General features: G+C 44.4%; 1 protein-coding gene and 2 long non-coding RNA genes across 31 annotated transcripts; 2 read left to right on the top strand and 1 right to left on the bottom strand.

The window, feature by feature from the left end:
- The first annotated feature begins 1,736 nt into the window (after positions 1 to 1,736).
- Positions 1,737 to 66,935, top strand: mef2cb (myocyte enhancer factor 2cb). Of its 29 annotated transcripts, none has more exons than XM_047591363.1 (13): positions 1,737 to 2,036; positions 8,629 to 8,753; positions 31,845 to 32,069; positions 41,184 to 41,387; positions 54,984 to 55,127; positions 55,339 to 55,476; positions 57,926 to 58,115; positions 58,925 to 58,972; positions 63,572 to 63,744; positions 64,211 to 64,234; positions 65,144 to 65,273; positions 65,651 to 65,786; positions 66,129 to 66,935. In XM_047591363.1, exons 3-13 carry the CDS (start codon positions 32,016 to 32,018, stop codon positions 66,379 to 66,381), a joined length of 1,494 nt encoding a protein of 497 aa, XP_047447319.1. In that variant the 5' UTR covers positions 1,737 to 2,036; positions 8,629 to 8,753; positions 31,845 to 32,015; the 3' UTR covers positions 66,382 to 66,935. The 29 variants fall into 29 exon arrangements, with proteins under 29 accessions (XP_047447319.1, XP_047447313.1, XP_047447310.1 ...); XM_047591357.1 differs by having other exon boundaries at positions 1,739 to 2,036; positions 57,929 to 58,115; positions 66,033 to 66,935; XM_047591354.1 differs by having other exon boundaries at positions 1,739 to 2,036; positions 66,033 to 66,935.
- Positions 66,936 to 70,813: 3,878 nt separating this feature from the next.
- LOC125011663 lies at positions 70,814 to 75,615 on the bottom strand. Its single transcript, XR_007113215.1, has 2 exons — positions 75,294 to 75,615; positions 70,814 to 72,910 (listed from the first exon to the last, which is right to left on the bottom strand). It is a non-coding gene; the product is annotated as an uncharacterized LOC125011663 (long non-coding RNA).
- An 833-nt stretch (positions 75,616 to 76,448) lies between these two features.
- LOC125011662 lies at positions 76,449 to 113,128 on the top strand. Its single transcript, XR_007113214.1, has 4 exons — positions 76,449 to 77,033; positions 90,677 to 90,775; positions 109,676 to 109,775; positions 112,756 to 113,128. It is a non-coding gene; the product is annotated as an uncharacterized LOC125011662 (long non-coding RNA).
- Positions 113,129 to 121,896: the final 8,768 nt, after the last annotated feature.

The following is a 121,896-nucleotide window of genomic DNA, read 5'->3' as shown; positions in this document are numbered from 1 at the left end:
CCTGCTGGTTCTTATGGTTGGCGGCCGACTGCCATGCCGCACTCTGTTTTTCCCCTCTGTGACCCTGCCACTCTCGTCATGCTTTAGTCCTCTACTCACCCCCTCCCTGGTACCTTTAAAGGGGAGACAGAGCTCGAATGCCCTCTCACCAGGGCCTCTGCTGGCAAAGCAGTGTATTCAGAGGAAGTCTGCGGCCAAACCACAAGTCCAGACACGGGCCAGTCATGTCACTGTGTCTGATCAAGATATCGAATCCCTCCCTCATCCAATTAGGTCACAATTAAATGAACTCATATCATGATCCATTCACCCACTCTCAACCGCTGTTCCCACCCAAAAAGATTACTGAATTCCTGTCCATGAGGTCATCGCAAATAGCAGACAGGGCAGACACTGACCCCTTAATGTATAGGGGTACAGGTAGTCATGGTGACAGGAATTCCCCAAAATAAAGAGATTAGTTGATTATCTGTGCCCAGAAACATGTAAACAATACAACCAGGTCGATGCAAAATATATTTAACTGTCAGGAGTGTGAATACCTATCATCCAGGGAACACCGTTGTTTTATCCCGGCTCACAGCAGACCCACTCTTTTGGATGTATTCTGGGAAAATCTATACTCCACTCATCTTTCCTCCGTATGATCAATCCCCACATTAACAAATTCAGTTGATTTAAGGGGGATATATAAGACACTAATTTGGGTTTATCATTTGTCATTATCTTCATTAGATTTTGGCATCAGGTATGAGAGCGTGACTGGAAAATATTTAATACAATTACAATTACCCCTGTGCCACCCCCACAAAACTCCACTAATGTACAAACAGTCACAGAGGATATTATGATTTAAGCTTGTTGATTCTTGCATTCTAGTGAATGTATCATTTAGAAGGAAAAATGGCTCGCAGTCAGGATGCCAGCAGCTTAGAAAAACTTTTCTTTTGGATGGAGATGTATGATTTTTATCAGGTCGAAATGAAAAAATAACATTTCCTGAGCATTAGGGTTTTTTGAAAGAACCCAGACTGTAGGCAGGTTTTAGTCATAGATATACTCAGTTAAATGAGTTTATAATTGCCAAATTATAGGTGTATACCACTGCACCTGGTATTTTGACATTTGACAAGATCCTATCGGCGCAGGCTAATGTTTTTCCAGTGGCTATTTATTTATGATTTACAATGATTATACTGAATCTGGTTATGAAAGAGTATTAGCTACTTACAAAATAAGTTCTACCGCTGTGATGTACTCAAATTAGAGAAATAATCATGTTTAAATAAACTCTCGGCCAGGAAGTTCTTTTATGTCATTCTCGTATAGTGTGGCGTCCCATCTGTGAGGAGAAAAATGAAAGAAAGATATCAAAAGTTCGTGCAATGTAGTTTGACATGGAGCTGTTTCAAAACAGCACAGCTAACGAGAAGAGTGGAAGAGTGTTGATACAGTTTCGAGTTGATGATGTGTGAAGGGGTAAAAAGGGAGAGGGTGGTCTTTTTTTTGCCACAGTGAAGATGGCAGCATTCTTTGGGTGGGGAGGGGGGGTACAAGGTCTGGTGTGTGTGTGTGTGTGTGTGTGTGTGTGTGAGTGTGTGTGTGTGTGTGTGTGTGGTGTGGTGGTGGGGTGGGGGGGGGGGGGGGGGGGGGGGGGGGGGGGTGACACTGATCCCTCAGAAGGCTAAATTTACCCAAGAGTGATAGGGGCAGGTGGATTCAGCCAGGACAGACGGGCAGGGGTGGCGGGGGTGGTTGGAAAGAACCGGACCTGGTTTCAGTTCAGGCAGAGATCGGGGGCAAACGCACAACCCAAATCGGGGGTTTCTATTCAAAGCCAGCTGGTCTGGCTTTATTACATGCTGGACATTTATTTTAAGCGGTTTGTTGGCATTTTTTATTTTTATTTTGTTTTTGTCAGATATCTCTTTTATTTTCCTCTCTTTTGAAGCATTTTTTTTTAACTGTTCGACTGAGCTGGGCCTCAGCTGGTGCTGCAGGGCGTAACTTCCTGGGGAAGCAGAGAAAAGGCACGGGTGAGTTTTTACAGTACACCTATTCCCTTCCTTTTCACCCCCCCCCCCTCCTCCCTCTCGTCCAAATCTCATTCTGTCAGTGGAAAACCTGTCTCGGTCAGGATTTCAAACCGTACCCCGCACAGCAGGTCATGACATGTTCAACAGATTAGGCCATAATTTTGATATCCGAGCCGCTCAATTTGAACCGTTCTGAAATTTATTTTGAAGAACGGTCGCCTAATTGTTTCATTATACGTTTGCAGGATTTCTGTGAATGATGTCTTTGTCACGTAGCCCAACACAGAAACGACTATACCAGCCAAAAGATATACTTAACCGATGTTTGCTTTGAGTTTTTCCTGCTCTCGACAAAGCAGAAAGACAGTTAGAGAATCTCTAACAGCGCCGGAGGAGGAGTCAGGTACCAGCTGTTGCCAATCACCTCTGTTGAACACTTGGGGAATAGCTGATTGAGGCTCCTGGAACTGTGTGTTTAGTTTTAAGAGTCTACATTTTTATTTCTCTAAGGCCCGACAAATGGTTTAACTCACTACAGTGGAACTTTATATCGTGTTGTTTTTCTGTTTCTAATTATTCACAGTCAGTTTAGGTTACTGGTACTTTTAAGGGTAATTGCTTAGAACATCTCTTTGCACAATCTGGAGTTATCAGTGAGAGAAAAGAGCTCGGCCTTAACGTGCTGTTTGCTTTAGAAATGACTCATTTCATCAAGGTAGCTACCTAAGTGGCAAGTACACGCTTCAGACGCACTACGTGTCACGCAGTTCGGTGTCTGAGTAAGACATATTGTTAAAACTTTTGAAACAGTAGAGAAACTTTTGTCATTTCAAATGAACAGAGACGTGGTTGCTCTGACTGTAGGAGACATGAATAAAGGTCTCTACTGGAGGGCAGTCGTCCCAAAACAACTAAACGGAATTTCATACCAAAGCAAGGGCTTTATTTTATTTTAATGAGTGGTGAATGATTGTGTTGGTTTTTCCTTGAGGGTTTAGATTTGACTGGTGCTTTTGCATAAAATAAGTGAGTTGATTTGATATCTTTACATTTGGAGTTTTGTTATTTTAAGTGTTCAGCGCCCGCAACATTTATTCAGAATAAAAATGGAACCAAAATGGGTTTATTAAACTCTTTCTAAAGGAAAGCCAAAATAAAGGAAATTAACAATTTTTTTTAAATATATGGTACATAGAGTAAAAGGCAAATGCACATGTCCGTTTACACCTGGGGAGAGTGGCTGTCCTTATGCTATTAACTCAAAAAGCAGGACCTTAGAAACTTTGACCCAGTTTACAGGAACAGCACAGTCCTCACTTATTAGTTTTTCTGCCCCCCGAATTCCACGGCTTTGATGGTCAGCAGAGTTAAGGAAACGTGTTGTTTTCTTTCTCTGCAGGGTGGTGCACGCTTTTACGCAGTTGCCTTTCTGCCTTTGAAACTCACCTCATCCTGTCATTCCGCCCTCCACCTCCACCTATTAGTTTCATTGTTAGTTTCTGTTGTGTTTTATAAATCATGTATTTATAATACAACATCTAAAGTCGGCTACAATGCCATTTGCGGTCCCTGCTTCTTCGGTTTGTTTAAGTTTAGTGGGATGTAATTCGATGCAGATATGCATTCTGAGGTTTCCACCGGTGTCTTCGTGCAATTTAACAGGGAGGTTAAGATACGGCCTAGAAGTAATTCGCTGATTTGTTGTTATTCTGTATGGCTGCTGACAGAAGGCATGGTAGTCGTTAGTTTCCATGGTTATTTGGTGAGCACCACTGATCCAGATGCTGTTGAGTTACTGAAACGTCTGTACATTACTGTAGAAAGTGCATTTCATTTTTTAAACAAATTATAACTGAACCAGGACCAATTAGACATATGGGAGCACTTGAATTGTGATGGCATGGAAAGCACAAGTACCGTTGTTCTGTAACGGCCCTACGGTAACGGCATAGTGGCTGTGCTCTTAATTTTCCTTTTCATTCCCTTCTATCATTTTTATTATTTCATTTTGGAAGGTTTCCAGCTGCGGTCCATCCTCCCGTATAAAAACTCCCTTTCCTTCTAACCCCCTGAGCACTGGCGAGGCCAGAAAACAGTGTGACGCTCTGCCGCCGCCGCCGCCACGATACATCGCTTGTGTGCTGGGGCCGCCTAAATCTACAAAACACGAGTGCTGGCGCTAGGCAGCTCTTTTGATCTGCAGCTAATCTCAGTTGCCTGCGTCCCCTCTGATCATGTCTGAATAAGAATGAGTCGGGGGGTGATCCTGGAGGCACAAAGAGCTTTAGACGCTGCGGCTCGTCTGCCAAGCTCCGCCACATAGCGCGGGCCCTCCGCCGATGGTCGCTAGGCTCCGCTATCACACATCTGAAACGGGGAATCCTCATTTAGACGCGCATTATATTCCACTCCACTTGCTTTTCTTCACAGCGAGATGCTATCAGCTGCTTGTTGGGAGTGTGGGAGAAGTTGCACAGCCCTGCTGAGTGATCTTTAATTGTCAGGAGAATTGGCTGAGGTCACCAGCTGCAGGAGGGACTTCTGCTGTGTAATGATTACTCTGGGAATTCGTAACAGTTATGACCGTTTGCTTCCGTGCCATAGTTGAGCGCGTAACAACACACTGGTATGAGGGGAAATTCAAATGAGTAAGCCAGTAAATAAAAGAAAATAAAACCGTCGTCTTGTGCGGTTGGACGCAAGCTCTCGTGTCCTTGATACCTACAGGAATCTTAGCCTGTGAACCAAATTTCAACTGTAAATTTGGGTAATTCAGGAGCGTGTTTATTCACATGCTGATCGTGAAACTTGGTCAGATAGGAGATCTATTCCACAGCTGCATATTTAACACTAATAATGTTGTTTCAGACACAGTTTTTGCACCACTCCAGGAAACACCCCTTGAAGTGAGACAAAAAAGGCAACACTGGCATCTCCCCTTTATGAGCACAATTACAGAAAGGGCAGCGAGAACAATGAAATTACTGTGCCTGTGTTGGAGCAGTTCATAGAGAATTAGAATTACTTTCCAGCCATTCAAAAGGAGGAAAAATCATTAGCAGAAAGTGAATTTCTTTTTCTCCCCCCCCCCCCCCTCACTTGAAGCAATCTAGCAGAGACAAAGAGAACTTTGAGCCCTTGATATACAGACAGAAAGCGTGGCAGTCACACTCGCTACAGCACAGTAAAGACACGGGAAGGAGAGGAGGGGAGAGAGAAACAGGGATTAGAATAAAAAAGGAAGTTAATTAAAATATAATGTGCGATAATTGTTACTGATATTTCATTTCGGTTTAGAATAACTTTGCTTAAATGTTAATATGATTCCTCTAAATGAAAATGCTATAATGCAATTCAGATGCCGATTAAATTCTGTTTGGAGAATACCTCCAGTTAACCTACACCACTTTTATTGTGTGCTGAGAAGGGTGCAGACCTCCCCTGCAGGCAGCACCCTTAATTGCAGTGTCTGCGTACAATGTATTTTCCATATGCAGCAGATTGAACACCGATGACACCCGCCAAGTATGAACTCAAGATATGTGCGCCTTTCAAACATTTTGATTACATAAATGTGTTCATTAAGCAATCCGCCTGCAGCTATCAAGACCGAATAATCTTACTTGAATCTTACATTTTGCGTATCCGAATGTGAAGTAGATGTTTAATATCACACCTTAATTTCAAAAAGAGGCATGGCGTGGCCTTTGAATTAAACGTACAATTTAACCAAAAGGCCGCATGTGATAGTTTAGCACGACAAAGCGAAGAAGCAACAAGTCTGATCAACTTCTCACCCAACGCCACTGTACCTGTATCTCAGCCAGTCAGTGCAGTCACACGACCACGCGGCTTTTCCTGTGATGTAACTGGAGCATCAGGCAGAACAAAAGGAGAGCTTGTTGTTCAGCTTGTGCCTCATCCATAATGCAGAAAAGGTGTACAGACAGCATGCTGTTGGTTAAACACAACACATGCAAATCACCTGTGCCGTCTCTCATTTGACACTGCTTAGTGCTGCGTTCAACTTAATTCTCGTACTGTAAAGCTGAGCCAGTGGAAGACACTGGACAGATATCGTTAATGCTCCAACCACAGTGAACAAAGTGGTTAAATGCGACCACTTCAAGTCAAACATCAGTTTATTGTGCAGGGTTTTTCTCTGTGAAGGCAATAGAAGATAAGAAGGAATAAAAAGACTGTGGTTAGTGTCAGTTCAGGTGTCAGATGTACGTTTATCAAAGTATTTTTTTTTAACAATGACACATTTTCCGGTTGTAATTACCTCAAGGCTTTCTTTCACAGGTAGAATTATCAGGGAAAATTGCCTGTAAGCTGAAGTCAGCGACGGAAATTGCACCTTCGTATTACAAAAGCTCATTTGAGTGTACAAATAAAAACCTCCCCATAATTATGAATTTCTTTGTTTTATATATTGCGTAATATGAGGATATATCATTTCAATTAATTAAAATTAATTTCTTCACCTTTGCTTCCCTAATTATAATGTACTGTGGCACAATTCCTATAATTACTGATGATATTGCCCTCTGAGTTTCATTAAAGCCCTTATTAATAAGGAGTTCCAAATCATGTATAATACAACACTTTGGATGACTTACACAAAGAGAAAATGCAGATCTGCAGGGAGATGTCTCTTATCTCGCCTTCAAAATGTGAGACGACTTCTGAAGCAGGTATTGTTTTGCCTGAGAACAGAAGTCAGATGATCTGCCATGGTAAAAACCTGCATAGTTAGGATATGAAACTAAAACAAATGTAAGATGGCAAGATTTACATTTACTGAATTTCTTTCAACATTTTAAATAATTTAAGTCAGTGTTACAGTTCAGCACAATGTATTCAGTCATTAGTTATATATTACGTTTTGAACTATTTCTTCAGTCAAGGCCTAACTGTAACAAAAGATGTTCTCCTTGATTTTAATAACACATAATAGGTTGAACATTTTACCACAGACTTTTTAACCTCCCAGCCATGAACTTTTAGAAGAAGAAAAGTTATATTTAACAATAATTTCCCAGTGAATTACTACCCCTCAAACACGAATGCTGCTGTAAGACGGGCAGACAACACACAAACATCCTCATACGCAAGTGCAAAAATGCAATCCATAGATTCCCAGCTGAGCCCCCTGAGTAAAATTGGCCTGCAGGTCTTTCTGTGCCCCTTTGGTCGTCACATCATGTCGCATCAATCTCGTGTCAAGATGCCAAGTGTCTCTCAAATTCATTAGGGACAGGAAGAATGACTGAAAGAGGTAAATACCAAATAAAGCTGGAAGCATCCTCAGACATATCCGACACACAACAAACACTCCACGTGTCCCGCGTTGCTTCCGTAAAAGCTGGCTAATTCTCAGGAGCGGTGAGGCGGAGTGCTTGACAACATCATCAACTGTGACAGGCAGATTGTGTTTTCACGTGAGCATGATCGACAACAGATTGCACTGAGCCCGGGCTGTTCCTGTTTGCCCTGGAAATGTGCTTGTGTTTATCTTTCGCTTGAGAGAGGCATTCCTTTCTTTCTCCTTCTCTTACCCAAAAAAACGCGCGCATTTTCCGGCGAACCGTTCCGGCGTGCGTGTGTCACACATGCTGTGTGTGCGCGACTGCCAGGAGAGGCTTAAGAAACAATCCGAGCAAGATCAATATCAGCAAACCGCACTTATGTATTTGACTTAACATCCAGTCGCAGTTTCCCCCCCTCTTCTCTTTTTATGCTCGACTGATGCCAAACCCCACAAAATTGCATTTACCCAGAAGCCTAAAGTAAGTGTATACACACTGTGACATACTCAAAATTACATAATTGAATTGGCAAACTGCAAATCAAATTTTTCTCCACCAGGCTTTGATGAGACAGTCAAGCCACACTTGAACACACCCACAAACACGTTCCTCAGAATACAAGTTCGGGATTGTGTGTTCTGATAGTAGGAGGGAGGGACGGTGGCTAATGAGTTGGGCTGGGAAAGTTTCACAAGAAGCAAGAAACTGATCATTTAGCTCATTATGATTAATGAGAAAATTGTTTATCTTAAAACAGCAGAAATGGCACAACCTGCGATATTTAAGCTACAACATATTTAGCTTGTCTGCACGCGCGTTATGTACCAAATTCTAAATTTATCACGTTTAAATGGCATAATGTGACACACTTTGAAGTGCAGTGTAATAAATGTTTCTGCAGTGTTCAGATTTAGCCATAGACGCCCTCAAATATATACAGTAGGTCTTCTCTACTTCGCATTAAACGTACGAGCACTGAGTGAACGTGAAGTGTGACTTCACCATAGGTTTATCCCCACAGACAAGTCAGACAGTCGTTTATGAATATGCATGAGCTCGTGTTTTCCTCGTTTAATGATTGTTCACCATTCAAATGTATTCAATCCACATCCCCCCATTCATCTCTCTGTACGCTATACCGCCATTAAAGACACACAGACATGCTGATGCTACACAGTTATTAACATATGTCCTACTCACTGTGCCAGTGCATTAAAAATACAGGCAACCAGTAACCATTTCGCTCGCAGCTTCACTCCCTCCTCTACTTCTCCTCCCAGGTGCCAACCGAAGACAACCTCAAGCATTGTGAAACCGAAAGGACCTCTACGACGAACTACTGACGCGCAGCGCAGAAAGCTACGAGAGTGAACGAGAGAGGGCAGACGAAGGAACGCCGGACGTGGTACGTGGAATCACACAAGCCCTCGTGGCGGCCCGTGCGCAGCCCCGCCATCAGACACCCGCGAAACTACCAGCCATGCACACTGAGACGTCTTGTCTGCTGAAGGTGTGAAATCAGTGTACTCAGTGTTTCATACGTGCTGACATGTAATGCCATTGATCTCCGCCATGTTGCATTTATGAACCCCACTGAGTCTAACAGACTACACCTTATTGATTGCTATGGAGGTCCGGGGGACCAGAGGAAATGCTATTAAAGATTAAAGGGTCAGGTGATGTGAAGGTGGTATCCAGAGTCATCAGACACCAGTGGCTTCAGTTACAGGCTGTAATGTCCGCCCGTCAAGCAGATTAGCTGGCTTGATTTATTTATTAAGCGATGTCCCGTCATTTCCTACCCCGACTGACTGACTCGGCGGATGACTGCATACATAGCTTACGCTTCACAGGTGAACTTCAAAGGAAGGGGAAGATTAAGAAGCCGCTCGGTGTCCACTTACACTACACTGTATCGACACTGCATGCGTGTCGTGCAAAGCTAAGATCAAAACAGAGGGCTTAGTTGCTTGTATGCATTTAGACCTAACGGCTTGTAAAGCAGGGTTAGGCTTTTATTAAACCGTTGAGAAATATGGACTTCAAACCTGCAGTTGTTTTCTTTTTACAAGGGCCCACTGCAAACGAGAGAGACCCAGTGGCATATTAGTCTGCAGCAGGCTTCATTTAGCACAGTCACTTAAAATCTTTAAACCGACCCAGCACCCATATAATGTGAGTTTAATAGAACTCTGGTATTACAAGGCCTATCTGCGATACATCTCTGTAGAGAAAGCCACTCCGCTGCCTGTCTGTGTCTTATCTGAAGTGGCAAACTTGCTGTTCTAATTGTTATCTTCACACTAATAGAGTGGATGTTTTGAAATCATTTGGTTGGATGGATAAAGGCTTGGTAATTCCCCATGCTTACTGTCTGTGTCAGGGCTTATCTGCAGGAGATAGCTGGCTCTTGGAGAATGATTGGCGGCATGCAGGAGGTGGAAAGTGCAGCCCTGTCTGAAAGTAGAGGGCATTCACCAACATCCAAGAAACTGTTGCGAATTGAAGAACGGTATTGTTCGAGAGTTAGGACTTTTATTTATTTATTCATTATTGAAATCACATTTTCATTTGATGCAGTTAAACATTTTATCTCTCTATAAATTTAAATCTAATTTTTCTTAAAATATGGGTGTATTGTGATTATTAACGGAGAAGTGTTTCGTGGAGGGAGATTTCTCTTTGTGTCTTTTTCCAAAGTATTTCAACGAAAACAAGTGAAACTATTTCAGGGAATCAGGCGATTTCTCAGCATTTTGACAGTTTTATGGCTGAGGCTGACTAAAGTTTTAGCGTACTTGGCATCCGGCGTGGCACGCATGAAACAACAGGCTAAAACCGAACGTGCCGTAACAAAAACAGGCAACTTTGGCGCACGGATTTCGCCGTTTAAAGCCGGCCGCAGACGCGCAATAACGCGCTCTCAGTTGGTTCATTAGTTTAAGTACACATCCCCCATCATCTACCTCTAGTGGTCCTCTCAGAGCAGTTAATTGTGCGTCCACTCTATCGGGGCTGGCGCGATAATAAAGCCTTAAGAGCCATGCCTCGTTCATTAAAGTAGAGTTGGGAAATGTGAGACCGCCCCCTTTCAGGAGTCAAAGAAAAAAAGAGGAGAGCGAGGGAAAAAAATCGATTATTTCTCCTCGCACCGGGAGAGTAGAGGTTTAGTGAAAGACTCGGTCGGGATTGTGGGAAGGAAACAGAAACAGCGTCTCAACATCACTGTCAAGCTCCAGACGTCCAGCGCGTCCACCTCCGGCACAGCCTCTACGCAGCTCCGCCGAGTCCTTCGCCGCTCAACCGGCACCTCGCAGAGAGACCAGGCGAAGCGTCCTCACCGCCTCCTGAGAAGACACTGTCCGATCAGAGAGAGAGAGAGAGAAAGAGAGAGAGAGAGGGGGGGAGAGCAAGAGAGAGAGGGAGAGAGAGAGAGAGTAGTTTGCTCTGACATTATAGAGACTCCTACCGCGTACTGTAGGTTACTTTTTTTTTCCTCTCCCGGCGCCGTCCTCTGCTAAGTTGCGCTTCTGGATTTTAAGTGCGTCTCGGCGAACTCAGTCTCCACCAAGCAGCGGCTTCAGCCTTCCTGTCAAACAGCCGGGCCAAAACAGCCGGCGGACCGCTTGTTGTCGCCTCTACGCTTCACCCGGACAAGATTTCACGCGAAATAAAGTAAGTACCCCACTCGCATCACTTGCCGCTCAACTCGCGAACATCCACAATTAGTCCGCATCGTATGTTTTTTTTTCTCCCCTCTTCTTCTGTTTTTATTTTTAACCTTCCGGAGGGAAACTTGAGGGGGTCTATTCGGATGCGCGCTGCCTCCTTCCACAAAGTACAGTAACTGCGTGTATTGATTTGTTGTGACCCCTTACGACTTAAGCCGGTGACAACTATGTAATATAATTACATGGTGACATCAAATGGCTGTTTCTGGTCTATTAGAAGAGTCTCGTGTTTTAGGTAGTGTTACTGCCGTGTCGACCTTGTGCAGCTTTCTCGTGTCCACATGCAGGCGCACAGTCCCTAAGCCGCTGGAACTGAATATGCTGCCCTCCTTAACCTAATACATTATGCCCTCTTTTGCGTTATGGGATGGGAAAAGTTACACCAGCAGCCCAATTTAAAATGAGCACTGTAGCCTTCCTGATGTATAAGTTAATCAAACATTCTGACAAGAAACTTTAAAACAAGGTTTAAAGACTGTTTTAAAAACGTAGATCCAAAGTTTCTTCAGCTTAGATTATTTGTTTCTTTAAAGCAACACACTAGGAAAAAACAACTTCACAGAAGATGTCCTTATTATGTGGATAAATAGTTATTTTAAGATATTAAAAGAAAGGTTCAGAAATATACCAAGCTAATGTACATTAAACCAGCACTGTACATACATGGACAGCTTTTATTACAAAACGTTAAAAAAAAAAAAAAAAAAAAATAGGGGAACAGAGTTTGTTCAAACCAGAGACACAGTGAATCAGTGTTTAAGAGAAGGTTTGGCGTGACTTTGGGACTGAGACTGGCGCTAGAGCAAGTTTGTTATATTTACAAGTTGAGTTTATATCACTCTCATGTTGCTCAGTTGAACCTGTTGCAGAGGGAGAATTAATAATGGCATCATAATTAACTTGTGGCGACTGTAGCAAGGCTACAGCTTCAGAATTAAAACGGGATCATTAGTTTTTTGTACGTAAAGCGTGCAGATACGAGGCCCAGCAGAGGATGCTTAAAAATGTGAAATTACCAAAGCACACTTTGTTTTAATTCAGACCGACTGTGGAGCTGTGACTGTAGGCTGTGAGCATTTACTGTAGCTCACGATCATTAAGTCGAGCATAAAAGTGCACCTCTGCACTCTTATATTCGTTTCAGTTTGTTTTTGGGATGAACCACAAATTTATTACTGAAACAAATTCTGTTAGGGAAGTTTAAAAAGGTGGCTGTTGATGCAGACGTGGCAGACAGTTTTTCCGAAATTAATCAAAACATTCAAATAACATTTTGAAATTTACGAGAGCTTTTAAATTCGAAATAGAGACACGTGAGCTGGATTTTTTATCAGGGCACTAAGGAAAGTGTAATATTTTAAGTGGTAAAGTGTTGCTGTCTATTACAGCATATCAACCTAATTTGTTTGTCCGTGTAAAGCGCACTGCATACATTCAAGTATTTACTGCATGATTGCTTCGCATTTAGTTCAATTTGAAAAAGAACCATACTCCCTATTTATAGAACATTTGAGGTGTATGTATTTTTTTAACATTTTTACTGCGTGTAGTATTTTTTTATATTGCTTCATTACCTTTTATAATCCTTTTATGTGAATTGTTTTCCCATGATAAAAAAATACAAGACTATTAGTATTTAAAAAAGGACCTTGCACATGGCCTTCCCCTCTCTGACCATTGTCAATGAAGTTGTTCAGTTTGGCCTGTCTGGCCTGTTGCTCTCTTGGGATTTAGCGATAGGTTAATCCGCTCAGAGGAAGGTGAGCACTCGCATGTGGACCCACACGATTACACACAGAGGACTCTGTCAGCCAGGCTCTGTAATCTCAGGGACCCTTTGCAAACACACACATGCACGCATGTGTGCAGTTGTGCGAAAAAAACGCGCACAAACGCATAGACAAAAGCGTGGTCTCCCTCCTTTCTCCCTCCCGTCTTTTCTGCCACACTCAGACACACTTTTACACACATGCACGCATCGACACCCACACTATCTGGCCTGCGCTGCTTTTGTTTCCCTTATTCTCTTGAAACCTCTCCCTCTTGACAAAATCATTTGGGATTTTTGGGCGCTGATTCACAAAACCAACAGTGACAACACACTCTTACCCTTCTCACAGAGAGGGATTAGAAGGTCACGTGTCTGTGTGATTGGCCAGGGCATTGAGCCGATTGTCAGGGCACTTTGCTGTACACCAGGGGCTCAGTAAAGCTTAAGTGAAGGGAAGGGATACGTCGCAGGCCATGGTCACGGCTTTACCATGTGCTTTACAAGCACCCAGGCAAAATCTGCATCTGACAAACCGTTTCTAATATCTTTCATCATAAGTGCTCATGTCTGTGTAACACAGTGCTCGTGAACTAGTTTTACTGGATGGCAGAGATGAGCATGGCCATGCAGAGTTAACCTCAGGGTGCTGCGTCTTTAAAGAAATTAAGGGGGTAAACTATACCACTGTGCTGCCTCAGTGCTTAAGACATTTGCTTCTGTACAAAAGATGCATTTTAAGATTCCCCTCCTCATGGAAAACCAGATCTATGAAAACATTATTCTTATGTATTTACGTTTAAGCAAATACTTTAATGGCCCCTTTTTGCTACGCTTTAAAGTTGTTTTTTTTCTCTAATGGTTTCAAATATTTTGGAAGGAGTTTGCTGAGTTTGCTCAGTGAAACATCAGTAAAACATTCATTTGCAGATTGCAGGTTGGCAAGATCTGGGGGTAGATATTGAAGAGCTGTAATTGGACTTCATGCCCTTTGGCTCAAAAATGAGAAAGTAATATAGGAGTCTATTGTGGACAATTATATTTACCTCATATATGAGGCCTCAACTATAAAATAATACAAATACAGTATCTTAAAACATTGACAGACACACCTGTATGTCCTGTATTTCACGAGTTACTTTTTGATTTAGCAGTATTTGTGATAGAATAAAGATAAGCTCAGTTTTTTAATAGATTTATCTGACATGAAAAACAGAAGAAATAAAAAGATATTTTGCGGAAATGGACTTTTTTTCCGCGGGTTTATAAGCAGGTGAAAATGCCTATGTTTTATAATAACTCAAGGGTTGTTGTATTGTTGTTAATTGCACAAGGCAGGTGTTCTGTCTTTTTGGTGCACAGGAGGAATATTCAACTTTTTTTTTGTTTATGTACATTTTATAGTACTAATGAAAACTGTAGGGCCCCACCTCACCGTGTTTATTTACTCGCGTTGAACACACCTGACTTTAACAGTCGTAACTAATTGCGCAGCGTTTTTCCAAAAACACATCTTTACGGTAGGGCCACTTTCCTTTCCGTATGTCTGGCGTTTCTGGTGAAAGTTAAAATAGTAACAATTTAGAGTAAATAACACAGGCCTTGAATGGTTTATGGCGCATTGAATGCATACATTTCAATATGTCCTGGTTTTTGCATAACGATGCAAAGTATTCTTCTGTCTCTATCTAGTAATTAGCAGTGACGTTCAGCAACTTTCTGTGTTCGCTGTAAGTGGATGGGGGTGTATGGGGTTTGTTCACTGGGGTGTTAAAGATCACAGAGGAATATATCAGCCTTTGATGTTTAATTGTATTGTAAAACACACTTTAGAATATTTCTGCATAAAATAGACTTCTGGCTGTGCTGTGCTTTGTGTTTGCTGTTTCTTTGTGTGTTTGTCTGTCAGTATGCGCTGTGTGTCTGGGAGGTGTGTGTGCGCGCGCGCGCGTGTGTGTGTGTGTGCGCGCGCGCGCATTCAACTTTGCGTCTTGTGTCTGTGTATTTGTGCGTTGGGATGTTTGTGCTTCAGTGTCGTTGTTTTTTTCTGTTTTTTTTTTTTTTTTTGTCTGAGTTTGTGAGGTTGTTGCTGGTGTATATTCAAATGAAAATGCGTGTTTTTCTTTTTCTCCTTTATCCTCGCACTGAAGAGGGAAGGATTTGATGTCTGGGATGATGGAGCCTGGAAAACAGTGTCAGTGTGAGGGCTGAAAAGGCAAACTGAGAAGACAGACGCGCTTGAAAACAGAGAAAGACACACGCGGAGAAAACGTAGCTAGGGATGCATCTGAGCCGGGGTTAGTTAAGAGCAGGGCGACAAAATGTTTGGCCGCTGATCAGGTATTCTTCGTCGCTTCGTGATGCTTTCGTGATGTCACTCTCAGCAAACTGATCTAGATGAACAGGATGTCCTGCCTTCTTCATCCTGTTTCCTGTTTCCTGCCTGGCCTGTTGGTCATTATTACAGCAGCTGCCTGCTGGGTGGTCTGTGCTCAGCAGTGCTGACCACACAATCATATCGTCAGCTGCAGCCCACCTAAAGAGACACCCAAAACACCTCACCATACTTGAGGCCTGCTCTCTGAAATATTTGGACAGAGAGCGAGTCCTGGGAGGCGATACGACTGGAGGAGTGCAGGGAGCCGAGGACTTTGAATGATAAGACAAAGAGAAACATTTAGAGTAGAACAGAGGTTGGATTTCTTTGTCTAAACAGTGGATGTTTCAGATTAGGCAGAATGCCACAACATCGAGACTTGAGTGACCATTAACATGCTTAGAAACGAATTCATCTACTTCCATTCCTGACACTCGCTTTAGCCGCCTTCCCCGGATTTGTTTTCTGTAACAAAATGCAGGCGGCTCAATGAGTAACACGCACAGTACCTGCTCTATGTGTCATGGGGAAAATTTATTGGGGAGTCTTTTTTTGGTGCGTTTTAGGAGTTTAGTTTGAGGTAGAAGTGTTTGCTGCCTGTGTGCTCAAACGTAGCGACAGAAGGAAGGTTCTATGATTAAACACTGTATCTGACCTGTAAATGGTGAAGGGGGCAACCCCAATATATTTTCAGAGAGCGATACCAGCGCCACCCTTCGCCGTCTCCCTTTGGTGTGGGCCACGTTTGGAATACACCCAATGCCAATAAAAAAGAAAGAGGTGTGGAGAAGGAGAGAGAGAGTGAGAGCGAGTGAGAGAAAAAAAAAAAAAAACGTAGAAATGTTTTCCAGCGGCTGTAATTTATCTTTGTCACAACGGCAACATAGCCGAGTCATTCTGCAACAGAGTCCAGTGAGACGCACAGAGGTAGCTCTGTGCCTTGGCCTCACACAAGCTCACATCCATCTGAAACCCCTGCTCACTCGGCTGCCACAATCCGTGCTGCTGCCGCCACCTCTCTCCATCCACGCTGCCGCCGAGCGCCACGCCGCTATCGGGTATTTTTAGCAGATCTTGTGTTCGCATTCAAGTCAGAGGACCTGAATTTTACCCAGTCAGGTTTTTTCTTTTTTTTTTTTCTCCAATAAAACGATGTAACGCTAGATTTCCAATAACAGGCCGTGTGATGTATATCTTAATCTCTGCGAGGACGTTAAATACGATGCTTATTTTTCACCATAGATATCAAGGCAATGTCTGTAACAGCAGGAGATTCGCCGCTCGACTCCAAGGGAGCATGTGTGTGTGTGTGTGTGTGTGTGTGTTGAAAATGCTCTTAACACGGTATAAGTCAAGAAGAAAATCCATGCTCAGTGCGCTCACTGTTCTACAGCTTAACCAGACGGTGTCCTGCCAAAGTCCACACCACTGTTCCTTTCCACTGTCATCTGTGCCATTCCCACACCAAAGGCCAGCCTATATAAAATAATGTGCAGCACAGGACTGATTCAAACACTTGCAACAGTCGGCCGACCAACAAAAGTAAGCAGAAACATAGAGGAAGAGCGACATGGGCTAAATTAGAAAAATAATGAAAAAATAAATAATAAAAAAAAAAATTCTGTGAACTTTTAGGCCACAGCGTACGTGAAATCAAATGTAATAACGCATACAGCAACATGAAGCGCCCTGAGGGTGGAGAAGAGCGAAGCAACGCCCTGCACGCACACCCCTTTTTTCTCCCTCTGTCATTTTTTTCTTTTCTCTTTCTCTTTTTTTAAAACTTTTTTTTTCTTTCTTTCTTTCCTTTTTTTTTTTTTTTTCTCCTCGGCCCGGCTCCCTCTCCCCTGTGATGTATGGCTTTTTCCTACAGTGGCTCTTCCAAAGTGGAGCTCGTGATGTCATTAATTTTATTCATACTTTATGGATGCTCTGTCTGGAAAAAAAACGAGAGAAAACGAAGAGGGACGACGTGAGAAGAGAGGGAGGAAGACAAGGGAGAAAGAGATAGGCCCGGAGACGCGGGGTGAGATAGAGATAGAGAGAGAGAGGAGAGATGGTGTTGCGGAAGGAGATTTTCAGTGCAGTCGCATGTATAATGAATGAGGGGGCACTTTGTTTGAAACTCCAGCCCGGCGCTTCACTTCAAGGTTTGCTGGGCAGAGTGGGGCCTTGTGATCTCACCCCGGCCCCTCTCTTTATCCTTCCAATAGATGCTTTCACCTGGCACTGTGGTTCGACCCAGTGGAAAAACAAATAACCTTGTGTGTGTGTGTGTGTGTGCGTAAGAGAAACACTGAGTGAGAGAGAGAGGAGTGACAATGGAACAAGGGATTGGGTGGAAAGGGTGAGGAGCGGCCCGGGTGAGAGAGGAAAGAGGTGAGTTTGTATAACAGCACCACTGCAATGACGGCCAGACGATACTGAGGAGAATACTGGCACCGAGCCCACACTTCCTAAATAGTGCTCTCTACAGAAATAGCTCAGCCTTGATATTGACTTTTGTCTGCTGTGTGTGTGTGCGGGTATGTGTGTGTGTGTGGATGTGTACGTTTGAGCATGCTCAATAGGAGGATGGTTTCATTGTTTAGCAAAGACTTTTTTCACAACGTCGGTAATCGCCGTTGGCGTGCGTGGATTTCTTTTCTTCAAGTATATATATGTGCGTGTGTGTGCGCGCACTAAAGTGTGCGAGGGAGGGAGTGTTTATTTGCCTTTATTATTGTGGATAAAAATGGCCTCTGTCTTATTTTTGGCCCGGCGCTGGACTCGTGGTTTTATAAATAGCCGAGGAAGTGCGGGGGATACCTGTCGTGGCTCCAGCCTCCCTCCAGCAGAGTCCCAGTTCCTCAACGTCATATCCATCCACCGCCGGCCCACTCCGAGGCCACGACGGAGCAGCCCCCTCGGGGGGAGAGCAAACAGGATGGGATTGAGGGTGTGAGAAAATCAGTCTCTGGGGTGGAACACAAAAGGGCTTACAGTTAGTAAAGCCTTAGCCGGCACTGTCACATTTTGTAAAGAGCAGATTAAAAACTACCAGCTAATTTCTCTTTACACAGCGCCGAGCGGAGTGTTAGGCTTTGAGAGGGGTGGCGAGACGGCGACACAATAGAATGTCTTCAAAATGACAACTTTGTTTTTCAACACTTAAGTCTATGCGTGTAAGGTCATAGGGTGGTTTTCTCTCCTCTCTGCCAGTAGTACGCTGAGGTGTCTTGTTAATTTCATTTCTGCATCTGAAATGTGAACAGCATTGTGAGTGTTAACTCTCTGCCTCTGCCCCACTTCTGTGCGCGCTCTCCCTCACGTTCTGCTTCCACTTTCTCGTGATACGAGTTGACTCCAAGTATTTGAGGGTAATGAGAGTTTTGGAGTGTTCAGTAAAAAAAAAAAAAAAAAGTTGTATTATTGCCTGTTTACGCTTTGACGTGTACGTTCAGATTACCCAGGGTCAAACTCGGCTTTAATTTCCCAATTAAAACGGGCGGATTGCAGTCTTCTCGGTTAATCCTGTTATCCTTTAGTGGGCATCATAACCCTCGATCACACCATCTTCAGTAATTGTTTGATTTTAAAGCCACATTACCACCCAGAGATGCTCTTTCATCTGTAATTCCAACTGTGAGTGTTATCCCTGCTGCACCCTGGCCCAAGACATTGTTCAGCCTCCAAATGAGCGACACTTTGCATCTTTGCCCCTCATAATGGGGGCTCCATAATCATATTACGAGTAGGACAGAAAGAAAGGGGGAGACATCTTTGAAAAGCTTTACTGCCCTTGGTGGACGGTCTCTTTTCACAGTGAATGAGAAATAATTTCATTTTTTTTTTCTCAAATGTGCTTCCCCCCCCTTTTTTCTTTGCGAAGGGAATTGTGCGGCCTGTTATTAATGTGCTTTTGACAGCTTAATTTGATAAGCGGGCTACTTGTTAAAGAAACCTTGGATTGTTCTCATAGCAAGAACATGCCCCCCCTCTCCGCCCCCACCGCCGTGTTCTTCAAAATGCTGCCGCGCAATCTGTCGATGACCCAGTTCTGAGAGATGGTCGAAAAAACAAGGAAGAGCAATGCAAAATCCACAGGGAGAAGGAAGGAGGGAAGCGGGAGAGGGAGAGAGAGAGAGAGAGAGAGATAGAGGGGAGAAAGGATACTATAAGTAAGAAAGGCACTTGTGGGAAGTTAACTCCGATGATTTTCTTTCTTTCTTCTATCTCCCTCTTGCTTCCTTCTCACTCTTCCCCCTCCTGCGCTGAGCACCTTCTCGGGCTCCTCTTCCCCCGTAGCCTAATCGGAAGAGAAACGCTGGGAACGATAACGGGGATTAGCTTCCACTGCTCGCCAGTTCCCTTTGGTTAAGTACACGTGTAATGAGTTGTTTATTTGGGATAATGCACAGTAGGCGCAGCAGAAGCCCAGAGCTGCCCTCACCTCCCTCCTCCACCACGCACGCACACACACACACACACACAGAAGACGTACATACAGTAAATGTGTAACACGGCCGGTTATGCAGAAATGTACGTGTAGCATATGGCATGTTGTGAACACTGACATGTGCAGGTATGTGCACATACAGTATGTACATTCACACGCTCAACCCTCCTACTAACACAGCCTCCCATACAAATTCCCACACACAGCTGTGATGCAGGTCACTTGCTGTAGCAATTTGTACAGAGAGGGAAAATAACGACAGTTTGTAGTTAAAGGGTTTCGTTAAGTGTGTGTGTGTGTGTGTGTGTGTGTTGTGTGTGTGTGTGTATGTTCTCAGGCCTTCCTTGGGTCACGGGGCTGGGGGGATTTTTTTCTCAGGGTAGAGAGAAGGGGAAGAAATTGAATGATATGAGAAAAAATGAAGGGACGGAACGAAGCTAAGGGAAGGGGATATGCTGTGCCCACTGGTCTGTGCATGCGTCCCGTGCTCTGGTGTGCTTGCGCACCAACTTTGTGTGTATGTACATGAAGTGGAAAAAGCTGTTGCCTTGTGGAGGGGACGTGCTTTGCTATCATTAGCGGGGAGGGGGGGTGAGGGGGCCGGGGGTAGGAGGGGGGCAGGCGAGGTTATGTGAACGGTGCAGCTGTGCTTGCAGCAGAGGGATTTGAGTGGTGGGGGTGGGCGGGGGGACTCCAGGCAGCCAGGTCCTTCACTGAACCACCAGCTCGCAAAAGCAGATGAGAAGAGAGAGATTCAACCAAGCATCGAGCCTTCGCGAACTCAACACAACTCACCGCCGCCCCCTCTGTCCGCTGTCCCTCCATCTCCCGCTCCTTCACTCCTCCGCTCTTCCACTTTAGCCCTTTATTTCCCATAAAATAAATAAATAACAACTGATGCTTGATAGCAAGGATAAGCGCACAAAAGAGAGGAAGAGGGAGGAAAAAAAACATACAGTCATGATTTATAAACAGCTTAGGGTCTGCTCTTCTGCCATGCACTAGGGTTTTTCTTTACTTTTCTGATTTAATAATAATAATAATAATAATACTAAAATAATAAGAAGTAATATGTATAAAATACAGAACTGTTCAGGTTTGCTGACATTTTGTTAAGGGGATTTCCCTACGACTCGACTTACGATTCTAAAATTGCTGCGATTTGTTTAAAGCTTCCTCCCCAGCTCTCTTATTTTCCTCCCTGCAAAAAGTTGGAGCCCACGTAGCGAAGGATGGCGAGGCAGACGCAGACCCAAACTTGCTTGTCAACCCGTGTGATCAGTCGCGGTAGAGAGACAAGGCAGAGGTGGCTGAGAGACGACAGAACACAGAATGGCATCGGCGTGCACTGCTAATGCATTCAGCCTGCCACCGTATCCAACAACAAGGCAAAATATCACACAACTCACTTCACAAGATGTTCCTACAACAACAACATCAACAATAACAGGCATAAATGCACACACTTGCGCAGACAGACAGTCGTACAGTCTCGCACACGCACACACACACACAGCCGCGCACACATGCATAAATAACCACACGCAGCATGTTAAAAACCAACCACGAGGAACGGGAATTTGAAAGCAAACAAACAAGTCAGAATGTAAGCAACTTGTCTGAGACTTTGTGACAGAAAAAATAAATGAAAAATGAAAAAAAAACACACCTTTTGTTTCGTGAGAAAGAGAGATAAAAATGCGGCGGTGCACCAGACGTTCACGTTTTGGGCTGGAAAAAAAAAAAAAAAGTTCGGGGAAAAAAAACTGAGGTTCCTGGTAGGTTTTAGCATAAGTGTGAGTTACGTCAAGCACAATGGTGAGTGGCAAGCTAAAAATAGAGTGTGGTCAAACAGCAGTAGTGCCTTGGCAGGCCGGGTCATCTCTGTGTGATACAGCGGCCTTCACTGTAGCCACATATCGAGAGCAGAGGCACTCTGCCAAAGCTTGTAGATTCACAGCAGTAATTTAATATTTGTTTGTCTCTATTATTTCATTCTTCCCCTTTCTCCCTCCCTCCCACCCCCTCTTGCTTATGGGGGTTAAGTAACAGCACGCTTTATCAGATTACTGGGTCTGAGGTCTCTTTCAAACCTCTCTTTGCCGTCTTGATGTTATGCAGCTGTGCAGACTCTTTAATCACACGCTATCTTTTTTCACTCACCCTCTCCTCCTCTCCTCCCTTCTTCTCGTCCTCCCTCCTCCTTTAACATATGTTAATTGGCTGCTTTCTGTGACAAATTACGAGCGCTCACTTTGATGAGGTCGGGTTGTGATGGTGCTGGGAGTGGAGCACAGTGGAGCTGCCAGACCCTCACCAGTTCCCCCCTTAACCACTCCAAAAAAAGAGCGCGGCACCCAGCCGATGACTAATGAGAGGCTTGGACTGGGTCTGGCCGAGCTCGAGCCTTGGTGGGGCCACTCCCCTAAACAGAGGCTGATCTGTAGGTACCGTATGCTGCCACACGCCCTCCACACTCCATACAACCTTTGCCTCACACACCCCACCGGCTCCCCTCTGGGAACTGTTACACGCCGTGAGAGCAGAGGAGTTCAAGACATGTGCCGGGGAAAAAAAAAAATCATACGTTTAACACGTTTAACATTTTAATACACAACGCTTTTCTTGATGTAATCGCTTTATTAATGTTTGAGTGCACTTAAATGCAACTCAAAGGAAAGCACGGGAGTAGCATCAACTGTGAATATATCGTATCTCAACCTTGAGCCCGTGTGTATGTGTCTGTGGTGAAGAGAGTGCCTGGAAACATTAAACCAGCCTTGGTTAAACAAACTCTAACAGTGGAACAATCTCTGTTTAATGATGCCCAGCGTCAACAGGGAAACAATGCTCACCAATAATCAGCACAATCAGCTTGCGGTCGCAAAAAAAAAAAAACAAACAAAAAAAAAACCCTGACATCATCTTACTTCTTTTTTCTATAAAAGTGTTGGTGTTGGCGGGGTGTGAAAATTTGACTTTGTCTCACTTCTGTCTCCTATGCTCGGTTTCTTTTTCTACCTCTGTCGCTCATTCTTTCTGCCTGTCTTTCTCTGTCACCATCCCTCTCTCTCTCTCTCTGCTCTATGATCTAGGTTACTTGGTTTCTTAGCAGAGCATAGGGACCGGAGGAAGAGAGAGAGAGAAAAAAGAAAAAAAAAACCCAGAAGGTCGAATCTATGAAGGACATCCTTGTTGAAGTGCAACCTTCTACTTCTCTGCAAATTACCCACACACTGTGCATAGGCCCAGCGCAGAGTTGCGGCTCTCGTTTCAGCTCAGCAAGGCTGTGACCGTGACATGTAATGCTGTTGGAGTGTCACAACAACAGCGAGAAGGGCCAACGGTCCATCTTTTTCTTTACTTCTTTGGCACGGTCATAACTTAAGAAGTAACGACATAATAGCATCATTGTGGAATCTGAACTTGCTGATGGTGCGAGATGAGGAAAAACAGTGAATTCCATAACTTCCACAGCGATCTTGCCAGTCTGCAGTCATGCCGAAATCGGGCCGTTTACTTCTACCATCAGCAAGTATGCAAAAAAGATATCAACTCATATCAGCAAGTACACATTTCCACAGCCACCAAGCTGACTGACACTCACAAATAGACACGTATGCATACGTACTTAAAATAAAGCTGCTTGAAAAAAAAAAAAAAATGCACCAGGCACCTTGTGGTTGCATGAGGGTTAGCCACGTTAGCATTAGCCTGCGGGCCTTAATTGAGGCCAGGAGGGAGCATTTAATAATTGCTGTCACAAGATCAAATTTAATTCTCCTCTCTTCACAGCCACCACTGCTGTAGGGTAGAGTGAAACAAATTGTCATCAGAGATTTCTAAATGAACAAAGCTTTTAATTAGGGTGATTAGAATACTGTGGCAAAGAGGAAGAGTAAAGGTTGGGGGTGTGATGAAATCATCAGTGCATTCTCTTAACCATGATGTCTGGTGTTGATACAGTGCGGGGTGAGGAGTTGGGGCACTCGACTATGGGGATGCGGTGCCTCTACATAAGCAAGCAACCCTATCTCCTTAAAATTACATCATGTCTGGGATGGATGGCAGGTGTATGTCACAACAGAGACCAGGATCCACATCCAGACCACTATCTGCCATTAGATTCAGGCAACTAATGTGCGTTGGTTAAAGGATCAGTGTATGGAATTAACATTATTGGACAGTATTTATAACCGTGTTTTTATTATAGTATTATCACCCGTGTACGATGATATTGGCTGTCATAGGTTCTCCACCAACTTAAAGGGAAATGCTTATTTAGTTGCTTGCTATGTACAGATTTACCACTAGATGCCACTAAATTTAACTTGGTGGTCCTTTAAGTTTTGGGTAACATTGGTTTTAGCTAAAGTAGTCCCATTCTGTCGCAGAGATCTTAGTATTCAACCAGTAGTCTCATAATAAAGTTGTTGCCAGCGCCCGAACATACACACAAAAATGTTTAATAATGCTGTAGATTTTGGCAGAAAAACATATGTTGGTACATTAGATATCAACATTTTGGCAATTAGCCAAATTAGTGGTCCTTCATTTTGTCAAATATATTTATGGTTCGGAGTTAGTCGTATGCAAACATAATTAGTAGGGAACAGGATTGAGGTAAGCATAGCCTGCACAGCCACGAGGTCTTAACTTCAATTTCAGACCTCTGACACAAACACACACACTTACACACACTTTCTGCCCTTCTCCCCCCCTCCACTGGAGAACATTGCTAACATCCTGAGACATTGTCATACTCAGCGGAGAACATAATTGGGTGAATATGTCAGTGCTTTGTGTTCTTAGTGACATGACTCCCGGCTGTTCCTGTGGGGGCTGGGTACACTCATTTAAGGGTTTATACTGCAACTCCCGTGCATTGGATTGTTGTTCATTATGGTGCTGCCTGTTTTCTGATTCGGATAAGCAGGGAGCTACTTCTCTTTGCATTAATTTTCTGTTCCCATACCCTCAGAGCCACCAGTTGGTTACACCTGTGTCCGGCAGCGCGCTGGGCAACGTGTGAATTTAGACAGCGGTTTACACTTACTGGTGAGCGACAGACAGAAAAGGACACAGAGAGAGGAAGAAGCGAAAGAAACCGCTGCAGTGTTGATAAAGTGAAACTTAGTGAAGTTATTTGTGTTTGAGCATCAGATGTGTATATCACCACAATCAGCACCACTTCCATATTCAAAACCATTTCAACACCACTTATTCTTATCCCTTCTGCCCTCGATCCACCTTCTACTGCGTCGCCTCTATTAAGGTTGTTCTTTTTTTTGCTGTATCTTCTTTTCTATCTCTGCTTGAATACATTCATTGCTCCTTCTTGTGCTCATGCCATGGAAAGACTGAATGTTCTAAATGGTGATTCATTCCAGCCTTTCCGGGGCCTCTCCAAATTGTGGCTCGCCTTTGCTTCTGCTTTTTCTTCTCTTCTTCTCCTTTTTTTTTTCTGATACCATTTTTTTTCCAGCTTGGCACAAGGGTATATGTGTGGTGAGTTGCGGTCCTCTAAGTTTATTTGTTTATCACTCATGGCTATAAGCCACTGTCACAACAAAAAAGCTGCTGACAATTGACAGGGAATGCCTTTTTAACCGCAGCCGCTTTCTCCCTATCCCTCTTTTGCACAGCTCTGCCTTGCTTTCACGCGTGGCCTCTTGCTCATCTGCCTTTGGCCTAGCAGCTGCAGCTTTACAGCATTTGGCCTCCTTTCAAAGGGGGGGGGGGTTGACGCATTGTGTCAAGTCATTTTGTCCTTGGGGAAGTCAGCATAGGGTTATGGAAAGATGGCTCTCACCTGTCTCCACACTGGCTCTGACGGATGGCTACCTGTCTCCAGTGCCGCTCTGATGGCCCAAGGTCTGGGTTTCCTGGTGCTGACTGAGGCACACAGCTGCCCAAACGGAGAGCAGACCTTCCGCTCCTTTTCTACCCGCGCGCTATGTTTACCTGATACTACAAAGCTGTAGGGAAAACTCTCCATGCATAATTCAGTGTCTAAATATAGGGTACTCAAGTGTTGAACAATTAAGTGCAGTAAACAGTGAGCTGCTCGACCGTTTGAATTTATGACAAAATAATACCTTGCATCTATACAGGCAGTAAATGAAAGTTTTCTATAACTTCAGATTTTATATGAAAAGTAGACGTCATATTTTCTGTCGTAATTATTCATGTTCAGTACTAAAGAGCAATTGCAGGCCTTCACAGGATTATATTATTATTACATATGCCATACAAAGTTAATGGTTTTTTTTCCATGTCTCTTACATTACATGGAAATCTGAGAATATGGCTTCACAGACCCGAAAAACATATTGCCTCTGTTTACTTGTCTTCATTATCTGCCACTGGAGATAAAAGAGGCGACGTGCATTTGTATTTGATTCCCAATTCATGCTCTGTGAACAGAGTGATTTAGGGAAGGAAACACCTTTAGCACCTTTGATTGTCTGTGTCTGCTCATGTCACATCCTTCCCCTAAATTGTGTGCGTTTCCTGTCTCTCCGTCCACCAAGACCATGAGACAGAGGTGCTTTGCCGAAGGATAAGAGGGTGGACAGAGCTGACAGACTCCCATTAGTATGAAAAAAACAATTAAATTTAAAAGTTGAAGTGAGCTTTAAGCCGAGAAATCGAGAAAAGAGCTGGTGAGGAATTGAGAGCTCATCGTGTGTAGCGCCTCAGCTGCTACTTATAACAATATACTTTGTTCCTTAACGTCAATCACACTTATGAGTGCTTGGCAGAGTGCATAAAACTTGTGCCAACCACAGGCTATTGGCTCACTTTCCTCCTCATCAATAGACAGGTGTCTCCGTTCTAAGGCACATAGAGATTGAAAATAGAATACATGTGAAACCATCTCTGTCTCACTAATGATCCAACTAAAGCATGATCTAATAGAGAGAGACAGGTGAAGACATATCCTCCAACACGCATACACACACACAGACACACACACAGACACACACACACATTGGAGCCTCTCAAATTCAAGTTTAGCTCGAATGCTCTCTGGGAAAAAAGGAATGAACACATTATAAGATGATCCTCCACTATCACTCTAATCCCCAGATGTACATGTTGCTAATCTCTTTAGCTGCTAACATGTTAAATTAGCCCTAATATCTACTGAGATTCAGAGCCATAGAGGCCCACCTACGTGTGGGCTACCGCCCAGGTTTAGGTCACTCTTCTCCCCCAGCACTCAAAAAAAAAAAGATACAGACAGTGGAGTGGGGGGGTGGAGGCGGTGGGGGTTGAGGGAACTAGCAGTGATAGCCATTCGTCACCCTGCCTATCTCGCTCTGACAGATGGGGAGTGCGGCATGCCACATAGAAGAGTCACTGCCTGTAATGACATTAGAGGCACAATGAGACCTGATACACATTTTTCTGTTCCCATCCTGCCTGGCCATCAACTCGCTCCTTTGCTTGATCCTTCCCCTCCTCTCATTTCTGCCGCTTATATCTCCATCCACCCTTACAGGAGATAAAGTGCTGCGAGCCACTATTTCCAAATCAAAATGAAAAACACAAAACATAAACACATTTATGCATCCAGACGCGCACACAGCTACGGTGAAGACACAAAGACGAAACCGCCAAAAAATTCGTAGGAAAAAAAAACAAAAAAAACAGTCGTCTAGATGACAGAAATGCTGTAGTAAAAACGGAGCAGCGAGTGTACTGACGTTCAGATTGTATTTGAAAAAATATATTAAAGCACTTTTTTTCCCGTCCTCCTCTTCAAGGAAATGGGAGTTTATTTAAAAAGAGAGAGAGTTTATTTAATGTACCATACACCTCCTAAAAGGTTTACTTACAGCAGTGTAATATGTTATTTCAAATCCTCACAACCACATTTCCTAGGAGGATAGGGGATACTGGCATTTATATACAATATATAAATGCCAGTAGGCCTATCCTCATATATATATTTTTTTATTATTTCTTTTTTTTTTTTACAGGACACATGCTATTACCAAATGTGCTGCAGATGTACCATGTGCCGAGGCTGTGCTGCCGAGGTGGGGTTTCTTGGAAAAACATCGCCAATGCTGTCATGATAAATCACCTTCCCCAATTTGCTATAACGTGTAGAATTAGGATTCGAGAAAATCCGCATCAGCAGAATTGGGCACGCAGTGCATTTACAGTGCGCGTGTTGGTTTCGTTTTTAACATTTTCCTTCGCAGTTCTCTGAATGCAGAAATAATCTCTGCGATGCACAACTTTTGTTCTTGGAACTAGGGTTCACGCACGATTCTTTTTCGTTTGCTGTCACGTCCCTGCAGCTGTCTCTCAAAGTGATGAATTAGTCCTGAGCGCGAGGTAAAGTAAACTTCCTTTTTTCGGCGGCCCCCTTGATTCAGGGGAGTCTTCTTCAGTGTATGTCCTCAATAACAAAACCACATTAACAAGCACCCTACAGACGTCTATTAGAATGTGAAAAAGCGCCATGTGCTGTATATTAGTTTTTAGTGACTAAACACTTGGGAGAGAGGCGACCTAGAATCAAGCCTTGTGGTGCACTGAGTGTATATGTTCTCATTGTCCTCTCAGCTACACTTCTGAGACACAGAGAAAATGCTCATTAGATCTATGTGCTGAATCGCTGCTCCCTCTCCATCTCTCCCATCCTCCCCCAACCTTCATATCTCTCTCTCTCTCTCCATCCGTCTGCTTAACAGATGGGAGGGTCGTGGGTACAGCTCTTCCCCTCCCCCTGGAGAGGCCTGGTGCCTGTTCAAAAGATCCCTCTTTATGCTTCACTCCCCGTCTCCACTCCGTTTCTCTGTTTTCCTCTCACCACTCCCGTTCTCTTTCATTGTCACCTCTCCAAGCTCGAAGCTCAAAGATATAAAACAAGCAGAGGAGCAACCGTGGTCCTTCTGTCTGCTTGGTGCCAGTGTGCTCTCTGACCTGAGCAATTTCCCACCCTGGCCTCCTTCCAGTTAACAGGCTAATGCGAATACAAGCATAACCATTAGTCGAAGTCCACAGAGTAGCTCTCTTTTGTGTATTCTTCATTTTTCATTCTGTGTTTCCCCCCCTTCCCTACTTTGGGATTAGTAAATTGGCTTAATGTGTACAAGCTTGTTAGTTCTTTCTTCTGTCCCTCTCTGTGTGTCTGCATTTCCCCTCCCCGTTACGTTCTCACCTCATTTGCCCTCCCAAGGTCAGGTGTCAGTGCCGGTGTCCTGCAAAACATTCCTGCTGAGCGCTGCTGTGACGCCCCACTTGACCGCATTCGCTAAGCAATGCCCGTGCATTTCCCTCCTATTCACCGTCTTGGCGTCATGAGGCTAAATTGGATTTAGTGATTCAGTGGTAATCTGCTAAGTTAACTGATGCTCTATGCACCACAAGGGAAGGCGAGGGAAGGGAGCCCGATGAGGAGGTGGGCATTCAGTTCTTATCCAGGAGCTGCCTGGCACTCATATGGGACGGGGGCGGGTGTGAGGAAAAGTGGGGGGGGGAGGGGTGACGGCGGCAAAGGGGGGATTGAGGGAAGGCAACTTGTGCTGTTGTGTAGGAGGAGGTAGTGGAAGCAGGAATTAAAAACGATGGGGAACGAGGCTGGCTCGGGTGGGGAGGCACCAACACGGGGCTAAGCGGCAGCAGAACCTCACCTCGGGGAGTGTTGGCTGGTGCTGGGAGCCAAAAGCGGGGATTAAATGTTCAGGACACAGGCTTAATCTTAGTGTTAATGTTACGTAAGGCCTAAGGTGTTGCCCCAGCGGGTGTTGACATTGAGACGTTCAGCTCAGCTCAGCGGGCTGTGGGAGGAACGAGGAGGAGGTGGAGGCCAGGAGGCAGGGATCATGGAGGTAACGCCTCCTTGTTTGGAGCGATGCCCGGGCCGGGTAGTGTCGACTACAAAGACTGGGAGGGGATGGCGCTGTCAGCCTGTGATTGAGGTACGCCGGCTTGATTGATATCCTTGTCTGGCTGTCTTGTGCCAAGCGCCTTAGTGCTGGGCTTGTAATCCTAGTTTGTCTGACAACATCCTTTTTTGTTTTCTTCCAGAGGGCAGCTCTTTGTTTTTCTGTCTATGGATGGGTGTGTTTGTGCAGAGCAATGCTAAAATGTTTTGGATAGCCTCTTCAGAGCTGCCACAGAGTTATTTTAGATCTTGTTATTATTATGATGGCGCTGTTCGGCTGTTGTCCTAACTGCCAAATGATGCATTTATGTTCATATCTCAGTCCGTCCATAAGTGGGTGTATTCCAAACCATCATCTCAGGAAGTTTTTTTTTTTTTTTTTTTGTCATGCATTTCATCATTGTTAAGACTGCATTGTCCCGCTTTGTGTTTGGTTTTGTGTGAGGGAAGTTTTTGGCAGACAGTCTTAGAAAATACATAAGAGTCAATGTTGTGTCTTAAAAAATAATAATATTTACCAAATTTGAATGTGAAGGCCCACACCATTGTACTGTGTTAGTGTTAACCAAATTAAACTAAACACTACTGTAATATAAATGCTGCATTTTGTGCAGAAAGACCTACCATCATGTGCTTCTGCTACAGGCCTTGGTCTGTCACTAAGAGCAACAGCACGCTTGGATGTCTCTATTACTGGCTTGCATTATCAATGTCCCACTCACACACAACTCAAAAAGGTCAAGTGAACAGCGAGGCTCTGGGCACAACTCCGGGATTCTGATCTTTCTTGCGCTTCTTCACACGTGTTACTCAATAAATACATGGATTCAGGTTAGGGGAAGATGAAAAAAAAAGGGGAAGGGAAGTGCATTACAATGTGCAGGTATGTGTGCGGTAGTGTGCAAAGGAGAGAATATGAGAGAGTGAGGGAAAAGAGCAAGGGTTTTTTTTGAGAAAAGAGAGAGAGAGAGAGTGATAGAGAGAGAGACTGAGACTGACATGTCTTTTGGTGAAGTGGTGTCGTCTTCCACATCAATGTCTGATGTGTGTGCTGCCAGGTGCCGGAAATCTGGTTCAGAAAGGAGAGAAGAGAGAAGAAGGGGAAAGTAGAGAAAAAAAAGGCAGGGTAGATGGAGGATTTTTTTTTTTATGTGACGGCGCTGACAGCTCCCCTGCATTGCACTGAGCTTAAATAATGGGATGCTCATTTGCATAACGAGGGACGTTATCACCTCTACTGTCAAAAGAAAACACAACAACAGTTCTTCTGCTCCTCCCTGAGATAGATTGGGTTGGCCTACTTTAGCACTCTGGAGAGATGCACTGGAGCTCTGGCATAGCCGGGCTCACACAAGAGCAACACACATGCGCGCACACACACACACACACGCACACACACACACACAGACACGCGCACACATATGCACACACGTACGGACACACAGTCATACTCACTCATGCAACTTTTTGGCTGCAGCTTTCATCTCCGTACATGCAGTCCAGCACATCAGCTGCTGGCCTCCACCCCTGGAACACAGGTACACACACACACACACACACACACACAACATTGCGCACACAAGCACATTTATTCACTACCGCTCAGAGGATCCCACTGACGTGCTACGTCTCCAGCTGGATTAAGTTGGTCCTGGAATTTTGTTTGATTTTTATCTTTAAGAAACATCCCTTTGCTATGTTTCAAAAGATCACTCCTGGCGCTTTTTTTTTGTTTTGTCTTTGCACTGCCAGATCATGGCAAGACCGAGCCGACTTTTACATCTGTATTCTATCCTGCAGCTCGCATCTGCCATTTTAGAGATGAGCTACAGATAGAGTGTGGGGGGGGAAAGTTGTGGCTGGCAGCTCCACTGTCAATACAGTGCAGTTTCATGGGAAGAAACAAAATGTATTTCTCAGTCTGGAGGTAATGTTACAGTGTTGGTGATTAGAGCGTTTAAGTTAGCGGCACTTCCAAAACACTGTCAAACTCTCTGTGAACGAGGCGAGATCCTGACAGCGCTGTCTCCTCTCATAGTCGGTGCCTGGGTAAAAAAAAAAAAAAAAAAAAAACGCAAAAACTGATTTGCATGATATCGACAGTGAAAAACACAGCAGTTCTCACAACGTTGTTGACAGATTCTTTGTCTTTCTTCACCCTCCCTTGTGGCTGCCATGATGCCACTTTTATTATTTTTTTCCCTCTCAGTATTTTGCCATATTTCATTTCATTTAATGCTCACTCCCTCCCCAACCCCTCCTTTCTGTCTTGCAGGTACAGATGCTGGAATCTTTGAGTTGATTGGAACAAATAGAAAGCAGAAAAAAGAGACAGATAAAAGAAGAGCAGAAGAGTGACACGAAAGAGAAGAGAGAAGAAGAAAGAGGAGAGGGAAGAAAGCTTAAAGTTCTTTAGAAAGAGGAGAGAAAGAAAGCGACGGGGACGATGGGGAGGAAAAAGATTCAGATCACGCGGATTATGGATGAACGCAACAGACAGGTAAGTCCCTGGGGGATGGGTGGATGGATGAGTATGAGGATGGGGGAGAGAAGGGGGTGGAGGAGGGAGGAAGGAGGAACACCCTGCACCCCACATAGCCCTCAACAATGAAGGTCTTCTGGGAGTGTGGGCAATATGTGAACCGGGGGGGACAGAGAAGTGCATGCAGGGAAGGCACAGTTATTGCTCTGGGTGGAAGAATTCCACTCGCTTAAAAATAGCATGTTTGTTTCTCTTCAGTCTAACAAACCAGCTTACACGAGGAGCGTATTTCCTAAAATGGATTTGCATGAAAATATCCGTAATTTTAAAAATCCATTCTGCGTGTCGCCGAGCGGCCTGACACACCCAGGCCCTCACACCGCGCCACCCAGTTTAGCACTCTGCCAGTGGAATATTACTGGGCAGAGGGTGGTAGCACTAGAGGGGCAGGGTGGGGGGGGAAATGAAAACAAACAACCAAACAGAGATGAGATGGTCTGGATTGACACACTGAGAAACAAACACCGAAAAAATACTTTTCTTGGGACTAAATCAGCAACTGCTGTAACTTTCCTCCAATTAAGTATTCTGAATTAAATCAGATCTAACAACAATGAAACGCCTGCAAGACACTTTTGCTGGCGTCACTTGGTACAGACTCATAATAAAGTGTGGACAGCATGATTCAAACGGACACTACTACCGTCTGTGGCAGGAAATAGATAGAGACAGAGCTCCCTTACTGCCCTTGAGGCCGACAATCGATCACTTCCTGTGGCACAGCTGACCACTGACACTTTGTCAGCTTCCTGGCAGCCCAATTGGATCCATACGGCGCTATCGTGGCCTCTGGATCACGGGGTCAAACGCGTAACACCAGTGCACGCGGTTCCGAACGCGAGGCTCGTTACGTTGCTTTTGAGACGTCTTTTATCGTGTGACATCCCCAATAGTTCTCCAGAACCAGCTGACAGCGCACTTCATCAAACAGTCATTTGCGGCCAGTTGAGAGTGACATTAAAAAGCTCAATGAATTGATTGGGCCATGCTGGAGGGGGTAATTGAAGCAAATTTTTGACCCTTGTCATGAGCGATCTTGAGTGTGATTGTAAGTAATAAGAAGATTCTGAGACCGGAGTGCGAAAGTGGGCGCACATGACAGAAGCCACTCCCGTAATCATAATTTTACTGCGCGCTCACCTTAGAAAACAGGGTCAATTTAAAGTGCCAAACACCGCACATATACAAATACAGCACGTACACGAATAGCGGTATAAATAGCACATAAGAAAGCAATCAACAATCTGTGGTCATATTCAGATTCATGTATTTGTTAGTAAAAGTCAGGCAGGGACAAAGGAACAGAGCAAGAGCAAGGAGGAGGTCACAGAGTTTTAGATGAGAACTCAAACTATCGTGTTGCAGCAGCACCGACGCTTCCCCCTTACTGTTATCTCAGCCCTCGTCTCTCATCCCACCTTAGACTGGGCCTGCAAGTTGCACCAGGCTCTCCGACTCCTGAGAATAAGGAGGGGAAAAAGGGAGACAGGAAGGACACCTGAGGGGAATCGATGCCTGAGATATCCGGGCTTTACTTACAAGGAGAGGAGGAGGAGGAGGAGGAGGAGGAGGAGGCAAGACAGAGAAGAAAGAGGAGAGAAAAAGGTTCACGGAAAGGGAAATCAATGCATCAATGGATTTAGTTGTTTTGATCTTTAAAATGATAGATCACTCGTTTAGTTGTTGTTTTGCCGCAAACAACAGTTTCTCCTGACATGATGTCATCTAGTCATGTGAACAGAACCACATGCCACACGGAGAGCAAATGGCATACGGTGTCATTCAACTGACAGCATAAATAAGTGACATCACCACGTTATGAGGGGGTGGATATCACAAGACAGGGACAGACACAGAAACTTAAATTTTCTTCTTTAAAGGAAAAAAAAAAAAAACGGAAGCTTTGGTTTTACATATTTTCACTTCCTTTTTGAGGAAATGTCCCAAAACCCAAGCCAAATAAACACCAGATGACTGCGTATAGTGTTGATTTCAACCCCACATTCTTTACATACTTTAATGTAAAAAAAAAAAGTGCTCATGAAGCTCTCCTGTGGACTTAATATGATTTTATACTGATGTTACGTGGCGTAATTACAGCTTGGCACGGTTGTATTGAACAACAAAAACGTTCCCTTTTCAGTCCAAAATAGAAAATGGAATCTATTTTAACATTTCCCACTTCTCGCACACTTCATAATGCCGTTTTTGAGTGGCACCACTCTATGGGGCTGTCAGCACTACCTTGCCACCTACGAGGCCGTCCTGCCTCCTCACTCCTGCCCTCTGTGCAGTAGCAGCAGTGTATTGGGCACGGGGCCTGGCTCTCTCTGGGCGGCCACTTTGGGCTGCCACCCCCAGGCCCCGAAACACTTCCCCAGAGCAGTGGCAGAAAGGCCAGGCCTCCCTGGCGTTGACTGGCTGCCCGGAGCTCTGGACAGTGGGCAGCAGTGTGTGAGCCCTGGCTCCAAGCCTCCCGACCACTCAGACCCTCTCCCAGCCTCGGGCACATGAAAGGGCCCCCTGTGCCATAAACTCATGGGCTGTGCACAGAGAGCAGACTCTCTTGATCCACACGCACACAGATAGGTCGGCGCACACACACACGCACAGGCGCACGTGTGTGACGACACGTACTGTCATAGACTTAAACTATAGCAGATAATACGCTCAGGCGCGTACTTAGATGGCGCGTTTAGTGCCTTTGTTTATGTAGCGCAGACAAATGCCTGCTTGTGTTCACATCTAAAACACATCCATCTCACTGGAGTCCGTCTTGGGGATCGACTAATTTACTGCAATTGGCTCTAATTAGTGTTACCTCTCCAGCCAGTACGCTCAGAGGGCTTAATTTAGGAGGACTTGTTTGTGTGAATCTTTGTCTGTGTGTGTGTCTTTGTGTGGGACATGTGGTTTCCAAGGGGGAAGGGACCCAGGGCTAAAGGTTAAACATGGATCAGGTCATCAGTGACAGGAAGTAAACCAACAGGATCTAACTACTCCCACAAACACCAGCCACACCAACGCATACTTGGCCCGGGAGAAGAGAAAAACATAAATGTTTTTGTGCGTCCTTGCACACGCCGTCTCTCTTTCCTCGCCATACGAGCTGCAGCTGAAATAAGGGGTCTTTTTGTTTCTACGACAAAGCATTCTTCCCTCCAATCAACAGCACCGGGGTGAGAAAATGTGTGAGTGAAATTAACAGCAGGAAAATAATGAGGCCCACAGGGTAGCTCCTCACCCCTGCACCCCTCCTCTAATTCCCTGTTTCCCACCTTCTACCATCTCCTTCTTTTACCACAGCGAGTGGCACTCTGTCGTATGTTCGACGCTGCGAGACCTCACCTGAAAAGGGCTCGCTAAGCTCTCACCTCTCTCGCTGCTGCATTTTTTTTCTTCGTTTCTCAACTTATCCTTTTTTTTTTTGTTTCGTTTCCCGTGCTTCATTGTACGTCACTTATGGTTTTCCCCTCATTATAAAGTCTTAATGGTTTGCCTGGCTTTTGCTATTTTCTTTCACTTACCCAGGCGGACTAATTCCACGGGGGTGTTCATTTATCAGGTGAAATGGTTTTGAAATTTTATCAAAAAGGTGGAAAAGTCCAATAATAAAACTGGGTTTGCTCGTCTGGTCTGGAGGCCTGAGTAATCGTTTAAATGTTCTCTGATTTTTTCTCCACAAATAATGATTTTTTTTTTCCATACAGTTTGTGTAAAAATCAATTCAAACCAAGTGGTTCTTCTTGAGATTTTTTTTAGTTTTTATTTAATTTTTTTTTCAGTGCAAAAAGTGAAAATAATGTGCCCTGCGTACGCAGCTTCAGCCTTAGTGTCAGACCAAAAGTTTCCACTTTAAATGAATGACAACAAAGTTATTTTTAACATGTTGACCACTAACTTGGAATGGAACGAAACATTGACTTTTTTTTTTCTCTCTCTCTCTCTTTTTTTTTTTTTTTTGGTCAGTCCGTATAGCCTTGTGCAGTGGCGGCTTTCACCTTAAACAGGAACACGCACACGAGCGCTCTACTGAAATGTAATTGCCGGCTCTGGTATAAAGAACAATCAGAACTGTCATGCATTTTAAGACGCGTATAACTAAAAATGGCACAATTAAGACACCTGACGGTTTTACTGGTTAGTTTTTTAACTAAATTGGACACAGAATGAAGAAATGTTTGGAGGCTGCTGCCTCCTGTTCTGCGAGATGAATGCACCCTGGAAAGGGATGATAAGAGGGTTTTTGAGGAGGGAGAAGAGCATAGCATATATTAGAGGTGGGACAAAGCCTCTTTTGTCGTAATGCCACTCTTAACAGCTTCTTTGGCTGTGAGGCAGAGTTCAGGCCAAGGTCTTGCGCTCCTCTTATTCCTTTTGCGTAAGCCCATGTCTTCCTGCTTGGCTCCTGACAATGGGATAAGTGTTTGTCTCAAGACAAATCGTGCTGCTCCATAGGTGACTGACATCTGTGTGTGCGGCTGTGTGTGTGTGTGTGTCTCCGCATGGCCATGTTTAGTTTGCTAACCAGCAGTTTTTTTGGTGCCTGTCTCTCCACTCCTCCTCTTCCTTCACCTCCTCCTCCCCCAGGGAAGCAGGCAGGAGGTGGGAAGCAGAAGCGAAGCCATTGTGAAGGGGAAGCCACTGGCCTCTTCCTGTTATGAGAGGAAATGCATACAAATGTGCTTCCTGTGCGTCCGCCCCCTCTTTTTTCCCCTCCTCTTCCCTCCCGTCTTTCTCTTGCCCATGTGGCAGAGAATCAGCCTCTATCCCTCCTTTCTCTGTGTCCGTCTGTTGATCCTGGGTGTTTTTCTCCTCGTTCGCCAAAAGGAAATGTGACAGGTCAATTGTACAGAGCAGAAAATAATTCCCTTTTTTTTTTATTATGTATGATTCATTTTTTTTAGTTCAGTTGGTTTAGTTTGGGGTGAAAGTATACATATAATTACATAGACAGCATGCAGAAAGAAAGAAAAGAGATGCAGATGTACAAAGTAGAAAGCAATGGAAAGGGGACGGTGCCTTGGTTAAATGTTTACAGGGTTGCATGCGTCTAAATCTCTCATGGGATTCAGTTGTGGAGGAGGATAGGGGTGAACAAATAAGTCGTGTATTGCTATGAGTCTATAGTGTCTAGTTGTGCGTTCCATTCCAGATACATGCAACATGCACACATGCATACGTACAACCCTATGTGTGGTCATAGGAGGACGAGAATGTTTTCGTCCCCTTCAAGTCTCCCAAATTTTGAAGCATAATTGTGGTCCAACTCTCATTGTTGCCAAGAGCTTCCTTATAATTGAGTAATCGCTTAGAAGGTTAAGCTGTTGTTGTGATTGGGGTGAAATAATTTTCCACTGTTGATGGAAAACCCAAATGCATTCGCAACAAGCATCGCTGAGATTGGAGAGCTCTCCTGACGAACATGGGTTAACGCTCAGCATTTGTGCCTCCGTCCATTCCACGTGAACGCACGTACACAGTCTTAGAAGCCCACGGTAGCACTTTGAAAGTCATGTGTCCCATTATACCCCGTTAGTGTAAGTCTTCAGCTCACAGATGGCTAAAAACGGTCTCAATTTTTTTTTTTTTTTTTTTTTTTCCTGTGTGTTTGTGCGTGTGTGTACTTTCACACCCTTGTTACCAATATACTGTGAAAAGACACAGTTGGGTTCACACTCACACACTCAAGCTGGTCCATTTTACCAGTGTGCACAGTGCTGTAATGTCATGCTCTCAGTTTTTAACATAGTGGTGTGTCTAACAGCACCCACTGACCACAGAAACAAAGATTACACCCACACTGACATATGGGTGGTTTGCAATAAGTTTTTTGGGTTAACAACAAAGACATAGGGCTCATTCAGGAAAAATAAATCAATATTCAAAAACCAGTACCTTAATGCAATTCTAATTATGTATGCGCAAAGAAAATGCTGCTTAAAAAGTAAGTTTATTAGTCCATAAACATGGCATTTTATTAATGGCGAATTCAGTGTTTTACCATTATAAAATATCAGTAAATGTTACTGGTCAGGTGCGTCATCCAGACCGTCTGTTTTTAGCCACTCGGGCAGAACAGTAGCTCCTTGAAAACTGGTTTACAGCTGCTGTGTGGGGCTGTTTCGAGCTCAGACAGGAAAGGCCAGTGGTGAAATCATTAGCTTGGATTTCGATGGGCTAAAAAGGTCACATGATTGCATCATGTGAGGCCGCGAAGGTGCAAGAGAGTTGGCTCGATGCAGCGGCGTCTAATGTAAAGCAAATTGCCCAGCGGAGATGCCGTTGAGATTAGCACATCCCACGTGATGTTTGCACCGGTATTTACCATCGAGGCGGCATTCAAGCCAACTGTCTTTTTGAAATGTGCGCGCACTTGCTCAAGAAAGCAATGTACAGCAGATACTGTATGGCTGTGTATTTATGGATGTATGTGTTGGGAATATATGTGCTTTGGAGGTAGCAGGTTGTACGTGTCAGGTGGAGATACGGGGGTGTGGTGTGATATTTATGTAGGTGTTATTGTTTGGTCAGTTAAGGCTTTTCATAATCACACTCATATTCTTCCTGTGGTGTTGTTAAAGTCAGTCTACGTGTGAATTATAATATGTGGGAAATGCCGTTCCTCATTTAAAGTGTGAGGCACAAGACGGCTTTGATTAGATTTAGCTCTTCTACACGAATGTCAAAATGAAACCGAGAGAGTGAATGTCTTCCGAACAGCTCGTCGCACCGCTGTTTGTCTGTGCGTGCAGTTGTGTTGTGCTGATGTTTGCGAGTGTCACACCATGGCGGCTCTGAGAGACTTCTGAGGGTCACACCCAGCCCGCCGTGCGTGCCACCTTCGGAAACATCACAGAGACAGAGACCCAATGAGCGCTTGATAACGGAGCTGGGCCGGCAGCTAGCTCCGTCCTGCATCTGCCCCTTGTGCCCCTTGCATCAAAACACCAGGGGAAGACAACACTTTACATGTCCTGTTCCTGAATAGTGCGCTTTGACCTTATGTTCCACAGTCCTGTCGTCTTATTTACCCGCTCGTGCACAATTTGTACTGTAGCCCCGCCGCTGTAAGGCTGACGGACCCCTTCAGGGCGCTCACGTTTCAGCCGAGGACGACGCGGCTCAGTGTGGGTTGAATATGACAATTAATCTTATTGTCACAAGATGCCTTTTGATCTTACACTGTAAGAATGAGCCTTGTTTTTTTTTTTTGTTTTTTTTTTTCACATTGCAGTGTGACTGTGTAAATGTCAGCATGGTATTTAGAGCCCAGGGGAGTGTTTTCTCCTTATGGCGTCGGTGAATCAGATGAGTGTTTGTGCCGAGGTACAGAGCCTGACATTGCATACACACCGGTTTGTCACTGCAGTCATAACGCTGTCCGTGTCTCTGGTTACCGCCTCTGTCGTCTGACAGATAGTTCGGCATGATGTGGTGACATCACTGGAAAACTTTTATTATTATTTTTAGGGAGGGGGGTTGGGGTGGGGGGTAGGGGGGGTCCAGGATATGGCAGTTCATGCAAGGTTTTACCCACTCTTAGTAGAGGGGGAGATGGAAAGAAAGACGCGAGGGAGGAGAGGTATTGTTTGATATTCAGTTTCCCTGGTGCATCCTGGGAGATATGATTTCAGGAAACCCAAAACTATCTATCAATATCTATTCAACCCTATCTCCTCTTTCAGTTGTAAAGAGAAAATGTGAAGGGCAATATGTGATAGCGGAATGCCAAAAATCTATTCATGCGTTACCACACACAGATATCTGTTCTTTGAAGGCTTTCTTTGAGAGCGCCTTTATCGCTACAGCTATGGTGTTTATTATTGTGTACAAAAGCATGTATTCCTTCTACAATTACGGCGCTTTTTTTTTTTTTTTTTTGGCCCACTTAAGTGTCAGAAGAGAATAGGCAAACATGCAGTTAATCAACAAACTGAGATCATTAGCTACCAGCTGGGCACAGTTCTGGCAGTATTTTCTCCCTGTAAAAGCTTTGTCAATACAGATTTCCAATGTAAATAACACGCGCGCAGTCGCTGAAGAAAATAAAAGAAATTTCAATAAAAACACGCACAATCGCTCGGAGAGGGAAGTTGGCAGTGGCACATTTTCTATTTTTTTTTTTTTTTCCCCTCACACAACTTAAGAGCTCGCACACATGGCTTGGAAACAAAACCAGGTGCAGCTCGCTGGAATTAACTCACTTTCACTGCTCTAGTTTTGATCCAAACAATAGAGGAATAGAAGCTGCTCTATTTTGACAATGTGGGCACTTGTGGTATGTCCGCGTTCCTGGAGGTGCCGGCCCTGGGCCTCGCGCACATGCACGCACAAACGCACTCTGGCACCTACAAAGAGAGAGAGAGACAGAAAGATGAGAGAATTCTTGTGGCTTAAGTTTAGCACATTGTCAATATCTTAGTACTCGCACAACTTCAATGGCCTGTTACTCACTTTGAGAGGAGGTTAATTGGGCAATGCAACTGAACAATGTGTGTTGCAATGTTACTCGGCGAAGTCTATCTCAGTCGTTTTTTTTTTTTTTTAGATAAAACATATAATGTATTTTTTTATGCAAAACCAGGAGTGAGACAGTGAGTACGATTTAACTTGACATGTGTTCCACTCTGAGCCTCCGTGCTCTTTGATGTACAAGCAATAACTGATCATCTTTACCGTTATCTGACTGAGACAGAGTATTTTCAGTTCCTTAAATGTGAGCCCAGCTTCTTTTTTTTCCCTTTTCCTGGTATAGTGGACGGACTTTTACAGTTAGGGGGTGTTGAACCATCAGCAGAGTTTGCTTTCTTTTAAAGCCGAGAACTTATCATTTTAAAGAGGAAAAGCTATGACATCAGATTTCTATTTATTCCATCATTTCAGCTGAACGTGGTCTAGGGTGGGGGATTTTTTTTGTTGCTGTTATAATTAAATTACAGCCACAAGTAACATGGCGCAAGTTGATTTGATTTCAAGAGTGCCTCTGGAATATGTGTTTTAATGTATATGTGAGCCCTACAGCGCCGTTCCTCATGTGCCATCTTTTCTTTTTTTTTCTTTATTACCCAGGTGACATTTACAAAGCGAAAGTTCGGCCTGATGAAGAAGGCATACGAGCTGAGCGTGCTGTGTGACTGTGAGATTGCCCTGATCATCTTCAACAGCACCAACAAGCTGTTCCAGTACGCCAGCACAGATATGGACAAGGTCCTGCTTAAATACACCGAGTACAATGAGCCCCATGAGAGCAGGACCAACTCTGATATCGTGGAGGTAAGTTGCACGAAAACACAGACGGCACACGCGCACAGATGCACAGTAGCACACACTCATGGCCAGACGCGCACGCTCATGCAAACGCACAACCAGACAGATGGTTACAGCATTTGTGACTCATTCAGCAACCCTTACTTCTCTCTTTTAGTCTTCACACCTAGCATAGTGTAAGAAATAATTGCTCCCATAGTTTGTCAGTCCTCCCCAATGGTTCAGTACCAACACAGATCACATTTAGAAAATGTATTTTAAGACTCACAACATGTCATTAATTTCAAGAAAAGACATTTATTTAAATTGTCCCCTTCTGTTGTTTGTACTTAGCGACATAAAAGCGGTAGCCTATCATTGATCTAGGCCTTTCAGGCTGTCGCCTGTGGGGTGTAATCACAATCCCCTGCCCTTGGTGTCTTGTCACCACTGATGTGTCCCTTAGAGGAGGATGTTGATCTGACTTGCTTTGGACACACGTCGTTAGAGTGGCTCAAGGCGATGTTAAACAGCACTGTCAACCCAGCCAGCAGGCAGGTAGATAAAGCCGGAAATGACGCCAGCGCCCTCCTGGATCCTTAAGCTCTCAACGTGAAACTGTTATGCAACGTTCACACTGGAGCTCTGACAGACCTGGTGGGCCACACACACAGACATGAAAGCATTCATGTGGAGTTTATCCCTTTCTCCCCTTTCCCCTCTCTCTCATTTACACTCATGCCATGCTTTCACACTTAGCTGTGTCAGGCCCCCAACATAATACTCAATGATTTTCAAATGTCACAGGCTCTATATTCAATATTCTTTATGGAGTCCTTCCAGGCATTGCATTTAACCCCGTAATTTAATATATGTTTGTCATTCAGTAGTAGAATGTTGTGTGTCTTTCACGATTCAGGCTCCACCAATGGCCCCATTTCACCCACAAATGAAACAGCTGTTTGAAATCCTAGTTTTTAAAAAAAATATTTTAAGTTAGTCTTGGGCTTTTTGCATCATGAGACATAAATGATGTTAGAGGCTTAGCGCTCATGTTTTAATGATTCATGCACGCTCAGTTTGTAATTCAACACCTGACTGCAGCATACCATTTATTTGTTTGGTCGACCCTGTGTTAATTCGTGCACAACACCATAAAATGGGCTCAGCAAACAAATATACCAAAGAAAAAACATGGTGATCAATGAAATGCAATGAATGAAGGCCATGGTAACACTGCCTGCATCAAACAGCATGGGAAATATTTTCTATCTTTTCATACAGGTGTTTCTTGACTTGTTGCCAGCTCATGGGCGAAAACATTTACCTGCTACACAACGAGCACCCTGCACTTGACTGCAAACGTTTTGCATTCCAATAAGAAATGTGTTTGGCTTAAAAGATATTCCCATCTTTCTTTCTATCATGTCTTGAGGTAATAAACAGTGAGTCTATTGCATCATATCGCAAACTTAAGTGGTTTGCTATAGCCATTATTGCTTTTACTCCACTGCCATTTCCATTTGATGCAGTCGGATATATAATGTGTCGACGTAGTTCATACATTTAGTGATACAACACTCAACACATGAGTAACCTTGAATGTACTCGGTGCATTATTGTATAGTAAGAATCATAACATTGTATGCACTTTTTTGCACAAAGTGCCGTATTCCTCTTTCAAATTATTAATGTGGCCAAGGCTTATTTATGACCGCATATCATACAAAACAAATCACAATCAAACCAGCGTGAACAACTATCCTCTATGCTCGCTATTCCCGTAGTTCCTCATTTACTGTATAGTGAGTGCATTACCCTGCCTCAGCTGAACCCATAAAAAGAGTTGTCACATGTTCCTGCAAGCGCTTGTGACGAGAGCTCCCTGCTTTGAAGCTCTCTTTTTAGCTGTGTCTCCATTAGAGAGCAGAGGATGGCTAACGTGTAAACAGCCGTGTCAGGGGAAGATGCTAAAGAGCCTAGTGGGGGGAGAGTGCTGTGGAGCACTACCTACAATGTGATCCCTGGAGGACTCGGGCTCTGCACTCTCCGAGCGACTCACAGCAGGAGAAATCGATCTGAAGGGGCCTTCAGCCTCAGCTGTGGCGTGCTAAAGGGATTGGCCACAGGGCTGACAGTAGCACGTTTTGCATGGGTGGGAGGCGGGTGTGTGAGGGGGGGGGGTTGGATCTTTCCCCGCAAGCCTTGCGTGCTGCTGTTAAGCGACGTCACAGGTGCAGGAACGTGGGTGGGTGGTTGAGTTTGGGAAGAGGCAGGAGCAAAGCGGACTTCCTGTTGAGAGGGCCGAGCAAACGGTGAAATGTAGGTTCGTCCATGGGGGGACAAAAAAATCTTAAACATTACATCTAAATTGTGTCAAATCTTATTTACACTTACTTTTTTTTTTTTTTTAAGAAAGCTCATGTCTATACCAGCATACTGAAATGCATGCATCTCTCTCCCTTTATTGCTGCTGTGTCTGAAGGTGTAGTGGGAGGAGAGACAGAGGTAGGGGAGCGGAGCTCAAAGTGTGGGCGGCTGGCATAGAGGCCTGCTACATTAGCAATAAAGCTCTATGTAATTAGCATGTCTTTGGTTGATAATTAGCGTTGTTGAGAGAGTGGCACTGAGAGCGTTGCACAGCCTCTCTAGCAACAGCATGTTTACAAGAGGCTGGAGGGCTTTTCTCTCTACCTCTCTCGCACTCCTTCCCCGGCTTTCACTTTTACATCCAGTTTTCCATTGAACAGACAGAATCTCTCGGTTTTGATATTATCTTGACTCCGTAGTCTGTGGGTCAGTGAGTGTATGCGCGAGAAATATAGAAATGTGGGGTTAGAAAGCGAGAGGGCGAGAAAGACAAGAGTGGTAAAGGTAAAGAAGGTCCGGATGACTCACTTTAAAACCATCTCATCTGGGAACGACACTTCTACAAATACATGTGAAAGCAGGAGCCAAACTAAACCGAATCAAACCCTCCTCTGAGGTGGTGAAACAAAAGGAGCACTGTTAATCATTATTATCCTTAGATTCACAATGCATCACAACCACAGGCCCATGAACATAGTGACAACTTGAAAAACCGAGTACATGTTTTTTTTATGTTTATAATGCTTTAATTTAATCTTTCAGGCGCAGTGTCTATCCGCTATTAAATGCACAAGTACAGGTCCATGTGATTAATGTTAAGTGTTCAAAGAGACATCTAATCTCATCTAGGCTCTCTTAGCTTGATAAAAGCAAACACAGAGGCAGATCCTCCATCACTGGACGTCCATGCAGGGTCCAAATGTGTCGTCCTGGCAGGTCCACTGCACACTCTGAGCTTGGCTCCAGATAAAACAGTCAAACATGCAGATAGATTTCCTATACTCACTGTCTGCCAGGCCGGTTTCCTGGACATGTGAACGGCATTAGTGGAGAAATGGTAAGCTGTGTTGGGAAATGACAAGAGAATAGATCCATCTCTCCCTTTTCCTCTCGTATTCTTCCTGCTTAAGAACAATCGCTTTGAGCCGTTATTGGTGATTTATTATTCCAGTATGGGGGTTGTTAATTGCAATAGCACATGAAAGAGGCCTTTCTTTTCCCCTCCCGATGATTACAGATCTAGCCCAAACCTAAGCGGCGTTGGCTGGCGCTCGCTGTGATTGAACGGCCCCAAATCCAACAACACACTTGGGCTTTGCCAAATCCCTGTTCCACAATGTGCTTGTTTTCCCCACTGCCGAAACAAAGAATGCAGGTTTGTGAAACGCTAAAGGGTTAGTGAGTGTGGGGCTGTAAGGAGATATATACCCTCATTGCCTGGAGTGAACCCATGCGGAGGGAACATTTGAGTGAACTGCGTGAACACACACCATATAATGCATTGTGCTTACGTGCACGCACCTATTAGTGCGTTAAGCTTTTGCATTTGAGCTCTCTCAAGTGTATATGTCCACGCACGGGAAACGTTTGCCCCGAACCCTGCGGAGCTAACGGCATTGCGGTGACCTCCGCCAGAACCTCACGCTCCGTTGCCATTGGCTCAAGCGTCACATGGAACGGCACATGGCCCTTGGTACCGAAGTGACCTGCCTGCCTGCCTACCTGCCAGAGGAGAGTCCTTGGCCAATCCCATTTCCAGCAGATTAACCTAATCTCAAAGTTCAGATCATCCCGTAATCTTAAACAGCAGCAGCAGCGGCAGCAGCAGCCGGGACCTGACATCCCACCGATCCTCGACTCATTTCCTGCCACTTCTTCTTTCTTTTTTATTCCTCCCACCTCTCCCTCCCTCACCTATAGAGGGACGTATTGAACGAGAGGGGGACGGGAGGGACAGAGGGATGGATGAGTGTGAGAAGAGAAGGAGGGAGGGAAAGAGAGATGGAGGGAGGAAGGCTGGTAATTATTTCCAAAGGTCATTCTGTTAATGACTACCTGCTTGGCTAATGAGATTCAGCAAAGCTCCCTCACCATGTTTCACCCTGCGTATGTTTCACCCGTGTGCCGAGATGTGTGAGAAGCACAGGTGTGATTTCAGCCCAGTGACAGTCCACTGGAGGGAGGGAGGGAGGGAGAGTGTGAGGGAGGGGTAGGCGGCGCAGGGGTGTAAATGAAGAAACATAAAGAGAAAGTACGTCGGGTGGGTATGTCTGGGAGATAGCGTATCCATGGCAGCTCTCGCTGCCGCATGCCTTTGTGCAATGTTTCGCTTGGCTTTAAAACCTGATTTTCCACAAACACTACAGAGACTAATTTAGCTGATTTCACTGTCACTCGCCTCAAAAATTCCCTTCTTTATATCATTTAAATGCCCCTTTTCTACTTTCTTATAATATTCTTGCAAGTCAACAGAACATGTGATCTCCCCCTCTGAAGTGCCAGTGTGCTCATGTTCTGCCTCGCTCTTGTGAAAATATTTTCCAGCATGTGTGCTATTCTGTGTGCTTATTTGGTTTCTAAACAGCATGGAGAACATTAGCCTTGAGGAGTTTTTCGGTGTTGATCAGCGCGCTGAATGGCTTCTTCTCATGGCTCCCGAAGACTGTATAATTAGTTTGACTTGAATGTCATTTATCCTCTATTACATTTACATGTGTCAGCGTCCAAGAGAAATAAGGGAGTCATATCATATCTTCTGTGCTTCAGTTGCCCGCGGTAATTTTGTATTTGGAGTCGTTTTGTGGTTTTAGAATAGGGTGCGCACGGCGGGGGTGAGGGCGGGGTGGAGCCGCTGCGGCGTTCACAGAGCCCCAGTGTTTACGAGTGATGAAGCGATTGACAACATGGCTTGTTTTTCCTGGTGAGCTGAGGATTAAGGTCTGAAGCTGCTTTGACTGACTAAGTAAATTAACCTTGTGACACTGGCAAGCTAACAGTACGGCGATTTGTTAAAACAAAAGGCTGGGATGTCAAGCCCCGCACATGCTAGGGCGCATCCTCGAGAAAGGATGCCGGTTAGCCGGGGGTTGAGTGTGTGGGTGAATTGATGCCGAAGAGCGGAAACGTGTAATTGAACAATAACTTGTTACACAGTGCTTACTACGTTAAAATCTATTTATTTATTTGTGTATTTATTCACAAGCGTTTCTGTAAATAGTTGGTCGGTTAGAGGTTAATTTTCCTTTACATGCACTTCCAGTTACCACACATCTGCTTAACTGGCAACATGTATTGAACTTGCCACATAAAGCACCCCCTCCCAAAACAACCACAATTTTATTTGATATGCTCCTTCTCTAATGAATACCTCTAAAAGTGGTAGTGTTCTAAGAATAGTGCTCAGTGAGGCTAAATATAGTTGCCTGGCTGGTTGTTCTTGCTGGGAAAGGATTGAAGAATAGGACTGGGATTGCTCTCTCTCTTTCTCGCTCTCTTTCATTCCCCCCCCTCCACCTCCTTGTGTTTCGTGGAGGGTGGGTGGGGGTTGTTTTTGAAACAGAGGAGTGAGTAAGCAAAGTGTCAGTCTCGGGGTATTCATTGAGTCTCGCTCTCGCTCTTTGAGTCTGAAGATCGACCAAGAAGAGTTGCCCTCGGCGACCACATGCATAAGACATTGGTGCGAGACCCCGAGGTGCCTATAAACATTCGGTCCCTTGAATAAAGAAGTCTGTTATCCAATCCTCTTGTTGATTTCCCGCCCCGGCTTCACCAAACAGAGCGTTCTTGTCTTTTTCTCTTATTAAAGAGAAAATATCATCTGTTTCAGTTGAATTAAGTGCCTTTTAATCAGCACGTCTGTTTAGGACACAAGTGACAAACCCAGAGAACGCTTGCGTCTGTGGCGCCAGCATCAGACATGAAGAGAACTAGTTTACTAAGTTCCTATTTTATAGACTATAGGCCCTTTCCCACATTTTGAAAGAGTTTAACATGTATATATATATATATATATATATATATATATATATATATATATATAGTACGAGCTCAGCATTTAAATCCAATTCAGATTCCCGCTGACCAGAAAAGCAGAACCTCAGACAAGAAACCATACCACTTGGCTCTTTGTCAGAGGTGTTTTTTAAGGTCAATACTGAAGCGGAAGTCTGAGGTACTCACACAACAACAAAAGGAGGTTTTAAAAATAGACTGTTTGAAATGTGCCAATATGTGGTCCCTGTGGTGAGGAGCAGTGAAAAAGGCAGGCCACTTCTGAGGCCACGCTGCCAAAAGGCAAGGCTTTTCCACTACACAGCCCAAAACAATTCACGCCAGCCATTAAGATGAAATGATGCCTTGTTCTTTGAAACTATTTGTGGAAAATTCAGAATAATGAAGATCTATTTTTATAGATGGCATTCCCTGCCCTGCCTCGAGTCCCCCCCCACCCCACGGCCCCACCCCTCCCGCCATGATTGCTGCTTTGGGCAGGGTGTGGAAACTCAAGGTCACAGTATAGAGGTCAGCCGGCTGGTCATTGTTACTCAAGGCCTCCCTCAGGCTCCGTTTTCCTGCTGTGGCACGACGCGATAAGAGACAGGGAGACAAAAGACGCTAAGTGACGATTAGCGGTGGTGGTGAGGGGAATTTGAGACGAAGGAACAGAGAGGGGCTAGAGGGGGGACTTGGAAGTTTCACCCTAACAGAAGTGGAGTCATTCGCCCGAGGCTGCACTATAACTCTCTGATGTTAACTTAAAGTATGTAAATTGAAGCCTTACTGAAATGACTGGGCAGATACGGAGTGGTAATGCGTATGACATAAATGTGTCATATGATATTACAGAGCATAAAGCACGTAAAGCTAACTTATGTGTGGCAGACACACACAATTTAGCCTGACGAATTAATTTTTATGTTGCATCAGAAAAACGGCCCGTTGTATAGGCGCATTCTCATCCCTCTCATTTGAATAGAGACGCGTTATACATGCTGGAGTGTAGATAGGATGAAAGATGGGTAGGTTAAGGGTGCAGACATAAGTGCCCTCTTTATCCAGTTTCACTGAGCTGGCATTGTGTCTCATAATGTCTATCTGGCTAATTATACAGTGTAGTGACAAGTCTGAATGACCACTTTGTTCCCGGGGCTGGGATGCTGCTGTAGCAAACAGTGTTGGATTCTGACATGTGCTTAGTGTGTGTCTCTTCCATATGGGAAACACTGCACCATCTGGTATTCTGCTGTGTACTGGCTAGCTAAGATCGTGTGTCTGCGAGTGGGCTCTCGTCTGCAGCGGGCTCTTCGTAATAGTTATTTTAGCACGTGCACCACCACAATGGCACGGTTTGGAGAAATGTGGGGGAACCTTGTTGCGCACAGTACCCTTTCTCTCCGTCTCGCTTAGTGTCGCTCTCACTTACCGCAACACTTTTTTTTTTTCCTTCTTCTGTTTTTGCTGTACTTTTCACTCCAGTTTTTAATGTTTAGTCAATCTAACGGTCCCCAGGCAGTTAGCAATCACACAGTTAGCCGGCGTTATTACTGAACACGCCACCACTTTGCCCATGGATGATGGATCCCAGACGCCGGCCTCTGATTCCTGATTATAGTGCAGCGGGGCACCAGGAGTAAGGGGCTTCAAAGCCACCAAATCACTGAAAAGTCATTGATGCGATAGTTGCCTGAACCAGCGCGTAGGGATGCACAGATGATGACTGAAAAAAAAAAAAAAAAAAGAGGCAGGGACATACTGTGATTAAGGCCCCCGTTCCTCAGATTGGTAACCTACAAAATCAACCATCCACCCCCCCTCCCAAAAAAAAAAATCATTCACACACATACACACGCCGTGTAGCCGTCATCCATGGGCATGCCCCTCGACATGGTCCTGGCATGTTCAAACCACGCTTCATGAAACTGTGGCCCTCTTGCCTTTGGTCTGCCATCTGCTTCCAATAAACTAAGCCAGCCTGATCCCTCTGATGTTCCCTCCACTCTGAAAAGCAGAGAGAAAGAAAGGCAGAGAGAGAGACTGAGGGAGAGGGAGGGAGTAAGACAAAAAATGAGAGCAAGACAGAATGAGACACACAAAAAAAGAAAATAGAAATAAAGAGAATGAGAGCACATCACTAACGTACTATTACCCCTTCTCTGTTGCCAGCAAGGCCACCCTCATTGTGCTTATTGTGAGGGGGTGCTGGGAGGTCCTAATGCCCACTTCATGACCTCCTCCGTCTTATTTGTGATGGGAAGGCGCTTTTACCCTCTATCACGCCTCACACTTTCTGACGCTAAACCACATCGGCCCTTACCAGTGTGCGCTGACAAAATTAAGTTTGTCAGTTGGTAAAAACAAACATGATCCCTGTGGTTTTCCAAACTTTTAACAGCTCTCCCCCAAATCACCACGATCTAAATCTTATTGTTCAAAGTTGGAGTAAAAAAAAAAAAAAAAAAAAAAACCTGTTTCAAATAAAAATGTTCTCCTCTGATTTCTGTATACTGCGCGAATCAAATAAACTGAGAAAGATTATCCGGAAGCCCTCTTAAAATGTCAGCGTGGTTCAACGGCATTAAATCAGTTACAGCAGAAGCGTCTGCGTAGTGGCCACACCCTGCCTTTACAAAGTCTCACGCGGTGTGACAGAAGATCCGTACAATTCACATACATTCGCGTCTTCAGTCGTTGTGTTGGAAATCACAGAGCAAATAAGTGCTGAGACTCTGCCACACAAAGTGTTAATTCCAATGGCATCTCATAATAGTGTAGCTGCAATAACGATTAACCGAAAGTGACACAGTTATTGATGCTTTAATATGAGGCCTGTCTGTCATGGACTTGTTTTCCACCCACAGCTGAAATAGGCTGCAAAACCATAAACTGGTCCATTTCTGGTGGGAAACCCCTGCTGCTATATTGTCTTCTGCGTTGATTGTACTCATAATAGTGTGTGTTTACTGAAGATCACGCAGCGTTGACAGAAATAAAAGAAAAAAAAAATGACGTTTTTTTTGTAGATAGATTTTGCCCTGATGCTTTCTGTCATTGGGTTGAAGACACTGAGAAACATTCACTGGCCTGGCTGTCGCCAATAGCCATAAACACAATATTGAATGTGTCGTACCCTTCAGCCGCTGCCAAGATAACTGCAGAGGGGAATGGTCAGCGACGAAGCTCTTTCCAAACACAACCCAACAACTAGCCAGAATCAATCAGAAATAAAGATGTACCCAACAAGCCAACAGTATTTTGATTCAGCTTCTGCTGAGACGTCGCGGTAGCGCTGAAAATGAGGGGAATAGGACAGGGGGAGTGAGCCGGAGACAGACTGAGCACCAGACTGAGACAGAAAGATGGGGGCAGAAAGACGAATAGAGGGATAGAGAGGGTGAGCAGGGTGGCAGAATGCCGAGCAGACGGATCCTGGTATGGCGGGAGCTCTGGGCAGGCGTCAGCTGTCCCTAGCAGACCCCCTGTGGCCTCCCAGAATTCACACCCAAATACCCTCCACCGTTTTCCTCAAGAGCTACACGAAGTTATCACCCACTCCTCAAACTATGTAACGAATGTAAGGCGGATTTTTCTCTTCAGCAATTAAAACATTAGAAAACTCCCATTTCCTTGACGATCGCTCCTTATGGTAGCTCGCAATTTTTCTCAATGCGGTCCTTTGCCTCCTCTCAGACCAGCCCAGTCTAGGCCAGCTTAGCTGAGGGTGCAAAGCTGAAGAGACGGGTGGCTCAAGTATGTAGGACACCTTGTCTATGCTGCGCCAGCTTCACACAGGCCCTGCGAGTCGAGTCATGAGGGAGCATCATGAAGAAGGAGTTTAATTAGGAGCAAGCCTCCAAAGGGGCCACAGTGAAAGACACGGAGCCAAGCAAAGAGACGCAGTTTTTTTTTTCATCGTACTTTTTACTCCTTTTCTCTCTCACATTTGTTGTACTCTCCCAGTGTTGCATGCTGGGAGAGTGTTGTAGTTGCTAGGTCCAGATTTATTATTATTATTATTATTATGTCGAAATCAAAGTGGACAGGAGGAGAACAGGAATGTTAACATTAATAAATAATGGTGAAACATTTCACTTTATTTAATCCTTGTAATCCGAGGCAATAAAAATGCTGTGATGTTAAATATGTGCTGTTCGATGCCAGCAGTCATTTTAGCAAAACATGAGCTATTTTGTTTTTTTTTTAGTGTGTGTGAAACCGAATATTGTAGTTATTTGGAAAATTGAAAAATTGTAATGTAAGCATGAGAATTAGGGAGAATATTCTGTGCATACAATCCTTGGCTTAAGTGAACTGTAACAAAGTGTTTTTGTTTAATCCTCATCCTATTACCATATTCCCCAAAGACTCTTATTTTCATGCCAGGTCTTCATACCCGTGCTCCTGTTTCTCTCGACATTAGCATAGCAGCTCTCTTTCCAGTGATCATTATGCTCAGTTATTTTGAAGCGTAACTCGCGGATGTGCCTTGTGCAACGGTGACGTCAGAGAATAACCCTAGATGAAAAAATAAAAAACTTGGCTGGAACGGCGGTCGATGGCTCTCTGTGAAATACGCAACAAATCTGAGGAGCAGACGAAACAGCGGTGCCTTTACAGAAGGGTGAAAAAACCTCGCAAAGTAGGGCAGTAGGATGGTGAGGCGGAAAGCACAAGAGCGAGAGGTCCTTCTAAGGCTACGCGAGCTCTCCGACAGATCTGATTGGTGGCCGGGTTGTGTGTCAGCCTTTGGCAACAGGTGTGATGTCTTTTAACAGGTGGGCATGACTTGGATAAGTGGCATAGCGTCCTTGTACCGCACCCTAAATATGTTGAGCCCTGCTGGAAAGCTATGCCTGAGCCACATGCTTCCTGGTCATATAACACTCGCGCCCTGGCTGCCTGCACCCCATCAACACCCAGTGCACCCGTCGCCCAACCCCCCCCTGCCAGACCACCAGCTCAGTTACCCCATATGGGTGTCACCTTTAGCCCAGCCCTTGCGCTCCTCCCGCAGCAGTGCTCCGCCGCTGTTCTTCCCAGAATGGAAGTGAATCCTTCATGCACTCTGTGGCGGCGGTGGCAGTAGGTGGAAATCTGCGCGAGTGGGAAGAAACGTTGGTTCGTTTTCGCATGCGCTCTCGTGTGAACAGAGAAAGGGCAGCGGTTCAGCTCTTGTCAGTTTGATATGATGCATCGCCGAGGCCAGAGCGAAACTACGCGGAAGAAACGGCAAAAGTTTTTACATCTCGCGCCTTTGCCAAAAACGATAGCGTGCTAAACCTCTGCAACCCCTTTGTTCTTTTGACTCATCCTCCTCGGATAGAGCAAGAGTGCCTGATTCACTGTAGGTCGGTTGGAAGTCAGATCTCCTGCATCGCCTCGGTTGATTTGTTTGGAGTGATTTCCTGAAGACTGTCAAAAGATGTGAGAGACGCTTTCAAATTCAGAATTCCAGATTTCCACTCTAGGGGCCAAGTGAGGATTCAGAGAGAGAAAAGGAGAGCCAGCAAATGTTGACACACTTACAGTAGCTGCCTCGCCACGAGACGCCTCAGGAATCAAACAGTTATCACACACACACACACAAAAGAAGCCCTCTAAGTTCACTAAAACCACACTCCAAACAGGCCTTTGTTGTGCTGACATGAGAGATGACTGGATTTTTATTTGTTTTCTAAGCAGGCAGATCGCTCCCTGTCACTTCTGCTGCTGGTTGTGATGGAGGAGCTAGCGCTCGTATCTCCTCCGTGAGTGAGCACTGACGGAGACAAACAAATGAGAGGAAGAAGTTCACCGAGATTAACTTATCTTAGCATCTATCTTCTTCCTTTCTCCCGCTCGGTCTCTCTTTCTTTCTTTTTTTTTTCTTGACTCTAACACCCACTCTCACACACCCACACACATGCACACACGAACACAGACTCATTCCCCTCTTTCCCCTCCCACACACAGACGCACACGCTCACACCAGCAGACGCGCACACACACACACCCGCCGCGACATATACAGACAACACGCGCGCGTGCACACGCGTGCGCACACACTTGATCAGCATCAAATACAGGGTGTGCTAAAGTAAATTTAATTACGTCTGTCTGATATGGAGCTTCGGATGAAAGTAGGAGAGCGCAGTGTGAAGCGACGACTGCACAGACAGGAGCAGGCCCGTGATATTCCTCCTGTAGACTAATCTCCCTTTATTAAAGCCAGGAGGAGAGAGGGATGGGGTGGGGAGTGGAGGGGAGGAGAGGGGTGGTGGTGGTGGTGTGGTGTGTGTGGGGGTGGGGGTGTGTGTGGGGGGGTGTCTTTGATGAGATCTCTAACTGTCAGCTACTGTACTTTTCTTCTCTCCCGCTCCCGTCTTTGTCTCTCAGTTTATGAGGCAAATGAACGCAAGCACCTATCGTTACATGCCTACTTGCTCGAGCAAACACGCGCCCGTGCTATCACACACGTTAATGCGCTCTGAAACTTATCCCTGTTGTTACGGTTGTCAACAATATCTAAAAAAGGACAGAGGCAGCTCTCCCTCCTCCGCCTCTTAACGCTCTCTTTGTCTGCGTCTCTCCTCCGGTTGGAGGGAGTGGTGTGCGTGAGCACAGAGCGTATGGTTTTTTCTGCCTGTCTGCTATTTTCTGGCCACTCTAATGGGGGCAGGTGGCCATCAGGTGGCCGAAACAGAAACTGCCGCGTTTAATACCACATGTACCAGAGTCATGAACTCAAACGCGTCTGACTGCATTTTAAAGCCAGTTTCTTCGGCCGCCGGTGATTATGGTCCTGAAATGTATTTTTATTTTTTACGACTGTTTGCGTTGCGGCGCGGTCATGAGGTTTCAAGGTCCCGTGATTTGTCATTCGGTCCAGATTGTGATCATTTGTTATGTCGTGTTATTGTATGTGAATAAATCATTTGTGCCATCTTGAATGTTAAGCTGCATGTTCACACCATGTCTGCCAAAAGGATTCACTCTAAAGGTTTTATGTCTTTTGTTTAACAATTTCTAAGAACAACATGTATTCCCTTAGAGAAAAAGTGCTCAGAAAACACATTTATTTGATAAAAATATACATAAAGATGCTGCCCCTTTCAAGATGTCCTTAAATGGTTTACTTAACGCCCTCTAATTGGACTCTATTTTGTCCGTAGCGTACCTCCTCACACTTCATTATCATTTGTCCCTCCCAAGCTGTTCACCTGGGTTGCTGTTCCCCCAAAGCCCTTCAACTATGCTGTGCAACTGCTTTGTTTGCAGACATTGAGAAAGAAGGGCCTAAACGGCTGTGACAGCCCAGACCCCGACGCAGACGACTCGGTTGGCCACAGCCCCGAGTCCGAGGACAAGTACAGGAAAATAAACGAGGACATTGATCTGATGATCAGCAGACAGAGACTGTGTGTAAGTACTTCTCATGGACCCAGAGCCCTCCTCTCACCTATCTTTCCTCTCTCCCCCCTCCCCTTTTTCCAACCCCCTATGCTTTCTGTCGCTTCATCCCCATCTCCTTGTGTGTGCTCGTCATCTGTCCGTACCACCCATCTCCCCCCCCACGTCCCTCCACGCGCGTCTCCCCTTCCGTCCTCCTCTGTGGTTGTGGGACCTCTGGCAGGCATTGAACAAGAAGGAGAACAAAGGTGGCGAGAGCCCGGAGCTCGACTCTGCTCTCATCCTCACCCCACGCACTGAGGAGAAATACAAACAGATTAACGAGGAGTTTGATCACATGATTAAAACCCATAAGATACCTGTAAGTACTGGGCTGGCGCTATGTCGCATCCTCAACAGGCTAACAAAATGCTGACTGGCAAGTACGTAACTGTCGAGCTAACCCGGCTAACCGCTATTGTTTGGCACTAGACTGATTACACAAAGCGAGAGTGCGAGTAAGACCAGAGTGACATTGCACTGTGTACTTACACTGAAAAAATTACAGTTCTTTGATTTTGCTTGCTTACAGTTGAGGAGCGGTCCTCTAATTTGACTTAACTGTAACCATAACTGGCAGGCATTCATGCTACATAAATTGCAGACTTTCTCTCATGACAAATTTTAACCTTAGCCCAGTTCCCACCTTGAACTCATGCTACCCATAATGCCTTGCCTGGCTCTCGGGGGAGGTGTGGTCTGCATGCGCTTTTCCTTTTCCTGCACCGAAACTCAGTGCTCAGTCACCCGAAACAACGGGGACAGACTGGCAACGAAACAGCAGCGGGCATTCACAAACTCCCGAGCATATCTTCAAACCTCACTAAACTCCGTGTTCTCTTCCCTTCCGCGCCGAAATAATTGAAGGCAAAGTCTTCGGGAGCCGATCATTGTTAGCGGGCATATATGTCAAGACATGTTAGCTGCTGGATTTATATTATGTAGTGTTAATTTTACAGAAGAATCCAATCTATAGCCAGCTGCCAGAAACCACAAAACAGAGGGTTCTCTCTATGTAAACTGAGCCTGGCCTCATTCAGAAAGCCCCATATTGGAATGGTTAGTCCTCTGGCCTTACAAAGACAGAGATAATTCCACGATAATTCAGAGAAGAACAGCAGCGTCTGAGCCGCGTGGAGCAGGAGGAGATGTGGTTAGAAACTAGGCAGGGGTTGGTGAGCTGGGGTGGAGCGCATTGGGATCGGAGCAGGGTGGGGATGGGGGGTGGTGTCGAGGCGGGAGGGCGGGGGGCTCTGCACACAACAAGTGGCAGTTCAGCGTGTGGTCAGGGTGGCTGCCAAGCACTGGGCCTCTGGATTGCAGGGGACTGTTGAGGGGACTGTGGGGAGAGGCAGAGGAGGAAGATGAATGAAAACAGGAAGGATGGCACCAGTTAAAGGACAGCTCACAGACGGGGGCCTTACACCCGGCAGTAGGGCGCGTGCACACACACAAATACAGTACGTGCCGAGAGACAGCTTCCTCGCTTTTAGCAAACAATGTACGAGAATTATTGAAAACTCCTACATGGAATCGGAGACGGAAGGAATGACGGGGTGGGTGGCGATAAATTAAACAGAATCAGAGACAGCCAAGCGACAGTTAGAAATGAAAGCTCCGTAGGTCCCATAGGTTTTTCGGTTAGCCCATTCATGTAAAATTGTAAAATTTGAGTCCCTCCAAAGAAATATGATTAAAGTAACCACGCTTGTGGAGTGAAATAATATTTGGCCTGCTAAAGGGGCATTAGCGAATGGGAGAAAAATCGCAGGAGCCGAAGCAGCGCTAAGGCGAATAACCCACTTCCACGCAAGCCAGGCTGGTCTTCTCCCCGATGCTCTCCCTCCATGGCTATGAGACACATGGCAGCAATTTAGGCTCCTATTTTCTACTTCCTAAAACTAACATGCAGGATCAACCACTTCCAGGGCACTCCCAAGGTTAAGCCCTTCTGCCAAGTGACACAATAAACATGACAAACTAGATGCCTGGGGCTGTCAGGCTACCTCTGCTCATGTTACTGATGAGACTGCTGACTGATCTGAGTCTACCACTTAAAACACAGCTCCACGTGACAGACAAATAAATTATTCCTAATTGCATTCAGTTCTTCGGTCTTGAAGCCACGCTTGCCAGAAGTACTGCCTTTTAGTGGCGTGAAGACAGACTGAATTATCTTTATCCCTTTTAGAACGGTAGGATTCCACTGACGTCATTCCCAATGAACCGTAGCCTTCTTCTTCTTCTTTTTTTTTTTTTTTTTAATGTAATAAACCAGGAATGTATTTCAGGGACATTCGTGTAATGACCTGAGCGTGGCATTATTTTTTTCTCAACTTTTTGAACATGTCAGGGTTAACAGAGTAGCCCCTTATAGAAAGGTACCATATCTAGGCCGATTCAAGCTGGAATTACACCATCTGTACCGTCTATACTGCCCTGTACTTTTACTCTTTGTTGGTGAAATCCTTGTATACGTGGGCTGCTTGTTGTTGTTGTCCTTTGTCCTGATTTGTCCTTTGTGAACTTGGTTCTCTTATCTGTTTTGTTTGTTGTGATTTGCTGCTTCTGGAGCAACCCTAAAGATAGTCAAAGGTCTTCAAATTCCCATTTGTCGTTGAAGTGTTTCCGAGCTGTAACATCCTTTTCTCTCTCTTCCCATTCCCTTACTCAATTTCCTTGTTTTAGTTTGGCCACTCGCTGGTTGATCTTAATCTTTAATCTAATCACAACCATGTCTGTGTCTCTCTCTCTTTCCAATTGTCTCTCAGCAGGCTGTGCCCCCATCGAACTATGACATGCCTGTGTCCATTCCTGTTAGCAACCAGAACAATCTCATTTACAGCCATCCCGGCGGATCCCTAGGCAACCACAATCTGTTGCCACTGGCACACCATGGTCTACAGAGAAACAGCATGTCTCCTGGAGTTACACACAGACCCCCCAGTGCAGGTAACACAGGTAGAGCCTCGCATGCACCCATGTACATGCTGTTATCCCATCTGCCTACCCTTTCGGCTGCGAATGTACCTGTCTGACATGCTAATAGACGCACAGCTATCCACGAGAGTGAATGACTCTACAATCTCCTCCTCTTACATACATTCATATATTCCCTCATATATATATATTTTTTTTTTTTTTCATTTCTTTTTTAAGTAAGTTGAAGATTTAAAATAATATTAAATCCCAGCCCACAGTCTCACTGATTTAATGCAAGGCTTTGCACATGGGACGTCTGGCCCTATATATAGTCAGACTTGCTGGTGACATAAGCAAATTGGTCCTGTTGGTTTGTTATTGTTGTCCAAAGTCCTTTTTCTGTCCCTCTGGTCTGAAGGCTGCTGCCCACACCCTCACCCTGTCATTACAACTGGATGCTAGAAACGCCAGCACAAACTAAATATGAGTTTTGGCGCTTGCTGTATCCACACCAAACCGCACACGTTCTGGACCCTCCCACTCTTCCACCTCACATGCCTTAAAAATAATAATGTGTCATTTTTCTTGGACGGGAGCTTCATGTGTCCGCTCACGGTGTGTCCATTTGCTCAGCACGTTAAGGTCTGAGTGGGAAGTATTACTTCTGGTATCAGTACACATCTGATGCACTGACACACACACACACACACACACACACACACACACACACACACACAGAGCATTGTGATTAAACTGAGTAAGAGACAGGAGGCGCAGTGGATGTTATGTGGGTGTCTATCCTCTAATGGTTTTCTCTCTTTGGCTCTGTTCTCTATTTCATCTTACAGGTGGCCTCATGGGTGCTGACCTCACCACTGGCGCAGGCACCAGTGCTGGTAAGAATGGCCTCCTCTTCTCACACACAAATGTCTGCTAACACACACGCCCACACACACACACACACACACACACACATATATATACATGGCACCCACTCACCCACTTGGGGCCATAAAATGCATGACTAACACCAACCCAAACCCGAGTGGAGATTTTGTCCATGATGTGTTGAAGCTAGTGGTCGTGGAGTTCATCTGGGAATGTTTGCTCGGTGCCTGGTCTGTGACACATCCTGCCTGTGTGCAGCTATAAAATGGTAGAACAAGTGGTGGTGGTGGTGGGGGGGGGGGGCAGAAATAAAATGGCATTGTGTACTGAAGCAGCACATCTCCCAGCAGGCAGTTAAAAGACATGCTGCACTTTTGACTGTACAGTTAAAGTTAATTTGTTTCTCAGAGGTTATCTACTTATTTCTCAAACCTCAGATTTCGGGCTTGCAGTCGAATTAACTAAACATTTCTTATCCTGATATTATGATAGCGTGGACAGTGGAGCAAACTGCACAAAACGTGAGCAACATGCATGAGGAACCTTATGTATTAGCTTCTGTTTGTCTACGGGTTTGCCCCCGAGGACATGTCAGGCCCAAGTTTATGGCTAAGAGACCCCCTCTTAAAGGGTTAAATTTTACAGCCCCGGCATACAGTGCAGAGTGTAAAAAACGGAGAATCGGGGGGTTGTCAGTGGGGCACAGCTGGGCAGCCTTGTCTGGCCCCTAAGGCTCCATCACAAGGGGTCAATGCCTGGTTTCTCTGTCTGGTCACTCGTCGCACACACAAACACGTAACGCGCGCACAACAGGGCCGTTTGTTGCGGCGTGTGTTCCATTGACGGCGCTCCGCAGCTTCGCGTCGCTTCAAATGTAGCCTTTGTGTCACCGCGCCGGAGGAACAGAGGAACTCTGTGAGGGCCTGTGCGTCGCTCGGCAGCGGCGAAAAACACAACGCGGAGTGAGGGAGTCATGTGGGAGCTGAAAGATTCCATTCAATGCTCTCTTAAATCTCATCGAGTGCGAGAGAGAGAGAAAGAGTATGTTGGTGGGGGGACGGGGATGGAGGGAGGGAGTGAGGGAGGGAGGGGGGCCGGGGGGGGCGCGGGGACCCCAGTGATGAATATCCACTGATGGTGGAAGCATGTGTGCAGAGGAGAAACAGTGGGGGGAACACAGATGGAAGTGTTCTGCGAACTTGGTCAGCCATTTTAATGATGTTCCTCTAACATCATCAGTGTGAGGTGGCCCAGCCACCGTGGCACCACAAAGAATGTTTTTAATGTTCCTCTTCGCTCCACTGTGAGTTTTGATAAGCTGATTGTACAAGTGGCCGCATGACCTGCGCATGTGCCTTAAGTGGCGCGGTTTGAGCACCACAGTTGGGGCCGTGTGCGTGTGTCTGTGCGTATGCCTCCGATTAACACGGCCCCTTGCTTATGTCACTGTAAAGAGGAGACAATAGCAACCTTGGAAGTTCATTTCCCTTGGCAGCATTAGCATTGTTTTAATCACATCCGTGGATTTGGCCCGTAAATTGGATTCGCAACATAATGTTGCTTCTCCCGTGCAAAACTGTCACACGAAACCCAGATGTGGGGGCATATTCAAAATCACAAACTCCCCAGGTAATTCGAGACCTGTGTAAATAGGGCACGTTTCTGAAAGACTGAGTCATCATGTCTTTTCTATGGAAATATTGTGGGAAGCGTGTGTGTGTGTGTTTACTCATTTATGTACGGCACGGGTTCAATCTGTCAATTCGTTCGCTGGCTCGGAGAGAGAGTGCGAGGCGGCGGCGGCAAGAGACGGGACGCGGGTGAAAAAGAGAGAACGAGAGCTGATGAAGGGAGATCCGGACCGAGGCCTCGGCTCACGAAAACCTCACCACCTCCGCTCGCGCAATTAGGTAGCTGTTGCCCGCGCTCGCACCGGCGCGGCTCTCACCGAAGCACAGCCGGGAATCGCAGGTCACCTCTCACCTTGAACACACGCCAATTATTCCTTTAAATTAGTCACACACACACACACGGTTCAGCTTCATGGCGTCTCTGGCCGTAGTCGCGCAGAAACGCGGAGTTAAAATTTAGAACACCTTTATTCGTCCCGCAATGGGGAAATTGCAGAAAGGCGCACACACACGGTAACGGACTGCACCAGCCTTGACAAGCACCCCTCACACCAACTGAACAAGTTGTGAGCTTGACTGTGCCACCTCAGTTCAGTTGGAGAATTCAGGGTTGAATGCACATTTGGCCAAACCGCAACGGAAGAGTGTGTGTGTATGGCGAATGGAATGGAGTACGCCTGTTAGACCACAACAGGACATCAGAAATTTGTTCAGTAACAGCAAAATGTACGCGAGTTTAACCACACCTCTCCTCTGTGTGTGCATGTGTGTGTGTGCGGTGTGTGCGAGAGAGACAGAGAGGGAATTAACACTCTAGGGGGCCCTTGTCAAACACGTGCATCTCAATGTGCCCCAGCTAACCTTAGAACAGATTAGCTTTGACGTTAGCTGCCCCCCCCCCCACAACACCTCGCGAATGACCAGAAAAAAAAAAAAAAAGAAAAGAAAAGAAAAAAGCTGTTTATCTGAATCTCAGATCAGATGTTGTTCTCTATATGAGAGTTTTACATGGCAGCAAAAAAGATCCCTTGCTGGGCTATGTTTAATTTTGGTACTTCCTCTAAACAGTTGACGCCATTCTGCACCCTCGACTGTGCAGAGTAGAGTTAGATGAGGAGGGTGGAAATGATGTCTTGTTATCTTCAGCCAGCGAGTCTCTGCTGAATGCAGCCCTCCTAAAATCAGGGCGATCACGCAACCGAATAAAGAGATTTGAGTCACAGTTCTTGCTTCATTAGCTTAATTGGCTTGTGATTTTACTTTTGAAGTGCTTAAGGACTGGCCTATGCCACTCATGATTACAGTCATCTAGCATATAATTGACTGGACCGCAGCCATTTCCACAGGGTGGCAATACACAGATGTCTGATTAACTGTCACAGAGATGAAGTCCGTGTCATCTTGACCAAAGTGTGTATTAGTGTCTCTCTCCATAGCTCAGTGTCTTTTTTATGCGTCTGTACAGAAACACTGATGCGCTTCCTGCTGGGTTATTTACCAAAGTATGCGTATGTGCGGCGTGTGTGCGCGCTCTGCGAGTGTGTGAGGTCTCATTCATCTATCTCCACATGCACCCACTCAATCCCACAAAGGGCCAGCCATGAGAATGAGAGAGCGGGAAAACTGAAGAGGCAGCTGCCTCTTTGCTAATGTGAGACTGACATTGGAACTAAGAGGGTCCAATACAAAACACACATGTGCATCCATATGTATGCCTCGTGCAGAAGCGGCCATACAGCGTGAGTCAGCCTCCGCTGCTTATGCGCTCCCGTGTGTGACGGTTAAAGTTGCGGAAGCGCAGACTCACACACACGCGAAACAGTAGACAGCAAAACATGGAATCACATGCAAAGCCCGTGTTAACATCGGCGTGTGCGTGCTCACACACCACACATGCCAGCAGAGACAAGCACACACCAACAGTGACACACACTGTTTTTCTCGTTTTCTGTCAGACAGCCTCATTTTCTCTCACCGCTAGCGGTCGTTTACTCTTCAGATTGTTCAAATTGAGCTTTTGAGACTTTTCATTTCCAAACAACAAAAACCTCGCTCTCAAATTAAACAAAGATCAGCAGGGGAAATTGCCCAGGAAGACATCTGCGACTCATTTTCCCCTGGAGTATATGATTAGGAAATTCATTTATGTCTAACGTATAATTCCTGCCCGTCTTTCAAGTGGGAACGTCCACACAGTGCCCTGTGTTCTACCCCTTGGAAGAAGGAAGGAGAAGTAAGGGGAAAAACAGCCTGCGGGATTGGGTTAGAAACAAAGACTATGTAGCTCGCAAGAATGCTCCACTTTAAGTTTTTTTAATGATGTTGCTAGGATTTCACCCCACTGGTTTTTGAGGCAGAAATGGGTGCTGCATTTGGCCCCCAATGCTTGGAGGAATGCATATCTGGTGACAACTCCAAGGCAGGGTCTTTGTCTGGAAGAACCGCAAGAACCGTGTTTAGCTCTGATGGCCAAGTGCTGTGCCCCATCCCTCTGTGGCCATGCTTACCCGTAATTAGATGTTTTTACAAGATTCACTGACTGTTGCAGGGCACATTTTGCCTTCATTGACGGTGACAGACGAAGAGGGTGAGGTCCTCTCATGTAGACGCCTTTCGTTTTTATATGATTCGCCGAACAAACAGTGGCGATCATAGAGGAAAAAAACTGTCTGTCTTGACTATATGCTCCGCCGGTGTGTGCCGCTTCCACGAAGCGCAATTTATGAGTTTCTTTAGACCAGCGCCTTAATAGAATTTCTACCACAGGAAAAGGGGGGATGAGACAGAAACAAAGAAAAAGGGCACAAGGTGAAAATTGATTCTCGTAGTTCTTAATTAGGCTTACACGATCGCGGACAGCAGGAGTTTCAAGATTCATTAAACTTTTGAATTGGGTTTAATAACATGTGGCTGCGTCTTCGGAATACCGGAGTCCTTAATGTCTCTCTGCTTCCCGCTTTTTGCTCTCTCTCTTAGGAAATGGATATGGGAACCACCGCAACTCGCCTGGTCTGCTGGTCTCTCCAGGTGGCATGAACAAGAACATGCAGGCGAAGTCTCCCCCACCCATGAACTTGGGCATGAACAACCGCAAACCTGACCTACGTGTGCTCATCCCCCCTGGCGCCAAGAACAACATGCCCTCCATTGTGAGTCATTTTTCCGTTCGTCTTTTCGTGCCACGATTCCCACTTTCCTCATCCACTTTCCCAACCATGTAGCTTCCTACCGGTGTTATTTATTTCCTTTCACGTCCCCACTGCTGCTTCTCCCTCCTGATATCAGTCTTGGGCTGACGAGGTTTTGTTTGTGACGAGCGCGACTGCCTTTCTTCAAAAACGCGCTCCCGACCCAAGGCTGATATAGTGTCGAGATATATGTCGTCGGCTGTGTCTGTGTGCGTATTTTGCCACTTATAGTGCAGGCCCTGGTATTTTTTTTTTCTCATCTCTTTATAATAGGTGGGTTAGCTTCCTCTTCACATTAGTTCTGTTTCCGCTGGCTCGATCCCTACAGCAGCTCCATCCCTAGATCCACGCCTATAGCCACGAATTCTGTTTGCTCTCTCAGACTCACTAATTTCAATTTATCACCCTCCCCTTTCACTGCCGTCAGTCCGAGGATGTCGATCTGCTATTGGTAAGTCAGACTGCCTGTGAAATTTAGAAACCCTAAAAAGGATCTTAAGAATCTGAAACTTTCAGGTTTTCTAATGAGAAACTGGTTAGCGCAGCTCTCGAGAGCGGGGTGCGCCACGTCGAACCGAGAGCACTGCCGTCACCTGACCCCAACCACTAAATTTGCATCCATTTTTTTTTATTATTTCTCTATTTCTCAGTTACATTTAGCGGCAGCATTTTGAGAAAAGCAGCCTTGACTTTAGAGTAACTTTCACCTTTATTGTTGCTGACTCTGCTGAAGGCCCAATGTCACCTCGCATGACATTTTGCGAGGGCGCATAGTGCCATCCAGTGGTGCGCTGCCGCAAAAGCAACCTGGCCTCTTTTTTTCTTCCGCAGCCCCCCGTCCGTCTGCTCCTCCCTTTCTTCCTTGTGTCTTTTCACCTGCATAGCATCTTGCGTTGCGTGCGTACAGGTCACAGCCTTTATTACTCAGAATGTGGAAATGAAGGGCAACAAAAGAGTACACTTCAATTTTACACCGAACCTCCATTATTTCCTAGACGAGCCCTCCCCTCCGCCTCAGTAAAGTGCCTTTCGCTTTGCCTTTGCTACTGTGCGTTGCCGTAGAAACCGATGGTGTTACTATAGCGACAGTGGGCCCTCGGAAAAAAGGGTGGTAAATGATAGGGTTGGCAGGGTTCAGCCGTGCCGCATGTCAAGTGATTAATTTCCCCAGAAGTTGGCATCACATTCATTCTCTCAGCATCTGTTGAGAGAAATGGAAGAAATGAAAAAAATAAATGCATTCTTGTTTTCTTTTTTTGCAGTTTTTTTTGTTTGTTTTGTCTGGGAGTTGATTCCATGTTCTCAAGCCTCTCCCGTTTCTTGTCTCTCTCTCTCTCTGTCTTCCCTTCCTCTGTCACAGAACCAGAGAATAAACAACTCTCAGTCTGCTCAGTCATTGGCCACCCCTGTGGTATCAGTAGCAACTCCCACTCTACCAGGACAAGGCATGGGTGGTTACCCGTCTGCCATTTCTACTTCTTATGGTACCGGTATGTGTCATCTTTTTATACATTAAGTTCATTTTTGTCAATATACATCAGCTCATTCTCTGCAAGTACTGCTTTAAATAAAGTTGCTTCAGCTTCCTTGAATAAAAACAAACCATTAAAAAAAATATATATATATATTTTTTAATGTTGAGTGTAGGTAAAAATATCATTTGTATAAGAGCGGGTTTATTTTTAAACATCCTGCTTAATTTTCAGTGTGATACAACTATCTAACAGCAGAGGGTGCCATTGCACCACCTACCGACACAAAACTCGTCCACGTCCCAGCAGCCTTTATCACATGTGTTTTTTTTTTGACTTTGCCACTTTATTTGAGCTGCATTCTCTTCTTCTCTCCCCTGCATGTTTGCACACAGAGTATTCCCTGAATAGCGCAGACCTGTCCTCCCTGTCTGGCTTCAACAGTGGCAGCTCCCTACACCTTGGCTCAATGAGTGGGTGGCAGCAGCAACACCTTCAGAACATGCAGCATTCAGCCCTCGGCCAGCTAGGGTGAGTGCACTCACTACGTTGAGGTGTTGTTGGGAAGTGCACCTTCTTTTTTTTTTTTTTTGAGAAAGAAATCCCTGACTGTTTTCAATCCTCACTCGCAAAGGTCCAACACACAAATAAAACCTTGCTGTTTTTCACGTGTATGCCTGCATGCATGTTTTGTGCGCGGTCGACTGACTTTAAAATCACTTTTGTCTCTTGCTCTGTAACTCTGTAACCCCTTTGCGTTTCCTTTCCTTCCAACAGAAATTGCTCTAGCTCTCACTTATGTCAGGGTTCAAATCTCTCCCTGCCCTCTGCTCAAAGCCTGCACATCAAGTCCGAACCTGTTTCTCCTCCTAGAGATCGCACCAGCAGCACACCGGGGGGCTACGGCGGCGGGGTGCCGCCTCCCCAGAACCCCTCGTCCCGCCAGGACTCGGGACGCTCTCCCGTCGATAGCCTGAGCAGTTGTAGCAGCTCCCACGAGGGCAGCGACCGGGATGAGCACAGGAATGAGTTCCACTCACCTCTGGGACTGGCCCGGCCCGCCATGGATGAGCGCGAGAGCCCCTCCATCAAACGGGTGCGCCTGTCAGAAGGATGGGCGACATGATAGCGCTGTCCTCTCTCCCTGGCAAGTGCCCCAAGTTGCCCTGAAACAACCCCCCTCCAACCACCCCCACCCCCACCCCCACCCCACCCCCTGACAACGCAGCATTGCGATGCACCCCCCCCCCCCCCTCCGAATCAGCTCCCTCCTCTTGCTCCTCTCACTCGAGACCACGAGTCACTCGCCACCCCGACCCCACGGCCTCCCTCCTTTTATCTCTTCAACGCCGAAGGAAAGAAAAGGGACGAGACCCTTTTCAGAATCTGTAATTTCTTTTCCTTTTTTCTTTTTGCCGAGTGTGTGTGTGTGTGTGTGTGCGTGTGCTATACGTATTGACATTATATAAACCAGTGGGGTGTTGTAGTGAGGGGTTTGGGAGGGTGGGCGTTGGTCGGGAAGGGATCCGGGGGGGTATTTTTTTGTTGGGGAACTATGCATAAATTGTATCGTGTGTGGATAAAAAAAAGAATCACGTATGCATATATCTTTACACGTGTGTGTGTGTACATATATGCATATCAACAAACTTAAAAAAAAAAATAGTCAGGTACTCTGTTTCATAAAACGTACGTACACTTTGCCTCAGCGATATATCAGTGACTAGAGACACAGAAAAAAAAAAGAAAAAGGAAAAAAAAAAACATCGACATGAGAGTGAGTGTGTCCAGTGGAAAAACACGTTAGCACTTGATTTGGACAAACAATACATGTGTACAGTATCAGTTTCATTGCTATATACCTTCTCTGCAGTTCTCCCTTGCAAAAATGTGTGTTAACATTAGATGATGTCATGTTGCAGGTTCAACGTATTTATGTAAATAGCGGGTAAAAAGGGGGGAGGGAAGGGGAAGGGCAGGGGTCCAAAGTTGCCAGACATTACAAGATTTATTTACTCACTAAATGAAAAAGCTATTATGCAACATTTGAAGGATTGTACAGGTAAACCGGCAAAACCCGATGCTAGATGTGTGGAACCTTTGACGATTTTAGCGCTCCCCTTAAAGAACGGAGTGAGGACCACCCTTCGATCTAAGAGCTACAATGGTGTAATCAAGGAAACTCTGGATACTTAGTATTCATATAAACATAATCATGTAGTTGATAAATCTTAAATTATATAAGAGAAAAATTTTTGAGTTTATATTGTTAAGGTAAAGGGTAAAAAAAAAGAATTGTATGCGGTTATGTACAGTATGTGCTTATATTTGTCACTTACTATGTAAGTGATTTCGATGACATCACTAATGCAATATGCATTTTTGCATGCTTTCTTGATTTGTAAGTATTTCTTATAGATTGCAGATGTTGTATTTCATCGTAATGTCGTGTCTGCCTCATGTTCCGGTTAAGCGGTTCACATCATTTACAGTCACTGAAGTAGCTCGAGACACAAAGGACAACTGATAATGCGTGGATGGTGAAATTGTGATTCATTCTGCTTTACTAATGCTTCTCTAAGTGTCTCATGTATTCTATGTGCATATTCAGCGGTTTCACTATGTTGTTATGTTAATCTGTGTATTCAACGTGAGAGCCTCTATAAAAGTGTTTTAACTTTTTCTTTAATATCTTTTTTTTTTTTTTTTTTTTTTTTTTTTTTTGATAGCTTTGCTAATAAGAGATGGATAGTTCACCCAGAGGGGAAATGACAGGGCTTCAATGCCCTAAGCCATGAAAACAGACTGAGATCCAATGCTTTGCTGATCTGTTTTATCTTTGTAGAGGTTTGTTTTTAAACGTGTATTTCTAATTATATATAATAATGGTAATATTAAGAATCTTTAAAAAAAAAAAAATCTGTGAAATTAACATGCTTGTGTATAGCTTTCTAATATATAAATATATATAATAATGATTTTTTTTTGTTTTTTTGGTTGTTTTCTTAGTGGAGTTCCTATGTGCAGTTGCACATGTTGTCTGGTTTGTTTTTTTTGTTTTATTTTTATTTTTTGGAACTCTGAACAGTGCTGTTCAGGGGGTGTATTTAGACTAACCTTAAAAACCAGCTGGAAGGCATTGCCAGGGTTTGTGTGACGGAGGGAAGTCGGGCCTGAATGCTGAAAATCAAATGTCACGAGACTGGAACCGGAGGAAGGTGCAGAAACCGACGCGGGCATGTGATGGACATGCTTGTCACGCTGATGGTGAAATACGACCGACCCTTAAAAACTCTAGATGCTTTTGCCGCGCATCGGATATTTCATCAGAAACCTAAATGGTCTAATTGATCTTATTAAGCACGCATCTGACATCATCGGTTTTCTGGATGTTGCACAGGCTCAAACCCAAAGTGTAAAATCTTCTGTTGAATCGTATTTACGTAATGCAGTTTATGCATTTGTGATTAATTATCCCCGTTCATTTGCAAAACCCAATTCGAGTCGTCTGGCCTCTCCTCATGTTCCGGTCTTCAAAGCAGGGTTCCACATCATTTACCACGTCACTGACAGGTCAGCTCGAGACACAAAAAGGACAAACTGATAATGCTGGTTTGGGAGAAGCACAATTGTTTATCTTAGACAAATAGCTGTTTTGATTTTTCTCTTTTTTAAACAATGAAACTAGCCACATATCTCTCTGCCTCCCACTCCCGTATCTGCTGTCACTTAAGTGTTATGATATTTCTATGTGCATATTTCATGCAGGTTCACTATGTTGTTACTGTATACAGTCTGTGTAGTCAAACGGGGCAGAGCCTCTATAAAAAGGTGTTCTTCTCTTCTTCTTCTTCTTTTTTTTTGTTTTTTTTTGTTTTTTTAAAACTTCAATACAAAAAGGTTGAGAAAAAAAATAAATAAACCTGATGTTTCGGGCAGCGTAATTGTGGAGAAACCAAAGCCAGTGGCATTTCTGTGTTGTAAACTCGACTTTTATTTTCTCATTCATATATGGTTTTTTGCAAGCATTGAAACAAGATAATAAAAAGAATTTGCTCAAATGCACATGAATCGTTTTCACATTTCAATTGAAGCCGGTCAAATGTGGCTTTGGCTGTCGGGCTGCATTGTCTGTGATGACCCCAACGATTTGTAATTTGCACGTTTTGTTGCTCATTTGTCTCCTTGTGCATTGAAAAGAAACTTATGTGCAAAAAAAAAAAAAGAAAGAAATAACCACATTGTATTTATAACTTATTTGCTCTGAATCTAAACAATCAATCGGCCCTAATCAGGTGAAACACATGCTTCTTGTTCTTGTCCACTCCATCAAACCCTATTGCTCACTAATCACCAAGCTATTTGCTCACTTATTGAACCAATGCCAACACGTCCCGACGGCTAATTAGAGCGCTATAGCTTCAGCAATTTCAACCAAAGACACGGAGAAAACCTGTTTGTTAAATTTGAAGCCATTCTTTTTCATCATCTGTTGATCAGTTGTTCTTTTGTCATTGCTTTTAACAGGCGAAATGTTGGTACCTCAAAGTAGACCCAAGCCGTACCTCAGCCGATCTTTTGAACGAGTCGCTTGCAGCGCAAAGGGGGGAGACCATACACCTGTACAGCCATGTGTAATACCATAAACTTTCTTAAGGTCCTGACATTCACGCGGGATTCTCTGTTGCTCCACTGTGTTTGTGGTTTATTTAAGTTGTACTCGAAAGCTCAAAAAAAAAAGGAATTAAAAAAAAAAAAAAGGTGTTAAAATACTGAAAAAGTCAGTTTGTAGTATAAATGTAGCTTGTATAAATTTGAAAAACGGGGGAAAGTTCGGAACTAATGTTTTCTGGAACGGGAGAGCGGCTTTCAGCGGCATAAGCTGGCCTTTGTCGCCACTTGAGACTAAGATGGTATTGAAATAAATCACATCTCTGTAACTCAAGGGACTTGATTCAGCTGTATGTAGTGAAAACGTATGGGGATGAAATGAAAGTCTCCTCTGCTGGAGGGAAAGGCTATTTGTATTTTGCAGAGATTTCAGTAAAGTTACTGGCTTTCTTAGTTATCCTGATGTGACTTGGTGTGATTTCATTGTGTTTGACTGGTTCCTGCATGCACCTCAGAATTATTCTCATACCACAGAGACTTAGAGAGCACATCCACATGTGAATCTTCTGCGAATGGTGCCAACTTCACTCAGAGGCACCCTAGAACAGCATGACACGGAAGTATCTGCTTTACATTTGCGTGACAACGGATCTGACATTTTGCCATGCTAAAGACGTTCCCTTAACATTTAAAGCTTTTAAAAGGCTTGCCACACTTAGATCTACGATTACGTCACCTCCTGCTGTGGGATATTAAACTACACATAGTGCACGTTGCTCTGAAATTCACAATAAAAGCATCGAATGTTCACGAACAATGCAAACACAGGTGTAAAATCCCCTCACACACTCACAAACTGTCGAGGCCTTGGATTAAATCATTACCCCCTCGATCAAAGGAAAAAGAAAGAAGGAAATAAGGAAGGAGACAAGGAGGAGATCATTCAGTAAAATCCACGAGTTTCTTTATTTTTTCTTGTTCCTTTGTGACAATAATGTTATAAGAGTGTCTGATAAGGGAGAAGGTAGCACAGACACAAATGTGTATTAAATCATAACAGCACTGGGTGACACATTTCTGACCTCTGACAATATAATAATAATAAGTGACATCAGTTACACCATTTATTGCGTAGGCGATGACGTTACCAGGACGCAAACACAGACTATATAATTAAATATGTTTATTTTAATTGGGGCATTTTTTTTGCAGGCCTCTGCGGTTCTCTCACAGTGTGCCATTTCCTTTCAAATTACAGTGTGTTTCGCTTTCTTAAAAATCACCAAGTGCGTCTTTTTGGTGCATCTTTTGTCCCTAATAGATTTTAAAGAAAAAAAACAAACCGCGAGCAAAAAAAACACTGACGCATGCGTTGTATTTGAAATTCGATAGCGAGCTTTTCAACATTTTAGGTTTTCCCGCTGATAAAGTATTTTTATATAATGTATTTTTTTAATGTCATGTGGATATTAATTGTGTGTTTTCTTTAGAAACTCGTATAGATATTCAAGAATTTAGTAATTCACATGCATCGGATTTTATAAGAAGAAAGGTGTTCACATTCCCTGTATTTAAAATGCTCGTTTTATTCTCTCACGTTAAATTTGATCTTTCTTAGCTTGGATTTTATTTCGTCATTTCCTTTTTAACACGCTCAGTGTAGTCCAGTTTGCGTTTGTGTTTTCTACTCCACCCATTCAGTTATTTGGCACTAACGTTTTGCATCTGGAGAAGAGAAAAAAAAAAAAGCCTCTATACATAGATTCTTTTCGGCGCAAAAACAACTATAAAACATGATATTATCGAACGCGGTGATCGCACGCGTTACCCAGTGCGCAAAGAAGCAGATTCGACACATTTTCGAAATTGTTTTATTTAATCTCACAAATAATCCCCACAGTGGCAACAAAAACTCTATATTTTTGCCTTGAGTGTGCTGAATGCGCGTGAAAACGAAAATAAGGACATAATAACGGTTGACCCTTAACATACAGAAGAGCAGTCAGAAATTACGCATTTTATTATAGTTCTTAAAACAACTCTAGGATTTACGGATGTGTGTTAGATTTTACGACAATCCTCATTTCGTTTGTTGTGCTACGTGTGTTTGTGAGTGCGTGTAGTTGATAACATTTTTATTTCGACAATATTACTGCAGGGGATAAATCTAGATTCCTCTAAAATGTCTAATCTGTTTCCCTGATTTTTTTTTCTTTTTTTTTCGTCCTGCGTCATTATATTAACCCTACAGCCACAGTAGCGAAAGCGAAGGGTTAATTCCAGTAGCCTGTGGGGAAGAAGGTTTATAAGGTCACCGCAGACACAACATAATTTATTATTTGCCAGAAATAATCTATTTTGACAACAGTTTTCACAGTTTCTCAAAAAGGTCAGACTGATGCGAAGCACGTCGCCGTTTGAATACGCGAACAGGTTGCCAGAATCTGATTCATCTCCTGTTGAAGGAGATCGACAGACGTGAGGAAAAGGAAACACAAAACTGTATATGAAAGTGTGTGTGTGATGGGACCAGGCCATGTGGAAGAACGGGTACACACTAGGAGATGAATAATTAACCAATCAATCAATAAGTCAAGAGATCACGAATGAATTTGCCAGTGGCCAAAATGGAACCTGTATAGGCATCTTAAAAGTTAAAATAAGTAGTCTTTCATTAAACACGCTTTGCTTCCAGTGCACTTTAGGCTACAATGACTGCATCTGTGCAAAAAGGCGTCTCTTAATATTTGCGCATGCAGATAAACTGTTTTACGCGTGAATTTGGACAGCTGAATGTGTTGGGTGTGGTACGTGGGGTGAGCGGGTCTCCATACAGTGTGCAACTTCACTGACCGTGGGACGCTGGCCCCTATTTCATCGGTGACATTCTCCAAACTCGCCGCTAGATGTCACCGTTTAGTCGTCTAGGCTAGACCCATCCCAACCTCCATCCTCGTCATCCTCGTCCTCCCAAGGAGCCGCGGATGGACCGGAGCTAAATAATGCCCGTTGTGCCACCAAGAGCTGCTTCACACCACATTTCTCTGAGGTGAGTCAGTGCAAAAAAACATAGACGATTCATTATGATTTAAACCTTAAACTTAGTGTTTTAGATTGCAACACAACGATACGCCCGTATTTCTGTTACAAAAACAACTATTATGATACACAATAATAATTATAATGAACAAATAAATAATTAATCATAATAATAATAGAAATTGGAATGCAATTTCTACAAAAAGAAGAAAAAAGTAAGAAGATTAAAATAAGTTCATTAGTGAACGTCGATCAGACGACATCTCGCACCTTTACAGCCTCAGGTATGATATCAAAAAAAGAAACAAAAAAAAAGAAGAAGGACCTTGGCTGGTTATTTAACTCGGAGGTGTTCCATTACACCAATTTCAGGGCAGCATACCCACGTGCCAGACAAGGCTTTGTGTCCCTATTAAAAAGAACATCTTGGGCTGCTGTTTGGCCTAAAATTGGGGGAAAAAAACGTAACTTGACACGACGTTTACCCCACTGACCATTTGTTAAAATAAACCCATGACCCGGGCTGGTTTTCTTAATCGTTTTTAATACAAGAGTGCATTTAAATCGGTTGCTAGCCGGATTATGGCTCAACTTTCTAAGTAAAACTACGCGTAAAAGCGCCTTCTTTTATTTTGTTTGTTCTTGCGGAATCAGTTTATGTCTATATAAATACAGTCGAACGTGCGGTCTCGTGGCTGCATTATCAATGCAAGCATGTCATTTTAAAAGCAGCAGGCTACAGAGGGAATCCGGAATGTGCCTCCTCTATGCATGATTCAAATGAGGATGAGTGAAAAGAGGGCTGCGCTCCTCCACAAACTCTCATTAGAGAATACTAATGCAAAGCAGCCACACGATTCAAGAAACGCAGTGGTTTCAAAAATATATAGAGAAAAAAAATGACACTGATCATCTTGACGGCCTCTCTAACGAATTACACACCACTGCCTCCTATTCAGTGACGAGCAATACTCACCGCCTGAAAGAATACATAGCTGCATTGGTTTTGTTAAATTATCTAGACTTTCGTCTCTGAATCCATCACGAGGAAAGAAAACTCTCACATAATTTAAAATAAAACACCTGGTGTAGATAATTGTATGGTTTGGTTTATTGCAAAATACGCTCAACAGACGCATTTTATTCTTAAGGATAAACTTGAGTATACAGGATTATATTATAAATTTTGGGTAAGTGGTAATGAAACCGTGGGTTGTACAGCTGAGGGTGACGAGTGGAGTATTTAAGCTCCCCACGAAGAAACCTTTGAGTAATATTCTAATATTTATGCACAAGCAAATATTACTTTTTTTTATTTTTTATTTTTTTTATAGCGAGTAGCCCAGTATAGGTGGGGTAACGGACTCCTGTGGCTTTGAATATCCTTACGTGAGCCAGCCTGACCACTGGTGTTGAGCCACGAGCAGTTTAAGAGCAAGGTTCAATGACGAGGGGAGTAGCCTATTGGGAGTGCATCTGCTTTGGCTGCTAGAAGAAAGTTTGCCCTCCTGGAAAACGTCCCACCAACTTGATCGATAAGGCGCATGCTGCCAAACGCCAAGTAACAGCAGCAGCAGCAGTACCATTTTATTAACTGGAGGTAAGTTGAAGCGCTTTTGATTTAAGAAATTTCTCCTCATGGAATATCACAAGGACGCAAAGAGGATGTTTTTTTTTTTTTTTTTTTAGTTAGTTTTTTTCTTTTCTTTTTTTGTTTCAGACAATATAAAAAGGGTAAAATGGAGATGGTTAAATGGGCATTATTTCTGTCTTCTATTTCACGCGTTCATCTTTGTAGATGCTCTGTCCATGAGCACTGCGCTTGCATTCGCGCGCTCGTCCCTGGCTTCTCTGTGCGCGTGCACGGACACCGTGGAGACAGCCCGAGCAATTGCAGCCTAAATGTCAGCGCTGCGTCACTGGATTTCTTACAAACTGGGCTGGGGACTTTTTGGTTATTAGTTTTCGCGCAGATCGTGTCATTCTCTTGCTATGAGCCATCCGTATCCATCTTTAAGTAGTGCCTCCTCGCCACATCTCCCCTATTGTTTGCCCAACAGCGAGCTCTTTGTTCATGCATGCTGCATATGAGTATTCAAAGGATTTCGCCGATTTACATCATTCAGAATAAAGACATCTTTAATTACTGACACTACAATGCCGTCGACATCGCGCCACTGTACAGTCACTGTAATTCTAGCTTATGTTTTCAATATGAAGACTGAATTTCAAGATAATAAATGTCACCGCCGCAGCATGATACGCACGAGCTTTGCCTATGCCTGAGCGTAAAACGATGTACAAATAAGTCGAAATAAACAATAACCTGTAAGTATGCAATGCAAATCTACCCACTGAATATGCATCAATATTAAAAATAATACGCACACCAGAGCCAACGGCGTCGGAGAATTGAGAATGGCGGAGCGGGTCGTCTCATTACGCATGGGCGGTTTTCCACGCAGGAACCACGGTTCCCCTTCACTTCATGTCTCCCTTCTGTCCCGCTCACATTAAGGTAGCTTCTTGGAGAAAAAACAAACAACGTTGTGTTGGCTTTCAAAACGGCAATCAAACACCCAGGAACAGGCTGGGGGGAAAATTACTCCGACTGCGGCCGGGCAGGACTATGTAGTAAGAGGGATTTGCATATTTTGATGCGCTAATTGCCTTGATGTATTTAAATATGGCTGCACGTAGCTGATATGCTTGTCTACGTCATTGAACGTGCCCTCGCTGTTATACTAAAACGTGAATCCGGTTGAATCTAATGGATACGCCTGCAATTAGGCAAGGGGTGGGGTGGGGGGGTTGGGGGGGGACCTGGAGTGGGAGAAAAATGAGAAAGGATTCTTGGCGCTCCCTCTGCTCTTGCTATCTTTTTCAGTGACATGATTATTTTCGAAACGAAAGGAATAAAATGTCTGGAAAAAAAATGTGACTAACAATAAAACATGTGCATCCTTGCGTTTGCGGAAAGGTCAAGGAGAAGCAATGTAGAGTGAAGGTGAGACTAGTTTTGCTTGGAAAAGTCCAACATTGTGATGGGTTCGCAAAAGAAAAAAAAACACAAAGTATACCATCATCCATGAGAATTATCTGAAGACACGGGTTACTTGTAGGCTACTGACAAGTAGGTCACCTCATTCTAACTTTTTCTGTGATTTTTTTCTATCATCTTTCTTTTCCCTTCTCTCTCCAGGCTGTGTGTGTGTGTGTGTCGGTCCAATTTGAGAAGGGTGCGAGCCTATCTGTGTGTGTCTTAGAAGATTACCTTTTATTAGACTACAGGGAGCAGGGTGAATTCATAAGTCTAGTATGGGCCTATACTGTACACACAGATCCAATCAAGACATTTTGAGTCAAGTTAAACGTGTGTTTCTGCCCTTTCTTTTTTATTATTGACCCCATTCTGGACTTAGTTTGGGAATTGCATGTAGCAAATCATTTCCCCTCTGTCTGGAAACCGGTAAATGCGTTCCGTTTGTCAAAGCGCGTTAGCGAAGCGCCTGCAGCAAATTCATTACCACCCAACTGCGAGGCTCACTTCGCAACCTGGTCAGGGAGAAGGAGGGAGAGGTCCACGCCAAACCGCGAACAATGCTTCCTTAGTTCGTGCGTGCAACAAAAGAACCGAGGGAACTTGTTTGAATTTCAGAGCACGTCCTCTGCTCACACAGAAGGATGGACTTTACATCCCCTCCTCCCCCACCACCCCTTCTCCTCATCATCACCCCCCTCCCTCCTCACCCGACCCCACCATCAACAGGGAAGAAAAAAAAAAAAAAACTTGCACACTCTGAGAGCTCAACTGTGCATGCACTTTTCTATTTGGTGCTTGTAGACGTTATGGGAAAGTTGTCTCTCTCCCTCTCCCCATCCCTCCCTCTTCCGCCTCCTCTTCGTCAGTCATGTGCTTGGGATATGCTCATGCTTTTTTGCACAGAGCGGCTGTAGCACGCCTAATGCGGGCTACAGAGAGTTAGCGGCAATTTTAAAGTCCCCCCATCACGGCTGGGATATTTGAGGGGAACATATACCACGTTGCGGTGCACACGGAGCGCGCCGTTCTTCTCCTGCTTGGGACGCTTTTTGAACGCTCGCAGTGATTTGACTCGCCGTCAGAAAGTAAGTGCAACTTTTGTGCCAGCTTTAACGGTTTCCCTGTGCGTAAAAGTTAAATATAGCATCACCGCGGGGGAATAGATTGTCTCTGTTTTGCAAAGATTTTACATGGAGTGGTAATTCGTGGCGAGGCTGGACTCATTTAGAAGGAAATGTGAAGTTTGTGACTGTTAGTGTTTGGTCACACACTTTGAAATCGGTGCGCACGGATCAGATCTGGTATCTATCTGGCACATTTTAGAAGGAACCGTTACGATACATTTTTTTTTTTTTTGCCAAAGGTTACCTTGATATTTTGCACTTCCACGTCTATACTCATTTTATTCAGCCCTCAGCAATGAAGTCATCCTTATTTTTTGATGCGCATGAGATTTCCTGCGTTTGCAAAAACACGAGCATCCTCTTCAAAAGCAACGTTTCCTGAATGTATTATTATTGCCATTATTGTTAATAACAGTCACATTTCAATAGCAGTGAGGATACTGATGCAGCTGCTTTAGTTTGAGTGGGTTGGATACATTGTGGGGAAGTGTGATTTCGGGAGCGATGTGTTTGAGATGATATGAAATCAATAAAATGACTCGTTTAGGCATCGAAACAGAGCAAAACATGTACAATTTGGGTTTACTTTTATTAAGTTGAACCATTGTGCTGAAACAAGTTCTACTTTACACTGAATGAATAACGTCACTAAAATCGTCACACGGTGTCTTGAAAACAAAGCGTTCGGTGTACAGTATATGTGCACATTATTACGCACGGACACATCGTGAGTTCAACCCACGAAGCTCATAATACGAAGGGAATCGCGCCATTCCGATGTGTTTGGCTACTCGGCACTGTGTCATTAACTTTCACAGTAATTCAGTTTATTGCGGTTTCCAAAGGACCAGCAGGTTGTACGTTTAGAAGGTGGCTTGCTGTAATTATAGCGTGGCCTCTGTGTGGGAGGCCTGCGAGGAAGCCTCCTTTACCCTAATCAGGTGTTTTACAATGTTGATCTTAATGATGTGAAGGTGGCCTTGCAGTTCGCCAATCATCGGGCCCACATCGGCTGGGACAGAACGATTGTGGACGTGGGAAAAATTGGAGGTGCACTGAAAAAAAACCCCAGAGATATTAACAATGTGTGCGTAAATTAGTGAGTATTTACCACAGTGCAGTGATGAAATCTGGAGGGATATGATAACGCTGCAGGTTGAATGTGTTATTTAAAAATGGACGACTGAGCTGTGCAAATGTGAATACAATAGCTGTGAATGTGAACATTTGAGGACCTAAGTGGTGCGCGCGTGTGTGTGTATAGTAATCCCTTATTGAAATACACAGGCCTTGTGACTGATTTTGCTCATTAAAACACCTCTGCCTTGCCCCTCCCACCGCCGGATCGAGAGCAAACTTGAGAGCCAGGTCTGAAACTGTAGCAAGAGAATAGCAAACCTCAAGGAAAAATTAAAAAAAAAAATAAACGATGCAAATAACTTGGACTTCATTTATCAGCACCCCTGGATGTCACCAGCTTACGTGTACACATGCACAAATGTACACATGAGGGGAGTCAATCACGTTCTGGGGCTAACTTTTTCTTTTTTCTAGAATTGCGTTTCACGGTCCGACCAGAATCAAAGTTGTGCACAAGGCACCAAAACGTACCGGGTAACCTGCAGCTGCATGCTCCTGCGCATGATCCATCACATGTTCCTCTCCTTGTTATTGTTGTCTCAGTTACCAAAGATCCTATATTTTGACCCATTTGTGCTGGTCTTTCGGTTAACTACTTACATTTCTGTGGAAAAGTGAGGCGGGTTAACGTCCGCACGGTGAAGCGCTGGGGCTTTATTTCGCGAGCGGCGACATCGCCAGCCCACCTGAATACCACTGTGTTCTCTACCCATCGGATGCGACGATGGCAAAAAAGAAAGAAAAAAAAAGAAAAGAAAAAAAATACTTGCCAGAGGCTTTTAAGGATTTCAACGCAAAACCGAGAACGTGAGAGCAATTTAACTCTACGTCCGTGCGAAGAAGGAGAGCAATACGCGTATACCGTGTTATCGCGAATAGACAATATAGACAGAAGACGCTGGCAGGGCAGCTTCAGGATGCTCTACTCACTGATTTGTTCCATTTTTATTGCTTAATACGTGCTATTTCTGATCACATCTTCCATTAAAGACAGCCGAGTCGCTATCATTCTGTGTAAAAACAAACATATGGTTTCGCTGCCATCCATTTTCAACCCTGTGTGAGGGAAGGCGTTCGGACTGCTCTCTGCAAGGCGGACTTATTCCAGCGCGCTCTGTGTAATGGATGGAGATTGTGCATTGATAGGAGGGTGCATTTGCGATTTTTTCATGACATCACCGTAGTTACATTGTCGTGGTCCGAGGCCTTTGACCTCACCGGGGTTGGTCCATATTTTGGCCACCCCCAGCCCCCCTATCCTTTGGGGATGGCCCCTATTCCCCCACTCTTTTCAGACTGATCGACCATGCTGCCTGCGGAACGGACCCTTTGGCTCAGAGTCATCGCTTTTTATCTCTCCTTAAGTGCATGCTGGATGCGAACGGACAACTTGACACGCTCTGGTCAAAAAACAGGCTCCTGTATTCATAATCCGAAACATTTGCGTCGTAATTCCTTGTGCCGTTATTGCACTTTCCACAGGAAACCGGATTTCCCTCTTCTGTACCGTGTTTCTTCTCCGCCGGCCTCACAGGATATCTATTGCAACTGCCACAACGACTTAATAGAGGCGAAAGAGCCTTTTGTGGGATTGAAGCTATTTTGCATTGCAAATTAGGGCCCCTGTGCAAGGATGACTGCACCTTACCGCGATTTCCAAGGCCTGCTCCAACTCAGTAATGCTGGTTAATGTCAAGTGAATATGACATTAACATTGGGAATATATATCATTTTTCTGAAGAATAGCCGTCTTTTACACCAGGTGTTTAAGTTCGGGCTGTGCCATAGTGGCCCTCAACGGCAAAAATAAGGGAGTATAAGGGATACAATGCACAGTGTGACTGGAGAAAGGACATTGATGGCTTTTTTTATTTTATGTCTTTATTTTTTTGGTGTATTTGGGAGGTGGAAACTTGGAGATGACCAGAAGATGAAATGCACATGTGGATTATTGCTGAAGATTGGGAAGTGGGTTGTTATCTTTGGTTATCTAGCTGTATGAGTGTTCTGCTCGTCATAAAGCTAGATAACCGAAAGTAAAAACTACTTCCAGACTCATCGAGGACTTTTGGACGACAATTTCCAACTCAGTTTTCCCATGGACTGGATGCTGTAGAAGTTATACATCTAATTTCATTTTATTTTCTTTTGTTTTTTTTTTAATTTTGTTTTCTATTTTTTTTTTAACTTCTACAGTGTGCATATAAGTTTATAACTGTATTCGTGCACCTCCACTAATTGAATTAGTAATGCTTTAAGACAGCACTGTAATGTACATTACTGTTACGCACACGCACAAACACAGATAGATGGATATTGTGTGTTAATATTTATAGCGTAGTGATTTTCTAACGTGGCATACGAATTTGATTTTTATTTAATGTGAATGAATTTTTTTTTGCAGAGGACGCATTTAATGGGAATGTAAGTGACATTTAGCGTTTCTGTCCACGTGTAAGCCTCCATGCTTTTTAGTTCAGCATGATCGAGTCAGGCCAGGATACGGCGCTGGCATTCCAAACAGTAATAATTAGGACGTATAGTGAACTGACAAAAATGGAGAGAGAGGGAGAGAAAGAGAGGAAGGGAGAGAGAGAGAGAGAGAGTTGGGGAACAGGGTTAGGGGAAGGAGGGAGGTGGCAGAAGAGGGAGGGAGACTGCGAGGGGACTGGGGAGAAGTTGAGGTGGGGGTGTGGTGGGGGTCGGCCCTGCTTAATTGATTCCGTTAACCGCAGTGCAGGAGATGTGAACGACTGGACGATCCCATTCCCACGCTCGGTGGGGCAAGTGGCAATGCCATGCCCAGGCCCAATATGACAGACAGCGCGGTGAGGGCCTGGGTGGGGGGGGGGGGGGGGGCGGAGGGGGAGGGGGGGGCGACAGGGGTCATGAAAAGACGTCAAGTGCACCAGACTCATCTGCATCCCCAAAGAAAGAGGCGACGTTTTCCCAGCCCCAGCCGACGCGGCGCTCCTAAACTTGGAGTAGCAACGGTCCTGAATGCGTTAATGTCTCGCCAATTGTACTGATAATGAGGACTCGGGGTCATTATCTTAAAACTATGCGGCTTTATGAATGTGAAAGGGATGTTGCTGCAACTCGGTAATCCTGCATGGCCCCACTTGCGCGCACGGCGTCATACTTCTCCTGAGAATTAGTAATTGCGCAGATGATATTGCGTAAAGAAGACTGGGGCATCTGAATAGATGACATTTCAGCCTATTGTTTGTATTTGAACTTGGCCATGACCGACTTTAGATTTAAAAAAAAAAGAAAAAAAGAAAAGAAAAAATAGAGAATATAATAGAAAATATATCATTAGATGGCACAGGGGACACATTCAGGGAATTATTTTAAAATAGGTCAAATTATACGACCTTTTTTTTTCAGATATAAAAATATTCACAAAAGATGCAATCTTTGGAAGTAATGACAAATGAAAAATAACAGCCCAGTGTAGAAAAAAGTGTTATACTCAGTGATGTACGTTTGATCTTTTTTGACACACACACACACACACACACACACACAGAGAGCTTGCTCTGACCTGAATGCTGGATTCACCATGTGAAAGGCATGTGAGATTTAATTTAATTTTTACTCTTCGCATCTTAATCTGTCTTTAAAATTTTCAGGCTTGAGCCACAGTTCAAGTTCAGTGCATGTCCAGAAACCTGCCATTTTGCAAAGGGGGGAGAGTGAGGGAGGGAGGGAGGGAGGGGGTATTATTCACGTGCAGTGTTAAACAGAGGCACATTGGCCGGATTCAACACCGCCTCTGCATAAAAGGTCTCTTGCAGACTTTCTCACACCGCCAGACAAAACTAGTGTCTCTTGTTCCCGACCCCTGTCAAAGACAGCACACAATACCAGGTCGTTTGCCCGAAAGAAATTTGAGAACACAATTTGGGCCGAGCAGCGGTGAATAAAACAAGTCTTATTGTCCTCGGTTAAGTCGATTGAATTAGTCGTCTAGCTTTATGAAAGAGAATACTGTTTTAAAGTCTGGGGTGGGCTCGCTGAGTCAACCCAGAGTAGTTTTTTCCCACTTTATTTAGAACACTGTTTCCCCATTTAAACAAGACACTGAGTCAAGTACTCCTACAATAGGCTTTATTAATTATTTTATTATTTTTCAGAGATTAATAGACAAAAAGGACACTTGGATATATGTGTGTGTGTTTGTTGCCTTAATTAATTCTAGTTGTACATCTTTCAAAGTATCAAATGCAAAAGGGACCTTAGTGCATGGGCTGCTAGGATTTGCAGTGCAATGCTGAGATGTGCTATTACCAGGAGAGAGCAGCATCACATGCCTCAAACACTTGCAAATCACACTTGCATTCATCCTCTCTTCTTTCAGAATTCCTGGGCTGCTTGGAGGAGAGATGCAGCATGATTGGTTATGATTTGTGTTGCTTTCTTCTTTCTCTTCTTTTTTTTTTTTTTTATAAATTCCTATCCCTGACAACCTCTGCCGCCGCTAGTCCTAAAAATAATGAACCGCCTTCTTTATCTGAGACGATGACTCGGCCCCCATCTAAATTTCACATTTCCCTGATAGTGTAAAGGCGCATTTCTATTCTTCTTCTGTGTCTCTCTAAATGAGTAGTGTGTCGCCTTGGCAGTGAGGTGGGCAAAAGTGTGCTTTTATATTATTTATGGAAGTGTTGCTGCCATGCAAGTGCAGTGCTGCTGAAAAAAGAAGGCGCCTGCAATTCGTTCCCCGGCGCCCTACATATGCATACGCTGTGTATGTGCGGTTTGACTATGCATGTGGAAATAGGTGGCGAGAGCAAACCTGTCCTCCTCTCGCGCGCATGCAACGCCGCAGCCATTGTTGTCACGTGATTTGTTGAGTAACAAAACCATGACGACCATGGAAGGTGTTTTCATATTCATTGGTGGGGCAATCAGCATATTTTATGTGAGTGTGTCTGGGGTTTTTTATGCGATTCCTCTGCGCCATGCATGGCAGGTGCAGGAGCAGGTTTATAATATGTATTGGCTGCAGGGTCATTTGTGTGCCAGACAAAGGAGGTGAATGTAGCCGTGATACAGGTGCTATTTGTTAACATATGTGTTGCATTGCTGTGTTTTCTTTTGTTATTCATCGTGGCTTCCTGACACGTTGCTCTGCAATAACAAGGTGGTTAGATATATGGCGTCTCGTGCATTTGGAAAACCATTAGCTAGTTCCAGTCAAAGACTGCTGGAGTTGGCACGCGCAGGGTTATTTTCATTCTGCTGAGGTTTGTGATGGGGGCTAAAGGCTCCTGTGCGCGTCAACATATGCACGCCTGCGTTTGCATGTACGTTTCCCCGCGCATCATTCTCTGTGATTAACTGACCCGGGCTGCTTGGATATCCAGCGAGTCCACAATCATGCTGATGAAAGGGAACAATAGCTGTGTCTCAGTCAACAACGTCTGTCTGTCTGGCTTGGGCCACGTCTCACTCTTTTTGTGTGTGTGCGTGTGTGTCTCCTGGACATGAACTTGAACTTGAGACAGGCAGCCAGACACCATCTGTGCACCAGGGGTAATGAATTCAGTGCATTCATGGCTGTGGAGCAAGCCTAGGCCACCACCACCCATTGATGAGCAGATGACCCCTATAGTCTGAGTTAGCTCTTCATCACTAATAGAATTCAACAATATACCAGCTGGTAGTAGGGGAGTTTTGTTTTGGCTGTTTTTCTAAAGACAAATGTGGTGCGCCGCCGGCCGATGCAGCATGCCCGCTTGTATGTGCCTGTGTGCTCGTCTGCGTCTGAGCATGTATGCATAAAACCAGGCCATGCTTTTCTGTTTATCTTTGTCTCACCATACAGCGTATGCAAATTAATTGACATGCACCCCTCTCCCTTCCCATATACCGGCCCTCTTTCTAATAAAGCGCCGGCCAGCTGTTTTAACAACACGGGCATGCTGAATTTATTGCCTTGATAATTGAATGGGCCAGTTCAGTATTTCCCCTGATAAAGGGTAGTAAGTGAATGAGGCATAAACCTTAAACAAGCCAGGCACAATGTGAATTCCTGCAGGCCCTCCTTCTCCTACTCCTCCTTCCCCTTCCCTTCCTCCAGCTCAAGCTTCTGTCACAATCGCAAGCACACACGCGCGCACGCATGCGCACACGCTGTAAGGCTTTTTCCCTCTGGTTGGTGTCGCCACGGCAACGGTAGGTGAGATCACCTTGCGCATGGCAGCATCAGTCCCTGCCAAATGCAGGACAGGTTCCTGGTTTCCGTGAGCGTGTGCGTCTCTGTTTGCGCGCGTGTGTATGTAGAGTGTCGTATGCAGGAAACTAGAACGTCGCCGTGCCTCGCTGTAGATTATTTCATGTGTTGTTAACACACATGATTTACTGAGAGAGATTCTCTCGTTTTCTGCATCAACAAAAATCATCCCGTTAATCTTATTGCTGATTAAACCGTGTGAGTCTGGAGCAGCGGTGTGTGTGTTTGGTGTGTACGGCGCAAGACGAAACGGCGTTCAGAGTTTGCATATGTGTTCTCACTCCACACACGTGCCAACACACGCGCACACTCAAAAGGTGCCACTGCCTTCATTGAGGTGTCATTGCCGATTAACAGGGATCCGATCGACCTCCCTCCATAACAGACCAGCCAGCCATAACTTGCCAATAATCCACTGAGGAATGTCACGGCTCGGCCCTTTTTAATGACATCATGCATGGCCACTTGAGCGTCTTGTGGGGAGCAGCGGGCATGCTGTGCTCTGCCACACTGTATGGCCCTCCCCTTCAGCTAACTGTGCGGATATGCGTGGCGGACATGTTAGTCAGGCACCTCACTTATACGTACGGTCAAATACCTATTCCCGCGCGTAACACGAGGGGATGGCGTTTGCTAGATTCACGGCCTCTGTGTGGTGGAGGGTTGCTGCTCTCGGGTTGCAATCAGATTATTCAGATTTTGCAGCTTTAAAATAACCTCTTTAGCACGGGACTCAGAATAATATGCATCTATGGAGAGTGCTGTCAGACTTTTATATATATATATATATATTTTTTTTTTTTTATCACAGATAGCAAGAGCCTTGGTCTAAAATGAGCTCCAGGAAATTACTACTTTCACAGATGCTCCAATACCAGTGTTAGGATTCACTCTAAATTCTGTCAGACTATTTAAAATTGCGAACTTTATAGCCTCAATTGGCCATGCTGAGAGTTATGATGTTAAAGTCGGAAGTGAAACTAAAATTAGTCTTTTACAAAATTGTTACTGCCATTTCCTTCATTTTATCCAAAACCTGCCTTATTAAAACCCCCTGCATGCTTGGTGACGTCCCCCAACAACATCCTACATTTCTCTTACATTTATAACCGACCAAATGACCCATCACTAATTTGTAAAAAAGGAATAAATAGGGGTTAGAAAACATCAAGAGATTTTGTGAAAAGTAAAAGCAGTGTGTGGATTTTTAACTATTTTCTTAGGGGTGGTGGAGGAATATAAGACATTTTGAAATATATATATGTTCATTACCAACGTATTGGTCATCTCATCTGCACTCATTTTTAAGTACATGCACGTGTAACGTGAATGTATAATTTGTCAAATCACAGTGTGTAGAGCAAGCAGTGTTGTGTGAGCTGATAACCAGTATATAAAAGCCCCAAATTTACATCTGATAAGTGCAGGATTCTATTGGGTGTAGCTGCATGATTGGATATTAGTATTAGCGGCCAGTGTTCACAATAAGGCTGCGTGCACAAATACTATTTTTTGCCCTACAAGTCAAAAGCTGGCTGTCAGCCTGTCTTCTGTCATCTCTGCCGGATTTTGATTATGCAAATACAATGCACTATAAATGAATTAGTATACTCGCACGCGAAATATGCTTCCTCAAAAAATGAAAGGGCGTAAATAATATATTTTGTGTCGCTGCATTATTCATCCCTGATTAATTACAAACCGGCCTCCGTATGCTACATGCTATGCTCTGCATTTAAGTGGTCTGGGTATTGCTTTTTTCACACACCATGAACATCCAGGATCATGTCAGTGGCAAGGTACTTGTTCGCAAATTATAATGCTAATTGTCCTGCGCCGTAGTCGCTCCCAATTTCCCATTATTAAACATCTAACGGCATCAGGCCAACGCACTTTCCAAAACTTAATTGGCTTTTTATTGTGGGAACGATAATTAATGATTGAACAGGCGCTGACCCCGCAAAAACGCGACGCCCCTATATTCACTGTCCGAACATCGCGGAGTGCGTTGCTTTTCCTCTCATTATGCACACGCCCGTCTGTATCATGTATCATGTACCATTTCATAAGAGAGGAGGGGCTCCAGAAAACATTAAAGAAGCGTAAATACTGTAGACGCGCCTCCGCTGCAATTAAAATATGCCGGCATATCTGTTCTTTGTCAGGCATGTGGTATCGAGGCCTGGACGCAATTTGAATACAGCGAAATCGTTTGAAAAATATATGCCGTTCGGCAATTAAATTATATGGGCCCTCGGACTCAGGAGCCAGTACCAGTGCATATGGAATGGTGAGCAGTAGTTGCTACGCTCGCATTAGCATCTGGCCCTTTTATGTAAATTTGATGAGAAAGGACTCATGCATATACGCCAGGGCTGGGGTGTACCCGCCTAATATCCTTATTAGAGAGGGGTGAATTAAATATTTATTAGGGGAGGGGGGGTAAGGGTTAGGAAGTGGGGTGGTGGCTGGAGGGGTGGGGGGGGCTGTCCTGTGTGTTGTCATGAGGACCTGAGGTGGAAGAAGGGGGAAAGGGAGGAGGAGATTGGCTTTCTGTACGAGTGTCTCTCTCTGCCTCAAGGTGCCACCATCTTAAGGCGTTTGGCAGTAGTGAGAGTGTGGGGAGGGTAGACCTAAAATGTCCGCTGGCATAGACACGCGCATGCATACACATTAACGCATACGAATTTCCGCGCGCTACGCGGACGGGACAGAGATCTGAAAGTCAGTTATTCAATTACCGGCGTCGGCAACCATGCATGCTGAGCATTTCATTTGCATGTATTAATTCCTTCGATTACTGTCACTTATGAGCTCGCCCTGTGTCTAGCTTTCTGTTGCGCGCCGCTTATTGCGTTCGAGCGCTAATGCCAGCACCACGGCTATCAGAGCTAAACTAGGATTTGCTAATATATGGAGAGAATTTCAGTTTGGGTTTTTCACCCCAAGAAACTACTGTATTTACAGGTTGGCTATGATTATTGTAATGGGAGACACAAAGTAGTCCTATATAAAAATGATTTAACATGTATTTATGTTTTTATTTACCGTGCTAAGCATTCCATTAAATAACTCAATTGCCATCATTTTCAAGTCTTTGCCTCTTTAAAGTTCCATATGTTGTAGAAATGAAGTAATTTTATGATATGTACTGTATATGTGACAAATGCAGCAACGCACTTACACAAACCTACTTGTATTTTATTTTGAGGGTATAGTTGAGTATATGTTTTACGAGAATGCAAACGCTACGGCAGGAGGAAGTCGGGGAACAATATTGCCCGTTTATGTAAATGAGTGCTATACTGTTCTGCCTATCATTTTCTGCCTCTTTCTCTCTCACTCACTCCCGCTGCCACATACACACACTGTAGCTGACCTCCCCTATCTGTTAATTATCATAAATGTGCTTAGTGAGGTGGCATACACACACGGGCACCGACACACACACACACACACACACACACACACACACACACACACACACACACACATTGTTCAGCAAGATACAGACACGGCATTAGTATTCCCTTTCATCCTGAAGTGCTCGTGAGCATGAAAAAGAGTGTGCAGGAAATTATTCAAGATGAATTATACTACGCATCATTCCCAGTTTTCAGGCACCGACACACACACGCACACACCGACACACACGCAGTTCACCAGTTTACGGAACGTATATAATCGGGGTTGTTTGACTCTTGTTATAATTTAAAGCTTTGTTTAAATTGGTTGTTGATGTGTAAATTAGTGTCGGTGGGTAGGTGCATGTTGCCAAGTCCGTTTTCCCTCTGTTCAAGCTCAAGAATCGTGTGAATGAGTGTGTGGAATTATTGCGTGTCATAGCGTAGTAAGGCCCCCTTTTTTTTTGTATATGCATTAAGTATATACACAATATCAGCTGTTCCCCTGGCCTACCTCCCTGTTTCCTCTGATGAGTGGTACGTCCCGGCGTGCTGCCAAAGAAGTGAGAATAATTAAACGCCTGTGAGTTTGAGCCTGGCGTTGGCTAATGGATTGTTACTGAGAGGAAATGAGACAGGCAGCATGGGGGAGCCGGGTGGCAAAGCAGACCTCGACTTTGGATAATGAAACACTGTAAGCCACCGGGGTGGAGAGAAGACACTCCTCTCATAAAGGAAATGCTTTTTTTCCCTATGACTACTTCCTTTTGTCATGTAGGTAGGTGCAATTGGTAAGGAGCCTCTCAGCGTGAGAAAGACAAAGCGGGTGATGCGTCCCTTCACGTCAAGTAATTTTCTTTTCCCAATTTTAAATGACCCTGTTTTAAATCAGTCACTTAAACATGTTTTCCACCTAAAGTAATCTGTGTACGGCTGATACTTTATGTGTTCCTCTTTATGTTATCTTACAGTGACCGTGTGCGTGTGATTGTGATGCGCGTACGTATGCAATTTGCATTACATTTAGCATCCCGTGCATCGCCACGGTGCTGCTTTAGAAAAAGTCCAGGGTGAATCTGGCACCGCTATTGCCAGTGCAGCCCCCCCCCCATCCCCCACCTTCCACACACGCATGTAGGCTGGAAGCGTGGTGCTGAGGAGGGGTGGAGGGTGGGGGGGTGAGGTGGGTGGAAGGGGAGGAGGGAGATAGAGGAGCAGGAGGGAGATGGGATGAGACAAGCCACACAAGCCGCAAAGGGAACGGGGTGAGGGCAGAGATGTGGGGGGGTGGTGGGGGGAAGGGGTCGGTGCTGTATAGTTACCCTAAACTCTGCCGTAGGGCTAGAAACACACACATACACACACACACACACACACACACACTGATTTGCCAAACAACCGCAAGACACGCTCAGAAACGTGTAGAACATTGCAGCGGGGAGTTGGAGAATATGCTCTCTTTAAAGATACCCTAATTGTTTTTATTGATCCACCTTACTCCTCCTGTTACTCCAGAAGGGTTAATTAAATTTACAGGCGAATGACGTTTCAGCGTCCTTGAGTTTAACGTGTGTATTCTTTTTTTTTCTTTTCTTTTTTTTTTGGGTAGCTTGTATTTGTACAAGTAAAAATAAAAAAAAATAAGATTTAATCCTAAGAATCTTGTGTGGTTGTATTATTAATTACTCCCGTGTAGACGGCGGACAGCATGTCACGTGTCAGCATACGTGCGAGTGTGTGGCTATGCATGTGCGTGCGAGAGCTTTGATATGAGGCTCTAATAAAAGGTGGCATCTGTCAGTTTGATGCTGACGTGACGGAAGAGCCTCACAATTACTTAGGAACGCAGCTGGAAGGAAAACCGTGCAGTGTATACTGTACATATACCGTAGGTATACTCCTAATGAGTGCCACATCTACAAAACTAAAAATAGGAGCGTTCATACAAAAACGTCAGCAAGGAAATCTAATATAATATTTCTTTATGCCAAACATGCATGTTTAGCCATTAGTCGGATCACCATGTGACCAGTTGTTGACTGTATTATCTTAAATGTCTTAACATCAGGAAAATGTCGACATTCACATCTATTTACGACATTAGAGGATAAAAATGAAAAGACACAATATCCCAATTGTCCAAGGATGCATTCAAGTCGACTGCCACGCTGCTGTGTCAGGTCAAAAGTCTCTAACCAACCATAGGCTGCTACAATCTTTACCTTAGACCTCGAATGGTCTCGTCCTTTAGCTCTGACATTCGGTGGTGAGTCAGAGGTCGAGGGGTTCAAACAACATGGCCGCAGAAACAAGGTCGCAACACACCAGAAGATGGTTGGAAGAGTTTCCTACAAGGACGACAAATTATTTTTCTCATTTTTTCTTCAGACATTTAAAGAATGTCAGCAATGCGACGCTGGGTTTCGTCGAAGTAGCGTTTAAACAAAGTTTCATATTGATATTTTGGAGTTTGGAAAAAAAAATTAAAAAAATACATCTCCCATGACCTTCAAATGATTTGTAAGTCAGCTGCTCGCGTTCCGGAAAGGTCCTGGGTTTGACTTGCTATTTGTGGCAAAGTGTAAAGGTTGAGAAGACATTTGCACAAAGTTATTGCCAATTTGAATTCTTTCAGGTAAACTCATCCCTGGCAAATGCTACCGCTATTCCCTACATCCTCTGCGTGTTTGCAGCCGTTCCTTTCTTTTTAGGGGAAACATGTTAATTGTGATTTGCTCAGGAGGAGTTGTTCAACATGTAAAGGTTACCTCTTGGTAAACGTATTCTCTCCCTGCCTGTGTGTCTGTCTTTTGTTGCAGCAGTGATGGAGACGGGGAGCTTTGAAGAACTGCAGGCAGTTGGAAGAAGAGGTCAAAATGAGATGTCTGGGATTTTGCTCTCCATTGGACCCACATGAGGTGAGCTTTGGTTAATAACCAAAATGTGTGTGTGTGTGTGTGTGTGTGTGTGTGTGTGTGTGTGTGTTCCCGGTGTTAGCCTAAACTGCACTTGCTGAATGTAGAGGCATGTGTGTGTACATACCCACCATCCATTTATATATCTAGCAGGAATGACTAGATATCAAGCATCTAAAATTTATTCCTTTAGATTTGAATAGTTAATTGTAAAATGAAAGTTCAACGAAATGCACAGTATGTATGCACTGCTAAGCTTTTAAATTAGTAATTGTATTTTCAGGCTTATTCTCTCACAATTCCAAATCACTCTGCGGTAGAATTGTTTAACTAGACACATATGGTAGTCTTATGAGGCTTCTGATGTTCATTCGAAACTTGCAAATACAAAATGTCGAGCATTTTCTTAAAAACAGACACATTTCTTTGTTGGCAGGGGTTTTGACTGAGTGTTTTTCCCCTCTGTGCTTATCTCTGCTGATGTGTGGGTCTGTGTCCGTGTGTGTCTGTTTGCCTGCAGCAAAGTTAGCCCATGTGTGTGCTGGATAAAGGCATAGATGTTAGCAGTGGTCCAGAGGACACAGTAAACAGAATAACAGCGGTTTGAAAGCGGCTCAGGCGGTGTGATCGCGGCCAATATCAAATCCCATGACCCATTCTTTGCCCTGTGGTCCATACCAAAGACAACAAGCACGGGGGAAAACAGAGGTTACTGTTCACTATTCATCACCACCGCAACACACAAACAGTAGCTGCAACCAGGAAGTGATTTCCAACATCTCCCCTAGCTACTCAAATCCATGCAGAAACAGTAATTGCCCTCCACCCCGGCAGCGTTCGCTTTGTGCGCCCCGACATCTTGCTCCATCAATTTGCGCCATCCCACCATTATTACATGTGACATTTTACTGTAATTGAAGACAGACAAACATTTTAATGAGCTGAGCTATCATAAGAAGGAAATGTTTATTGCATTAGTCGGCAGCGGTAGCTTCTTTTTTTCTATTTCCTTCTTTATTTCAACTTTGACTCCATTTTTTTTGTAGCAAAGTGTTGTTGGGATATTAAGCGTATGCACCGTACACAACTAGCTCAAATGACTGACACCTGCCATCCGCTCTTGGTACCTATTGTCTGTAACCCTTATGTTCTCAATACTAAAAAAAAAAAAAATAGCAGTATAAACTCTACATGTTCTATAAGTTTTCAGAGTCTAATATATATTTTTCTTATCTCTGTGATGCTAAAAAAAAAATTCAAGGGCTGAGAAGAAGAGGTTGCGTGTCAGCACCTTTGGGTCATGGTGTGCTGTGGTGTTACTGGTCTTAATTACTCCCAGCAACCCTGCACATTTTGTGGACTTCTGAGAAGGGCTAATTAGAAGGGCAGGGCAGGTCTCTCGCGAGGAAAACTCGGTGCTTGAATCTGTGGCATCTCATAGTAAACCCTGAAGTAGATTTACACAAATTACATCTCGGCGCAGAATTAAAGCGTCTTCCACTTCCACCACGGCTCAGCTTCAAACAGCCAAATATATGAACACTCTCTGTATTTACTGCATAACTTCAGCGCGGCATTTTTTGTGGGAGTTCACACCGAGTTTAGCCGAGACGGCGCTGAATGAGTTGAACAAGGTCATTAAAGAGGTAAGGTGAAAGCCATGAAAGAGTTAGTGGTTATCCGAGCCTTCGGAATTGTGTCACAGCATAATAGAGGTGGGTCAGACGCTTTAAATATCAAAACCCTTCCTGGATAAAGTTCACTATACATACAAAGCTATCGCCTTAGATAGAGCTAAAAGCCCGGCCCTTGACGAATGTGCAACGGGGTCATTATACATCCATATACGACTACGCGTTATTTAGCTAGAAAGGTAGGCTTTTTTGTTTTACGAGTAACACGTGACCCCGCCCCCCCCTCGCTCCCCATTAGCTATTTCTGTATATGAGGCAGGGTCAAAGCTGAAACAAGAAACCAGGACAGCTTTCCATCTCTGCAGATAGAGATGTTCTCCTGACGTATCGAGATATTCGCGCTTGAAACAAGGACAAGGATTCATTTATTTATATCATTTTAGTGGATCGCGTCACTTTGCCTTCATAAATTAAGGCGTGATGCACGGCGCCAATATTACGTATTACTACAAAGTAGATTTCACAGTTCCGAAAAAACAAAAACATTTACACTGAAAATTGCGGTTTATATGCAGAATATTAAAATAAGCACCACTGAAAATGCAGGAGGTTTACCATACAGTACGGTTTGTTTATATTGCACCGCCTCATTTGCTATGTCGCAGTCATAATCATCTATCAGGAATGCAAATTCGGAGTACAGCTGCTTACTATTAGGGTGCCAGCGGGAGTGAGTATTTATAATGTGGCATTCGGTGAATATAAGCCCTCCAGTGTTGTGGGCCGGATTCTGTATCATCAGTGCTAGCCCACAGCGATTAATGAAGTCGTCTGCATGTGTCTGTATGATTAAGGAGTGCTAAAGTGTCAGTGAGAGTGTGTGTGCGCATCTGTGCGAGTACGCATGTTGCCTGGTCTGCATAGATAAAACAACAACGGAAGAACAAAAGATGCCAGCGCATAGGAAGGCACCGCAGAAAAGGTCCATTCACCGACGACAAAATAACCGTTTTGCACAGTAATGAGAGCGCAGTAAATGCCAAGGCTTAATTCTTCGCGATCACGCGGGAAAACAATTACAAACGACGACTACAACCGGGGGTTTTCAACTGAAGGAGAAAATAATGAATTATTTCAAAAAATATTGTCAAATATGTGAAAGTTTTTTTTTTCCTCCCCCCTTTTCTATGATTTAGTTTCCATCTATAATTTTCCTATTTCCTATTTGTCAAGTAATTCCATATTTCATGCTTGGATGCAATCCTTTCCCCGTGCCATATATTGCAGATGCTCATGCCTCTTAGCGATAGCACAATATGTCTTTTCCATGGTTGTTCAAAAATTCCACAAAACTAGAACACGCTCATCTTTTTTTCTTTTTTTTTTCTCTTCATCCCCTCCTCATTTGGATGCACTACATTATCGCGGATGTACCAGGGGATGAGTTAGGTATTTGTGGAAATCTCATCTTATCAATTCATAATTAAAACACACTATAAGGCTACAGTTTTTTTTTTTTTTTTTATTCATTTAATATCCAAGTAGTTTTCAGTGGGCCGTGCGAAGGCGCCCGCGTGGGGAGGGTTGCTTCTTCTGCATCATCATGCAGTCAGAACAAAGGAGATATGCACATCGTAAAAATCATGCAAATAAATGCAAATTGCTGCCAGCAAGAAATACCGAGGTGGCAGGAGGGGAGTTTGTGTAAGCAGGGAGGGATGCCAAGGACTTTGTATACAGCACCGGCTGGACAATATTCCTTTAACTTGTGGCAGAATCTGATTCCAAATCTCATCCCTCTTCTTATAAATACTGGTCAGATCTGTTTACCCACAATGCCTAAACAATAGCTTTGTATCCTTTCTTTTTTTTTTTTGGCAGAGACTCGTACTCTATTTTTATGATGCAACCAAATGCACAGCGCTCATTGAAGATGCTGCTCTGAGATGCAGTGAATGCAAATATGATTCATTGGCTGCAAACCGCGCTACAGTACGTGCCCGTGTGTGTGTGTGTGTGTGTGTGTGTGTGTGTGTGTGTGTGTGTGTGTGTGTGTGTTGCGATGATGCAAGATTTCGACGTTACTGCCTCAGAGAAATGCAAAGCAGATATTAGTGACATCAACGCTAATGAAAGTCACACCCCTCGTCCTCAGCAGCAAAAACTTCAACTTCATCACACCTGACATTTTCACGAGTGTGTTCCGTAACTGTGGGGATTAGGTAATGACAACTCAGGTCATTTCCCCTCTGCTTCCAACAAAGAAAAAAAATATGTTAGTATGATTTGGTTCTTGGCCCTGCATGGATATTTAAAACCCCTGTAGGGTTACCACATCACCACAGATTCGAAGGCATAAAAAGTGCAAAAAAAAAAAATAAATAAATTCAGACGTGCGCTTATAAGCTGAACGTATTTCATCCTGAATTATACATCGCGATTTTTATGATGAGCACAGTTGGCTCAGTGTTTAAAGGGTGTTAGTGATGCAAGATTTCCCAGCGTGTGTTCTCAATGAATAAATTAAAAAAAAAATGAAAGCTCCCCCCTTTTTTTCCCCTTAGTAAAGAAATCCTAGAATTTCACAATAAAATCCTCATTCAAAAATAGTTTTTTTTACAAAACGTATATTTGTCTAATGCAATTATTTCTTGCCGCATCACGCCGCGTGGCAAAAAGCTGTTATTAACGAGGACACCGCGTTCATTTTACACATTCAGAGGCCCTCACAGACAGCTAATTTGTTTAAAATCGCAAACAAAAAAAAATTATTTAAATAACTCCACCCTCTTTTGTTGCGCACACACGCAAACTAAGTTGCAGACACAATATGGTAAGAGAGGAAGGGGGGAGGGCAGAGACACACGCACACACACACACACACAGACAGACATTCACAGTTGTGCATAATGATGTTAACATTCCTGCATGTCTAATGCAGAGGATACTGAGACAGACACTAGCTGGTCTGCGGTCTCGCCGCATGTTGTGTGCGTTCACGGGTATGAACTGTAGCGGATCATAATGATGTATTAATTGCGGCCCGCTCTCACGTGTGGCATTTGGGCTCCTCGCTGAGGTTAACGAGGGCTTTGATGTCATCATTGATCTTATGCGAGATCACGCCGCGGCCTTATTTTTTTACTTTTCACGAAATCACGTGCACCTGAATGAAAGGAACGGCTCTAGTCGTTGCTGCTTCGTACAAAATTGAAACCAGCCTATTGCTTATTGTATATTTTCTGAATGATTTGTTAATTTTAGGGTTATTGTCTAGATTTACAATTTAAATACAAATCAACAACTGGAAGTTAGTATGTTCACGAGGGCCCGGGAGATACAGGAGATAAATCGAAGGGAAGCAAACGGCATGGCAACAGCAATCTATGCCTCATCCGCCTTTATTATGAATTTATGTATTCGCAAGGAGTGGCTTAAAGGGTGTGGCTTAATTTGAAATGCATGCAACATCAAGTGATAGTCCAATGGTGTTAATTTTCCTCGCAAATAGAAAGGCACAAATAGAGGATGTGAAAATCGAGTGCCAGCATCAGAAGAGACGGAAACAAAGACGGACAGACAGCATATACCGACAAGGACAGGAAAAAGATGAAGCTCATTTTTTTTCCGTGGGCACCCAGTGGCGTCTGCATTGCAGATCGCTGAAATCCCCCTCGTAGGCGTCCCTGGGCTTAAGGGGGGCGGAGTGGGGAAGGGTGAACAAGGGATGGGTTTATGCTATCTCTGCTTTGGTACACTTTGTTTTTTTTTTTTTCTTCCTTCCCCCCACCAAAATATATATTTTTTTTTCCCCGTCTGCATCAAATGTCAAGTTAATTTCCTGGGTGTTATGAGGGATGTGTCCTCCCCTTCGGTATGCGTGGCAGGGTGGTGGATTGTGGCAGGGCGCTGTGCGTGCCGGTGTGTTTAATGTGTGTGCGTCTTTATGTGTGTGTGTGTGTGTGTGTGTGTGTGTCTGTATGGGTAAATGGGGAAAGGGAAAAGGGGCATGGCAAGGCAAAGAGAGAGACGAGAAGTGAAGGGGGGGGGGGGTTCAGTACAGTATATATAAATTGGTTCTCTCTGAAGAGCCAGAGAGGTGTGTTGAAAGTGCGCACGCTGTGTGTGTGTGTGTGTGCGTGTGTGTGTGTGTGTGTGTGTGTGACTGGTTGTGTGAGAGTATGATCCAATTATGAATAGATGCTTTTGGCAGTGTACCCATGGCCATGTACCTGTCCGTATATGTGTATTCATATGTTCGGGTCTTTTGAAGGTTCGTCTGAATTGAATACTGGAAAAAAAAGAAGAAAAAAGAACAAAACACACCATACGCCATGACAGATGCTTGATAAATTAATGTTATTATGAACGAATAAAGGCAAAAAATTCTACTATAGTCACAGGTATTTCACAACAATAGTTAATTATGGCGTGTACAGCACAGCATTTTCCAGTTCCTAACAACAGTGTCTAAAGCCCATTACCAGCTGGTAGTATAATATGTTAAACATTCTAGCTTGCCACCCCTCTGTTAACCTTGCTGCTTGGCGATGAAAGCCTTTGTGTTCTTCTGACACCCTAAAACCGGTTTATATTATATTTTATTTTGGATTTATGTAAACTTTGACTTATTATTACCACATAGCCTTTGACACCCCAGAGCCCTCTACCTGTAGGCAAAAATAAACCTTTACTTTCTTCTCTTTCCACAGTCCCATTTTCCAGTTTTCTTTTAACATATGTATCTGTCGGTGCACGCGTGACTTTATGGATGCGTTTGCAAGTATGTTTGTCAGAACAGTCTTCTGTATTTTGAATGCAGCTGTTAAGCGCATGGAGGCAAACACAATATTTTGTACGGCAAAGTGTGAAACGCCTTATTGCAGAGAAAGGGATTTGCATTTGTCAGTCGCGCTTTACACTGATGTATGCTCCTGCTCCACAAATGTCACATCCCATAACCCAGAAAAATTACACCAGTCCCACCTAATTACGCATATTCATGACGCTGTTTTGCATAGTGCTGGTAGCATGCTTCTGTTACAAGCCAGGGAGCTGAGGGATGTGGTTGAGTGAAAAGGCTTTCAATCCACTGATTCAGCGCGCCTCTGCCACAAGCATCAGCTTGATAACAGTACCTCCATGCCATTTTTTTTATGATCTGAGACCATTATGGAAAGAGCTTTCTCCTTATTTCTTGCAGTCAGTCATACTGCCACTGCCTGCAGCATGTTCAACCCCAGTGGGAATCTTTAATAAAGAAATTAGCTTTGTCCTAGATTATGAAGGTCATTTTGAAAATAGATCAGATTCAACTAACGATTTTTGAAATACTCTGTCATTTATACTCCATCTCTTCTCGGTTTCTTTTTGCTTTCTCTCCTTCTTTATCTCTCTAATCCTTCGACTATAATACATGTGATTCTCTTGGCCACTGGTAATGAATATGCAAATCAGGGGGGAACGAAAGCTAACAACTGGAAGCAGCTAAAGTTATGACTGAAGAGATAGAGGAAAGTGGATGAGTCTTAGTGGCGGGCTCAGAGGCTTATTGGAGCACTTGCGGAACAGACTTAATCAGACTTGGCCCAGCTGTAATGAAGGAGAGGGGTCCGCTGGCTGGGTAAACAGCGATTGTTTCAGTCGGGGGTTCCAAACACGGGCAACAATGGTACTATTGTCCCGCCAGCTCTCATTAAGAGGCGAACCAGAGATGGGGGGTGAGGCGCAGAAGTGGGTCTGGGAGGTGGGTGAAAAAGGGGCAAGAGGGGGGAAAAGGGGAGGGGGAGGTAAAAAGGAGAGGTTCTGGGGAGAGTAGGAGCAGGTGGGAACCTGCCAGCAGCAGACGATGGGGCGGGTGGGGGAAATGAAGGAAAACAGGGGCATGGAGGGAGATGGTGAGAGGCGCTCCTTCTTTTTCACACCTTCGTCGTGTTTTCTTTCTCACCATCTCTCTCTTATTTCAACATACCATCTGCAAACATCTCTTTTTCTCTCATCCTTTCATCCATACCTTCCTCCCTTCACCATCCTACCATCCGCCGCGTTTCCTCCATCTGCCCTTTGTTCCTCTTCATTTTTGCATTTGGGATGGCGAGGGATGTTTTGCCTGTCATACCACCTTTGTATCACCTTTCTCATCCAACGCAGGGGAGACAGAGGTGCGGAGTGAAGAGGGAGAGGGAGAAAGAAAAAAAAAGCACCAGGAGGGGGGGATGAGAGCAAAGGGGAAGAGGAAAAAAAAAAGGGACAGGAGCGAGACAAAAAGAGAAGATGGCGCTGCTTCCTGGCTTAATGAACATGGGCAAAGGATGATCACAATAGAATACATTACGCTCTTGTTAGCAGAGGCCATCAATTAGCGGAGAGCACGCCACTGGCACACCATCTTTCCCGCTTGGGCACTGGTTCATTCATAGCCCAAATGAGCGACTGAAGGAACCCCCTCGCCTCACTGTTTTTCCCACCCTCAATGCCCAGTGGCCACAAAAGATTTGATTTTACTGCTCAATGTGAAAGCGGACTGTGTTGAATTTGCATTTCCGCCACACTCACTCCGCATTAGTTTAGATATTACTCGGATTGTGCTACATTCAAAATTCAAAGGCGCAAAATCTGAAAGAATACACAGCTAAAGCATTTCTATTAATCAAAGCTAATCCCGAAGCCCCATTTAGTTCTCATCAGCTACGCCAATAAAAAAATGACGTAATGTTGACGGGAAAACTGTCCGCCGACAACACAGTGTACTCACTGAAGCTCGGCTCCACGAGACGGGAATCAGACGTGACAATGTACCTTTGAGTGACACCGACAATTGCATACCAAATTGTCACTCAGGTTCCATCAGCAATTCATATGGTGCGGTTGGGTGAAATTCCTTCATCGTCTTCCACCCCATGTTTTCTTCTTCTTTTTTTGTGTCATCTAGAGGAATAGCTCTGGATAATAGCAGCAATCTTTATTGTGAAAAAGGCAAGGAGTAGTTCTGCCTTAACACAGGCACAAATCACCACTGTCTGGCTGAGGATCTGCAGAAGTGTCTGTGATGAGTAGAAGAGACTGCTTTCACTGAGGAAGTTTGCTGTGATTCCAGGCAGAGGCTGGAAATGGAGGAGACAAAAGGAAATGAAGGATCGAAAGAGGAAGGAAAATTCGTATTAAGAGTCAAGATGCAGGACTTGTTTTTTTCGCGGAGCACAGCGAGAGAAAGATGGCCTCGGGTTTGGGTTCAGGGAATCTGCAGTTTCTGTTCTGTGCCAGCGTATAGACACTCCTCACAATGGCCATCTGGAGATTGTATGTGTATTTCAGTCACCTTTCATTTCATGCCATGGAACATAATAGTGTGAATACAATTTGATACGCAATCCGTGTCTCTTTGTCATGATTATTCAGTATTTCTATTTTTTTCACCTGAAAGTCGATTTGCAGGATTTAATGTCAACTGATCTGATCAGGCACACTAGTAACTAGTAACAGTCATGGTCTTGTTGAACATTTATTTCTGTCAGCAAATGAAGGAAGACCTTTTCCCCAGTAATGTGGGACATCAGAAAAATGTACATATATATACACTTTTACGCATGAACACTGCCTGGATTTAACCAAGAAAATAGGTACAAGCTTCCTGTTGGATAATTACTGCATGAGTGATTATTTTTCAGCTTGCAACAAGTTATTTAACCCCAACTGATGCAATGAGTATAATCTTATTTCTTAAACAACCATGTGGAAAGACACATCCAGTGGCCGTGGAAAATCTGTTTGAGTCTGTTTGAGAAGGGTCAAATGTTTGGCAAGCGTCAATCAGGGAAAACATGGAAGGAGAATGAAGCAGAAACTGCTAAAACTGGGTTAAGAACTGCCCAAAGCATTATTAAAAACACAAAGGATATAGTTATGGGGCATCGGGTAGGAAGAGAGGCAGATGATGTGATGTACCCATCATGTCTCGTGTCTACTGTACCAGCCAGTGGACACAGTGCTATGATCTGGGGTTGGTGCAGTTGCTCGGGTCTAGCTCCAGTAACATTATGCCCAAAGGATGAGGTCAGCTGACTACCTGAATATACCGAATGACCAAGTTATTCCATCAATGGATTTCTTCCCTGATGGGACGGACATATTCCAACATGACAACGCCAGGATTCGTCAGGCTCAAACTGTGGAAGTGTGGTTCAGGGAGCATGAGACATCATTCTTACACATGGATTGTCCAGACCTTAACCCCACTGAGAATCTTTGGGATGTGCTGGAGAAGCACAATGGCCAGACTCTCCCATCATCAATACAAGATCTTGGGGAAAAATTAATGCACTGGATGGATGGAAATAAATGTTGGGACATTGCAAAAGATTCCTATCGAAACAATGCAACAGTGAATGCAGCTGTAGTCAAAGCTAAAGGTGGTCCAATGAAATATGAGTGCATGTGACCTTTTTGTTGGTGGTGCCCTTTTTTTTTTTTTTTTTTTGGCCAGGTAGTGTATATTAAGGGTAAACTCAGATTTAAGATAAAGTCAGAGAAGCGTTAAGCTTTCAGCAGATTATTTTAAAATGAAACTGACTCTATCAAACTCTGAGCACGTGATATTGCATACACCAACAATTAAATGTCTATGGTTACACACACCACCCCAGCTTTTGTTTTCGTAGCTGTACTTTTTTTTTCATTATGTTTACACATAACAACCACACAATTTCAGCTAAAATGGAGCTTTGGAGCTTTAGAAACTCCACTGACCCCAATTAAGATTGTGTTTTCATCCACCCTGGCAGAAATTAAGTCATTGGACAATGACACAGACACCCACATGCACTTCCTGATGGGCTTTAGACATTTAACATCCTTATTAGTCCAGGCTGAGTGTCCTTCCCTCATCCGTCGAGCCCCAATCACACAACCCTTTTCAGAAAAGACGCATGAGCCTTGACTGCCAGTGGTGAATTCAACACAGAGAACTAAAGGTGTAAGTGGCCTTGCTGTCAATGCTTGCAGCTGCTGTGCAGTTAAATTCTGCATTTTTATCACAGAACTAGCGGTGGTGGGCTATTATTGGGGCGGTTTGTGAAAATTCCTGCGTCCAACCTACATGGAGGGTTGTGACCTGTTCAGGAATGAGCTACGGAAGAAAAATATTTCTGAAAATGGTCTTGAAAAGTTCAAAGTGGATTAAAACATATTTTGTTAATGGAGTGGGACTAGAATCAAGCTGTGTAATTTTAAACATCTGTGTTGCTTCAAAAACAGTATATATTAGACAATGGTTGCACATGATATTGTAGGGTGCTGGTTTTACAATCCACACACACTTCAGTAATGCAATGCTGAATACAAAATGCTTCACATGAACGTATATTCACAGTTGGGAGGAGGTATGAAGTAGAGGTTCTCTCTACGTTGAGTGCATGTGTATACTGTAAGTGCTGTGTTGCTCATCGAAGCGCTCTGGAATGGTGCAGTGTTGATTTCTTGACCTTTCAAACAAGAAAAAAAATTGATTTTAAGGATCTCCGTTCATGTGTGCTTACATGTTTGCATCTGTTGGCGTTTTCAAGCGCGAGTGCGAAATGCTTGTAACGCACTCTGTATTTTTAGGCTGCTGAGGGCAATCTGTTCTCTCTCTAACATTCAGAAGCTGAACATCGAATGAACGGAGCAGGAATGACAACACAACACAAGAGAGGGAAGGGCGCATATAGCATTTTATCTGTTCGAGTCACGTGACCGGCAGATGATGTTGCATTTATTCATGTTGTTTTAATGCATAAAATTCGATTTTTAAATACGTTAACAATGGAAATTGCTTCGGAGTTATTTTCATTGTCCCTTTCTGGAATAAAAACCTCCAAAATGTGAAAGATAAGAAAGTTAACAAAACATCTTGGATTATTTTTCCCTTCAAACCCGGTCTCAAAATACTGTCTTTACAAAGATGAGTGTTTCTCTTTGGGGCTGTAAAGTTAGTTTTTTTACTCTTTATCTGTTTCTCCTTGATCATCTCTCACTGCTGGGTTTCTCTGTGCAGGTACTCATGCTGCTGACATTTGTGTCCAAGCAGGGCCCACTGGTATGGCCTTTACCACCCCTTGCTGGTTCTCTCTTCGCCATTAGTACCCCCTACCATCGTCCTTAACCCGCCTAGTCCTCTTCATCTGCGTTCACATCGATACGTGTATGTTTGTGCGTGGTTTTTGTGTGCGTTGGGACCGTCCTGTGTGTACAGTGTCTGTGTGTTTAAACCATGTCCAGATCAACCGTGTTCATGCTTGCCTTTAGCCTGTGTGCACAGTAGGGGACGTGGTGTGGAGTGAGCCGCTTTCTCTGCTGGATGCAGGGTGAGCAAATACAGTCACCGCGGGCCAGGGGGTAGTGGGGCACACAAGCACATGTGTGACAGTGGATAGCTCACTCTGATGTGATAAGATCAACAACATGCGATGCATTTTCAAACACAATAGCTGGAAAAAAATTCTCTTAAAAGAATTTAGAGAAAAATACAAATTGTGGACGACATGGAAAAATATTTAAACCTGGTGGTGTAACAGAATTCGGAGGCGCTGTTGTGTGCACAAAAACAAAATGCAAAGCCCGCTGCTCCGCTTCTCAAACACGCACACAACCACGCACCGATATACAGACATGCTCACCGTCCCTGCAGCCATGGGAATGGAGAATGCTGAGGTTCAAGGTCATTTCAAGTATTCTGCACCCTGGGGCTCTCCATTGTCAGTGCGCCGCATCCTTTTGCACACGCATGCACTCAGATTCACATACAAGACACTGGAGGCGGGCGCGCTCCTTCTACGCACGGCTTCTTAAAAACACACATATCCGAGGCAGGTGTCTGTCAGGTGAGAACGCGACACTCGGCGAGTCCGCTCACACACACACACAAACAGCTGCATGTGCGAATCCGCAGCGGAGACACAATTATCCGTGTTTGTTTCAGCGGCGTGGCGAGAGGAATGAAAGGTGCGACCGCTGCCGTCTCCTGCGTTTACCGCCGTTTGGCATGAGCAGATTTCTCGTATTTGGGTGTTCCGTTTGGTACATCTGTGAGACCGTGTGGACATGACGGGGGCAAAGTTTTGGGATCCAGAGGGAAGGTGAGAAAGAGGGAGCAGCAGCGGGTGTGATTAGCTCCTTTGTTGGAGGTCTGTTGAGCTTCATTGGTTCCAGAGAATAGGTTCCTAATGAACCCAGCCAAGCTTGGACCAAACTTTGTGCTGAAGACAAACTAAGTTATGGTGGTCTGGCAGAGCGCTGGGGGCGAGCCGACTGATATACAACGCCTGAACATATGGTCCCCCCATCAGGGCCTCTCCCAGCCACTTTCTCATGTCCCAGCTTCCCTGTGTGTGTGTGTGTGTGTGTGTGTGTGTGTTCTTTTGTGTGTGTACATGTCAGAGTGGATGCGCATAGAAAGAATATTTATAGGTTGCATTTTTGTATTTGTTTGATAACTCATTGGAACAGAGAAACCGGAGAGAAAACTGGAGAAGATACAGAGGGGTTGAGGGGGGGGCAGAAGTGGGGGAAAAGAGAAAGAGAGCCTGGTTGATGCTTACTGAAAGCGACAGAGGAGAGAGGGCTGCAGGCTTTGTCTTTCCAGCTGACCCCAATACAGAATCCTTTCTGACACGTCCTACAAGACATGGGGTAACTGAGTAAATCAGGCCAACCTGGCTTTGCCGTAGCAACGATCGCACCACAACAGATGCAAGAGAATATGAAGTCATAACATGGAGGATATAAAAGAAAAAAAAGTTTCTGCCTTCTCAAAATTGCTGGCAAATGCTGTTTATATTTGTGGTAAAGAGGAAAATGAAAGAGCCTTTCATGTGTGTGTGTGTTGAACATGTTCTATCCGTGCATGTGGAGAGGAGGCGCAGGTGAGCCTCACTGCGGTTTGAGGCTAATTGTTTGGGTCAGGGTGGGAGTGTGGGGACGGATGTCTTCCGTGTCCCACCAACAAGGCTCTCGGTAACTGAGCCGGCGAGGGGGAGAATGGGCCCACTACAGGGCCACACAGCAGGCTCAAACAACACTTATTCTACTGGCCAAACTGTCAGCCAGAACAACTTCATTGTGCCCAAAATTGGAGTTGAAAGCAAGGCAGAGACTTGGGAAGGGGAGGGGGCTTGGGAAGGTAGAGCGAGAGAAGGGGAGGATGCGACGAGAGCGAGGGAGAGAGGGGAAGAGAGGAGCGCGGGGGTCTGTGGGAAACCGGGGGGGCTGGAAAAGAGGGGGGGGGGAGTCCCAGAGAAAGTGCAGTGTTGGGGATGAATGGGGTCAGACGGTGTGAGTTCATTTCAGTCAGGAGGATTCTCATAGATCCAACGTGAGGGGCAGACGGGCAGGAGCAAGGCAGCGGCCGCGAATGGAAATTTATTAAAATGCATTTTGGAATGACGAGAAGAACTGTACCACTTCTGTGTTCTCGTGTCTGTATCGTCACCACATATGATAATAATAATAATAATAATATTCACACATGATAAATACAGCGATACTGCTACACGTCTAAGAACGCACACCTATTGTACATTCTGGTAGTTATTGTTTCCTTGTCCAGCCCTTCCCCCAACATGACAATATTAGACCACGTATTTGAGACATGTCAATGTAATATACAACCTGTGTTACACAAACATGTTATCCACAAGTGGTCCCCCCCCCCACTCTTCCATGGACCACAGGAGGGAGTCTAGCCACAAGCTTTGAACTGTGATTTGTATATAGTACAACAGAAAGGCATTTGGAATGACATTAAACCAGGTTAAATCAGTCCAACGCTGATTTACGTCACTATTCTCCTCTTTGTCTCTTCCCTCTTCTCCTGCTGCCTGTTTCAAATTCATCTCCCTGCCCTCTGTAACCACCGCAAAAGGGTGAAGAAGTTTACTTAGTCACACTGAGTTTAGGGAGATGAGGAAAGTCTGTGATCCCATGTGAGTGTGTGAGTGTGGGGGTGGGTGGGTAGGGGGTTGCAAAGGTGTGTGCACTTCATCGTGGTTTGTTTGCGTGTGTGTGCGCACAAAATGCAGAAATGCACACACATATGCAGGCACGCACGCACGCACGCGCACACACACACACACACACACACACACCCCTGTTTGATCCAGAGCTAGCCCTGCAGCTCCCAGAGACTCAACAAAAGGCCTCCTCTATCCATTGTATGAGCTGCGTGTTTCCCAGGAGAGCTCGGGCTCAGCGAGAGAAGGGCCCCAGATCGCTTTCTCCTGACATGGATGTTTATTCGCTCTATGGTCCAGCAGAACACCCTCAAAAGAACTGGCCTTAGCATTTTGACGTGCATGACACATAGTTTTCGAAAAGAGAAGAGGGGCTAGGGGTGTGAGAACGACGGAGGCAGAGAGAGGGAGAGCGTCTTGACAGATGAACAGACGTACAAGACAGACAGATGGAGAACAGGCCTGTCTATAAAGGTGTTCTCAGTGCACTCATATGAAAAAGAATATTCAGAGCGTTCTCCGCCATTTTATTTGCTCCTTGTCTTTACACTAGTCAGCTTTCTTGTCAACCTTGTTCATGAATGTAGATCCACCCAGTGGGTGGGTAGAGATTTCTTCCTGATCTTGACAAGCCCTCCCATCCCTGACTGCATACTAATTTCCCCAGAACTACTGAGCCAGTACAAAACAAATACAAAGTGCCAGACTACTGTTCACCGCCTGAGAAGCAGGGCTTTAGCAGGGTAGCAGATAGTAGCTGTCTATTGTGGACATGTGATTAATCAGATAGTCTGCCGTGGAGATAGAAGCTTACATGGATGGCTTTCGTGGCTGGCAATTTGGCATTGTTGGGAGTCTGTCAGAACATCTCGAGTATAAAATCCTGAGCTAATGAAGGGAAGTGTAAAAATTACCGTCCCATCTCTCAGTCAATTAGAAGTGCGTCAAATGTTTAACGCGGCCAAACTTCAGGCTTCCAAAATATTTCACTTTCCCAGCGCACCGCTGCACTCGTGTCAGTATCTCAGGGTTCTGAACGCTATCTATCAGCGTACTCCGCTCTCTCTGACAATATCTAAAGGTTTTCCTTGAGATTGAGAGTGCCTGCAGGGTTGATAGATCTCAGTAGCACTGCAGAAGCCGACGGTTGAAAACAAACATGGTAGGCTGATACCATCTAATCTGCGGAACGCCATTATCGTATAAGATATCGCAACACTCCCCCTTCCATATGCGCACGTACCCACCCTCCAAACTAGACCTACTCTCAGCCTCAACTCCCTTTGAGGTAAAAGCTTGTGTGTTGAATCTGAGAATGAATGTAAGCTATTGTTATGGTGTAACCAGACTCCGCAGCAGGTTGTTTGATCCTGTTTTGGGCCTGAAAAGCCTTTTACTTATTTGAACTGCAACATCAGCTGAGAGGGTCAGACAACAGAGTCTGTTTGTAGAGGTCTCTATCTGCTTTGCCTTTTTTTATTTTTTTTTGTCTCCGTTTTGCACATTTCTCATCCCGATTCAGGCTTGGTTCCATAGCTTTAATTACAATCAAGGGGAGCATGCATACACAGACTGTACTTGGACGTGATTGGGAGCTTTTAGACACACGCTGACACTGTTGATTTCCCCTTTCATCCTCTCTCCCGGTTCTTTAAACAATATTTAGCTTGTACAGACACCGGGATTACATTTGCCGCTTTCACCTTTGGTATGGAAATAGCAGAAGAAAGTGTTTCTGGAAAGAAAAGCCTTGGTAAATTGTTTTGTTCACCCGCAATACCTCCCATCATGCATCCACGTCCTCGCTGTTTTTTCAGCATCATTTTATTATGTATGTTACAATGTAGAACCATGGCGCTGGACTGCCGTACATTTTGGGAGGTGACTTTCACTACCTTGCCGTTGTTACCGTTATTTCTGCCAATCCGCGACGACGTGCATGCAAATATCCTCGTCCCATTATGCGGGCTCTCTCTTTGTATGTCGGCTTCCTTCCACGAGAGGTATAGATCAAGACTTGGAGGGGAGGGGGGCTGTAATGGCGCTGTATGTTTTTTTGGAGGGAGATTTAATGTGCACGCACACGCCACGGCCCCAGCCCATTTCCAGACGTGAGAAACTGTACCTTGATTTGCATAAGAATAATTGACACTTCAAATTAGCCTTCCAATCAAAGAGGATTATTTTTTTTCAGCATATGTGCAGGCGGCGAGCGCTGCCATATTGGAGAATATGAAAGGGCGGGCGAAGAGAGCAAGGCTGGGAGGGGGCATGTCATAAAAGATTAACCCTTTCATTTCCTCATCTCAGACTAAAGGGTTTGATGTGCCTTTTTTTTATTGCAAATATAACTCGATATACAGTAAAACAGACTTTTGTGGGGAAATAATAAATGATTTCTTCTCTAAATCAAGGGATCCCGTGACTCCCTGGTAGGGCAGAGAGGGGTCTCTGATTGATAGGTATTTTATCTTTAAAGGCTGTAGGTGCGCCGACTGTGTTATGTGCACGTTTACACATCTATATTCACCTCGGTGGCATTGGGCGCAGGCCAAGAGAGTGAGTGCTATTAAGCGGAGTGTATGGGAGTGTGTGTGTGTGTGTGTGTGTGTCAGTGTGGATGTGCTCAGATTGAGGGTTTGCCCACATTAAACCATTAAAGCAAGTGCAATGTTGAATTATTGATAATGGCTAATGAAAAGGATCAGTTCAGGATGAACTGCAGGCTTAACCACAGCCCTGAGGCTAACACACACACACACACACGTACATGCGTGCACACACATTTTCCTGATTCAACATCTATTTTAGTTTTTCTCAGACAAGAATTAAACCGGTACCAGCGTGTTTTACGGCCCTTTCATTGTGCGATTGTGATCCTGCGACATCCAAGGGAGGCAAGGAGAGGAGGGCCGCAGCACTGCAAAAACACAGCCGCTGCGTCGTTCCAGGCCGACATAGTTGACGAGCAGAGAGCTTTTTTTTTTTTTTTTTTTTAAGGCTGAGCCCGTTTTCGGGGAGAATAAGGGACAGGGATTCATTTTGGGGGAAGGGGTAGAGAAAGGGGGCTGAGGGTTTTGGGGGTGGTGGTGGTGGTGGGGGGGGACTAGTCTCGGCGCCAGCCCCTCTGAAGCGCTCAGCATCCCCCCGCATATGGGATGGCGGATGTGTCTGGGTGTATCCATGACAACCCGGCTGCATGCAGGGATATACCACGGCAACATGGCCAAGGAAAGTTGATGTAGGTGTGTGTGGGTGTGTGTGTGTGCTGATCCATTAAGGCCCACATATCTTTGTGACATTATTATTCACTCAGTCAGAGGGGAAGCCTGAGTCAGTTTGGTGAAAGACAGGCCCGTTTCCCTGACACCTTTATTTTCGCCTTTGACTCAGAAACTTAACATGAAGATGCCTTTTGTTTACATCCTCTCTTGTAAGCCAGTTTTTTTTATATATATAGTTTGACATGGTTGTCAGTGAAAACGCCTCCTTGCTAATGGTCCGATATGGCACAGTTTTATGTTATATATTTCATACTTTTTCACACGGTGAGAGGTGCAGCCTCACATTCACTCAGGTCAGGTCTCACTTTCTAACAAACATGCACTCACACTAAAACACACTGTCAGGCACAGACTTGCACAATCACACTCATGGCTCTTGCACGGATCAAGCTGTGTTATAATAATCCCATCTGGGACAGCCAGGATTCTCACTCGGAAAGTATCCACATAATGATGCTCTGATGAGTTTGTGTGTGTGTGTGTGTCTGTAAAAGAGAGGCAGGAAGAGTGTGAGAGGAAGGTGCGTTATGTGACAGGGGTTATATACTGTTTTATATTTTAAATCAACCTCCCTGTCCGCACTCACATGGACGGACACAGACAGACACACACACACACACACGAAGTCAAACTCAGATCCTGTGGGAGTGTATTTTTAACCCTGACTGCCTGTGCATTTGCTGAGGGGTTAAAGGGCCGAATGGTGAATCAAGTAAATAATTCACAGTAGCTGAAACTCTTTCGATGTAACCTCAGAATGAACGGGGGAGGGAGACCAAAGAGACTTACTTATGTAGTGGCACACTATAGTTCTGCCCAGTCCTACCTCCTGTTATGCTTTAACTGTACAAAGTATAGAGAAACATGTAGGCCAAAAAGCATCTAAATAATTCGCAGGACTCACATCTTCCGATTCTCTGCAGATTTTTGTGACATGATTATAACTTTGTGTGTATCTGTGTGTCTCCAGCACTAAACATTATACCTGTCCTGTGTTTTTAGGCCGGGTGGAGACGTCATTGACCGCGTCCCATAAGCAAGTGGCGTAATGACTGGACTGGTCCACGCTAAAGACAACAGTGATGCTCAGCTGATCTCAGAGGTGACTATGCTCTCTCCTTTCAATCACTTCTGTTGCTGCCCTCTTGTTAAGTAGCCCATACTCCACAAATTCCCCACTATGGATCGGCACTCTGCTTTTTCTCAGCGCTCTCTCTATGAAAGTGTGTGTTAGACATTTTGAGTGACATTGCTTCCGTCAAAAGGCTGATTGAAGGAGACACGGAAAGAAATGCTGTGCTAATGAAATGGTCTGACCCACATCCTTTAGAGCTATACGTTTTTCCAAAGACACAGAAAGGGCATTTATACAGGTAAACCATGACTGGTCCCTGAAGTGAAAGAAGGGGTTTTCAGAAGGAAGAAGAGCATCCATTATTTACTATACTGGGGTTGCTAGACACTTAGGAGATAATGCAGTGCTTCAAGCATACAAAACACAGAGCCTCCTTGGTGCTGGCGAGGCCATTGTTGTGTGTTTTGAACATGCCTGTTTCCATCCATACTGACAGATGAAAAAGAATATGTCTCCCTAAGGTTCAGAAGCACGGACACAGATGGGTAGAGAAAGGAGTAAAGGCAGAGAATGGGATGGTGGAGAAATGTGTTTGTGTCGCATCTTTGCGCATGTTTGGGGTTCATGTTTGTGTGCATATATGTCCATTTACTACCCTCACTCTTTTTGTTGGCAGATGTGCTATATGTGTAAAAATAGCCTAGATTATATGAGATAAATGTAGCCATTTTACTTAGTGCTTTAATACATATATATATATATATAGTATATGTAGTCCTTATAAGTAGTCTCCTCCAGTTCTGAAAGGCCTCGGTTCAGTTTTGTTCTCTGCAGATAAGCAGCCTCATTTCCCTCCATAAGGAGAATGGAGGCATCTGACTACTGTCTACTGGGAGTAGTTAGCAAAAAGAGACAAAGGCGTACTATTCCTCCACCCTGTTATCCTACTTGGGGCAACGGCAGACACTACTTTCTGCCTTTGTCAATTTCCTGAGGGAGACTTTGACATGAAATCTTTTTTTTTTTTGGTGATGAGGGGAGAGCACTCCCAAAAATTCCAGCGTTATTCTGCATAAACGCATTGTCATAAAAATCACGGCAACTATCCATGCATGCAGATCTGATTTGGAAAAAAACTGGGCTTACTGGCACTGAATAATGCAGTCAGAATGACACATTTTTCATTATGATTTGATTCTAGATGTATAGTTAAGGGATGTCCATAAACAGGTTATACTATTGGGAAGTTTGTTGTTTTTCTCATAACCTGTGCTTTGTTATCAGTGTTTTGGCCGTTGTTCCTAGTTATGAGGTTTGCATACGTCTTCACCAGTTTATTTCAAAGACCTGAAGACAATGATATTTGTGGAAAAAGAAAGTAGGGAACAAAAAAAAAAGTGAGTTTCCCTGAAACTAGCTCCATCTCGTGATTACAACAAATTAATAGTAACCTTAGCCTCCACGTCTACGTACAGAAAGTGGGTGAGTTGGGTCACTAAGAAAAAAAACGGATGATCTGGTAGCAGGTGTGTTGTAGGTGTGTTGTGATGTGCATCTAAAGTTGAGCTTATCAATGAAATGCTATGACAACTGACAGAGTTAAAAAATGTATATACCCCAGTTTGTAAAAAATTACCTTTTTGTATGCCCTGATAGACAGCCCCGCCCCCTCAGTTTGTTTCGTCCAATCAAATTGATTGATTGATTAATTGATCGATTTTTATCACAATTAGTTCCTAAGTCACTGAAAGCTTAAGTTTTTACGCACAAGCACATACTGTGGACATCCTCCTTATATATAGGCATTAAACTGCAGTGTCAGCAAAGAAGGCACATGTAGTTTTGACTTACGATCAGCTGCCACAGATAGACGGGCAGGCAGCGTGTGCCCTTGAGGTGCTGTGAACAGACAGGGTGGTGTGCTTGAGTTGTCTGAATGCACCTCCCTTCATCTTTCGGAGTTGGGCTGAGTTTAGCCGTTGATGTCCCAGGGACCCCCTGCCAACCCTGAACTGTTCTGTACTGTCAGCCAAATATCAGAGGGTTTTTTTCTTTTTGAAGGAGACAGCCTGGTCAAAACACTTCTCTTGTATATTTCTTGGAAAAAAGTTTTGCACTTATAGCGGCTTGCAGAGGAGTCATCCTCTCTTAAGACATTTATGAAAAGATAAATCAGCAAATAGACGTAGAGCAAGAGTCTACTGAAGTCATGGGATCCTAAAGTGACGTGCTGCTCCGTCTTTGTTGTCTGACGCAGACAATGACACCGCGTATTGAAGATTTAACTGAGCCAGTCAGTCATACTTACGGTCTCAAATGACCTCAGCTGCTCTGTACGGCCCATACATTCATATCGGGCCCCAGAATGCCTCCCGTGCTTGTCAACGAGCTCTATAGTTTCGAGGAAATGTAATACCATAATGTCTTTTTGGAGGAAGGGAGTGTCAGGTATGGCAGGGGTAATGGAGGAAGGGCTGGAGGTGCAGGTAACCCAGGTTAGGCTAGGAGTGTACAGGGGATCCGATAAGGCGTTCCCCAGACCCTACAGTCTTCCAGTCGCCTCTATGAGAGAATAATAAGCAGCTGTAACCCTGAGACACTCCCAGGCCTGTGTCCTCAGCTACAAAAACCTTCACTGGGCGTCTTATCGGGTTCTAAGGATATCATGTAAGACAATACATGTGAGAAGTGCAGAGGGAACAATGGGAGGAAAGTGCAGCGTGATATGAGGTGGACTAATGTCAGCGGATATTGCTGAGGCCTTTGTCGCCTTCAAGTACACTGGGAACTCACAGCTCACTGAGCGCCTTTCATTGAAGGATCTTGCTCTGGGATGTGATGAAACTCTACAACGAGCGCTGTCCCTCACGCTTCGACAATGGCAAACTATATGCACGGAGGTTGCGTGGTTGTGGATAAAGTGTAACTAATCTTTACCCCATGTATGAAATTATCAATTGAGATTTCTAGTGTTAATTTAGTTTTTCCATATTTTCCTTGTTTCTAGGTGAGCGAGTTCTCCCGATCAAGACGGAGGACGACGCCTGAATTTCAGCATGACGGAGGACTCGAGATGTCCACTCATGTATCTCATAAACTCTCGGAACAGTCTCTCTACAACACTTGAACCTCCTCTGTACCCAATTTCAGCATTTCTGTCGAAATTCAAGGAGATGAAGCTGACAATGACCTGAAGCCTACCGAGACTTTACCCTGAGAGGCACTGCGGTATTTATGTATGGATTTTCGTACGTGAGAACACTGTCGAAAATAAGACAAGAATATTTTACACATTTAAACTTGCATTTATTTCATGTAAATGATTGAGTCTAACAAGTATGTCTTTTGACAGCCAAATAAAGACTTTTTCCCCCCTTGAAGTGATGTTTTAAGTGCAAGTTATTTCCTCCTTTCTGTGCAGTGCTGCGGCACTCCAGGTAGAGAACAATGTGCTTGACATAATTGGGTCCTATTTGGTTTTGAAAAGAGCATGCACGCTGATAAAAGCTGGCAGTGTGATCAAAGCACCGTGCGTCCTGATCAACATCATACACCTGACACAGTTGTAGTTTACGAAATGTGGGGGAAACAAATTTCCGTCAGCACGGAGAAGCCTCCCTGTTTAAAATATGTTCTATTCCGCAACGTGTGGCACCGCGGTGTAGTACTCCACGTCCGCCAAATCAAATGAAGCGCTAAGTATAACAATTAAAATCTACCTCTTTTATGCCGATCCCCTGTTTTGAGAAGTAGCAAAGTTTCCCTGCAATTTCATCCACACACAAGGCACATAAAAATTGGTGTCATAATTTCTCCTGACAAATTGTATCTTCCGGGAGAAAAAAAGCCTCACTCCTCTCCCTTTTCTGTTATTACTCTTCATTCATCTCCATGCGTCTCTCCATTTCCCCCTCTCTTTCCTAATCATATTAATTCTCTCCATCCTTCCTTGCTTAACACTGATTCCCCCTATTTTTCTCACACTCTTCCCATCTTCATTTCCTCCACCGGCATCGCTCTTCCCTTCTTTCTTACAGCTGTCTTTTAGGCTCATCTGTCCTCTCTTGCCCTCCCCCACCCTTACCCATTATTTTGCTGCCTCTCTCACCCGTTCACACTCTCTCTTCCCTTGTATGTGTCTCCCTCTCAGATGTCAGATCATAGTCGAGTCTTCCGCTTGCCCTGTCATCACATTTTTCACACAGCCCCATCCCTTAATTGGGCCTGTATCATCATATCATATCATGTAGAATACCTGATCATAGCAAGAGATGAAAGATGGCCTCCACCTACACCCCCCCCCCCCCACCTTCTCCACCAGCCAGACAGACAGACAGACAGACAGACAAACACACACACACACACACACACAGGCAAAACACGTCAGTGGTCATACAGGACATAAATCCAAGCTGATGGCTGTGTCTGTGTACATTTTTGCACCTCATGTTTGCGGCACGTCGCTGACGTGATTGTTACAGCGTGACAGGTGAGACGGTGTGTATTCCAGGAGTGTCCGGTGATGTTTGCATCAACCGCTACCGGCTTTTGTGATGAGACAAAAGGATGCCCTGGAGCCAGCGGTGTCACATCTACAGGTAACTAGCAAAATAAAAGAAGCATCTACAGAAAAGTGTCTCGGGAGTGTTAAAATAGCTCAAACTTGTCTTGGCATCAGTTCGAAGGATGCAACACGAAATCATGTGCAAGCGATCCAGTTACTACCGCAGCTGGCAGAAAATGCTTAACTTTACAAGTACACAATAAAAATGAACCCTATAATGACATAAACCGCCATGGGCCCATCAATAATACTGTGTTCGTATTCTCCGCTGGCTATAAGATGTGAGTAGTGATAACATAAGGTCACGCTTATAAATGCTGGAGTGCAGAATGTGGAGGAACCCATACTCACTGATCATGTTACCCCAGAACCCCCCTCCCCCTCAAAAAATAAAAAAAAAAACTGCAACAAATTTTACAGTCATTGTGCACTAACTGTTTGTGTGGCAGTGCAAGATACAGATATTTTTCAGGATATTACCAGCATTCACCTTGACACACACCGGCTCAACAGATCAAAATGAAATGTAGTGCAGAGTGGATTCCATGAACCAGAAGAAAATCAAGTTCACTCATTTATGACCAAACCATTGCCTATTCATTCACATCCTTCTGCTCTGAAAAATCTGTTTTGGTCTGTTTTTTTCTTTCTTTCTTTTTTTTGATGTTTGACCTTCATCGTGCGGAATGATTTATGGCCAGAGTTTGACACTACAACGCCGTTTTAAAAATGACTGTGTGCTCAACAAAGATCCGAGTTAAATGAGTTCATCTGCATACATCCTATGTGACATTACAACTAGCCTGGAAGCCAATCCGATGGCCGGCTTGCTACAAATGCACCTGCACAAACACTGGGAACACTGTAAGCGCTGGAACTCTTGTATCCAGCAATTAACCTTCTGAAATTAACAAAAAAAAAAAAAACATACTTGCATATCCCTACATTCATAGAAAGCACGAAGCAAAAGCAAAGCCACAGTGTCTCATACTCCCCCGACACATGCTACTCTCTCTCTAAAAGAGCTAATTATGCCAGTTTAGTAAGTAAACTAATGTATGTGCAGCATGAACTAGTTAACACAAGAACACAGTAAATTAATTAACAATTAATTGTTTGAAGAAATATTAGCGCACTGCTTGTTTTTAATGTAGGCCAACCTCACACATTAATATTTATATTAATTATTCTATGAAACTCACAGGCCTGTTTCTGTTTTATCTTGTTGTAGCACGGGAATACATTTTGACCCGGACACTGAAGTACATGGAAAACGTTGTTATAGCGCATTGCATGATTTCCTACCTTCATTTATAACCTGCCACTATCCATGAAAAAGCACCACAGGTCAAACTGTGCTACAGTGACTGGCAGATGACTTGGTGGATAAATCCAATGACTAAGACACAAGCAAACGTGAGACGATGTCAGTCAGAGTCATAATGCGCCCGAGCACATCACATGGCACAACCGGACCCGAAACCACCCGGTAACCACAGAGATCTCAAGATGACTTTGCATTGGCAGCTACTTAAATTTGAACTCCTGAAAGCATTAAAGAAAAAAAAATACATGTAACAATTCTATTGCTCACGCTGAGATCGAATAAAACAAGAAATAAGAAAAAAAAAATTGGCCCGCGAACATGACCTTGGTAACTGCTGGAGAGGAAAAGTAAAGAACAGAACTTCTAAACTCCATTATGTGATAGAACTTTATTTTTTGCTCCTTTCTTTGCCTCCCTCCTCTCTTTTTTTTTTCTCCACTAGATGGTATTTCACTTTTATCTACAGATAGCAGGACTTTGTGTTATCTTATTTTGTTTGGGAGAAGATTCACAAGTACTATCCGCCCCATGATCCCAGCAGACGACAAGATACAGAACTCCAAGTCTGGAAACTTCACAGTGAGAAAAATGAGGTCTTGCTTAAACTACCTTTGGTGTGTGTTTAACTCTCTGGTTATTCTTTCAGACGGTCTGGAAACCACGGCGGCTGGATAGAGTTTCAGCGCCAGAGCTGCAGTGCAGCGGCATGTTCGGGCTCGAATGACAATACTGTCATTGAAAATAAAGTTTGACTTTTTATTTTGTGTGAGAGAAATCAAGCGCAATGAGCATGCTGCTGCTGAACAGTAGTCCCCTGTCTTTCTTCATCCGACTTTCTACCTCCACAGCCCTGTCGGATCATGCCCCCTTTCATCAATATCAATCATGTCACGTGTGCGTCAGTTGTGCTCTTTGCACGTCACCGGATCACGAAAAAAAGCTAATGCGGTCCCGTGCTATCTCGACGTTCCTCCTCGAGTTTGGATATTGTTGCCGGTTTGACATCCTACCCTCTGCCTCTGTAACGATCACATCACCGCGGCGCCGCCTTCGCGCGTTGCCTTGACACGCTGGGGCTGCCTCGTTGAAGCCGAACGAGGACAGAAGACGCCGCCTGCAACATGTTGTGCAAACGTGCGCCCGGTTTGCGCGCGCGAGCGTGCACACGTGTCTTTTTCGTCCAGTTGAGAGTGATTGATTTTGAAGTGCAGAATGTTGACAGTGCTCGGCTGTCCCAGGAGGAACGAGACCACGGGGCCGAAACAGACGAGCAGCCTTCGCCGCCTCCTTCTCCCCCTCTTCCTTCTCATTCGCCCGCTCTCCCTCCGTTCTCCCACCTCTGCCCTCTCTCATTCCCCACATCTTTCCTCCCTGCTATTTTTACCCTCCTCTCAGATGGGTTTATTGATATGTAACATTGATATTTATTGCCGGCTAAAATGAGCCACCGTCTTGCCAAGTTTTGGGTGGGGAAACCTTATGTGGGTCAATAAGAGACAGACATGCCTGCTGATTTGCTTTGAGGGAACTCACAGCGTCTGTAGCTTATACCTCAGAGATATAGCCCATGCCAAACTCCTATCCATAGGAAGAAGAAAAAAAAAAACACAACAACGGAGATGTGAAATGGAAGAGTCTTGGGGAACATCACAGATTTTCAATATTGCTTAGATAGAATAGCTTATTCGTACAAGCTGTGCACTCACCGATCACTTACTGGCCACAGCTATTTACACTACACAGGTACCACACATGGAACGGAGAGAGGAAATAAAAGGACTTATGTGCAACAGCACATTAGTCTACACATGCTCCTTCTGGATGTACCATATATTTGTAGAAGCATGAAAACTAAATTAAAGGTGAAATTCAGTTTACACCAATACTTATGAAGCCATCATGGCGACAAAAACCAAAAAAACTAAACTTTCCAACACACTGATCTTTAAATTAGACTGATGCCTGACAATATACCACCACAATGAAATTAAAATAAGTCTTGAGCCAGCTCCTAGGAGAGCGCTCTTATACGCGGCCTGAACCGGCTCATTCAGCTATGCAAACTTCAGACTCCAATCCCTGAATTGTACTGTGCCGTATCTCAGACCTAGTAGTTGTCACAAGGACTAAGGGTAACAAAACAGAAGCAGTGATGCTTTCTGCTCCGCCATTAGTGATGTCGTGTCTCCCACTCCTGGGGCTGCGGCTTTGTTTTCCCATCATGCCCTCGCTGCCTGCTGGTTGGTTTAAACAAGCAGTATTCTTTTTCAGCCTTTCAATTATACCATGCCCTGTAGCAGCACCCTGTACCCTCCGCATACACCAAGACAGGAGCTAAGAGAGTAGGAGGAATTGATTTCAATTTGGCATCTAATGGGTGATCCTGTGGTATTGTGACTGGTTGATTTTAACTCCTCATGACTAGATATTTTCTGTATCAGGTACTGTTTGGAGTGACGCACTAATCCGGAGCTGGAAAACATTTCCTCACAGCGTAAGAGTTGCCACAAATAGGCTACGTCAAGCACTAAAAAGGAAACGGCAACCACGATTTTATTTTTAAAAGCCAGGCCGTCCTCGACTTAAAATACCCCAAACATATCACTTCAAGTGTTGGCTCATCAGCGCCATTTCTCCCCGTTTCCTTGGCTGCAACTCCCACGGCTGCTAGACACGGGTCAAGTTCTCCTATTGAAAGGGTGACATAGCGGCTGAAACCCTGCAACCACAAAAGCAGGCCGTCTAGACAAGGCCCCACAGTCCTGACCCCTGTTAGACCCTGTCCCCCCTAGGGGCCTATAACACCTTTGTTTTCATGTTGATAAATTCTATTTCCTGTCATACTAGCAGCGCAACAAACACTGCGGCACCAAAACTTAAGAGAACTCGGACCACAGGCATGCACGTAGCGCTAAGTGACTTTTTGTCAAGTAAAAGCGAAGCTGTATTTGATAGCTGTGAAAAAAAAGAGACGCAACTAAATAAAGCGCGTTGCACAAGCTGCTCACTTTAACACAGAAATGTTATGGATAAATGATTGATAAAGAATAAAGCAGTGTGCGGATAAAAGAATGCTTTCCCCTTCGCTCTGCTTTGATTAGCCGGGTAAATCTGTCTTGGTCTGGGTGATGTGAATACGTCTGGTGTTGACTTAGGGTCTTCGGCTACCATAGACACTGTCTGGATTGTGGGTTTTGGGGGTGGGGGGGGTTGGAAGCCTGGTGATTTAGACATGAATTATCCTCTCATCACACGGCATAAATTAACATACAGCCTTAGACAGAGCACACAAGAGCAGGCCACTTCTATTCAGCGGTCCACAGGGGAACGCGGTTTGCCGGCCTGAGACTCCTCGCCGCGTCTGATTCAGGCCTGCTCATGGCTACGTGATATGCTAATTAGCCAGTGTTTTTCACGCGCAGCCCGCCATTAACACGACCGTATGTGTGGGAAAAGACAAGGTTATAAATCAAAACGGAAACGGCGATTTTCGGCCGCAATACGTCACAATTCAATATCTGCAGAAATTAACTGCTACTGCATCACGTGCCGGCGCACCATTTCCATTTAGCTGGCACACGGGCACCGTGTCGAGACCCAATGGATGAATAAATGAAAATAATGATGCATAAATAATGATTTATAATCACAAATCTGCAATAGATGGCTACGCGTGACACATTTTTGGGGTGAATTTTTAATCGGCCCGGTCGTCCATCTTTTTGGGCGTCAAAATCAGCGCTTATTAAAAAAAGATTGCCATGTTTCATTTTAACAGATAAGTTCTATTAAGAAAATGTCCAGTGCTGCATGACGTCTCGTCGGAAGCCCTACGTCCTGTTCTTTGTCCTCCATCTCATTCCGCCACGCCGGCAGAGAGCTTGCAGCTGAAGCGCACACTTTAACGCTGCCAATGCATGGGGTTTTCATTTCTTTCTTCCATTGTTCCAGACTCGTCGTCCACCCCTCTCCCGTCTTCTGCCTCCCCGCAGAGAGCCATGAAGTGTCTGAGTCATCCTCGATTACAGTATGTATTTATAGACGGTCGAGTCAGGACCTGGGCCTGTGCGAGAACGTACGCGCGTATGTGTAGGTGTAGGAAGGTCCTTCCAACTCACACCGTCTAAAACTAGGGCCCATTGTCTGATGACTCACCTCAGCGACTGGACGCTGGACCAGGGGAGCTGACGTCACCCGTCCTGAGATAAGAGTTACCGCTCGCGGTGACCTCACTCTGATCCAGAATAAAGAGGGAAAGTGCCAGAAAATGTCTGTCATGTCTTAGAGACGCTGTCATTTGTCAGAGAAAACATGTGGCGCTGCACTCTCTGAGAAAACAGACTGCAGCGGTTTCTGCAGTCAGTAGCAGTAAAGTAAAATATGCATTACAGTTCCTGCCTTCTCACCTACACACACTGCCATTCACTAACCAAGTGCACATCCGTGTGTGTCCAGCACATGCATAAGGAGCCTTCCACCAGGAAGTTTGGAGAAGGGGCAGATCGACAGAGCTCACACTTGTGCCCGTGCACACAAACACAAGGGGCTGAGGCCTTCGCGCTGCTGACATTTGAACATTTCAATTGAGGGGGCTGTAAGACCTGCAGCTGCCCGTCTCGTCTCGTTGAATGGGGCGGGGGCCCTTTTTTTGGGCGGGAAAGGCGGTGAATGCTTTCCCAATGAGAGATGAGGCATATTGAAAACTATATTAAATTACCCTGATTAACAATTTAGCCACGATCAGGCTAGCCATGGGGGTGCACGGTGGGGAGGCCCAGAGACCATTCATACCCACAGCGCCAGGGTCGAAAGGTGCCCCAAGTTCACAGGCTCAGGCCCTTTGTTATGCTAACGCCGTATCCCAAATCAGCTGCCTCCTCCATGGCTAGACACATGCACTTCCCTGAGAACTTTCAGGGAGTCGTCATTCCGCTCGTTCGTCTCACCCCCCGCCCCAACGCACACACATGTGTGCGCCCGCACAGGCACCTCAACGCACAATTACGCATTTTCTTAAGTGGAGCAGAGCGTCCGAGGTGCGGGGCGTTCAATCTCGGCGTCCTCAGGAGACAGTGCATTAAACAATGCCTTTTGATCTTTTTCTTTTTTTTTTTTCCTTATCGCTCTAAAACACTCATTACACAAAATCATTTATTTAAAGTCAAATAAATTCGCTTTTTTCCTTCATTTGTGTCTGTTTGAAAGCGCACGTCAAAAGGGAAGAGAAAAAAAACTGGGATCAATTTCATTAAAAAAAAGACTGAAAATTATACGTTTCACCCTTTCCGTCTCATGGGACGGATAATCGATACACATAAAGAGGGGAGTTGATAAGGCATGTATTAGAGGTCAGGAGTCAAATTCTGGTCAAACACCCTTGACCTTAGGTCAAAGTCTTTAGCGTGAACGTGCCACTGGTGCACAGTCGCATAGGTTTCAAGTCTGCACTAAGTAATGACAAGTGCATTTGTCTGGACAAGAATTTTTGCAATGAAGCGCATAAAGTAAGAGTTTTTACATGTTATTATTGGAGAGTGTTACATAAATGATATTTGAATCCATAAACATTTTCACACAAAAATGGCTTTATTGTCTTTAAGATGTTTTGATTCGTGACAAAGTCTAAAAATGTATCATGGGATACGGATAAAACAGACACAAACACACACACACACACACACACACAACGCACAAACCAGACTCCTCTGTTACGACATTAACAGCAGCAGCGAAGCGCGCATAATGTTACACAAGAAATTGAATGAGACAAAAAAAATAAATAAAAAAAATAAAGGACATGCAATATAATTATATACCACTGTTTAGAAGACACTGACTGTGTACAGCCAAGGTCCTGAGTTGCAGGCGCGCACAACTGCCCTCGTCATTCACTCACTACGGCTGAGCCAAAACCTCAACGAGGAGAGAAAGAAAAAAAAAATCTCATCAATGCAAATTAGAGCGCACAACCTGAGGAGCCAGTTCTCCCCAAAAAAAAAAAAAAAAAAAAAAAGAAATCACAGGCTTTCCCTTCCAAATCTTGTTGTCATACGTGACTACAGATTCTCCATATTAACACAAGATAGTCAGTCACATCCATGGATTATACTGCAGTCACTTAAAAAGCCGTGTCCACACTCAGGCTGCCACAAGAGAAAATAAGGACGCCTCTAATTCTGCCAGCATAATTGCCTGATTATAATGAGCTTCTCTCTCTCTCCCTCTCCCTCTAGCTCTGCCTTTATTTCTCAGTGTGT

The sequence above is a fragment of the Mugil cephalus genome, chromosome 8 (genome assembly GCF_022458985.1).
Source record: "Mugil cephalus isolate CIBA_MC_2020 chromosome 8, CIBA_Mcephalus_1.1, whole genome shotgun sequence".
Lineage (NCBI taxonomy): Eukaryota > Metazoa > Chordata > Actinopteri > Mugiliformes > Mugilidae > Mugil > Mugil cephalus.
This window is presented reverse-complemented; position numbering and strand designations above follow the sequence as displayed.

Bases quoted from the DNA above. Each gene is read 5' to 3' on its own strand.
- mef2cb (XM_047591354.1), top strand. From the start codon at position 32,016: ATGGGGAGGAAAAAGATTCAGATCACGCGGATTATGGATGAACGCAAC. The intron at 41,388-54,983 runs GTAAGTTGCACG...CTTTGTTTGCAG, and splicing joins CCAACTCTGATATCGTGGAG to ACATTGAGAAAGAAGGGCCT. The intron at 65,274-65,650 runs GTATGTGTCATC...GTTTGCACACAG, and splicing joins TTCTACTTCTTATGGTACCG to AGTATTCCCTGAATAGCGCA.